At 45.1% G+C, this 141,421-nt stretch overlaps 7 protein-coding genes and 1 pseudogene across 21 annotated transcripts in view; 4 read left to right on the forward strand and 4 right to left on the reverse strand.

Moving 5' to 3' along the window:
- Positions 1-606: 606 nt before the first annotated feature.
- Positions 607-9,407, reverse strand: LOC138996358 (apolipoprotein R-like). The gene is made up of 5 exons (XM_070397511.1): positions 9,309-9,407; positions 8,170-8,384; positions 2,692-2,859; positions 1,526-1,701; positions 607-1,011 (listed from the first exon to the last, which is right to left on the reverse strand). The coding sequence occupies exons 2-5, from the start codon at positions 8,282-8,284 to the stop codon at positions 838-840; spliced, it is 633 nt and encodes a 210-aa protein (XP_070253612.1). The 5' UTR covers positions 8,285-8,384; positions 9,309-9,407; the 3' UTR covers positions 607-837.
- A 4,747-nt stretch (positions 9,408-14,154) lies between these two features.
- Positions 14,155-37,672, reverse strand: C4BPA (complement component 4 binding protein alpha). 3 transcript variants are annotated; one of them, XM_070397506.1, is made up of 12 exons: positions 37,485-37,672; positions 30,675-30,841; positions 29,531-29,713; positions 29,047-29,146; positions 25,649-25,734; positions 25,281-25,475; positions 23,057-23,239; positions 19,617-19,817; positions 18,605-18,799; positions 16,231-16,398; positions 15,061-15,236; positions 14,155-14,546 (listed from the first exon to the last, which is right to left on the reverse strand). In XM_070397506.1, exons 2-12 carry the CDS (start codon positions 30,835-30,837, stop codon positions 14,385-14,387), a joined length of 1,812 nt encoding a protein of 603 aa, XP_070253607.1. In that variant the 5' UTR covers positions 30,838-30,841; positions 37,485-37,672; the 3' UTR covers positions 14,155-14,384. The 3 variants fall into 3 exon arrangements, with proteins under 3 accessions (XP_070253607.1, XP_070253609.1, XP_070253608.1); XM_070397508.1 differs by having other exon boundaries at positions 30,675-30,844; XM_070397507.1 differs by lacking the exon at positions 37,485-37,672 and adding an exon at positions 34,561-34,636.
- Positions 37,673-43,462: 5,790 nt separating this feature from the next.
- Positions 43,463-50,273, reverse strand: C4BPB (complement component 4 binding protein beta). 4 transcript variants are annotated; one of them, XM_070396051.1, is made up of 7 exons: positions 50,010-50,273; positions 49,348-49,549; positions 48,632-48,802; positions 47,056-47,232; positions 45,920-46,013; positions 44,349-44,475; positions 43,463-43,673 (listed from the first exon to the last, which is right to left on the reverse strand). In XM_070396051.1, exons 2-7 carry the CDS (start codon positions 49,403-49,405, stop codon positions 43,530-43,532), a joined length of 771 nt encoding a protein of 256 aa, XP_070252152.1. In that variant the 5' UTR covers positions 49,406-49,549; positions 50,010-50,273; the 3' UTR covers positions 43,463-43,529. The 4 variants fall into 4 exon arrangements, with proteins under 4 accessions (XP_070252152.1, XP_070252149.1, XP_070252151.1 ...); XM_070396048.1 differs by having other exon boundaries at positions 48,632-48,805; XM_070396050.1 differs by lacking the exon at positions 50,010-50,273 and adding an exon at positions 49,734-49,750 and having other exon boundaries at positions 48,632-48,805.
- Positions 50,274-55,862: 5,589 nt separating this feature from the next.
- Positions 55,863-84,914, reverse strand: PFKFB2 (6-phosphofructo-2-kinase/fructose-2,6-biphosphatase 2). Of its 8 annotated transcripts, none has more exons than XM_070397403.1 (18): positions 84,677-84,914; positions 83,890-84,008; positions 83,090-83,183; positions 81,538-81,645; positions 75,081-75,206; positions 74,252-74,348; positions 73,754-73,820; positions 73,519-73,593; positions 73,098-73,154; positions 72,099-72,223; positions 69,739-69,946; positions 69,181-69,327; positions 68,073-68,177; positions 67,187-67,316; positions 65,997-66,059; positions 65,690-65,754; positions 64,887-65,066; positions 55,863-57,859 (listed from the first exon to the last, which is right to left on the reverse strand). In XM_070397403.1, the coding sequence occupies exons 4-18, from the start codon at positions 81,626-81,628 to the stop codon at positions 57,797-57,799; spliced, it is 1,599 nt and encodes a 532-aa protein (XP_070253504.1). In that variant the 5' UTR covers positions 81,629-81,645; positions 83,090-83,183; positions 83,890-84,008; positions 84,677-84,914; the 3' UTR covers positions 55,863-57,796. The 8 variants fall into 8 exon arrangements, with proteins under 8 accessions (XP_070253504.1, XP_070253501.1, XP_070253500.1 ...); XM_070397400.1 differs by having other exon boundaries at positions 83,890-84,003; positions 84,512-84,914; XM_070397399.1 differs by having other exon boundaries at positions 84,512-84,914.
- A 136-nt stretch (positions 84,915-85,050) lies between these two features.
- On the forward strand, positions 85,051-92,075 carry YOD1 (YOD1 deubiquitinase). The gene is made up of 2 exons (XM_070397378.1): positions 85,051-85,399; positions 86,396-92,075. The coding sequence occupies exons 1-2, from the start codon at positions 85,051-85,053 to the stop codon at positions 87,097-87,099; spliced, it is 1,053 nt and encodes a 350-aa protein (XP_070253479.1). The 3' UTR covers positions 87,100-92,075.
- A 5,316-nt stretch (positions 92,076-97,391) lies between these two features.
- Positions 97,392-109,352, forward strand: CUNH1orf116 (chromosome unknown C1orf116 homolog). Its single transcript, XM_070397377.1, has 4 exons — positions 97,392-97,520; positions 102,306-102,491; positions 104,977-105,151; positions 106,387-109,352. Exons 2-4 carry the CDS (start codon positions 102,387-102,389, stop codon positions 108,093-108,095), a joined length of 1,989 nt encoding a protein of 662 aa, XP_070253478.1. The 5' UTR covers positions 97,392-97,520; positions 102,306-102,386; the 3' UTR covers positions 108,096-109,352.
- Positions 109,353-130,768: 21,416 nt separating this feature from the next.
- Positions 130,769-132,494, forward strand: LOC138996176 (nucleolar protein 14 pseudogene; annotated as a pseudogene).
- Positions 132,495-137,828: 5,334 nt separating this feature from the next.
- The window catches only part of FCAMR (Fc alpha and mu receptor), a 9,317-nt gene continuing 5,724 nt past the window's right edge, over positions 137,829-141,421 (forward strand). For all 3 annotated transcript variants that reach the window (XM_070396229.1, XM_070396228.1, XM_070396230.1), the window contains exons 1-2: positions 137,829-137,950; positions 140,681-140,741. In XM_070396229.1, coding sequence (XP_070252330.1) covers positions 137,912-137,950; positions 140,681-140,741 — 100 coding nt within the window. In that variant the 5' untranslated portion in view covers positions 137,829-137,911. The remainder of the gene's footprint in view (positions 137,951-140,680; positions 140,742-141,421) is intronic.

Genomic DNA, 141,421 nt, shown 5'->3' on the forward strand with positions numbered 1-141,421 from the left:
TATATGGACCTCATTGCAGAGGATGCAAGGTTGGAGGAAGTGGTGAGTGGAAGTGAATAGAGCCTCCGAAATACCTCGAGATATAAAAGCGATTCGCATGGGGTGTCTCCTTGTGTGGGGGATAGTTGCTCAAGGTTTTTTATTTGTCTATTAAAGAAAATAAGCACTAGATCAGATGGAGGACTTGCGAATGCACAGGGGGCTGCCACGTGGGCTTCACATTCACCGAGCTTTCAGAGTTTGATCTCTGAGGATGAGATAAGTGGTTCAGACACATATAAATGCCCTTCATATAAGATGAAGTCAAGAGGCAGCCTTAGCAAGTCAGAGAGCAAGCACTTAGGGGTTTAGAAAGGGTGCAACTCTCTGCCAATAGGAGAGAATGGACAAGACTTTTGGGGCGTGTTGACTAATGTAAATACTGAGGACCTGGTGATTTGCACATGGGGAACATGCAGTAAGGTAATCCAGGGAAATATAACTGACGGGAACCCAAGTCCACAAGCAAGACCCATACAATACAATTAATGTAGTAACTTTATGAAAATACATTTTGGGGTCTGTATATGCACAGACCCCAAAGCTACAAAGACCACAAAGATAAAATTGTACTCTATAAGTAAATTTTTAATGGAAAAATGTGCAATTTGTGTCCAAAAAAAGCAAAAATGTGAGCCACAAGATTATCAACAGTTCTATAATCTCAGAGCACTAGCAAAAGAAAAAAAAAGCAAATTACCATTTTTAGGTATTCATTACAATGCAAAAGAATGGCAGAGTTACTAACTAAAGTGACCCATATTGAATGGAAGGCAGCAGGGCACCTTCTGGGGAAAATCAGAGTGGTGACTCCAGCATGGATTTCTTCGCCTTGTCCTTCTGCAGTTCCAGGAGTTCAATCTCCAAAGACAATTTATACAGCTCCAGGGCCATCTTCACATCCTCCACGCTAGGGAGACACTGCATGAGTTCTCTGCCTGCTATCACTTGCTCACAGCCTGCAGGGACCACCTAAAAGAGATACAGGTGGTGAGTGGTTGGGAGGCTTCTCTGAGATCCTGACAATGCAGCACAGAAGGTCAGGTCCAAGACCACCCCCAGGATTGATGGGAGAGCAGGACAACCAGGAGAGCCCGGGCCCCACTGTAGTCTTCCCAGAGGGATCTAGATCTTCCCGAGACAGCTTTCCACACGGCCTCTGTGGGGACAGAGGCTACTTCAGCTACTCATCCAGACATGGAACACAGTGTGTTATACAATCAGGAAAAGGAAATGTAGGAGTACTCCCAGGTCTCTGAGAACCTCCTCTCCTTAAGGGGCTTGGCGTTCCCCGTTCTCAAGTGAGAGTAGGAAAACCTGCCATCCTAATGTGTGCTCCCAGGGAAAACAAGAGAGTCCTTTTGAATGACTGAGAAATGAGTCCTGGCAAGTCAGATCTGGCCTTCGCTGGCTGCAACAGTGCTTTGGGGAGGCACCATTTTTAGGGATTGAAGGCACAGGGAGTTCCTTGAATTGTGCCACTTACCCACTCACACTTAGGCACCTCTGGGTACCAGGTCCTGTCCTCCAAGCAGGTGATGGTTTGGGAACCAACCATAGCATAGCCAGAGTCACACCGGATGGTGACATTTTCAGTTTCAACAAACTGATCCTTATCCACAAGCAGATTCCCATGTTCTATCTCTGGTGTCGGACATACAGCTACAAGGAAAGCACAGTTAAGCAATCTGTAAGACTAAGAAAAGAAGACGTGATCACAGGCTATGATTATCAAAATGAACTGCATGTAGGTGCTGCTCATTGTCTTATGTTTTTTTTCTTTTGAGAGCAATAATATTAGCTCCCATGTACATTGAGCATTGGCTCATATCATTCTTCAGGGCTCACCATTTGATGTGATTATCTCATTGAAGTCTCACTCCTCTCTATAAAGTGAGCACTGTTATTATTCCCATTTAAATAAGAAAAAATGAGATAGAGAGGTTAAGCAACTTGTTGAAGACATAGCATCTTTAAATTACATGACAGGGTATAAAAAAGGCACATAACCCCAGACTCAGCCATCAAAGCAACAGTCCCTCCCATTATGATCTCTACAAATCACTGGGATAGAATGTTCTCTTGCCCATTGTCCTCTTGTGAGCAAAAGAACCAATGGTGACAAATAATTCCTTGAGTTGTTGATGTCAAAGTGACACTAAACCTGTATGCAAGCAAACAGCAAACCTGATCTTGACTCCCTCCCACCCCCACAACAGTTTTCAAACTGGGAATCCCACACCACAGGCCTCCAGCATTGGCAGGTGGTGCCCTACACTGCCTGAGGCTCACTTCCTGGTGTTTGGAATCAGCCCCTGAGAGCCTACCTTCATGCCAGAGCAAGTTTCCATGAAAATTGTGCTCCAGGCCACAAGAAAATGTACCGCCTGTAGGCTAGTTCCAGAGATATACAAGAAAGTGGGAACAGAGGCTGCCTCAAGGAGGCTGAGTTTTGTAACTGGGAGAAAGAAATAGGGGAGACTAATGTTTCTATATACCCCTTGTACTTTTGTTTGCTTTGGGTGCCATTTGGATATAGTAATTATTTAAAATAAATAAATCATACATTTTTGTTCTGCCTCTAGCTGGAAAGAAACGTTATTCTCAATCCCTGCATGAGAGTTCTTCCCACTTATCCATGGGGTGGGTTACCTTTGCATTGAGGAGGCGGACCAGACCAGCGTGAATAACTGCAGGAGAGTATGGGATTTCCAACCAGAGTGTATCCTCTGTCACATTCATATTTAGCCTCATCAGGTGAGAATGTGTGTGTAGTTAGTTTATGACGTCCATGGTCAATGACAGGAGGATAAGAGCAACCTTGTTGGGAAGACATAAAGTGAGAGAGCTTGAGCTTAGAGGACATAAACAATAACACATCCCAGAATCTGTGTGGTTTCTGTAGGCTCTGTCCTGTCCTGCCATCTTCTCTGCCCAAGGGATCACTTAGCCAACCCCAAGTACCTGTGCTGCCCTCCCGTACCCTCAGGATGAAGAACCTTGATGGCACTCTAATAGATCACATGGTGGTCATTTCTATAGTCTTCAAAAGTATAATCTGAATAAACAAAATTGGTAGTTGATCCATTCTCCATATTGGCTCATTGACCTGTGTGGTAACAGCAATCACATGCAAAATGGCCAAGTAGAAACTATTGATCTGCCCCAGACTCCTCCCCCAAAAATTAGAATTCTGGACAATTACAGTAGACTGTTGAACACTCAACATTTTAGCCCAGTGATTCCCAAAGTGGGCGCTACCGCCCCCTGGTGGGCGCTGCAGCGATCCAGGGGGGGGCGGTGATGGCCACAGGTGCATTTGTTTTAACTTTTTTTTGTATTACCTTTTTATTCTGAGTTCAATAAATAGTTTCATAATTTCAAACTTCAATGTTTCTAATTTACACCTTTCTTTACTATATTTTACGAAAAAGGTAGAAACATTAATACATGTATCTTTCTGTTTAATTGCTATTAAAATTTTAAAAAAATTAATTTCCAGGGGGCGCTGAGTAATATTTTTTCTGGAAAGGGGGAGGTAGGCCAAATAAGTTTGGGAACCACTGTTTTAGCCCCTACTACAGACCCTGTACCAGATATGGTAACTTTGCTTTAATATGTCTTCAGGGAAGTGAGGCCAATGTTTTAGCAAAGGCCTTCTTTCCCACCCTATCAAAAAAGAAGATCAGAAACAATCTGCTCACACATGAAAGGCAATTTTACCCACGTCCTATGAAAACTCACCTGCCCCTCTCATAATAGTTTGAAGTTATTATGAGCATCTGAACATATAGAGAATATCACAGTAATCCAGTATATCAGTGGCATCATATTAATTCTATTGAATGAGCAAGTAGACGCTAGCATGATGTGAGATAATGTAAATATATATAAACCAATGTATATATATATATATATATATATATTGGTCTCAGCCCTCAGTTTCTAAGATAGAGATCCTGAAATCCTTGCAATTTCCTTTATGGTAAGAGCACTAAGAGCATCTTTTATTCTAATGAGGTGACTCTGGGTGAACTCTTGGGAGGCGCTAGTCACCAGGACCAAACCATGATTAGAAGTTTGGAATCTTCCCCTCTTCGGGAGAGAGCCTGGAAACCAAATTAATACTTGATGGTGCCTACATGAGGAAGCCTCCATAAAATTCCAAGAGTAGGGAGTTCAAAGAGCTTCCAGATGCGTGAACACATCCACCCACCGGGAGGGTGAAGAACCACAACTCCATGGGCACAGAAGCGCCATGTTTGGGACCCTCCCAGACTTTGCCCCATGTATTTCTTCATCTGGCTGTTCATTCATCTCCTTTGTCATATCTGTTAATAAACTGGTAAATGTAAGTATTTCCCTGAGTTCTGTGAGCCACTTTAACAAATTAATCAACCTCAAGAAGGGGATCCAAAGAACCTCTGATTTGTAGCCACGTTGGACAGAAGTTGGGGGTAATCTGGGGTCCTACTCCTTATGATGCCATTCAAAGTGGGGTGGTCCCTGACTTGTGGGAGTGAGCCCTTAATCTGTGGGATCTGACACTACCTCCAGGTAGTGTTATGAATGAATTAAATTGTAGGACACCCAGTTGGTGTCATGAGAATTGTGTGATATGGGAAAACCAGCCACAGAGGTGGTGACCAGAAGTGTTGTCAGTGTCCCATGTGAGTAGTAAAGAAGACATGGGAAAAACACAAGATGAGAAACACTGGTTTTTACAATTCATATAATGATCTTCCAGAGTATAGAAGGTAACAATTCAGGTATTTGCCACACCAGTAAATTGTTAGATGTCCAGGGTTCAGGGCATGCTAGGCTATCCCATCTAAACTCAAGTTGAATTATTGTAAATGGTACCATGTGCCACAAGGAAGGAATCACAATGCTTAGCATGACTTTCCAGATCCTAAAGGCAGCATATTCCATACTTGGGAATACTATTCCAACCCATATGGTAGTGACAGAAAAGACTGTCAGGTTTGAATAGGGCCCAAGTTAGGAGAGGGCTCTGTGGCAAGTCCAGTCAGCAGTGCAATCCTCTCTGTTGCTTGGCCCTAAGACCCTGCAGAGCCTAGTGTACTGAGGTGGTTACAGTAGAAAAAGATGCAAATGTCAATGGGACGATCACACTATAGGCCCTTGAAATACTGAAGCAGGGCCATGCACTGCAGCATAGAATTACGTATGTTTTGAAATACAATTCCTGGCATGTTATTTAGTCTTTTTTTAAAAATATATTTTATTGATTTTTTACAGAGAGGAAGGGAGAGAGATAGAGAGTTAGAAACATCGATGAGAGAGAAACATCGATCAGCTGCCTCCTGCACATCTCCTACTGGGAATGTGCCCGCAACCCAGGTACACGCCCTTGACCAGAATCGAACCTGGGACCCTTCAGTCCGCAGGCCGACGCTCTATCCACTGAGCCAACCGGTTTCAGCATGTTACTTAGTCTTGATCGTGACAGCTCTTGACCTTGGGTCATCATGTGACCATATAGCCCGAATCACTCATTATGAGCTCAGTCTGTCAGACCCATAAAGTTATAAAGTCAGGCAGGCAACTATCTGTTATAACATGAAAGTGGTGCATCTGGGATTCAGCATGAGCAAGACCAGATGGCACAAGCAAGTTGCACAAATAAGGAGCTCACATCTTGCTTATACCCATTCACTGTGGCACTAGTGCCTCTCTCTGAGCTCGCACTTACAGCTATATGGGGTATCCATTGCAAGCAAGCTTACCCAACAGAGGAAAGCTTGTCCCTGGCTCACAGAAGAATATTAGTAATATGTGTGTACAAGCTAAATTAGATGGAAGCTGCATAGAGCCCAATCAGGGTGGTCTCAAAGATTAGTAGTAAGGGGAAATATTTCTGACAGGCAGGGATTTAGGTGATATATCTGCTCATTCTATTTTTTAGAAAAAAGAAGTGGCCTAAGGTAGACTAAATTGGGGTTTGTGGCCTGGAATGAAGAATGGCTTGTCTGTCATAGCCCCTTAAGGACAAAGATTGGAAGATTGGCACAAGGATATCTGGGAGAGAAGCAAGTGACTGGACATATGGGAGTGGCCAGAAAGTGTCAAGTTTTTATTTTCTATGTTAACACCAGCCATGCACCCTCAATTTAACAGGCATGAAACAAATAAGTAAAAAATAATGCCTCAGCCAGTTGAAGTCAGCCATCCTCTGTCACAGGCCTCAGCAGAACTGTCACAAGAGGAAAAGGATAAAGTGGTCAAGGCGACATGGATGAAGGACAAGCATCAGCCCAACAGCATGGACTCCTACTTACCAAGGTTGACTAGCAATTGCAGTCACTGAATATCCAACCTGCCAGCAGCAATGCTAAGTCCCTGATATCATCCCTTGAGACATCCTAAAAGCCACTTGGTTGATGACTATGTTGGATTCCCCTTCCACTTGGAGGGACAGCTATGTATTCTGACAGAAATAGACAACTATTCCAGGTGTGAGTTTTCCTCTCCTGCCTACAGGATTTCAGTCAGCACTGTTATCTGAAGGATTACAGAGCGTTTAAACAATTGACAGAGGACTGCACTACATGCCACCTACAGCAAAAGAGGTATGATATTGGGATGCGACCCTGAAATGCACTCCTTATGTTACAAACGGTGTCGCCCGGAACCTGCAGACCTGTTAGGACATTGGGATGGCCTGATAAAGGCTTCGCTGAAGTGCCAGTTGAGATAATGGGAGTTTACAATAATGGGGCTTTACAATAGTACTTACAGTAACTTTAAGAACACAGTATTCACTTTAAATCAAAGATCGGCCTTTATATGGTACTGGGTTCCCAATTAAAAAAAATAGAGTCCATGAGCCTAGAAACCAAGAGGTGGAAGCAGGAGTGGCCCCATTTATATTCACTCTAAGTGAACTTTTGGGGAAAATGGGCTTCTCACCCCTGAATTCTGTGACCTGCAGATAGAAAATCGCTGGTAGGCAAAGTGGAAACACTTCAACTAAGGGAGACAAGATTCCCATTGATTTCTCCACTGTGACTGATACCTGGTCACTCTGAAGCTCGTTTGGGCTCCTTATTTCAGAAGGAAAGGCAAAGAATCACTGTTCAGGTGGCGGTGATTATTCCTGGTCATCAACAGATAGGGTTATGGGAACACAGCGGGAGACGGGAGGATTGTGTTTAGTGCTTAAGTGCTCTTGGTGAGGGAGAGGCAGGCATCTCACAGTGAGAGACAGGCTGAAGGAGGGCTTAGACTGCAGGGGTGGGCAAACTTTTTGACTCGAGGGCCACAATGGGTTCTTAAACTGGACCGGAGGGCCGGAACAAAAGCATGGATGGAGTGTTTGTGTGAACTAATATAAATTCAAAGTAAACATCATTACATAAAAGGGTACGGTCTTTTTTTTTTTTTTTAGTTTTATTCATTTCAAACGGGCCAGATCCGGCCCTCGGGCCTTAGTTTGCCCACGGCTGGCTTAGAGGCAGCAGAAGAAAGGAAGCAAGTTCAAATAGATTTGGAGTCTTGTTCTACAGGTTAAGGAATATGGACCAGAAACACTGAAAGAGAAGAGATCTTTTTTTTTTTTTTTTTAATATATTTTATTGAATTACAGAGAGGAAGGGAGAGGGATAGAGAGTTAGAAACACCAATGAGAAAGAAACATTGATCAGCTGCCTCCTGCACACCCCCTATTGGGGATATGCCCACAACCAAGGTACAGTGGGGCCTTGACTTACTAGTTTAATTCGTTCGGAGACCGGGCTCGTTAAGGAGCTCGTTAACTCAAATTACTGTGTCAACTCAAAGCAAAAAATCGGCGGAGAGACAGCTGGTATCTCAAAAACCTCGTTATTCGGACACTCGTAAGTCAAGGCCCTTCTGTACATGCCCTTGACCGGAATCGAACCTGGGACTCTTCAGTCCAAAGGCCAACCCTCTATCCACTGAGCCAAACCAGTTAGGGCAGGAGCTCTCATCTTTAAAGGTAGAGGATGTCAGGGGACCATTACCAACGCCCATACCCTACACCTTCCCGGGGCCCCAGACTTCGCGGTTGTCATGGAGACTGACCCAGCCCCTCCCACTCAGGCTAAGGGCTCACCCCGCTGGCCTGGGTCCGCGGCCCCCACTCACCCCGCGCCGCGTGTGGACACAACAGCAACAGCAGCAGCAGCAGCGGCAGCAACGACAGGGTCAGCCAGCCGGGGGGGCGCAGCACTGCGAGGGCGCCCCTCGGGGCGGGACTCATGGCGCGGCGACGGCGACCCAGCGCCCGCACTCGGCAGCCTCCACAAAGAGATCCAGCGGCTCCCGCGTCCAGCTGTCGGTAGCCGCCGAGCGCAGTTGTCCTGCAAATCAATTTAAATTAGCGCCCTGGGTGGCTCCAGGGCTCTGAATCACCAAAGGGTGGGGCAAAGAGCGGCTGGAGACGGGGCTTTGCCCGGGGCAGGTGCTGGGCGGAGCCAGGGCGGGGGCGCCAGCGTCACTGGCCCCTTGGGGACCCTTGACTGTGGACCAGGGGTCCTGGGCCAGGAGACCAGCTCCAAGCTATCGCAAATCCAACATTTTTTATGCCATGATATCCATTTTCAGGGAATATGCAGAGATAGCTTTATTACTAAAATGAATTTTCTCAAATCTAGCACAAGAAAAAAATATTTTGCTTAAAGGCCATTTCCAGTTAGATAATATAACAACAAATTAATTTCCATAACAACAGATCTTCAAAAGTTCTCTCAAACTCTTTTACTTCATCTGTAAAAAATTTCCTACATTTCAACAACAATGTCTTACAGTTATGTAATGGTTTATAATTCTTCAAGTGTCCTTTATTTTACTCTAGAAAAGTTACTATTAGTGATAATAGACAATATTTCTGCTTTGCTGATAAAATTCCCTGCCCCTACTCCAAGGAAACACTAAGATTGTAAATGGCATAATTAACTTCTTTAGAAAGTAAATGTATTTTAAACATTTTGGAGCATTGAAATGTAAGAAATTGATTTCAAAATTAAAGATTATTCCTTGCTAAAGCAGCTTCATGAGAATTTTTACATATCAACACAATTATTCTAGACATAATAACAGGCTATATCTAGAAGAATTTCTTTTATATTTTAAAATTCTTCATTTTATTAATAACGTAGTTCATCTTACTCTTTCAAAAAGATTATAAATTACCACCAATTGACTAAATTTGATGAACTGTGGTTTGGTATTTTTCTTTATATCTTAGAGAAATTACCTCCTTTCCCCATAACCACTGTACTCACCACACAGGCCTGAGTGGCACAGCAGTAGGGTCAAGACCCCCAGGAGGTAGAGGGCTGGGAGAATGCTCTGCAACGTGGGGGGCATGGTGCAGAGTCTCAGAGGTGCCACACTGGGCTCAGCACTCTTAGACACCTCGAATCAAAATGAAGAAATGTTCTGTAAGTAACAGTCAAAAAGGTGCCTAAACTAAGGAACTCGGCCTATGTCACCAAAAAGGGAGGGGCAGCGGGAGTGACTAGGAGACCAGGCGCTGAGCTCAGATCTGTCAGGGTGAGCTGATAAGTTTTGAGAAGAGTCTAGAGCTTGATGCAAGAGCCCTGTGGGCTTCTTTACATATTTACTATTGTAAGCCCAAGACTTCATTGCTATTCAGATGGTAACGATAATGAGTTTCATTCTGGACATATGATTCCTCTCTGAGTAAATGAAGGCCAAAGGTACCAGGATTGCAGGTCCTGATGCACAGAGTATGTGGTGGGCTCTCCAGGAATTACAAGGCGGAGTATAAAAGATAGGAAACTATCTGAGAAACAGTCCTTGTCCAGGAAAGTGGTTTCTTCAATTTGGAGTATGAATTGCTCATAGAATCAAGTTTTTTTTGTTTTTTGTTTTTAAATATATTTTATTGATTTTTTACAGAGAGGAAGGGAGAGGGACAGAGAGTCAGAAATATCTGATGAGAGAGAAACATCGAGCAGCCGCCTCCTGCACACCCCCCACTGGGGGTGTGCCCGCAACCAAGGTACATGCCCTTGACAGGAATCGAACCTGGGACCCTTCAGTCCGTAGGCCAATGCTCTATGCACTGAGCCAAACCGGTTATGGCAGAATCAAGTTTTTTAATGTAGAAATTTAAATTTCTTTCTAGGTAGCTTATGGATTACCAAGAACACACTAATATGAGTCTGTGAGGAAATACTCAAGAATCTAGTCCAAACAATAATTATTCTTTAATACTTCAATGGGAGCCTTTGTACTTCCTGGGTTTGCTGATATACATGAAACACCAAATGACTCACTCTATGCAACCGTTCTGGTGTCGGAATTATGCTAGTCTGTGTCTGCACCTGAGAAGCATGCACTGAAAGGTAAATGGCTGGAGATGATCAATTAAGGAGAAAGGAAGGTTCAGTGTGACTTTTCCACTGTCTGGATGATGCTGGATGCGGAGGAAGCCCAGCGCTTTGTCTCTGTGCAGTAAGAGACAAGTGAATGGAAGGCGCATTTGTTCTGCTTCGTGAATTGGTAACCCCAAGACTAAGTGTCTCCTAACCATCGAAGACTGCCTGACTGTTCATCCAGATTATTGCCTAAATTGTCTCCTTAAGTGGGACAGATGAGACTACCAACCTGGAGTCCATATCTTGCCCACCAGCTGTGGATATCTGTGCTTAGATTGTTGCCTCAAACAAATGAGTAAGCTCCAGAAATTGTCCTACTCAGCTGAACTGGAATGACTACCATTTGCTTATCTCTCCAAAATGCTTCTCTCTCAAAAATAAATGAGAAGAATTACCAAATATCACTGAGGGAAACTCTTTGGAATTCGGAGGAAAGCACAAATAAATGTCAACTTCCTAGAGACCAAGGAAAACAAAGCCACCAATGGCTACTTCCTTTAGAAAGAGGAATCACAATAAAGAGAAGTGATTTAAAGGATTAACCAGAAGCCTGCTTTTAATCTTTCAGCAGGTAGGGTACCAGAACTTTACATAAATTAGCATAATTAATCTTCAAAAAACCCTAGGGCATAGTTTTTACCTTCCTCATTGCATAAATGAGGAAACCAGTTTAGATAGAAAAAGTAACCTGCCCTCAAACCTCTTAGTTAGTAGCTACCAGGTAGGTCAAATTCTGAGCCCAAGACTGATTTGATAATACAGGCTTTTTCTTTATACCAAAATAATTTCCACTTTTTGGGCAATTTTGGCTTCCTATAAGGACAATGAATCAGCCATTTGGGAGTAAATCAACACTGTTGGGCCTTCCCCGATGGAATGTCCACCAACAGAAGCTATTGGTGGTGTAGTTAATGGCATAGATTTGTGACCTTCTCCCGAGAATGTGCTGAAATGGCAGGAGCCTCCTCATCCTAATACTTTGGAAGTTATACCCCAGCCCACAGGAGCAACCAATGCCCAACTAATATTGGGACACAAAAGCCCTGATTCCTTGCCTCAAGTCTTGATAATTCTGTGTTCTGAGCCAACATGGCCATGGGTGACCCTGAGAGGGGGCGGTGAAGGATAAAGAAAAGACAGAAAAGAGAAGAAAGCTGGGTCTGGGTGGGACGCTGCCCTCTCTGATGGAGAGAGAGCATCACAGCCTGCAAGCGAATATTTGATGGCCAGATTCCAGAAGGCAAAGTAAGGGCAGGGTTACAACAGTCTCCTGGGTTTCGAATCTACTCAATTACATGCACCTGATCAAGCTTTGTTTACTTACTGCACCTCCCACAGCCTATACACTTAGCCACGGGGGCCACAGGTTCGGACCACAAGGTCAAGCTTACAACTATAGCCTTTGGCTATAATTGTGCTGGTCCTTGCTCGTGGCTTTACCAGGAGAGGATCCTACCCTCTCATTAGTCCCAGGCTTGAACCTGTCCAAACTCTGTAGCCACTCGCCACCTTCTGTGAGGCCATTTATACGCTAGAGCTCTCCCCTACCATGCTACTTCATTGCCTTGCAGTTTTGGGGTGTGTGTGTGTGTGTATGTGTGTGTGTGTGTTTCCTGATGAGCACACTATCAAAAATTTAGATACATCTAAATCCATTCTGGAGAAACTGACTGAAGACAGTTTGTACCACAAGTGGATCTCAAAAGCAAACTCTAAGAATGGGATTCTAGACTTGGATCACCCACCAGCCAACTGGCAATCACTGGTCATGGGTGAATATTGATAGTCCTGCTTGCTGTAGCATTGCAGCTATGAACATGTTCACCTGGTAAGTGCCAGGGGATGTAGATGGAAGGAGGTGCATTGGCTTGTGCAATACCTCGGGCACCTGAGAGGGGCAGTGGGAATGGCAATAATGGTTGTGAAACTGGGTGACTGGGTACCATTAATACAGACTCAGTGCCCCTTAACTGAAATAATGAGAGATCAAAGCAATCAATCACAACTTAAATCAAAGTGTGAAAGCCAGAAGGCCTCTTTGTCAATATTTAAAGGAAGCTTGTCTCAGGTAGCTGTGAGGCTAAACTAAAGGCCATACTCAGGATATAATCTTAAAAGGCCAACAAATTATCCATCAAGTATTTGGATAAAAACACTTTCAAATATGCAGGAACTTAGTATTTTACTTTCTATGAGGAAATACATCAAGAAAGAGGAGAACATGAATTCAAAAACCAAAGGCAGACAGAACAGGAAAGCAAGTACAGACAGGAAAACCTCCACTGCATGTCCAAGTGTGTGGCAGACACTGTCAAACTCCTGTCAAGATCACTAGGGCCCTCTGACTTTGGCACACTCTGGAACACTCCCAACCCCAGTGTCTGCTTTCTCTGTCCATATCTCTACCCTGGAGGTTACTTCACACAGTCCCATAGGTGCCATTGGGCACCAGTGTCAGCGTGGTCAGGAGCATGCCTAGCTGGTCTGCAGTGTGGGTCAGATGTCCTGTGAGCAAGACCTATTGGCTAATTATACATTGTCTTCATTATCTTCATTCAGAGGACGAATCATACTTGGGTTCCACACACATTCACAGGGCACTCAGCATAACTGAGCTCCTGTCAGCAACAGCAATAATAATCCCCTCAGCAATGCTCCCTCTTTCAACTGGCCTTCCTTCTTCATCTTACTACCCACCCACTCTGCGTGCTTTCTGAGGCCACCTCTCAGGGAAAATACTGGTAAGTACCCACAAATCCTTGCCTCAAGGGAAACTCAAAATAAACATGAAGCAAAAGGAATTCCTCACAGCAGGAGCAGGTAATGGCATTCAACACCAAGGACAGATACCTCCCAGTAAGGGGGTTTCCCTAACAGCCCGATCCCCTCTGTGAGGTCTGTCATTTACTGAAAGCCTGCTCTACGCCATTGCCTCCTCAGAGTATGTTTGGGAAAATTAAACAAAAGAGGCCGATGTTAACCATTAGGTACTGTGTACGAGGGAAAGACAGGAGAGCCAGTGGAGCTGAGATATGAGTGAGAACCCAAGTCCACATGCAAGACCCATACAAAACAAGGAATGTAGTAACTTTATGTAAAAACATTCTTGGGTTTGTATATGGACCTCATTGCAGAGGATGCAAGGTTGGAGGAAGTGGTGAGTGGAAGTGAATAGAGCCTCCGAAATACCTCGAGATATAAAAGCGATTCGCATGGGGTGTCTCCTTGTGTGTGGGATAGTTGCTCAAGGCTTTTCATTTTTCTAGTAAAGAAAATGAGAACTAGATCAGATGGAGGACTTGCGGATGCACAGGGGGCTTCCTGGTGGGCTTCACATTCACTGAGCTTTCAGAGTTTGATCTCTGAGGATGAAATAAGTGGGTCAGACACAACACAAATGCTTTCGTATAAAACAAAAGTCAAGAGGCAGCCTTAGCAAGTCAGAGACGAAGCACTTGGGCGTTTAGAAAGGGCACAAATCTCTGCAAATAGGAGAGAGTGGACAAGACTTTTGGGGCTTGTTGACATTTAATCTAAATACTGAGGACCTGGTGATTTGCACATGGGGAACATGCAGTAAGGTAATCCAGGGAAATATAACTGATGGGAACCCAAGTCAGTTATACCTCTGACCCATACAATACAATTAATGTAAATTATGTAAATACATTTTGGGGTTTGTATATGGACCTCATTTCACAGTCTCAATGACCACAAAGACAAAAACTGTATAAGTAAATTTTTAATGGAAAAATGTGCACTTTGTGTCCAAAAAATGTGAGCCACAAGATTATCAACAATTCTATAATCTCAGAGCACTAGCAAAAATAAAAAAGCAAATTACCATTTTTAGGTATTCATTACAATGCAAAAGAATGGCAGAGTTGCTAACTAAAGTGACCCATATTGAATGGAAGGGAGCAGGGCACCTTCTGGGGAAAATCAGAGTGGTGACTACAGAATGGATTTCTTCGCCTTGTCCCTCTGCAGTTCCAGGAGTTCAATCTCCAAAGACAATTTATACAGCTCCAGGGCCATCTTCACATCCTCCACGCTAGGGAGACACTGCATGAGTTCTCTGCCTGCTATCACTTGCTCACAGCCTGCAGGGACCACCTAAAACAGATACAGGTGGTGAGTGCTTGGGAGGCTTCTCTGAGATCCTGACAACGCAGGACGGAGGGTCAGGTCCAAGACCACCCCCAGGATTGATGGGAGAGCAGGACAACCAGGAGAGCCCGGGCCCCACTGTAGTCTTCCCAGAGGGATCTAGATCTTCCCGAGACAGCTTTCCACACGGCCTCTGTGGGGACAGAGGCTACTTCAGCTACTCATCCAGACATGGAACACAGTGTGTTATACAATCAGGAAAAGGAAATGTAGAAGTACTCCCAGGTCTCTGAGAACCTCCTCTCCTTAAGGGGCTCGGTGTTCCCTGTTCTCAAGTGAGAGTAGGAAAATCTGCCATCCTAATGTGTGCTCCCAGGGAAAACAAGAGAGTCCTTTTGAATGACTGAGAAATGAGTCCTGGCAAGTCAGATCTGGCCTTCGCTGGCTGCGACAGTGCTTTGGGGAGGCACCATTTTTAGGGATTGAAGGCACAGGGAGTTCCTTGAATTGTGCCACTTACCCACTCACACTTGGGCACCTCTGGGTACCAGGTCCTGTCCTCCAAGCAGGTGATGTTTTGGGAACCGACGATAGCATAGCCAGAGTCACACTGGATGGTGACATTTTCATTTTCAACAAACTGATCCTTATCCACAAGCAGATTCCCATGTTCTATCTCTGGTGTCGGACATACAGCTACAAGGAAAGCACAGTTAAGCAATCTGTAAGACTAAGAAAAGAAGACGTGATCACAGGCTAGGATTATTCAAATGAACTGCATGTAGGTGCTGCTCATTGTCTTATGTTTTTTTTTTTCTTTTGAGAGCAATAATATTAGCTCCCATGTACATTGAGCATTGGCTCATATCATTCTTCAGGGCTCACCATTTGATGTAATTATCTCATTGAAGTCTCACTCCTCTCTATAAAGTGAGCACTGTTATTATTCCCATTTAAATGAGAAAAAATGAGAGAGAGAGAAGTTAAGAAACTGTTGAAGACATAGCATCTTTAAATTACATGACAGGGTATAAAAAAGGCACACGACCCCAGACTCAGCCATCAAAGCAACAATCCCTCCCATTGTGATCCCTACAAATCACTGGGATAGAATGTTCTCCTGCCCATTGTCCTCTTGTGAGCAAAAGAACCAATGGTGACAAATAATTCCTGGAGTTGTTGATGGGAAAGTGACACTAAACCTGTATGCAAGCAAACAGCAAACCTGACCTTGACGACTCCCACCCCCACATCAGTTTGCAAACTGGGAATCCCACACCACAGGCCTCCAGCATTGGCAGGTGGTGCCCTACTCTGCGTGAGGCTCACTTCCTGGTGTTTGGAATCAGCCCCTGAGAGCCTACCTTCATGCCAGAGCAAGTTTCCATGAAAATTTTGCTCCAGGCCACAAGAAAATGTACCGCCTGTGGACTATTTCCAGAGATATACAAGAAAGTGGGAACAGGGGCTGCCTCAAGGAGGCTGAGTTTTGTAACTGGGAGAAAGAAATAGGGGAGACTAATGTTTCTGTATACCCCTTGTACTTTTGTTTGCTTTGGGTACCACTTGGACATAGTAATTATTTAAAATAAATAAATCATACATTTTTGTTCCGCCTCTGGCTGGATAGAAAGGTTATTCTCAATCCCTGCATGAGAGTTCTTCCCACTTATCCATGGGCTGGAGTTACCTTTGCATTGAGGAGGCGGACCAGACCAGCGTGAAAAACTGCAGGAGAGTATGGGATTTCCAACCAGAGTGTATCCTCTGTCACATTCATATTTAGCCTCATTACGTGAGAATGTGTTTGTAGTTAGTTTATGACGTCCATGGTCAATGACAGGAGGATAAGAGCAACCTTGTTGGGAAGACATAAAGTGAGAGAGCTTGAGCTTAGAGGACATAAACAACAACACATCCCAGAATCTGTGTGGTTTCTGTAGGCACTGTCCTGTCCTGCCATCTTCTCTGCCCAAGGGATCACTTAGCCAACCCCAAGTACCTGTGCTGCCCTCCTGTACCCTCAGGATGAAGAACCTTGATGGCACCCTAGTTGGTCCATTCTCCATATTGGGTCATTGACCTGTAGGGGTAACAGCAATCACATGCAAGAAGGCCAAGTAGAAACTATTGATCTGCCTGAGACTCCTCCATCTTAAAGCAAGGAAAGTCAATTTAAAATATATATCATATTAACCATCACTCTATAAATTTACTTTAAAATAAAGTAAGGGAGAAATTAGTACCACTCTAAAGTTGCAGAAGTGGTCATTCTCATCATATCTCTATTTATTTCCCCAGTCTGTCTACTACAAAAATTAGAATTCTGGACAATTACAGTAGACTGTTCAACACTCAACATTTTAGCCTCTACTACAGACCCTGTACCAGATATGGTAACTTTGCTTTAATATGTCTTCAGGGAAATGAGGCCACTGGTTTAACAAAGGCCTTCTTTCCCACCCTATCAGAAAAGAAGATCAGAAACAATCTGCACACACATGAAAGGGTCAATATCATACATTTGCCATTTTACCCTTGTCCTGTGAAAACTCACCTGCCCCTCTCATAAGAGCCTGAAGTTACATGAGCACCTGAACATATAGAGAATATCACAGTAATCCAGTATATCAGTGGCATCATATTAATTCTTTTGAATGAGCAAGAAGATGCTAGCATGATGTGCGATAATAGGAATATATATATATATTAGTCCCTCAATTTCTGGGACTAAGATCCTGAAACCCTTGCAATTTCCTTTATGATAAGAGCACTAGGAGCATCTTTTATTCTAATGAGGTGACTCTGGGTGAATTCCTGGAAGGCGCTAGTCACCAGAAGGACCAAACCATGATTAGAAGTTTGGAATCTTCCCCTCTTTGGGAGAGAGCCTGGAAACCGAATTAATACTTGATGGTGCCTACATGAGGAAGCCTCCATAAAATTCCAAGAGTAGGGAGTTCAAAGAGCTTCCAGATGCGTGAACACATCCACCCACCGGGAGGGTGAAGAACCACAACTCCATGGGTACAGAAGCGCCATGTTTGGGACCCTCCCAGACTTTGCCCCATGTATTTGTTCATCTGGCTGTTCATTCGTCTCCTTTGTCATAGCTGTTAAAGGCTTAGTTGAAGTGCAGGTGAGAGACAGTACTTTACAATAATGGGGCTTTACAATATTACTTACAGTAACTAACTTTAAGAACACAGTATTCACTTTAAATCAAAGATCGGCCTTTATATGGTACTGGGTTCCCAATAAAAAAAAATAGAGTCCATGAGCCTACAAACCAAGAGATGGAAGCAGGAGTGGCCCCATTTATATTCACTCTAAGTGAACTTTTGGGGAAAATGTGCTTTTATTCCCTGAACTCTGTGACCTGCAGATAGAAAAGCGCTGGTAGGCAAAGTGGAAACACTTCAACTAAGGGAGACAAGATTCCCATTGATTTCTCAACTGTGACAGATACCTGGTCACTCTGAAGCTCGTTTGGGCTCCTTATTTCAGAGGGAAAGGCAAAGAATCACTGTTCAGGTGGCGGTGATTATTCCTGGTCATCAACAGATAGGGTTATGGGAACACAGCGGGAGACGGGAGGACTGTGTTTAGTACTTAAGTGCTCCTGGTGAGGGAGAGGCAGGCATCTCACAGTGAGAGACAGGCTGAAGGAGGGCTTAGAGGCAGCAGAGGAAAGGAAGCAAGTTCAAATAGATTTGGAGTCTTGTTCTGCAGGTTAAGGAATATGGACCAGAAACACTGAAAGAGAAGAGAATAAATACCAAGAAGCAGAACACAACAGTTCAGAAGTCTAGCTGATCTATTAGATGTGGCCTAATTTCACTGATTCAGGAAAGGAAACCAGGAAGGTCAAGAAAATAGGAGCAACCATTGGGGAGAAAAGAGAAATTTGGAATGCAGACAGTGCTATTAAACAAATGTATCCATTCTAAGAATCATGCAGAGCACAGAAATTCTTTTTACCTAATTTGAACCCTTCCCTTAATAAACGCCAATACTTTGATATGAAGAAACTTCTAAAATAACATAATTCCATAAGCTCTTACTCTCTCCACATGTTGGTGTGTCAGGACTCCAGGTGCCATCTCCTTGGCATGAAGCTTCAGCGTTACGTCTCCCAGGACATGAATATGAAATCGAGTCTCCATAGAAATATTCACACTTGTTGGCCAAATCTTTCCTCTGTTGTTTTCGAGGAATGATTTTGCCATTCTTCAGCTCTGGTACTGGACAGCAAATCTCTAAAAAATAAAAAGTGAGGCTAATAAAAAGTGAGGTTAGTAAAATCACCATGAGGAGGTTCCTGTGGCTAATAACCTCATTTCCACCTTTAGAAGAGTTCGCCTCAGAAGTGAGGTTGGGGAAACAGACAAGGGTCCCTGAGACACCTTGAGTCCTCACTCCCTGTCCCTGATTTGCTAAAGTAGTTCAATCCAGTCACTTCCTTCCAATTAAATAATTGCATGAGGGGCCTCCAGAATGAGACGTTGGATGAAACCTGGATGAAAATGTAAATTTTCAAAATTATTCAAGAGCAGTGACAAATAACATTTATCTCCTTAAGGCTTCACTAGGGTCACATCATTATTAAGCTTTCTAATAACTTATACTTCCCAAAATGCAGAAGGAAGAATGTTCTCAAAAGCTTATATTGGCTTTCAGTGAAGATGGTGGCATAAGTAAACATAGTACTTGCCTCCTCCCACAACTGCATCAAAATTGCAACTAAACAGAACAACCATCATTCAAAACAACCAAAATCTGGCTGAATGGAAGTTCTACAACTAGGGAATTAAAGAGGAAGCCACATCGATACTGGTAGGAAGGACAGAGATGTGAAATGGGCTGGTCCCACACCCACATGTGGCAAATAAAAATCGGGAGAGCCCTTCAAACTCCAAGCCCTTGATGGTCTCTTCTGGCAATAGCAGTCATCCTGTTGAATTAATATGATCATGAATTTAACTTGAGGAACACAATTATATTCATTGAAGGCAGAAAATCCTATAATATGCTGGACATTTAACATACTAAAGTATTTTAAAAATAGAAACTCACCCTCACATTCTTCATATGGGGTCCACTCCAAATTTCTCTGACAAGTCACAATCTTAGGGTTATTTCTGGCGGTTTTATAGCCAGGATGACAGCGGTACCTCAACACAGTCCCAACTTCATACAGTTCGTCTTTTGTTGGTAGGCGGTAGTTATATGGATCCCAGGAAGCGTGTGGGATATCTGATAAGTTAGTACAACTATCTGCTCATAAGAGAAGAATAATGGAAAAGGACACTGTTAGGAGGGATACAGCATGATCAATGAGCCTTTCCTATCAAAGGGTGCCATGTGTTCATTCAGCCCTTAACCAGCCTGCCATGGCTGGTGAATCAGCCACACCAACATACACACATAGACATGTGCCCCAATAGGCATGTGCACAACACCAGAGACGTTCTTTACTAAACATATTACCAAATGGTTCCTGTGTGTCCATGCCAACCACCCAAATGTCAATTCTCCTTCCTCCTCATTGTACTTCAGAAAGTTTAGTCTCTGAATTAAAGCACGAGGCTTGCTAGCTAGATGTGGCTGGAGAACTGTCCCAGATTAATCTAAGTTTCTTATCTCCTGACTTATTGGGAAAAAATAAACAATTCATTCCCCCTCATCCAGATGATGCCAGATACTGATTCATTAAAGGGCTGATCAAGAGCAAAAATACTCCAAGCATCTTTTGAGCCGGGACTTTGTCTTGTCCTCTTTGCTCTTTCCTGATTCTACTGGTTTATATCATACTAGAGGCCCGGTGCACAAAATTCGTGCGGGTGGGTGGGGGGGGGGGTTGGGGGTGTCTCTCAGCCCAGCCTGCAACCTCTCACAGTTGGGCATCTTTAGTGCTGCTGCGGAGGCTGGAGAGGCCCTTGCCACCACTGCTGTGTTTGCCAGTCGTGAGCCCGGTTTCTGTCTGAGCGGCGCTCCTCCTGTGGGAGTGCACTGACCACCAGGGGGCAGCTCCTTCATTGAGCATCTGCTCCCTGGTGGTCAGTGCATGTCATAGCAACTGGTTCTTCCATCATCAGGCCAAAACTGGCTCTCCGACATCCCCCGAGGGGTCCTAGATTGCAAGAGGGTGCAGGCCAGGCCAAGGAGCCCCACTGGTGCACAATCGGGGCCAGGGAGGGATGTGGGAGATTGGCCAGCCTGGGAGGGACCACAGGAGGGTTCCAGGGTGTGTCTGGCCCATCTTGCTCACTCCCAATCGGCTGGACCCCAGCAGCAAGCTAACCTACCGGTTGGAGCGTCTGCCCCCTGGTGGTCAGTGCACATTACAGCAAGCAGTTGAGTAGCCTTAGCATATCATTAGCATATTATGCTTTGATTGGTTGAATGGCCAATTGGATGACTGGACACTTAGTATATTGGGCTTTTATTATATAGGATGAAAATATAATACAAACATCTGCCAAGTTAGATATTTATTACATTTTATCTTCAGACATTTTAACTTATATGTAGGTTAAGGTTCTTTTCTAACATTTTTACTGAGATGTAAGTCATATGACATAAAATTCACCTATTTAAAATACACAATCCTGCCCTAGCTCAGTGGTCAGCAAACCACAGCTCGCAAGCCACATGCAGCTCTTTGGCCTCTTGAGTGTGGCTCTTCCACAAAATACCACGTGCGATTGAAACTTCGTGGCTCATGGGCAGAAGTCAGTTTTCAGCCTGAGCTAGTCTATTTTGAAGAAGTGGCATTAGAAGAAGTGGGGGTATTTTCGCTGAGGTCGACCCCTCAGATTGAGGACGTTTTTAGCAAAGGCCAGCTTAGGAGTACCCTAATTAAGTTAATAACAATGTACCTACCTATATAGTTTAAGTTTAAAAAATCTGGCTCTCAAAAGAAATTTCAATTGTTGTACTGTTGATATTTGGCTCTGTTGACTAATGAGTTTGCCTACCACTGCTCTAGCTGGTTTGGCTCAGTGGATAGAGCATTGGTCTGTGGACTGAAGGGTCTTGGGTTCGATTCCAGTCAAGGGCACATGCCTGGGTTGTGGGCTCAAACTCCAGTAGGGAGTGTGCAGGAGGCAGCCAATCAATGATTCTCTCTCATCACTGATGTTTCTATCTCTCTCTCCCTCTCATTTCCTCTCTAAAGTCAATAAAAATATATAAAAAATAAAATAAAACACACAATCCAATGATTTCAGTATATTCACAGAGCTGTGAATTCACTATCCAACTTTAGGATATTTTGATCATTCCCAAAAGGAACTCTCTACTCATTAATAGTCTCTCCCTATTCCCATCTCCCCCCCCAGGCTTTGGGAGTCACTAATATGCTTTATCCATAGATTTGCCTACTCTGGACTTTTCAAATAAATGGAATTATGTAATATGTGGGGGGTTTTGTAACTGGTTTCTTTCACTTAGCATAATGTTTTCACATTTCCTCTATGTTATGGCATATATCGGTACTTCATTTATTTCCATTGCCAAATGACATTCCACTGCATAAATATAGCCCTTTTTGTTTATCCCTTTTTCAGTAGTCAGGCATCGGGGTGCTTAGCAATGATGAACAATGTTGAAGTGAACATTAACATAAAATGTTTGTGTGTGGTCATCTGTTTCATTCCCCTTGGGTTAGATAAAAGGGCAATTGTTGGGTAACTGAAACTTTTGAGGAAACTGCCAAAACTCTGTTCCAGAACAATTTTATATGCCCACCAGCAGTGTATGAGGCTTCCAATGTTTTCACATCCTCACCAACATTTGTGACTGTTTATCTTTTTTATTATAGCCATACTGACAGGTGTAAAGTGGTATCTTACTTTTGCTAGATGACCACCTTACAAGACATAGTAAAGGAACTTCTTCAGGCTGAAAGCAAGCGACATCAGTTAGTAATCTGAGTTTTTGAACTCAGATTACTGAGTATTTATAATAACTGCTTTGAACTTCTTTTCTGCTAAGCCCAACATTTGGGCCCCCTCAAAGGCAATTTTCTTCATCATCTTTCCTATCTCTTTGCATTTCTGATAACTTTTGTTGAAAACGGAATCCTATGTAATAAAAGGCTAATATGCAAATAGACTGAACGGCGGAACGACCAGTTGCTATGATGTGCACTGACCACCAGGGGGGCAGACATTCAACACAAGAGCTGCCCCCGGTGGTCAGTGCACTCCCATAGGGGGAGCGCCATTCAGCCAGAAGCCTGATCCATAGCACAGTGTCTGCAGTGTCTCCTCTTAGGGAGTGTGCACCCTGCATAACTGCATGTGGCAGTTTTTTGTGATGCTAAGAGATCTTGCACAGTGTATTGTCATACATCTTTTTTCCCATGAGGAAAAAATAAAGAAAATTATTGATCTAAATTTTAAATTCTTACTGTGACTCAAGTGGGCTTGGGCATACGAATATGCCCTCACCAACATTTCTGGGTAACTTTAGATGCCAAACATTAAAGTTCTTTTGTGGTTCATACTCACAGATCTCACAGATGGGAAGAGGAGGACTCCAGTTGTTATCAGCTCCACAACGAACTACACTGTTGCCTTTGATGGTAAAACCTTTATTGCACTCAATAGTAATAGAGTCTTTGTAAGTATAGGAGTGTCTAAATCCTAAGACGATCCTTCCATGGTTAACATATGGCTGAGGACAGGTGATTTCTTTAAAAAAAAAAATGTAGCATAAGAAAAGGTAGTGGATTATAAAAGAGAAATGGCAATAAGAATATTACTGCTATTGCTAATCCAATTCCAAGTATTGGAAAAAGCCTGATACAGTGCATATCAAGCAGCTACAAGGAAAACATTTTTAAAAGCACATAAATGTATACCTTTTTTCAACTTTTAAAAATCTCAGGAAAATGAGGTTTCTGGATAACTTCACTTCCTCATTTATCTCAAGAAAAACTAGTCATATCTGACCCAGAGGAGCACATTCTCAAAGTCCCCAAATCTTCCCCTTATAATGACCTACCTTCCTGGATGATTTTGGGGGTGGGTCAGTGGCCAACGGTGATTATATGACGTGCACGATGATGAGGCAGCCAAGGAAGGTATCAGACATCTGCACCCTCACAAGCAAAGAACAAACCGCCCTCATCGGTCCCCCAAGTCCTGCCACCTTATTTCCTCTACAATCCCTTAACTTCTTTCCAGGCCCACTGCCATGGCTACAGTTGAAGCATTTTCACTTCTTGGCTGGATGGTGCCTATGGGTTAAATTGTGTCCTACTTCGAATTGTCGGCCATTCTATAGCCAGTTACCTTTCTGAAATGCAACACATTTCAACGTCTCTCCATCACCTTCGTCCTGAACTTCTGAGAGAACCACACGAGGCCCTTCATAACCTGGCCCTGCTAACTTTCCAGCCTCAGTATCTGTCAGTATCAGGGGTGATCATGATCACCCTGCAGTCTAGACCCCAGGCATGTTTGCAATATGGTGCCCTCACATACCCTGGTTTGATTGTGTCCTGTGGGGAGTCAGAATAGTAAATGATAGTGCAGTGATGGTGAACCTTTTGAGCTCGGCGTGTCAGCATTTTGAAAAACCCTAACTTAACTCTGGTGCCGTGTCACATATAGAAATTTTTTGATATTTGCAACCATAGTCAAACAAAGACTTCTATTTTTGATATTTACTTTATATATTTAAATGCCATTTAACAAAGAAAAATCAACCAAAAAAATGAGTTCGCGTGTCACCCCTGACACGCGTGTCATAGGTTCGCCATCACTGTGATAATGTGTGGGCCCTGAGTAGCTGAGGAAGATTAGCAGACGAGTCATACCACAATGTAGCTTTCAGCTCAATTACTGCTCACTTTGCCCTGCTGACCTGCTGGTGGTCGGTGGGTTTAGCTTGCCCTGTAGGCATATGTGGTTGACATTCCAAGCGCTAACCAAAATTTCCAGCTCGGATTCCTGAACAGATAAAAGATGACATTCTCAACTTCCCTTAGGTAGAGTCTACTACACAGTACTAGTTTTGGACTAAAGCAGTGGTTCTCAACCTGTGGGTCGAGACCCCTTTGGGGGTCGAACGACCCTTTCACAGGGGTCGCCTAAGACCATCGGAAAACACATATAGAATTACATATTGTTTCTGTGATTCATCACTATGCTTTAATTATGTTCAATTGGTAACAATGAGAATACATCCTGCATATCAGATATTTACATTACGATTCATAACAGTAGCAACATTACAGTTATGAAGTAACAACGAAAATAATTTTATGGTTGGGGGTCACCATAACATGAGGAACTGTATTAAAGGGTTGCAGCATTAGGAAGGTTGAGAACCACTGGACTGAAGGCTGCAATGTCAAGTGATATGTAGTTACTTCCAGGCCAAAGCTCATAAAAGCCAGATCACAATTTGCTTTTCTCTCTTCCTCTTCTGAAGACCCTGTGAAAGGGCCTGTAGATATCAAGGTGTCACCTGGAATGCAGAGCTGGCTGCTACATGCAGTAGACTCAGTGTGCGTGAGAAGCAACCTACTGTGCAAAGCCAAGGAGATGTTGGTGCTGTTTGTGACTAATGCCTCAGTATCGGTTGGCCAAATACATGGCTTTCATCATTGCAAGAAGTAGTTTGTCTTTCCATCCTTTCGTTTCCCCCAAAACATTCATCTTCCTTGCTCTTTGAAACAAAAGAGAAAAATTCAAAGGATAAGCCAGCAATTCAACCGCTACTTACTTTTACAAGTCGGAGGGCTGGGGCTCCAGACACCTTTTGTTTTATTCTCCACTGTGCAGGAAATGGAAGCTTCACCCACCAAGGAGAAGCTGGGGTTACAACTGTAGGTGACAGAGGAGCCGTATGGGTAGGACTCTTCACGCCAACCATTGTGCTTCCCGTGGCTGATGGCTGGAGGGGGCTCACATTTGGCAACTGGGATGAGTACGTGAAGAAGAAGAAAGAATTAGGGGAGATATCTTTCCACATCGCACATTCATGACGCAAATTCTCACGGGTGGTACAAAAAAGCAGCCAACGTGCACAGGAGTTCTATTACCGAACACAGTAGAAGTGTAGAGTCAAATGAGAAAAAAGTCTTTACTTACTCACACATTCTGGAAAACTATGACTCCAGCCAACTGTTCTATCTTGGATCTCACAATAACTAGTGGTTGGGCCTTTTAAGACATACCTGAATAAAATAGGATAAAAGATTTTAATGGAATTGTCCCTACCCCAAATTAAATGACATAAAAGCGTCCAAACGAATAGAATGGTTACTCCATATTAAAAAATGAAGAAACAAGGTTTTCTCAGAGAACCCTTCCCACTGAGCACTCCAGTCAGTAAAATTTCACCACTGCGGGGAGATGTGAGGTTTCTCTTATTCTGAAATGTATAATTGAACATCAACTAGATGTCAGTCACGGAGTTCACCCAGAGTTCAAGCACGACTATATCGGGCAAAAAAAAAAACTCATTTGAGTGTGTTATGCAGCTTGGATGAGAGTACCAGCTAGATTACTGGCTCCAAACTCTCCTGGTTTACAGTTTCCTCTTGTCTTCCAGAAGCTTGCCCTCTGCCAAGCACCAAAAACTCTACCAAAAGGCATGCATTCACAGAGAGAGAGAAGAGATACCCAAGGATAAGGGGAGAGGAATACACCCATTCACAGAATAATGCTCTTGATGATTTCTAAGCTTTCTGCCCTCTAGGCATTATAGCAACAGAAAAAACAAAGGATTGTTAGTATGATTTCAAATTGTACTATTATCAAGGAATAGCCTACAATATGATTGAACACTAGCATAAATGATACCTTCAACTCATTTAAGAGCCCTTAGAGTTTATTTAATAAGAACTTAAAAAAAATAAACAGTTCTTAAGAAAATGAATCTTTTAATACGATAAAATACAGTGAGAATTAAGGGTGTCTTTATTTTTAAGTTTCTTTCAAATGCAATGTTTCCAACCTGGTCAGGAACATAAGCGAAAAGTAGTGTTTCTGGTTATTTCAATAGGAACACATCAATGTTCCAACAGCACCATGGTGCTGAATTTTTCCTTTTCCTTTTAATCATATTTTTTTACTGATTTCAGAGAGGAAGGGAAAGGGAGAGAGAGATAGAAACATCAATGATGAGAGAGAATCATTAATCAGCTGCCTCCTGGGCACCCACTACTGGGGATCAAGCCTGCAACCTGGGGCTGTGCCCTACCAGGAATTGAACTGTGACCTCCTGGTTCATAGGTCGACGCTCAACCACTGAGCCACGCCAACTGGGCTCCCTTTCTTTCTTAGCAGCTTTTCATAAGGGAAATAGGATAAACATGAGAAAAATCTAACAAAATGAAACAATAATAACAAAAAAGTTTAGAGAAAAAAAATGTGAGATACAGATGACCAGCAAAGGAGAATCAACGTATACTTAATTGGAGAACCTGAAGAAGAAACAAAACAAAAACTCCCCACAAAATAACTACTTTAAATGTGTTTCGAGTAAACATTACAAAAGTAGAATAATACTTTAACCCACATTTTAAAATTGTATATCACATAGCAACAAAAAGTAAACACAATGGTTTGGATGAAAATAACTAAGAGTAGGATTATTAGATTTCAAAGATAAAAAGTAATATCTCTGAATGGCCAAAAAAAGACCAAGTTACATTTAAGAATAAGGAATCCAGATAGGGCCCTAGATTGTTTGGCTCAGTGGATAGAGTGTCTGCCTGCAGACTGAAGGGTCCTGGGTTCGATTCCGGTCAAAGGCACATGCTCAAGTTGCAGGCTCAGTCCCCAGTAGGGGGCGTGCAGGAGGCAGCCGATCACTGATTTTCTCTCATCATTGATATTTCTATCTCTCCTTCTCCCTTCCTCTCTGATATCAATAAAAACATATATATATATATATATATATATATATATATATATATATATGCAGCAGAGGTCTGTAAATCAATATCCACTAAAAAAAATGTGTGGCAATATCTATAGGATAGTCAAGAAAAGAAATTATCGGCCAAGGACTTTAAATTTTTTAAAAATATATTTTATTGATTTCAGAGGGGAAGTGAGAATCATTGATTGGCTGACTCCTGCACACCCCTACTGGGGATCTAGCTTGCAACCCAGACATGTGCCCTGGGAATCGAACCTTGATCTCCTGGATCATAGGTCAACATTCAATCACTGAGCCACACCAGTCAGTCTCAGCCAAGCACTTTATATCTGGCCATGTTCTCCTTTAAGTACCAAGGCCTCAGACAGTATTGAACCTACAGGAACTTAATAATTTTCACTTGGAGTTTTCTTTTAGGAAGTCACCAGAAGCCAAACTATAGCCAGCCACACTCTGACACAGGAAATTTCAGCCAAAGCAAAACCACAAAACAACTGGCGGTGAGCACTGCACTTGCAGATCTAGAACAAAAACAAAAGTGAGGTGACTGAATGAAACATAAATGTCATGTGCTCTGCCAGTGCCGAAATAATGTAACAAGTAACAGGAGATGGAAAACGAAGCCCATTTTCTTGTTTCATCATCTGCAGGAGTTGGGAGTGAAATCAAGTTACAGACATATATGAGTATTTAACAGTAATGTTAACTATACATGCTGAGGTCATACAAATGACATAAATCTACTGGCAGAAAAGACAGAATAGGGTGGGGCCAGGAGGAGAGAATACAGTGCCAAATAGTTTACAAGTAGCTACAAACATCTCTTAAACATATAAAAATGTGCTCAACCTCGCTCATAGTAAGAGACATATACGTTGACACTATTGTGAGATTTTATTTTTACCTCTTAAATTGGAAAAATTTCCAAAAATTGACAAGTTTTCAAAAGTTTGGCAACGCACTTAGTTGGCAAGTGTAGGGAGAGACGGACATGAGCATATTCTGTAAAACCATGTAACCCCAAGAGAGAACAACTTGTAATATCTTTCCAATTTTCAAATATAAGTATTCTTTGACCCAGAAATCCCACTCTGGAAAGTTACCCTGTAGATATGACTTCATATGTACAAAATGATATATGTACAAGGTAAATGTACCAGAGTACTGTTCAGAATGGCAAAGGATTAAAAAGACCCCGGGACTCATCAAAGGGAGTATTAATCCATCCTATATCCCACAATAAAATTTTATGTAGTTGTAAAACATTATTAACAAGGAACCTTTCTATGCACAAACATGGAAATGTCTCCTGTATGTATCGATAAAGAAAGATAAAGCCGGATTTGAAAATTACGTTCGTGATTGAAAAGGTACAAAATAAAAATATTAGCTTGTATTTGTAAAAGTAAACACTAGAAAGATGCATAGAAAACTCATCAAACTAGATGCCTGTTGAAGGACAGGAGGAATGGGTGGCTGGCGATAGAGTAAAAGCAAGAATTCTGTGTGTACTTTTTTACATCATTTTTACTTCTGAATCTATAAACACATCAGCTATTAATTGTTTTAAAGTGTTGTTTCTAGATGGCCTCACACTCACCCTTCTAAACAGTTGAATTCTATATGTGATCCAAAAGAGTAATCTGGCTTCATGATCACTTCCCCATTACGTAATTCTCCTGGGTTGCTGCATTTTTTCCCTGAGAGAAAAGTTAAAATGAGGATTAGGGATGTCAAGTTCTCACAGATATGACATTAGAAAATAAAGCCGATTGATTAGCTTTGAACTCTGTTTCCAGAAAGACCAGAGATTCAGATTCAAACTTATTTCAGATCCTGACTCACTGAATATTTACTTCTCAATGCAACTAGGTAGCTCCTAATTTTTCTGTTTCACGTATTTGTTTGTGGGCTTGCTATGTTTTTCACAAAGTGGCAATGTGTATATGGCAATCAGCCACTGACAAACAGGGTGGTTTCTCAATGACCAAGAGTTCTTATTTGCATTCAGAAAGCTTAGTTCCTGAGACAACTTTGCAAAAAAAGGAAAAAGCACAAATAAGAGAATAAATGTTCATACTTACTGATACAGAAGGTTTCGTGCTGCCAGCTGCCTCCTTTACAGGTAACATAACTAATTTTTGAACTGGTCCTAACGTAGCCAGGGCGGCAGGTGTATGCCAGACGGGTTCTCTCTTCGTAGCTTGTCTCATTCAGCTCTTCCGTTGGAAAAGCAAAGTGTAAGCTGGGTGGAGGACCACAATCGCCTGGACACCAAAATGACAAAGAGCACTGTAAGTTATAGCTCAGGACACAGCATCTTGGTGTTTTCAGTAATAGGATTTTTAGAGCAAGAGCCATTCTTTTCTCTTCTAATCAAGAAAAATAATAACTTATGTTATCTCTATTGCTCAATGAATCCAGTGACTGGTCAGTAATACATGTATGTTGATGAATAATAATGATAAAAGGCAGACATTTTTCATCCTTCCTCTATTGCATATAAGATCATTTATTTTTTAAAGATGGCAGATACGATTTCATCAGCCCATCAGATTTTTCATCTCTGCTGACTCAGCTGCATCTGTGCAAAGTCAAAAAGTCCCTGCAATGTTCCTCAACAGAAACACAGTATTTCGTTAAAAATAACTTTATATAACATTGGTTGCCTCAGGGAAGAGAAACTAGGTGACTGGGAGATGAATAAGAATAATATTTTTAATGTGTACTGTGTTTTGTACCTTTTGGACTTTGAATGATACGAAGGCAGAAACATGAAGCCCTTGAAATACAAAAATATCAATCTTGCTTTCCTCGCAAGAATCAAGTACAGAACTGATTTACTTATTAGGAGTCCTAGTGGCCCGCCTCTCCACTCTGGATAAACCCACTGGCAGTGAAAATTGTCCAGTCAAGCTGATACCTCAGACAGATTTGTCTCAAGTCATGGGTGGGAGACAGATTGGGAAATTCCTGAAGGAGAAATCTAGCCAGAAGTGTCTAGAAAAACTGCCTCTTTCATGGGTAAAGCAAATTCCCCTAAATTCCAAGTAATTCCAAATCCCCTTAAAATCCCAAATTTCAGATAAATCCAAAATCCTGGTCCAACAAACCCTTGGTTGCTGAGGATGGATTTCTGCTGAAGGCTTAGTCATCTCTTTGTTAGTCTTGTGAACAAGTGGATGATCTTGAATGTTTATGGCCAATCTAAACTCGTCCATGACTCACCAAGAACAGTAGCCAATAGAGCCGCCACCAAGGCCATTTGGAACAGAGTAGAATCAGAGACTCTCCACAGCCTAGAGAAGGGCCAGGCTGTCATTTTCCCCTTTCTATCCAGGGTCTCATTGGGAGCTCTTGGAGGGTACATGCTCTGAGGCGTCGCCACCATTTTTCTGCTGAAAGAACTCAGTTTAATAAACAGTCATTGAATGTTTACTTGTTATAAAGCACTAGGATAAAAGCTATGGGATCCATGTCCTCAAGAAAATTACAGCCGAGGCTAGAAGAGAAGACGTGCACAAATGTTACAACACAAGACAGTGAGCGTTAGCTTCTGGGGTGGGGAGTATTAAGAAGACAGATTAACCCCAAGGGGAGAGATAGGAGGTGGCTGTAGCTGAGTTAGGTATGCTTTAAAAATTACAGAATAGATGCAGGGCAAATTGGGGACCAGTGGATAGTAGCTCAATGTGGCTAGAAAGTAGTGTCTGAGATGGGGAGACAGTCGTTAAGGAAGGGGCAACTTAAAGGTGTGCCTGAAAGGGATATAAAGGCCAAGTTAGGAATTCATGGATGCTACTTTGAGGATTAATGAGCCTTTTAGTTTGTTGGTTGGTTTGGGGTTTGTTTGCTTTAAAGCTAAGGAGTGACATCATTGTGCCTTAAGAAGATCACTATGGCAGATGTGTACATAAGAGATTAAACAAAGAGAAGAAACAGGGAAGTTGATTGAGGGGGCAGCTGAGGTGAAAGAGAGTATATGGGGGATAAATGGTGATGGGAAAAATAATAAAATAAAATATAATATAATTTTAAAATGACATAAAAAAAGAAGGCTATTACAATTGACCAGGTGAGCCACAGAGATGATGTTACTGAAGAAATGGCAGAGGATTTAGAGAAAAGGGAACAAATATAAAACAAAATAAAAGGGCTGGAAAACGACGAGATAGAGAAAAGGAGTTGGATCACCATGTATAGTCTTGGGAATTCCTCATAACAACTGTAAACTGAAAAAATAAACCATCAGGCAACTTGCAGTTTTGAAAAAATTGCTCTATATCTAGATATATATATATATATATATATATATATATATATATATATATATATGGAGAGAGAGAGAGAGAGAGATCTATATATGTAGATATGTAAAGACATGTGCTTTCATTATTTATTTAAAGCAGAATCATGAAGGGTATTTTTGTCTTCACCACCATTTTCTTTCCCTTGGGAGGAAAAAAAACACAATATATCTTAAATTTGCATTAAAAATAGTCTTTGTCCTTAAAGGAATATACAAAGTTCACTCCTAATGAAATATTAAATTTTTTTGAATAGTCATTCTTTTTTTAAATTAAATTCATTGAGGTGGCCTTGGTTAAAAAGCTTATATAGGCTTCAAGTGTACATTTCTATGACATATGATCGGTACATTGCACTGTGTACCCCCCACCCAAAGTCAAATCACCTTCCGTCACCAGAAATGTTGAATTTTATCTTTAATTCTGACATTTCTGTTAGACCCAGACGAGTCTGCACTCCCATGTGTCCACAATTCATACTAAGCACATCTTCATTTCGATGAAGGGTATCAGCTCAGTTTTTCCCTTGAAGTTTCTGTCCCACACTATGGGGGGGGGGGGCAGTTTATAGTGGCCCTTCACACTTTGTGGAGGGGCCTAGCTTCATGAGTAATGACCCACAGAATCTTGTCTTTTCAAAATTCAATTCTGATGAAGCCATTCCTCCCCCAGTTGTCAGACGTGGGCAAATCCAGCCCATCTGTGCACATCCTATCCGATGAACTCTGTATATGGCTGGTAGGACAATTCTGCCCCCCCTAATAAATTCAACCTAATGAACAATTTAACAAATGATTTTCATACAAAAAGTGTGTTTACAGAATATGTATCGAATGAATTGAGGTTTTTTTTTAAAAGGTTGGGAGGAACCAGAACCCACATTTTGGGATTTCACACACCACCTTTCTATGTGTTTCCGCCCCCACCCACCCCCCACCCCCGACACACACACACTTGTCCTAGTGCATCCCTTCCCACCTCAAGTCTCTCCTCTTTCTGTCCTAGCAATCCAATGAGACTGAGGACAGTTGAGGTTCAGGCAAGTTCCACATAATAAAAACCAGTCCACTAAATTGTGAAATTTATAAAATATGGTAAATTTCTCCTGGGCAATAAAAAGTGTTATGAACTATAAAAAAATATAGCAATAAGCGTCTTTAATTTTTGATAAGGCAGTCTATTTGGCATGTCTATGGACATCTGTGAAATTGAAAAGATTTTAAAACATCTTTGCCAATATGTTGGCAAAATAGAATTCTACTATAAAAAATCAGCATAATAGAATAAAGTGAAAATTCCCCATATGAATTGTTGCAGTTGTCATCATTGTATAGTCACAAGAAAAATATATACATTGACTATATTCATAAAAGCACACTGTAAGACTAAAGACATACCTTCAGAAAATTGAACAAAATTATATTTAAAATGCTGCTACAAAGAACATATTCATTAAATATTCTTTAAAAGAATATATTAATAATTATTGAATATATCCAAAATGAATGCTTTTAAAGACAATGTTAAGTAAACAGATCATTTGCTAAGTTCAATATATTGACTTCACTGAACTGATCCTTCGGGAATTGCCATTCAGTTCATTGGCTTCTGGTGACTAACTCCTCTGTAGTTTGGTGGGAGCCCCATGTTACAACTGCCAGGGGCAACCTGGATCTAGCAGACAGCTGTGTCACCAGGGGACTCTAAGCCCCAGCACAGAGGAAAGCCTGCTGGACCGGGCCAGAAGCCCTTGGTTGGGTTTTCACTGAGACCCAGTGCCATTCTCAGAGCAGAGATCCTGGCCCTCACAGGGGCCTTCTCCCCTCACCCTTCACTGTTTTCCTGGGAGGGACTCATCTACTCCCACGACTTGAAGCATCATCCATGAATCACTCACGGTCCTCTGGGCCCAACTAGCTCCTGTAGGTACAAAACCTTACATGCACCATAAACTCAATGGTTAATAAACATTGTATTCTACCCTATTACTCCCATGGAAATGTTGAGCCTTTCAGTATTCTTGTTTCTAACTAGTGGAATGCCAGTGCTTAGCCTGAGAAAAGTAGTGAAAGAAATCTCAGCAAAAGGAGGAGGAAGTCTTTTCTCTTCCCTGCAGCTGCAGAAAAGCAGTTATCTGCATCATAAAACTGATCTGGCAAACAGGTTTTTTTTTCTAACAAAGGGGTTGTTACTGGACTTTAGAGATTGTAGCTTTGCCAATTGAACGTAACCCTTAACCCTGTAAAAGTCTATGATTCTGACTGGTTATCTCAGCAAATTGTTTTTGGGATACTACTTACATTAATACTTGGTTTTGAAAAGTGTAACGACTTGTCAGTTTTCTTTGCAAATCCAGAAATAAATTACGACACTTTCCTCTTCACTTGTAATTCTAAAGGCTAAAACTTTGGACTCTTGAATTTTTAAATTTCAGCTTGACTGAGGTGTAAGGGGCTCATTGTAAGTTCCTTAAAGTGTACCTCATGATGATTGACATACAGATGTACTGCCAAGGGATCGCCCCTACCCACTCTCTAGTTAATTAATACAGGCATCACCTCTCATACTTACCTTTTACTTTTTTGGCAAGAACATTTAAGTTCTACTCTCTTAGCAAATTTTAATTATACAGTACAATATTATCCACTGTAGTCACCATGTTTGACATTAGAACCTCAAACCATTTTCATTTTATGGCTGAAAGTTTATACCCTTTTACTAGCTTCTCCTTATTTCCCCCATTCCTATCCCACCCCCAGACCTAGCAACCATTTGTTAGATTTCATATTTAAGAAAAAAAAACAAACCTTTTAAAAATGTAAGTTCTAATTTCCAAGGTTCAGATCAGTATTTCCAACTGCTTCATTTCTTTCTCCCAGGTACCTTGAATCCAACAGATCCCAAACTAAATGTACTTTCTTCCTTTGAATACTGCTTGACCTCTGTGCTTTCTGTTTCGGCTAAAGTAATAAATAATCTCCTCCTAGCCGCCCCCACCAGAAACCTGAGTCATCCTAGCCTCCTCTCTCTTGGCCCCTTTTCATATTCAGAGTCACCCTCTTCTCCACCCCACTTCCATATTCCAGGGTGCGGTTCTCATAATTTCCTTCTCCCTACCCTTAGACCACTGCAAAAGCCTCCAAACATGTGTAAGCCAGCGTCCTCGTTGCTGTGGTTATAATCCTAAAAAGCAACTTACTTAAAAACTCACCAAAACCGGTTTGGCTCAGTGGATAGAGCGTCGGCCTGCGGATTGAAAGGTCCCGGGTTCGATTCCGGTCAAGGGCATGTAACTGGGTTTCGAGCACATCCCCAGTAGGAGATGTGCAGGAGGCAGCTGGTCGATGTTTCTCTCTCATCGATGTTTCTAACTCTCTATCTCTCTCCCTTCCTCTCTGTAAAAAATCAATAAAATATATTAAAAAAAAAAACTCTCATGGGTCCCAATTCCTTACGTTCCCCTTCCTCTGCTTCTGCTCACTTCGAACACCATGCTTCAACCTCATGAAAGTGTTTACCTCTCCCCAAGCACACCCTGGAATGATCTTCAATCATTTGTGTAGAATATCTCTTGTGCATGAATGCTCTTACCTCCAACCTTGAGATCATGTCACTTCCTTGATGAAGTGCCCAACACCACCAGGAACTATCAGTCTCTTTTATGCTCCTCTAGTACATTTCTGACACCTTAATTGCAACACCACATTGTATTGTATCTATTCACTTCTGCCTCCTGAAATAGACTGTAAGTCTCTTCAAGACAAAGAAGTTATTTATTCAACCTTTTTGTTGTTGTTAATCCTCACCCAAGGATATTTTTCCATTGGTTTTTAGAAAGAGTTGAAGGGCGGGGGAGAGATAAAGAGAGAGAAACATCAATGTGAGAGAGACACTTCTACTGGTTGCCTCCCACGTGAGCCCTAACGAGGGCCAGGGAATCGAACCTGCAACCGAGGCGCATGCCCTTGACCAGAATCGAACCTGGGACTCTTCAGTCCACATGACAACGCTCTAACCACTGAGCCAAACTGGCTAGGGCTTCAGGTGTCTTTGTAAGGAGCCTAACCTACTATTGTATGTGGCATATAATAGTGATCCAATAAATGGGAAATAAATAAAACTCAATTCAGTTTTATCTTCTTAAGAACGATTGACTGCCTTACTGAGGACCAAATGAAATAATGTGTGAGAAGAGCTTTGTATATTTTGAAGAGATGATACAGTGATCTGACTTCCCTTACTCGTTCTCAGGATGTGCAGGAGCTCAGTTGGCCAGGTGCAATATTTGTGGTTCACCATCCTATTCTTTGTGGTGCCTCAGCAGAACCTGCACAGAACTCAGCAGACCACAGAGTATGGAGGTAGAGGTTAGGGCTAAACTTGAGAACCAGCAGTACCATCATCTAACTTTGTGATCTTGTAGAAACTACAGCAGCTCCTTGAATCTGTTTCCCATTGCAAAAACAATGACATTAAACTTAAATCAGCTTTCTATTGTCTACAAAGTGCAGACTTTTGTAACTGCCCACTGAAAAGCTGACTTCCCTAGCATATTCCCTCAGATTTCAATGACATCATCGCCTTTTACATTCTTATGGAAATGAAACCAACTCAAGAGCCATAGTCAACATGGTGGGTCTCTTGCAAAAAGTACTGTCCAATACAGTACACTTTGAGGGGCACTGGGAAAATCCTCAGCCCCCAGATTTCTTCTTCCATAAAGATTACTTTCAAGTTAATGTATTCATTGTATTTAAACTCTTCCTTTTAAAATGCAGATACCTTTGTAAAGAATGATATTTTCTACAGTCTCAATTGTTGTGTCTCCTTGCTTATGCCTGCATTCTCAATCACATCACTTTGAGATTCCAGAGAGAACTTGTTTCACACTTTCCCTCATATCATAGAATTTCTTTATCTACCAGTTCCTTCCTTCTGTGTTCATATTATATTCAAATGTATGTCTACACTTAGTATAAACCTTCTTTGATGCTACTTTTTCTTCTGGATACTCTACTTTTTATTCTCCTCTTACTACTATAGAGAGACACAACGCAGGAGTTGACGAAAAGAAAAGTGGATGAAGAATTAAAATGAGGACCAGAATAGTCCTATGTCTTGCCCAAGCAGGAAGAGAATTTCAAGAAGAAATGATAATCAACATTGCAAGTGAGGGAGAGAAAGGAGGTGAGGATGACCACAGCTTCTAGCTTCAAAAACTAACTGGAAACTGACTAATATCCTTCTTGTTATCAGTTATAAAGGTCTTGACTGTCCATGGTGAAGGAGATATGGAGGGGCTAATAAAATCTCCAAAGGAAATTGCATTCATTTTCAGAATGCAGACTATGAAAACCAGATCTTCTCTGAACCCCACTGGGAAGTCTGGCTTACCTCCTGCTTCAACTCTCCTACATAGGTGGTTAAAAAAAAAAAAAGCAACAAACGAACACACTCAACTATTAGATACAATAACAAAGAGCAACATCTTACCTCTTCTCTACTTCAGTTTATTTTGAGTATGTATCTATTATTCCCCCATTTATAATTAAAAATTGAGGCTCAGAAGGGATTAAAAGTACTCTTCAAATCCTGTAACACCCTAATGCATTACTCCTGAAAAGATTTCTGCTGAAAAACACCCCAAGTGTTTATCTCTGTCTCATCCTTCTAATCTTGAACTCCTCGACCACCAGCCTTTCCCCCAAGATACCCAAAGTAATCCACTGACCTGCAAGTAGCTGAGGAAGCAGTAGAAGACTCTATTATGGTGCCTGGAGCAGTTTCTTAAGGAAGAAAACTGCCTTGATCTCTAATAGTCCTAGTTCATCCTCAGATAAGAGTTTACCAGAATTTCCTGAACCTGTCTAGTCATTAGTCCACCAAAAGTCCCGGAATTACAGCCATGTGGTTGACTGATTGGGGACGGCTGAATAGAAATAGATGACCAGACTCTTTATTGGCCCAGTGAATGATTAACAGCAAAAACACAGCACCAGTGTTTACCTAATCTCCTTCCTCTTTACTAGCCCTCATTCTTGATAACATGTCGCAATCATTTTTCTCCTTGCCAACCATTTCCCCTAAATGAAAATGTAATATGAATTTGATGCCAGAAGCCTTTTTCTCTATTCATAAACACATGAGGTTATGAAAGATTCAATTCTGCTAGCCTGGGATCCTTGGCTACAATAGGGTTCAGACTAAGTTCACAAACATGATCCACTTTCCATGATGCTACGTCCAGCAGGCTTTCCTGGGACACCATGACCTATAGATGACCTTGACCTGTGTTGGTCACCTCAAGAAAACAGAAAAAAGGTGGGGAGTTTCACACATTTATCGAGTTCCTGATTGGTGCCACGTTGCTTGCAACATTATTAGTACTCAGTAAATGTTAGCTACTACCAACCCCACTACTACTAAATGCTGGGCACTAAATGACCTCCAGAAGTTAGTCTGTCATTAGGTGCTGCTCAGAAGAATGCAATGAATGACCAGCCATGTTTATTATCACATGATCTAGGACGGATCCCAAACTCTAACATTATCCAATCAAGTTATTAATCCTCAAGATTAAAGTTTGTGTGCTCAGGAGATTGCTATTAAAAAGCAATTCTTCCTGACAACTTTGCTTTTTCTGTAATAAATACAAAAGTCTCTTAAATTTTTCAGAAAAGAAGGAATAGAATCACAGCAGACATTTTGACAGAAGATATGACATTTGGGCTGAGCTTTGAATGAAAAGTGGAAATTATTAGATTAAAATGAGGAAGGTATTAGAGGCAAAAAGCACATGGGTCAAGTGACAAGGTGAAAATGATCTGAAGATTTGACAAGAGTGAGCATAATGGAGGATCCCGCATTGTACAGTTTTGAGAGCTAAGTTAGAGGAAATATTACCTTAAAATTGGGTCTTGAAAATACCATTTTCCAATCTATTGGAGTTCTTTATTTTCCAGAGTTACTGTTTCACATTTTTCTCTCCAGATCACTAAATTGTCTTATTCTCAGCAGATGACCTTGTGTCCTACTTCACTAAAAAAGAAAATCATTCTACAGTAGTTTCTCCCCACCTCAAGTTCTCTCTCCTATTCACTCTTATTTCAGAAGATATTTGTTTATTCTTTTCCCTATTTTCTTTTATGTTTGTTTTTTAAATTTAAATTCTTTATTGTTTAAAGTACTACATAAGTCTCCTTTTCCCCCCATTGGCCTCTCCCCAGACACTCCCACCCCCCCAGCACATGTCCTCACCCCCATACTGTCTGTGTCCTTTGGTTATGCTTATATGCATGCATACAAGTCCTTGGGTTGATCTCTTAACCCCTCCCCCCCTTTTCCCTATTTTCTTGATTTAAGAGAGAAAGAGAGAGAGAGAGAGAGAGAGAGAGAGAGAGAGATCTATTTGTTGTTCTACTTATTAATACATTCATTGTTGATTTTTGTATGTGCCCTGATTGGGGATCAAACCCAAAACCTTGGCATATCAGGACAGCTGAGCTGCCAGCCAGGGCCTTCCTTATTCTCAGTGTGTCTTTCATCCTGAAATATTGCCTTAATCTTGCTGAAACCTTAGATTATACTCCATTGTGAGATGTTGAACTTCTCAAAAAAGGCTCCCACGTTTCCTCCCTACTCTTTCTCATAATCAGTCCGCAGCCCTCCTTTGTGGCCTTCTCATCTGGCTTCTTCCCACCATTTCTGAAAGACCTCTTTGAGACATGACCTTTTCTCCAAACCCAAAATTTATTGAATTTATCTTCTCTAATTTCTCAGTAGCCTGGAACACTGCTGATTATCTCCTTTCTGAAACTCTCTTCTCTCTGGGCTTCCATTCACCTAGACCAGTGATCGGCAAACTCATTAGTCAACAGAGCCAAATATCAACAGTACAACGATTGAAACTTCTTTTGAGAGCCAAATTTTTTAAACTTAAACTATATAGGTAGGTACATTGTTATTAACTTAATTAGGGTACTCCTAAGGCATAGGAAGAGCCACACTCAAGGGGTCAAAGAGCCACGTGTAGCTCTCGAGCCGCAGTTTGTTGACCACGGACCTAGGCTTTCCTGACGCTCCAATCTTACTAATTGTTCTTCCTTGATTATTGTTACCCCCACTTCCTCCTTCTCATCTCTAAATATAGATACATCCCAGGATCTTCTTTTAAATTTTTGTCTTTACATCTTTAATTATCTTACTTACTCTCATGGCTTTAACTATTCCCTATAAGAGAACTACTCTCTAACTACATCTTTATCTCTGATTACTCTTCTAAATGCAGACTCATGTTGCCTATTGGACATCTTACACGTACCTTATACTCAGCACATCCAAAGGGGAACTTCTCATTTCCTGCCCAGAAGCCTTACCTCTGACCCCAACATTAATCCAGGCTCCCAGGAATACTATTTCAGACTCGCCTTAAAACTCTTCTCTCCCTCATCCTCCAACGTTCAATCAGTTGACATATTACTTTTATTGGATTTTGCAATGTCTCTCTTATCTGCTATTTCTTTTCTATTTCTACTGCCATCAAACCAGTTCAGGTCATCATTGTCGCTCATGGGGACTATTGTGGTAGATTCTCTGTCTCAGTTCTTTTCCTACTTCCACCAAATAGTACCTATAATCTGTGTTCTGTCCTCATCACTTCCATGCTTGAAAGTCTTCTATTTGTACTCGCTGCCTACCAAATAATTTTAAAATCTCCAACACACCCTTTAAAGTCCTCTATAAACTCACCATAATGGATCTTCCCAGTTTTTTTCTCTCATCACTTCCCATGCTTTATCCGGGCCAGTTCAGACAATGTGCTAGTCTCCAAACAGGCCCCATCTTTCCTGCCTCTGCAGAGAACCTCTTAAAAAGTATTATTTAGCCCTGGCCAGTGTTTCTCAGTGGTTAGAGTGTCGCCCAGCACACCAGAGGGTCATGGGTTTGATTCCTGGTTAAGGCCACATACCTGGGATGTAGAATCAAACCCTGGGCCAGTCAGGTGCATTTGGGAAGGGAGACAACCAATCTCACATTGATGCTTCTCTCTCTCTCTTTCTCTTTCTCTCTCCCTCTCTCTCTCTTTTGTCCCCCCTCCCTCCCTTCCACTCTCTCTAAAAATCGATGGGAAAAAATTATTATTTTAAAAGTTAACCCCTGTAATTTCATCTTTTAAGACAACTGTTTTCATCTGTACCTATTATTGCCTGGTCCTTTTCTACAAGAACAAGGTTTTTAATAAATGCAATCATAACGACTTGTCTTTCTGTATTTTATTTCAAGATTATATTTTTAAGATTTTCTGTTCATAATCTACAGTAATAAAAGACAAACATGCAAATTGACCGTACCTTCACCATGCCTTAAGCCACGCCCACCAGCCAATCAGAGCGACTATATGCAAATCAACCCAACCAAGATGGCGGCCGGCAGCCACAGAGAAGAAGCGAGCAGGAGACTTGGTTGCCCCAGTGATGGAGGAAGCCAAGCTTCCCGCCTGCCGCAGCCAGCTCTGAGCTCCACTCAAGACTACAAAGTTTTAATTATAGAAGGTAAATAAATCCGAGAATGAAGAAAAAGAAAAAATGGAGAGGTTGAGAGCTTTCGTCGCCAGGGGGCTTGGCCAGCCTGAAAACGGCCCTCAGCCCCTCACCCAGACTGGCCAGGCACCCCAGTAGGACCCCCACCCTGATCTGGGACACCTTTTAGGACAAACCAGCCTGCCCCCACCTGTACACCAGGCCACTATCCTATATAATAAAAGGGTAATATGCAAATTGACCCTAACAGCAGAACGACTGGGAATGACTGGTCACTATGACACACACTGACCACCAGGGGGCAGATGCTCAATGCAGGAGCTGTCCCCTGGTGGTCAGTGCGCTCCCACAGGAGGAGCTCTGCTCAGCCACAAGCCAGGCTGATGGCTGCCAGCACAGCGGTGGTGGTGGGAGCCTCTCCCGCTTCCTCAGCAGCACTAAGGATGTCTGACTGCAGCTTAGGTCTGCTCCCTGCTGGTAAGTGGACATCCCCCGAGGGCTGCTGGGCTGCCAGAGGGATTTCTGACTGCCAGCTTGGGCCCGATCCCCCAGGGAGCAGGCCTAAGCCAGCAGGTGGACATCCTCCAAGGGGTCTCAGACTGCAAGAGGGCATAGGCAGGGCTGATGGACCCCCCCCCCCCCCCCCCCGCCCCGAGTGCACAAATTTTTGTGCACCGGGCCTCTAGTATATATATATATATGCCTAAGCGACAGTGACAACCAGTCAACCAGTCACTATGACACACATTGACCAACAGGGAGCAGACACTCAATGCAGGAGCTGCCCCCTGGTGGTCAGTGCGTTCCCACAGCCAACCTCCTGCAGCCAGCCAACCTCCCGTGGTTCCTCCTCCTGGCTGGCCCCAATCGGCCCCTATCAGAACTGGGCAAGCCAGCAGGTGGAGGGACCCCACCCATTCACGAACTCATGCACTGGGCCTCTAGTTGTCACTATAAAAGATTGCATTACATTTGATGTGCCCTAACTTATTTAACATTTCTCTAAGATTGGACATTTCAAATGCTCACAAGGTCTTACTAATGCAGACAATATAGGTAATAACATAACGAATAGCTTCAAATTAAAAATCATTTTGCTCAAGCTCGATTCATTCTACAAGTGGATGTACTTGGTTAAAAAAGCTCAGGCTCTCTTATTACATTTCTCAAATTATTTTTCCACTTGGAATATCTCCTCCCTAATCTTTGTCTCTAACTTTTACTCATTTTTAAAGGCTCAAATAACTATGACATCTTCCTTGACAATTTTCCTGCCTCTAACTCTTCCCAGATGGACATCCTGCTCCTCCCAGGTGAGCTCCCATAGCACACTGTTCTGTGAAAAGTGCCTATTTTATTCTAACCATCCTGAATTAAGACATGTACATCCATGTCTTGTGTCTATTCAGAGACTGTGGGCTACTCAAGAGTCTATCTCTTTTTCTTCTTAACTTTGCATAGAGATTTTCTATTATTTCAAGCTCTCTTGTGTATTTTGATTGTATTTTACTCAGATTTCCTATGTGTCTTAAACAGAGGGCAGAGTAGGAGATGAAAGAAGCTTGTGATATCAGCTCAGTAAAACATCTTGACAGGAAAACCTTGAGATTCTTGAGTCTTCTGCCCTCAAAAAATATAAGAATATATTCGCTTGTGTTGCACCATCTCAAATTTACCATGCAGGATGGGTTTCATCCGAAAGGCCGTGAGCAATCTTACTGCAGAAGACTTGGAAACCTGGTTTCATAAATAGGATATAGGAGCAAAACCCAGGAGAGAGTTTGGGTCTTAATTCTACTTTTTCCTCAATGGCTCATTTTAAGATATAATTGTTTTAAGCCTATTTTCCAAAATAAAAGGTTAATTTTTACCTCATAATTTTGGTTCACTTGAGGCTAATTTTGGCTGCATCATTCCTGTCTCATATTCATATGAGGCACACTCTTAACTATGATCTGAGCTTTTGATTTTCCTGGCATACAGGAAACCAAACCCTTTTCTCCCCATTAATGTGTTGCTAATTCTTGTCTTAAACAGACAACCATCACACTTGGCCTTTCCACATACAAACATACACACACACACACACACACACACGGTCCATCATACAACTGCAGTTGATTACTATGAAGTTGCTTTCCAGCCCAATGAGAGAAAAATCTGAAACCAATTTCAGAACCAAGAGGAAACTTTATTTATAGGTGTATTGACATTACCCAGTCAACTCAGCTACAATGTCAGGGTGATATTGTTGCCTCCAACTCAGCTTTCTTTGTTTCCAGAGAATGTTTTAGCTCCTCCATTGTTGTGCCATTTTCCTTTAACCTTTGCATAAAGTTCTCTACGGCTTTGCAAAGTTCTTCACTCTCTTGAAAGGCAAGCTGAAGAAAGAAACATTTTTGTAAATGATAACTTAAGAACGGAGAGCCAGCTTGATATTCTGAAGATAATGAGTAGTGCCATAGGTCCTTGAATGGGGGCTCAGAACCAGGCTAATTTACATAGGGATGTGGATCTTAAACATGATGCTCAAATACACTTACTATTACCCCAGTAGTAAATATAAACTAAAAGAGGAGTCTCAATGAAAATTGATTTGTCACCCTAGCCAGTTTAGCTCAGTGGATAGCGTGTTGGTCTGCGGACTGAAGGGTCCCGGGTTCGATTCCAGTTAAGGGCATATGCCTGAGTTTCAGGCTCAATCCCTAGTAAGGGGTGAGCAGGAGGCAGCCGATCAATCATTGATGTTTTTCTCTTTTTCCCCCTTCCTCTCTGAAATCAATAAAGATATTATAGACATGAGTTTATGTACCTTGCTCTATAAAGTACATGAGACAATGACTCCTACTAACAGCACCTCGTCAGGTGGCAAATGGGAACTACCATATATAAAAATGTGAGGTAATAGTTTATGTGCCCCATACTACAATCAGGTCAAGGCCAACCCATTCAAAAACATCCCAAATTGATCAGCTATTTACTAAGCATGTACTAGGAGCAATGCCAGGCCCTGAAGATCCAGCTGTGAACAAGACAAACAAGGGCCTACTACTCACCAGTGCCTTCTCATGTGCAATCTGTCGAGCTGATTTGGGAGCTTCTGGAATCAATTCACAGACCGGAGGTGCACCGTTCCATTCCCCATCAATGCACTGCTGCTCTTGTGTGCCCACCAAGCGGTATCTGCACAGAAATTAGAATGGCCACAACGCTTAGCCTTCCCACCTTCTGAACGGGACAACTAAGGCTGGTTTTGTGTTGCTATATTTCGGTATTTCTTACTGTGATAGAACCCACCTCTCGGCCCTGGATCCATAAGGCATGCTTAAGTTCTCTCAGTATTACAGGGTAGTACTAAAGTAAAACCGCTCCCTGGGGTGTGGAGAGCCCAACTGATGAGCCAACCCATAAAACATGGAGAAGTGAGAAATTCTGAATACGTGCGTTTATACATACAGTTTTTGGATGGGGAGGGTGAGGGAAGACCTTTAAATAAGCACCTGTCATCTAGGCTCTAAAAAGGAGTAGAAAGCTAGAGAGAGCCTTCAAATATATCTTAGTGAACTGGCTGAAAAGAAGCTGCAGCTTCTAATCAGAAAAAGACGTGAGAGTTGACTGCAGTCTGTTGGAGGTATATAATGAGATTGAAATGCTAGTGAGGGCACATAACCCTGAGTTAATAAGAATGAGGCAAGGGAAAGAAAAAGCTAGGCGATCTGTAAGGTGTGTGACCAGGCAGTCTAAATTAAGGCTAGACCTTAACTAGGGTATTTTAAGGATCTATATTCTAAATCTTTCTATTTCTGCAGTTCCATGTGCTCTGTGGTTCTTTGAGTTTTTTGTTCTGAGGGTCCTTAGGAAAAAGTATACATTTATAATACCTATTTTGTCTTACCTAACAGAAAAAAAGGTGATACTTTAATTAGGATAAATAGGAAGGTGAATCTGTCTTCTAGGGATTGGATGGAGCTGGAAGTTGACTAAGGCAGCTCTCAAAATTAGAATGAGCTCAGGATCCTGAGCAGTAGGAAATCAGGGGACTAGTTTGAGACAGACTGGGTGTGGAGAGCAGCTACAGCATTTGGACAGGTTCAAGCCTCGGACTAATGAGAGGGCACGATCCTCTCGTGGCAAAGCCACCTGCAAGTCCCAGCACAATTCTAGCCAAAGGCTATATGTAGTTATAAGCTTGACCTTATGGTACAAACCTGTAGCCCCACGTGGCTAAGTGCAGGTGCATGTAATTGAGTAGATTCGAAACCCATGAGAATGTTGTAACCACGCCCTTACTTTACCTCATGGAATCTGGCTATAAAATAAAGACTTGGCTTGAAGGCTGTGGCACTGTCGCTAGCTCTCCATCAGAGAGGACAGCGTCCCACCCACACCCAGCTTCCCTCTCTTGTCTGTCTTTTCTCAGTCCTTCACTGCCCCCTCTCAGGCTCACCAAACCTAGCTGTGCTGGTACAGCACATATGGCGCCCAACGTGGGGCAAATATGGGGAACAGGGGCCTGAGCTCAGGTTCACACATGGCCGTGCTGGCTTGGCACAACTGGGTCATTCCCAAAAAGAATGCTACTACTCAATGGGCAAGATTTTGTATTTGAAAGGCTGCATCCTCTTACCTGTCTTCACAGTGATAAGTAATGGTAGATCCTGAGTTGAAATTTTTTCCTTCATAATAGCCATGAGCTGGGTTCTCAGGAGGGCCACAGTCTCCTGAGGGACAGGAGCATAGGAGAGACAGTTTTGAAGTTCAGTTATGCTCAATTAAAAACACCCCCTACGTGTAATTGTCTATGCCAGCACCTACTATCTTCATAGCAGCACATGTGGCATCTAGGGACATGTATGTTCTCCAGTCATTTCCTTCTCCTCAAAATCATATGTGTCCATGGGAAAGACCCCCTCCCTGGGCTCATCCTGAGTCATTAGCAATTTGAGAGTACTTTTCTGATTGGCAGGAGCTCAAGGAAAGGAAGGTGAAGTGGTAGAGATGCTAATTGTCAATATACAAGAAAAGAAAATTTAGTTCACAAATAGAAGTCGAAGAAGTAACTCTCTGAAACAGGAAATCAATAGTGTGAGCTCAAATGGAGGCTGACATCCCCCAAGGGACAGAGTTATACAATGAGAGCTTCATAAAAAAAAAAAAGGAAAACAGAGCTTAGATCATTGAGGATGAGAATTGTGGAAGCAGAGCTGGAGGAGGTACTGGATGTTGTGAGTTTTAGTTCTGGCTCTTCCAGTAACCACATGGCACTAAAGAAGCCATTTCATCCCTCTTGGCTTTCTTCCTAACCTATACGATGAGCAGGTGAAGTGATATTATGCTTTCAGCTCTAAGATTAAGTCTAAAAATGTTGATCAAGATTGAAGGCTAAATCAAGAATAATTACATAGGTGTATATTTACTGAAACATCAAGTTCTTCAACACAAATAGCTGAGTAAAAACAGCAAGACATCGAAGAGTATGTATAATATAATATAATTTTTGTAAAACACCATCATATACAAACATATATGAACAACAATGAGAAAAGAAAAAAGCATTGTTCATTGAATTCTGCTCGTTTCACTGGAGTACACCACCGGAGCTGAGGCCCTGCTCGTGAGCTCCCCGTGTTTCTGGGCTGTCTGTTAGATCCAGTCCCTACCCAGATACACAAGAGAGGAAATCACCCAAGGGATGTGGCGAATGCTCGGCTGCCAGGGTTGATCAACATCTTTGGGATTTGCATCTGTTTCCACTGTACTCACTGCTTTTGCAGGTGGGTAAGGGAGGCACCCAGGTGTGGTCCTCGCGGCACTGGCTCCAGTTGCCACCTTTGAGGATGTAGTGCTCATTGCATGTAAACGTGATTGTGTCTCTCACTTTCACAGGCCACCGGAAACTGAACTTGCCATGCAGCAGCACAGGGTCGGGACAGTGGCCCACTGAAGAAGAAAACAGGCGGTGATCTGAAAGGGCCAGGATGAAACCCACCACAGCGAACACTAGACCTCCTGGCACTTCATTGAGAAAACAAGAAATTAGAGCTAAAACTGCACTTTCTTCATAGGGACCATGATACCAAGGGGTATCAATCAGAGTGAGAAAAGACTGGATCGGCCAGAGTGTCACTCTGGTCATTGTCACTCCTGTGCAGGACCAAGACTGAAAAGGTCTTCTTGGTCGTGCACAAGAATGACAATGGGCACTTGAACTTAGTAAAAATAGTTAAGCATCTAACTGGAAATTACCAATAGCAAGCTCATTATCCTGTTATGTAAAGCATTGCTCAAAATTCTTGAGCCTATGTTTGAGGCAAGTGTTTCCTTCTTGTTTATCCAGCCAAATATATATGTGTACTTATCATTTTTTACTTCATTTTGTTTTCTTAGGCATAAAAACAGGAGAGAGCCCTGGCTGGTTTGGCTCAGTGGATAGGGCATTGACCTGCAGACTGAAGGGTCCCGGGTTCAATTCTGGTCAAGGGCACATGCTCAGGTTGTGGGCTCAGTCCCCAGTGGGGGTTGTACAAGAGGCAGCCAATCAATGATTCTCTCTCATCATTGACATTTCTACCTCTCTCCTTCCCCCTTCCTCTCTGAAATCAATAAAAATATATTTAAACAGGAGAGAATGCAGAAATGTGAATTTAGTCATACGAATAAAAGGTAAACATGCTGGTGTTCTTTACTCTGGGAATAAAGGAGAGTCGATCCAACTATTCCTAAAGGTAGTAATAACAAAGAGAATACAGACTACTTCTCCATCTCTACAGACACCACAAATGAGTTTTGTGAACTTGAGCAAGTCACGTGGATCTCAGTTATCATGTTTATAAATTGACGACATACATCTTTCTCAGTTCAAAGTTATAGGATGAAGGACGTAAAATGATACGATAGATTTACCCCCAAGTAATAATAATGCAAAGCAGAATTGTAGGTGGAAAAAAGATCAGTCATGTGCTGATACTTGTTGAAGCTGGGTGATAAGTAACCACACCTTCATTTTACTCACCCGTCTTTTGTATACGTTTAAAATCTTCATGATATAAAAATTGCAAATCAGTATGATATCACAGTACCCCTCCCCCCCCCCCCCCCAAAAAAAAGTCATTTTACTATTTGGTGGAAATTCTTTCCTTCTTGGAGGGGTGGGTGAGTCTATTCAGAGCTGAATATGTACCGTCTAAAAGAAGTCCCGCCACTAGAGTGTTTTAAAAATGGACTCCTAGAAGTTGGGGTTTTTGCCTGACAGAGTTTTAACGTGAGCTCCTGGAGGTAGAATGTGAAAGAATACAGTGGGATGACAAGATGGACAAGGAAGCAGAAAGATGAGACTTACAGCGGCACCTGGGGGTACGGGCATTCCACTCCTTGGAGTCGTTGCAAAACAAGGTGCTCTCCCCTACCAGGTGGTAGCCCTGGATACAAACGTAGGTCCCCAGAACGTGTCCTTCCGCCTCCTTGGCAACAAATATGCTGTTGTCCACCGGGGGAAGTTCCGGACAGCTCTCTGCTGGAGGGAAAAGGAAACAGATCCACAGGTACCTCAGGGGTTGTGAGGAAGCCCTCGTTCGATCCCCCCATCTGACTCTCTTTTTGCTGGATTATTGATTTTCATTCCTTGTACTCATCCATGTTCGGGTACATCCACATCCCTCCCGACCCTGCGATTCCCAAAGTTTTGTTTTCGAAAGGGTAACCGGAATTTCACTCAAATTCAGCCATAAGTTATCCACTCCCAAAGGAGCAATTCCCTTCCCAACAGGCACTCCTGCAGTTTGTGTAAGACCAGTGACGATTTTGAAACGGATACTGCTTTTGCTCCTAGAAGGGGAAAGCAAACAGGTAGCCCCCCCACTTAGAGAGCAGACTTAGTAAATATGTACTAAGCCCCTATGGAGCACCGAGAACTCAGCCAAGTAACCTGAGATTTTTCAAGACGACAAATACATTCCATTGATTTCAATTTCATGAAAATCCTAGACAGAATGCCTCCCAACCCACAAACTGATCATCAAGTGCCTTGAAAACTGAGCGTAAGAAAAGCATACGTACCATCTGAGCCAGAAATCAGCCACACAACCACAAGATAGCACACAAACCGAAAAAACATCTTGTGATCAATTGCTTGACTCAGGCCGAAGTCAACTCAGCCTGGACATCTGGTTTGGATCAAAACAGGTCTTCTAACACCGCTAAAGGTCAGACCGTCCAACCACCTCCCTCCTAGAGAATGGGTTGTATTGATTCTCCTTCCCTGGAAAGAATGCAAAAAAAAAAAAGAAAGAAAGAAAGAAATTGTAACAGGAAATGAAGAACAGCTGTATGAAGTTGCTACAGAGAGAACTTTGCAAAAACATAACGGGGTGGGAAAAGAACTGCCAGTTTTAAAACTCAATTTCAGAAATTGCTTAGGTTCTGTTCATGCAAATCCAGCTGACCGGCCCCTTTGAAGTGCAGGCTTAGCCTTCCGTGACAGACGTGGGCGACAGGGTCTTGCCATGACCTTCACTTCTGTCAATATTTGCCATTGTTTAAAGTCCACCTTCTGCAACTCTCTCTAGCGTTGCTGGTGGAGAAAGGGGTGGCAATCTCTGATGCTTTTCCAGGTAAAACCCAACTCTGGGCACTACCTCATCCCCTTTCTCAAATACCAGCTCTCCCCAGGCTGTGAGCGCACTGAAGACTGAACGCCCAGGGAAGTCAGCTACCCTTACCTGCCTCTGATCTTCCCGATTTATGGCTTCCCAGCAAGGAGCTGGTCCTGGTGGATGCCAAACCTGAGAAGAACTCCAAAGTCCTGTATGTAAACTAGCTTTGGGGCTCTCATAGCTCCTTGTTCATGACTGTTACAGCAATTAGCTGGCTGTCCATGCTCCGTGGTAAAATTCCTACCCAATTTTAGGTTTAAAAAAATAGTACAAAAAATTGTAATAAATATAAAGTCTAAGGGACACGGTAAGCTCTCAAATTTGATTCTCTTCTCCACCAATGTGCATTAGTTTGAAATGACTTGTTCATATCTTCCTCCCACGTTCAGTGTTAACAACTCCAGATCTCCCATGTTAACGGTTAACAACTCCAGGACAGGGAGTGTGCCTCATTGGTCTGTTCCCTCCCTTCCTCTGCACTCCAGAATGCAAATCAGAATTGTCTGCCAAGTGAATGGAAAGCAATGCAGAATCGATGAGAAGAACAGCCATCCAGAAACTTGACCACAGCCTCTCAAATCCACCCTGATCATTTATCATTTATCACTTAATGTATACTGACTGCCTTTATAGGTTTTCCGTAGCTTATCTTTGGTCAACTGATACTTGAGTTGCTAGAGAGCAGACACCTTTTAAAGTTGTTTTCCATGGTTAATGACATTCATAATGCTTATTAGTAAATAAGCATTACAGGCTCTTCTAGATCTTTGAACATTAAGAACAATTTAATCTAATCTAGATTTTTTTCCTGGAGAACTAGGGCAATAGGTCAGGTGCAGAATTGTATTGAGACTGGCTTGATTGCTTTACAAAGAATGGGCAGGCAGTAATTAGTGGAAGAGATCAGGTGAATGGGGAAGGGTAGGAAAATAAAAGCCAGCCATGCCTAGGCTAGGGTTGTGGGGAGTTCAACAAGGGGCGTACACGCTCTGGTGTGTGTGTGTGTGTGTGTGTGTGTGTGTGTGTGTGTAAGATTTTGAGAGAATTGGGATATGGTTTTAAGAAGCTCTACACTATGTTATGAATGCATTCACTTTGGCCTTTGTCAAATCAATTCTCAAAATATTCAATTTGCTTCTCCAATTGGTTTTTGTATATTGACTTGGTATGTAAATATAAAATGAGTATGTGTCAGAGATTTTACGCAACTCAATGAATGAGGGACCATTAAGATGCTATACTTAGTTCAAAGAAGAATTTGAGGAACAGAGATTAATGTAGTCAGTCAGGCCAAGGCATTCTGAAATCACTTTTCCAGTAGATGCAAAACTGGTTAATATTAGACAGGGAACAAACTAATATTTGGAATCAGCTTTTCTAACTGATGAAAATAAATTTACTGGACAAAATTCGTTTGCTTTGCTGTGATCAGAATAATTTTTATTGTTCTCAGAAAAGAATCACTGCATTCTTATCTGTTTTTTACAAATTGACTTCTACTTTTTATAGTTAGTAGCAAATGAAACAGAATTACACACCGCTGTGCAATTTCTGGGGAAATGGTAATCCCCAGAGAGGGTCTGCTAGGCCGTACTTAGTAATCCACTGAAAACTTTCTCCAATGATCTCTTTTGCCTAGTTCCAAGTTCTGAGTAATTTTTCTTAACATACCACATGTTCAACTTCTTGAGGCACACATATTTCACAGTGCCTAATGTATATCGTGTTTGTACAACAAATAATTTTAAAAAGTGGAAGAAAATTTTGTCTATTCCCACATAAATATAGGCATAAAATAGAGCATTGGCACGGGAAATAATTGCAAATAATTTTCCATCTCAATGGTTTACTTCTGATTCAGAATTATTAGGACTTCAGAAAGGTCCTATATTGCTTATAATATTGTTTTACTAATATTTCTCCATGAAGTATAAAATTATTTCTACCAAGTGGGGCTATCGAGACTATAAATGCCCTCACAAAGTTAAGGTCAGGTTTTGCTTGACAAATAAACTAGAAGAAATCTTTCTTTCTAAAGCTATTTAGATTTTGCAATTACATATAAGGGGTTATAGAGTTATATGTTTTATTATGTGTCCAAGGTCAGGTAAATTAATAAATAAGCATTACAGGCTCTTCTAGACCTTTGAACATTAAGAGCAATTTAATCTAATCTAGATTGTTTCCTGGAGAACTAGGGCAATAGGTCAGGTGCAGAATTGTATTGAGACTGGTTTGATTGCTTTACAAAGAATGGGCAGGCAGTAATTAGTGGAAGAGGCCAGGTGAATGGGGAAGGGTAGGAAAACAAAAGCCAGCCATGCCTAGGCTAGGGGGAGGGTTGTGGGGAGTTCAACAATGGGTGTGCATGCTGTGGTGTGTGTGTGTGTGTGTGTGTGTGTGTAAGAGAGAGAGAGAGAGAGATTTTGAGAGAATTGGGAGATGGTTTTAAGAAGCTCTACACTATGTTATGAATGCATTCACTTTGGCCTTTGTCAAATCAATTCACAAAATATTCAAATTGCTTCTCCAATTAGTTTTTGTATATTGACTTGGTATTTCTTGAATGCCTCACCAAGAAAAACCTGGGCCAGAAAAGTAGCCTGTATGCAGATAATATGAGAATAAAACTAATATAAATTTTCAAAAGGTCTCATTGTTCACGAAATATTGTAGAGTTTGCTTTGGTTGTGAGTCAAGACTCACTATGCACTATGGCAAGATCAGACTTGATGAAGGAAAAGTACTCTCTCTTTAAGTGATGGCAGCATAACTGCAAAGACTACTACTCACCTGGTTATCTTTTCGGACTTGCTGCAAAGTCCCTACTACCAGATAACCAAACCTTACCAATATCCATTTCATCCTTCTTCTTTAGTAATTAAACCCATATTTATTGCTGGCACAAGACCACCTGAAATTTAAAAAAAAAAAAAAATCCCAGCCTGTCTTGCCTTGGACGAAGCTTTGGCCCAATGGGATGTGAGCATAAATGTTATATATAACACCTAGAAAATATCCTTAACAGAAGTTGATGTGCCCTTTTTGTTCCTTCCTGCTGACTGGAATATAGCATAGACCCAGATCCCATAGTTTGAGTAGCTATATTGTACAAGAGGTAGAATCTAACATGCTTTGAGGATGGTGAGTTAACATGTCAGAAGGACCTGGGTCCTTGATGGTTGAGGGAGCTCCAGTCTAGTCTCAGACTGCTAATCTCCAAAGTTCACTGTAGGTGACTGTAACCTTCTGTCACACAGAAGGTGCTAGTACTTTGGGTTTGCTGACACTTTCCACTGAAAACAACTTCCATCTGAAACATGGACGAATGCAGAAAGTAAGGGTCAAACCATGGATTAAAATGATGCAGAAATTTAAACATGGAAAAGAATGTTTAATAGGCCTTAATAAATCATGCCTAGGGAGCACTTCCCATCCCATCCATAAATTCTGAAAAGGCAATGGAATGGATGAGAGAGGAGAGATCTTAGGAAGCGAAAACTGAATGTAAACAATAATGTAAGCAGATCATTAATGAAGAAAACCCAAGTGGATCAACAAGGTGTTTCCTGAAAGTGGGCAGGGTGGTCAGTGAAGGGCGTTACACTGTTCGAGGCTAGGATTTGGAATGCTGCTTCCCAAGGGTCCCTCTGTTTGTGAAATTATTTCCCTAATTGCAAGGATAAATTTGCCTATCGAATCTGACCTGGTTTCACCATTAAGGTATTGCATACAACCAGAAAAGACATTTAAATGCCTTTGGGAATTCAGGAGGGAGTTCTGCCCATAATGATTAAAGTAATATAGCTGGAATAGGCTTTATGAGAATCAAAGAAGACAGTGCCTTGAAGTTTTTAAGAAAAAGAAAGCATTGCCCTAGCTGGATGGCTCCGTTGTCTGAAGGCTAACCTTACACCAAACAGCTGTGGGTTTAATTGCCGGTCAGGGCACATACCTAGGTTGCCGGTTCCATCCCCGTTGAGATATGGTCTGGAGGCAATCAATTGATGTTTCTCTTTGTCTCTCTCTTTATGTCTCTCTCCCTTTCTCTCTCTTTAAAAATCAATAAAAATATATCTTCGAGTGAGGATTTTTTAAAAAATTACTCTCCATGATTACAACCCACTCAAATTCTTAAATATTCCACAATGTCCAGTAAAAACAAAAAAGTAAGCATTTCCTAATTTCATATATTCTCCTCCTCTGCTTAAAAAAGTATCAAATGGATGTCTCGATTTTTTTTCATGTCAAAGAAAGGGAGATGCTGTGTGTGTGTGAGTGGTGTGTGTTATCTAGCTCCTGGTGTCCCACCCTGATGCCCAGGGATGCGTTTGAGGAGGTCCTGACCTCCATAAATGGAATGCAAAACTTACACGTGTCTACTTTTTTCTGAGGAGAGACCTTGGCTTTTGTCAAATTTTCAAGACAAAGAATGTAATAGGCGATAGCCCGACTGCCACAGGAAGTGCCAGTAAGGTTGTCACCAACCAGGACAAGCTAATGAGCCTGAAGGTTGATTCTTCTCACAATGAGCCCTCAGTGAAGACCCTGGAGAGCTTTATGACATGATGTAATAATTAAGGCTACAGAAATCAAGCAAATAATGACCATCACTGGGGTACTCACTTTATAGTCATTTTCTAATCCTGATATATTTGTTAAGTTTCCAGCTACATTTAAAAATAATTAGCATGTTGTGTTTGTTGAGTCTTCACTGTTATAAACCTTATGGTTTACCTTGTTCTGAGGTATGGGCTTTGACAAAAACTCAATCAGTGTGGAGGTGAGCCACGCAAAAAGGGTGTTCATTCACCTATTTGTAAAACAGGGTTAATGAAGCCAGACCCTCCCTGCCGTCTACAAAGGATGGATTGGTTGGTGAATAAGCAAACACCTGCAAAGGTGCTTAGAGATCTAAGGAAATTACACCCGTGACACCCTCATTATTGTTACTCCTCCAGATATATTGCTAAAGCTCAGTACATTTAGCAATACTTATAACCATTGTCTCTCAATTGCACTTGGAGAACTGATAAATCGTTCTTATCCTATCAGACGCCTTGGACTATAGAACTTGCAATTGTCCTAGTGTTATTATGAACATTCCACTTTATCTCTATTGCTACTGACGCTAATGAGAGTGTTCCAAGTCCCTTTATCATACACATTTACATAACTATTGCCTAATAATGGTTTTGGTCAAGGCCATTTATGAGGGAAGGCATCCCCAGTAGGGAGGGATGTTACAGAACTGCTGTTCACTTTTTCCTTTCCAATCATAAACTCTAGAACAGCGGTTCTCAACCTGTGGGTCGCGACCCCTTTGGGGGTCCAACGACCCTTTCACAGGGGTCGCCTAAGACCATTGGAAAACACATATATAATTACATATTGATTTTGTGATTAATCACTATGCTTTAATTATGTTCAATTTGTAACAATGAAATTGGGGGTCACCACAACATGAGGAACTGTATTAAAGGGTCGCGACATTAGGAAGGTTGAGAACCACTGCTCTAGAAAGAGGACAGAGACTTCTTGTTAGCCATGACATGGCAACCAATATTTGATCATTAAATATTTGTTAAATAAATGAATAAAGCTTTAGAATGCCGATAATGCATGACCGTAACGATCCCACTCCCACTGATATCATTTTGAAAAGCTAATGAACTTGATAAAGGCAGGAGTCACCAGTTAAAACCATCAGTTGGAAATATATACACAATTTAATAATGTAAGGATAATTTTCAAGAAGCTAGTTTCAAACACATTTTGCACCATGTTATTAATATTCTGTGTATGTGTAATGTATCCAATGTTATCTTCTTTTGTGTGCGATTTCAAAAATTGCACTTTTAGTTAAAAATAACTTTTATTGTATTTATTACAAAAGCAATACATATTACATATTTCAGCATGATTTTATTGATCGAGGAGATCAACTTTTGTCCAGAGAAATGCATCTCTTGATTTATAGATAAAAATTTATGAGCAAAACAGTATTCAAAGAAATCCGCTGGGCTTTAACATAGTTATTAGCTTTTTACAGAAGACAGATATCTATATTCTGGAAATTTAATTTAAGGTAATACTATGCACAATAGACTTGAATGCTCCAACGACCTCAATTTCTACCAAAAAAAAAAAAAATGACAACACAAATGACCGTACATTCTGATTAAATACATGCAAACACTACTATGGAGACTTGGAAAAATACCTTACATGGATGAATAAATAACTAAATAACAAATTATCTGATCATCAAAAGACAGTGTACATAGATGCAGAGAGACACCTGCATTCCAAGAACACAGCCAGGACAGTAGAGCATGCTCCCGGCAGTGAGGTGAAAATCACCTGCTACAGAGCAGAGTCAGGAGCCTCTCTGAAGGCAGCTTCGTGCATATAAAAGCAGCTCCCGGGTGCTGGATGCTGAACTGCCTGCAGCCCAGCTCATCACATCTTCGGGAACAGCCCCGTATCAACCACAGTATAAAAGAACCATTTGAAAAAAGCTACATTTCATTACTTTTCTGGCTACTCACCCTCTTGCCCAGCAAGTGGGCATCTGAGTGAAAAGGAATCAAAAATGTAAAAACTTAAAAACTTACCATTCTTGAAAGAAAAGGAAAAAAAGCAATGATTTTGAGTGTAAGATATAATAATATCCTTTGGAGCTATCATCCTCTTTCAGGGAGTGACATGAGTATCTACAGAGACATGTTTGCATATTTGATAATCACTGATCTAGGGGATAATTATCTGGCTTATCTTTAAGGGAAACCAGCTGACTAAGGGTTTGGTTCCCCTGCACCTCCAATGTTTTACATGAGACAGGTAGACCAAAACAAAGACAACTAGCTAAGAGGCAGGCGTCAGAACACCAGCTGCTCTTAAAGTCATGGCCACAGCTTTCTTCAGAGACCATGTCTTGGTGACAAACCCCAAAGAAGGGTACCTGTTTTGAAATCAAAAGAACTCCCCGGTAGAGTTGATTCCCAGGGAGTCTTCTTTATCTCTTCATGTGATGGAAAGGGCACCCTGCTTTTCTCTTCAGCCCTCATTCCCAATCACCACGGAGAACACTGGCCTCTTCAGCCCTGAGAGGCACGCAGCATCAGGTAGAAAACACAGCAGCTACAGAAGAGAGCCTAGAAGACAGGCACCTGTTTGGGGGAGTCTTGCAGTCAGATCCTGCCATCGAGGGGCCTGGAACCTGAAAAACTTCTCTAAAGGAAAAGGTTGCTGTGGACACCACTCTCCCATCACCACGGGAGAGACAGTTCAGGGACTGCATGACTCACATACCCTCCATTCACCTGGTGAATTTGTCTGTTTGCAATGTGAAATAAGTGACTGCTAACCTATGTAAATTGTACTCCAATCCTGCTCACCTGGAAAGGATGGGAGACCAGCTCATACAGCACAGAAAAGACTTACAGGGGTTCAGCCCTCTCACCTGGAAACAATTAAATCTGAGAGGCGTATTTGCACCTTAGACAAAAAATAGCCAGCTAGAGACAGTCACAGGTAGGGTGCTAGATACCGAAACAGAGCGAGATTGGCCAACTTGGGCCAAACATGGCAAAGAGATCATAAAATTAAAAAAATGAACCGGTTCCGGCTGTTAATATTTGGAGGCACAAAGAAAGTTAAGTTTTTCAGCGTAACTGATATTCCCATTAGGCATGAGGGGGAGAAATGTGGTGATGCTTTTCCAGGCCCCATTTTGGTGGTGCCAGGTGTCCAATCCCCACTTCACGTCTCGATCAAGCCCTGGTGGTGCTGACATCCAAGTTTTCCAGCAGATCCCAATCCCCCAAGGAGGTCTGGCCTCAGCTTCCGTATCAGGAGAGCGCCGGGAGGGAGGCCGGAGAGGAGCGTCTAGGCACCGCCAGCGAGGTCTTTGCCTAGGAGCCAGAGAGGAAGAGAAACAAAGCAATTACACCACCACCGAACTGGCAAGTCCAGGAAAGTAGAGCAGAATCCCTCCACTGCTTCCCCTCGCCCACACCCCCTCTGCACACAGACATGCGCAGACACTGGTGTGCTTGCACACACCCTTCTACTCCTGGGAGTCAGGCAGACCCCAGTGGCACAGTCATGGAAAACAGACTCTCCTTTGGACCATGTTGGACCAGGCAGTCCTTTGACACCTGGACCATAAGCTACATACCCAAGAAATGAGGCTGAAGCTGTAGGGAACCCTATGGTAAAAGGAGAATCTGTAGGCTCCACCAGCCAAAAGAGCATGCCAAGAGGGTGACATTGCAGTCGGGGGCTATTTGGCTTCTGAGGAGGGTCTCTACCATCGTAGTTATCCCAGCGCATTCTGAAATCAACTGATGACTTCAGAGCAGAAATCAACCTCTTCCCATAAACCGGGATTTAATGTTTTCACTTGGGATAAATTCTTCCCTTTAGAACAGTGTTTCTCAAATGTTAAGTGTGCATGTGAATCACTAGGTAATCCTGTTAAGACGAAGATTCTGATTCAGTAAACCTGGGATGGGGCCCGAGCGTCTGCAGGTCTAATGAGCTCCCAGTCTCTGTTAGAGTAACAGGAGTAAGGCAGTGGTTCTCAACCTTGGAAACAGAATTTCTGGAAGAAGAGGCCCAGATATCAGGATTTTAAAGATTCCCAGGTGATTCTAATGTGCAGCCAAGGTTGAGAACCACTGGAGTAAGGCATGGCAATGGCGATACAATTCACCTGTATTTTCCTGTCCCAGAAGCTAAACGCTGGTTTATCCCACTGGCTGTCACCTCTTTAGAAACAGGCAGGCAATATTTTAGAAGGAACGGCCCACTAAATTCTAAGAGATCTTTAAGGTTTTTCTTTACAATAAATAGTGAGTTATATGTTTGTTAATGGAAGTCAAAGGTAACAGGTAATTCTTGTAGAGGTCATTCTCAAAAAGTACACACAACTCCTGCAGAAGTTTACGTGCCTTTCATAATGTCCTTCCCATCTTCCCCAGAAGGTGGTGGAAGAGAGCCATGCCTACACCAAGGACTCCACTCACTGGGAACTGGCTTTGGCTGGTCTGGGGTTCAATCACTGGGCAGTGTGAGGCAAGGCTTGGGGTGGGGTGGTGGGGGAGAAGGGATGGCATGGGTAGAAAACACAACCCAAAATACAAAACAGAAAACCCAGGAGCCTTCTGATAGGTTCAAGTTACTCAACAATTTTATTTACCCATTCTGCACACACACACAAAACACATTTCAAATACAGTTATACACACCTTCTGTGGATCTGAGTGGCATATTTTGATATCAATGTCACCAGATTAAATCAGAATGCTGTAAGGATTTACATTCCTTCTTTCAACAGAGCTGTGCCTAGGAAATCAGCAGGATAATTCTATTGCTTGGGTTCCCAATTCAGTCCATTCCTATTCAACCCAGTAGTACTCAGCCCATTCCCAACCCGGGCACAGTTGGTGATCAGTCCTTTGCTTTTGCCATAGCAAAACCATTACCGTGTCAGAATGAGTTGATCTAGTTACTTCAACACAATAAAAAAAAATGTACAAAAGCAATTCAGACACAAAAACATTGAATAGTAAATATTGATCATAGATCCCCAATGAAAGGCTTACTAAAAAGAATACTTTGCCAGCTCTTAAAATCAATTTTGAATGCAAAATTACCTTTGCATCTTTATTTATTAGGTCATGAATAAGTGCCAAATGCATGGCAGACTAAAATCACCACATTATCCAATGGAGTGCTACATTCTATAACAGAGAAGCTGTGGACACAGGAGGTTCAGACACAGGTGGTAAAAGTGAAATCTGCCTAGACATTGGGGAATGAATGAAATGACTTCAAGTAGAATAACCATTTCGGGCTTTGAGCAGACACTTCCTTAGCTGAGTTTACAAAATGTCATACAAGTGATACACAACCTTCATCTCCTAAAAATGATGAAACTTTGGCTGCTACTCTAAAAGCAATGTCTATTAAAAATCATAATTTACAGAACTTCCCCCTAAAGAACACATGTGGAGTGTTTACTTCCTTTCTTTGTAGGACACATGCAATAGACAGAGAACTACAATAATATACGACCAACTGGTACAGTAACAAAACAGTCAGACTGTCAGCTTACATGTCCTAGTACAGTCAGTCAGCACATAGACCAGTGATGGCGAACCTTTTGAGCTCGGCATGTCAGCATTTTGAAAAACCCTAACTTAACTCTGGTGCTGTGTCACATATAGAAATTTTTTGATATTTGCAACCATAGTAAAACAAAGACTTATATTTTTAATATTTATTTTAAATGCCATTTAACAAAGAAAAATCAACCAAAAAAATGAGTTCGCGTGTCACCTCTGACACACGTGTCATAGGTTCGCCATCACTGACATAGACCCTACTAGAGTCTGTCAGTCAGCATACAGACCCTAATAATGTCTGTCAGTCAGTCAGCATACAAATCCTAATAGAGTGTCAGTCAACATACAGACCCTACCAGAGTCAGTCAGTCAGCATACGGACCCTACTAATGTCTGTCAGTCAGTCAGCATACGGACCCCGCTAGAGTCTGTCAGTCAGCATACAGACCCTACTAGAGTCTGTCAGTCAGCATACAAATCCTTTCAGAGTCTGTCAGTGAGTCAGGACATAGCTACTGCTACATACAGTCTTCTGGACACTATGAATCTCAATTAAATTCCTGGACATACTTCTGGTGTCTATGTCACCTCTATAGGAAGTAAGAGATCAATCCTGCTAAACCTGACTCAATTGTTATGTAACTTTTTAAATTAAAATATTTTAAAACACAAACATGTCAAAATGCACACTGGAACACCTGGGTAAATTTATCAGATTTCTTGAAAACAAACACAACCTGGCTTCTGAGCTTAGCAAAAGACAATGAACTGTGCGTAAGATATAGTTCTCTCAATTTTTAGACCCCCCTGCCCCCCGCCCTTGTCCTTTCACTACCCCAAGCACCCATAGTTTCTCTGGAACTCAGAACTCCTGCTCACAGAAATACCGTTTAAGATGGATTTATTCCAAACAGCTATTTCATGTTTCTTCAAAACGCCAGTACCTCTGAAGACCAAGTAGGTTCCAAAGAGGAACAGCAAGAGTCTCATAGGAAACACTCAACTGTTCAGCCTAGGAAAACAAGCATCGTATCCCTAACTCTTAACTTCTTGGGGGAAAAGAAAACAAAGTAAAAACAAAAACTAGAGATAATGATAAGACCACCTAGCACAACATTTTAAGAGTTTTAAAATATTTTCCTATTCTGCTTTCCAATTAATGTAAAACAATCCCCTTACCAAAACAAAATCAAGACAATACAGATAAGTAACAGCTAAATTCAAATCTGAGGATTAAAGTCTGTCACAGAATTCCTCCTTCAGCTTTAAAGCAATAATAAATAATTAAAAAAAAAGAACTCAATGGCAACTGCAACCGAAAAATGGGGGGGGGCGGGGGGTTTAGAAAAATTGAATATAGTGCTTTCCCAATTTTCTACCAATAGATGCTAAATCCTTCACCTATAACAAAACTGAAAGGCTCAGCAAAAAATGCTCGAGTCTGCCCTTTCTTCATAGAATTTGTAATACAGACATAATCATAGTAATGTGGATATACTACCAATACACAATCAAGTAACGAGAGGAGGACAAGAAAAAAAAAAGATAGGAAGTAGGACTTCTCTGAAATTTGTAGCTCACCCCGCTGGCAAGGCTCAGTGGTTAAGTGTCAACCTATGAACCAGGAGATCATGGTTGATTCCTGGTCAAGGCACATGCCTGGACTGTGGGCTTGATCCCCAGTGGGGGGCGTGCAGGAAGCAGCCAATCAATGATTCTCATTATTGATGTTTCTCTTTCTCTTCCTCTCCTTTCTTCTCTGAAATAAATAAAAATATATATTTTTTTAAAAAATGAAATAAATAAAATAAAATTTGTAGCTCTAGTTCATCCTATGTTCTCCTGGCTTCTTCCTGCTGAACCTTCTCTGGAGAAATCTTGCTCTAAAAACAGAAGAATGCTGAAGCCCTTGCTGTGGTCAAGTTCTAATTTCTTGGGTCCTATCTGAGAAGACTAAGACCACATCAGCATCCTCTTCTGGGGGAAGCAAACTAGCACAGGGGGTAGTGCAGGGAAGTCATGCCCATGAACATCTCCGTGACCTGTGGCTAATGCTGCGGCTCCGAACAAGGTAACATAACACTAGTTGTTAGACACTTCTCACTAGGAGTATGTACAGCCCAAATCCCAAGTCTTTGGAGCAAAATGCTCCTTCGCACTCATTAACTCTGAATTACTCTCACAGCACAGCGGGAGAAAAGGTGGAGTGAATGTTCATTTGGGCTAAAGATACCACCAGTCAAGCAAAGTAGAGGAGACAACCTCCTAAAAGTGCCACACATACCGCATAGACCACACCTCATTCTCCCAATGGGGCAGGGAGGTGGGGAAGGGGCATTCTCACCTCCCACCTTGGTCAGTCCCATGGTCAAGGACAAGAGAAAGGTCAGAAGTAATCTGCACTCCACTTTAGTGTCCACATCTACAGACTCAGGGTTGCTGTTTCACAAATGCTCATTTATTATAAATTATATGCCCTGTCTCTAATATAACCTTCTTCAAGGCAAGCACCTTTTCTTCTACTTCTATGTATTCCTCCACCCCCCATTCCACCCAGCCCAAAGCCCCACAAATTGAGAACTAAGTACACATTATGCAAATGGCTGAGCAGGAAGAACAGGTAATTCCAAGCAGAATCTAGGCAAGCAGCCTGTGATGTCCTATTCAAGATAGAAGAATAAAGGACTCTGATGATAATCTTTCTCAACCTACAGGTTTTATCTCAGTGCCTATCTCCAGGTGCTTAAAATTCCTAGCTAATAGCCAAGGACGCTTATTTACATAGTGATTTGTTCCTGCAGTGTAAGTGGTTAGAGGTGGGAGTAGGACCTAGATCCTAGAATAACTCTAAAACACAGCAGCCTGCTTTTGGGGGCATCACTTCACTTAGTACTGTGGCCTGCTCAACATCTCGCTCCATGAGAGATGCAGAATCCCTAGGTTGCTGCGTTGTCTAAGGAACTCTGTCCCAGTATTCCTTTACCCAACTTCACAGAACAGAGCTCCAACCTGGAGGATGCACCAGAACCCACAGGCACGTCCAAGACCCCAACCCTAGAGACTCTGAGTGAACACTGAGCCTAAAGCAGACCCGGGCATGTGTACATTTCCAAAGTGCTAACGGGGGTTCTCATGACGATTCCTGGATAAGAGCTTTGACGAAAGGCCTTCGGTTACCCAAATCCCCGTGGCCAACAGCTACTACGTTCTCGCCGGTTACTTCCAAAGGACAAACTGATAACTTTAAGATGGGGAGTCGTCTCTCTCTTTTAAAAATCTCTTGAGAACTCTAGACTTGCTTCTTGGAAAAAATGCCCATGTATTCATGTTTTACATACAAATTCGGGGGGAGAAGCATGCCATCATTCACCAAGGGGCTAAGAATCCCTGCTGTAAACCTTTTCTGTGTAACCCTACAGAAAAAATAAAGTGACAGAATGGAATAGGGAAATAAATATAAGCAGCCAAGAGCTAGACCCCGCAAGGTCCCGAAGCCCACTAGAGATGTTTCAACTTAAAAGGGAGTGCTTCGAAAATAATAAGCAGCTGGATGAGCTCTTGTCTTTTGACTTGAGCAATTCAAATATCAGTGGTGACCCCTGAGTCAGTGGTTACTGTCCTTCTAAACAGCCCCAGAGGTCACTGGCTGGCAGTGGCTGGCAAAGAGGCTGGGAGCCACTGGAGAACACAGATGACCGGGCCTGCGACAGCCCTGCAGCAGCAGGGGACCGCCCTCCTCTCCTAAACCTCACCCCACAGCTGCCACAAGACCTGTGCCTGGCTCCTGAAAAATGCAAACCAAGCTACTTCCCCCTTTCTCAGAGGCAGCTCTCTCCAGGGCAGCAAAGCCCTGGGACTATTTCTCATGAAAGGAGGATAGAACTCTCCCTCTTCATCCACTTACTGGCTCCAGAGCATCTGCGGATGTTCTAGAGCCTAGGCCAGTGGTTCTCAACCTTCCTAATGCCGTGACCCTTTCATACAGCTCCTCATGTTGTGGTGACCCCCAATTTCATTGTTACAAATTGAACATAATGAAAGCGTAGTGATTAATCACAAAAACAATATGTAATTATATATGTGTTTTCCGATGGTCTTAGGCGACCCCTGTGAAAGGGTCGTTCGACCCCCAAAGGGGTCGCGACCCACAGGTTGTGAACCGCTGGCCTAGGCGGACCCTTGCAAGACCTGGCTTGAGAGAAAGGGAGCAGGAGAAAGAAAGGCTCCCCAGGTCCACGTCCATCTGGGCCCCCTGCAGAGAGAATTTCTCTTGCTGACCTTCCCGTCCCCCCCAGGTCAGACACTACAGTGACAGTGACATGCATCACACTAGACAATCCAATGGGGAGATGAGGGAGGGGGAGAAAGCAGGCAGGTAAGCACAGTGAGTAAAGCACACTTTGAAAAGACAAAGGCAAAGGGGAAAGTGGGCTTCTGTGTCCCCCTCCACCCTACCCCCAACTTACTAACATCAGTCACTTTAGACACCAGAGACTGACAAGAACCAATGTACTGGCCCTGCTTAGCCTCAGTCCCAGGTAAGCTTATCAGCCCAGGGGCGAGCACCCCTTTTCCTCCTCCTCCAGACCACCCAGTGAGGACGTGTTCTGAAGCACCCAACTCGGCAACTTGCCCCTGGATGGGGAGAGGGTTCACACTGCAGGGCAGCTAAGGTTGGTCTGCGACACACGGCCTCACGTTCATGGTCGGGGGTGGGGCTTGGAAGTTAAATGACTCCTTGGTGATTAGTGGCAAGGGCAGGAGGCCAGGACTGGAGGGAAACACACAGTTACACCACCGGAATGCTGACTTGGGTCTTCGGCTGGTCGGCCCCTTCTTGCATGTCCAGGGCACGGAGAGGGCTGAGGGGCTTGAGGGGCCGGCTCCCAACACTGTAATTTCTCGGACGCCTGATTGTATTCGAACTGGACAGAGGTGTAAAGCTGTTCCTTCTCATCCTTACAGGGGTTTGGCTCTTGGGAAAGTTGTTCTGATTAGAAACGGAGGGACACCACACAAATGAAAGCCAAGACAAAAGCTCACCCGTGAAGGTTACATAATGCTCATAACCACAACACTCATCCTGCTCCTGAGGCAGCCTCCTGAGCCCTGGCTGTGGCCTGGTCCCCTAGCCCCAGGGAGATAAAGGGTTGTGGAGGGAGACGCTCCTTGAGCATCGAACTCCAAAGCAGGAAAGAGGGACCCAGAAAGGAAGGGGCTCACTTAAGAGCAAACGGACTACCAGGACAGACCTAGGAACAACACTGCACCTCTTCACCCCACCTTACAGGTGAGGGTCTGCTGGATCCTGCTTCCTAAAGGCGGGGGATGGGGGAGGGAGGAGGGCATTGAACTTCACTTCAGCCAAACGCTTTGCATTTTTAACTGGATTTCCAGGAGGTCCCAAGGTCAAGACTCACGAAAGAGGTACTAATCTCTAAAAATAGTTAATTCCAACATCTCTGCCTCTTGGAAGTGAGCAGACTACCTAGGCCGCGAGTCCTGGATCTGTTTTCCTTTTGTACATAAAAGCAACCCCAGTGTCGTGATGCCAAAGGTTCCAGTTCTCAAGGTGGCAGGGAACGTGCACGCTCATCTGGGGGAAATACTTACCGCTGGCTTGTCTCGGTGAGTGTTCACAGCCTCCACGTTGACCTTGATCGTTTCCACTTTGCACCCTGGGAGCACAGAGGAGAGAAAAGAGGCCTTTGGGGGGCAAAACTCCGAGAAAGATCCCTCTGTTTCAGTACGGGAAAGCACACCAGAAAAGAATGCCTATGTCCCCCATACATACACACATTTAACAACAGGGCTTTCCTGGTATACAGGGGCAATGAAGTTGAACTTCTACACAAACTTCAGAGAAATCCTGACCTTCCTCAATCCCCACCTTCTGCCCAGCTCCTAAATGCATATTTACCGTAGGCCACAGGAGTGAGTTTGAAGATGGTATGGAGCGGGCACCTCAAGTACGGTAGCTCATCTGAAAGCAGAAAGACCCGGTGAGGAAGACTCTTCGTATGGAGTGGGGTCAAGCTAGTGGCAGAAAGAGACTAAGGAGCTCATGAGTTTTCTTCACCTTGACCTGGAGTGATACAGCTCCTCCCTTAACCTTGACCTGGAGTGATACAGCTCCTCCCTTAACCTTGACCTAGAGTGATACAGCTCCTCCCTTAACCTTGACCTGGAGTGATACAGCTCCTCCCTTAACCTTGACCTAGAGTGATACAGCTCCTCCCTTAACCTTGACCTGGAGTGATACAGCTCCTCCCTTAACCTTGACCTGGAGTGATACAGCTCCTCCCTTAACCTTGACCTAGAGTGATACAGCTCCTCCCTTAACCTTGACCTGGAGTGATACAGCTCCTCCCTTAACCTTGACCTAGAGTGATACAGCTCCTCCCTTAACCTTGACCTGGAGTGATACAGCTCCTCCCTTAACCTTGACCTAGAGTGATACAGCTCCTCCCTTAACCTTGACCTGGAGTGATACAGCTCCTCCCTTAACCTTGACCTGGAGTGATACAGCTCCTCCCCCGAACCCCAGACAGTTATCGAGACAGCCACCCAAGAAGCCACCCAAGCGACTGTGTGGCTAAGGAAGGATGTAAGCCCATTTTCGAGCCCTCCATGCAGACAAAACAGGAGTAAGTGCTGCAGCCAGGACCCCATGGAAGGAGAGAGCGTGGCCCACCTGCAGGCTTCCCAGCCGGTCAGGTAGGTCGGGAAGGGAAGCGCCAGCACTTCCTTCCAGCTCCACCCAGAAACTGTCCTAAATCTGAGGATGAAGATGCCTCTAAGGTACCACCCTCCTTATAGCCAAAGTAACAAGCTGGCAGTGTGCAACCGCTTTTCTGAGGCTGCCAGAGGGTTAGCTCCAGGCTGCCCTCTAGCCATGCAGGACTGAGCAGCCCAGCAGCAGCCCCTCCACTGGGGGCTTTTGGACCAGCAATCAATTCAGCCAGTAGCTGGCTCGGTGGCTGCTGGGCGCCCCACACTGGTGCCTGAAGAATGCACTCCCATTTGAGTGAGAGAGGGGGAGGCCCAGTTGCCAGGGATCCTGGTGCCACCCCGAGCCCAGTCCCCTCCCAGCCCTTCCCTCAATGGCACCTGCGCCCTTATCCAAGAAGTAGGCCAGGAGGCAGCGCATGACAGCCTGGTGGGAGATGACGAGGACGTTGCCCTGGCGCTCCAGTTCCATGATGACAGGCTCCAGCCGCTGCACCAGGTCCTGGTACGACTGTGGGGGGGAAGTGGGCAGGCTGCTAGGAGGCCGGGCGCAAGCTGGCAGCCGAGGCAGAGGCTGCGTCCAGAGTAAAGAGGCCACTGCTCCTTCCTCCCCAGCTGGCTTCCCTCCTAGAGCTTCAGCGAATGCATGTCACCTGCTAACTCCCCAGCTTTGGAAGCTCCTAAGAATATTGAGACCTTTCAAGGGCAACATTCAGACTGAGGAAACTCCAGGTCAAGAAGAGAAAATCTGCATTCAGCACATGGGTTTTTTCTTCCCCAGATTAACGGGCAGAGCATAAGGCAACAAGGGGCTCCTGGAGGCCCCCTGGACCTCGGTCATACTGTTGACTTCCTTCATCTCACACATCCCTAGACTGTGAAGCCACTTAGACCAGGAAACAGCCCAAACTCTGAAGCTGATAGGGATTTCATTCACAGCCCATATATCTCCTTGGTGCCCATATGTGGGCGTGGGATGTAGTGAGTGGAATGAAAACAATAAAGTGAAAAAGATGGTGTTGATTCTACAACATACTCAACACACTTTGTCTTGCCACTCTTTCCCCTAGAGATCTTAACAAATGAATGAGGCATCTGACTGCCTAAGCTGAATTAAAGACAGTAGGACCCAAATTTAGGAGGATAAACTAAGTTCTGCCTCAAGTACCCTTTCTAGATCCCCCCAAATCCATTCAATCCTTTCCCCAAATTAACACTAAACTCCCAGCACAGGGTGGGGCAGTGGCGCCACATGAGGGAATCTCACCTCCCCGCTAGGATAGCGATACAGATATTTCTCTTGATCCCGAAGTGCGAACTCCTCTGGGTACTGCTTCTCAATCTCTGCGTAGGTCATCTCCTCGCACACGCCCTGCAAGGAGCCACACTGGCTTGCGGAGGTAGACCGGCCTACACAGCCCCACCCAACGAAGGCAGACGACACTGAGGAACACTAGTTTCTTACTACGTGCCAGGCACTGTGCCGGGTCCTTGCACGTCCTGCAACTGCCTGGCCAGGGTGTCTGGGACGGGCGGGGTGAGGGCCACTGCGGAGAGGAGGCGGCTTCTCTAGCGTAAGCTGCCACTTTCTCCTACTACTGTGGGGAATTTAAAGGTCAAGAAGAGTCAGCGGGATAAAAGGAACAGGAAGCAGGGAAGGAGAGGCAGCGGAAGGGACTGCAGAATTCGTGCAGAAGGCATAAAAGGGTGCAGAGGAAGCAAAGAAAAAGGAATGCCTACTTTTGTGCTCAAGGACAGAGAAAGCCAAGGAAACAAATGGAAAGGACTTTTTTTTAGAATAGCTGGCCAAATGATCTAAGCGGAAATTAAAGAAAAGAGCTGTTAGCTATTTCTTTTTCCCAGGAAGAAAATACACCGAGGTACCAAATGGAACTCCCAGGTGCCCCCAAATTGGTTGGAGTGCCATTCCTGGCACAGGTGTTCAAGCAGGCAGGAAGCCCTAATTAGGGGTAGAACTGTTCCTACTTCCTCCCCACACCAGCCACAGTGTTAGCTTCTGCAATGTCTCTACTTGGTGGTTCTAGATCAGTGATGGCGAACCTATGACACGCGTGTCAGAGGTGACACGCGAACTCATTTTTTTGGTTGATTTTTCTTTGTTAAATGGCATTTAAATATATAAAATAAATATCAAAAATATAAATCTTTGTTTTACTATGGTTGTAAATATCAAAAAATTTCTATATGTGACACGGCACCAGAGTTAAGTTAGGGTTTTTCAAAATGCTGACACGCTGAGCTCAAAAGGTTTGCCATCACTGTTCTAGATGTCAGGTAAAACTGCCCAGATGGTGGCTTCTGAGAGCTCCTGCCTGAATAAGAGGCTATCCAGGCCATCAGCGCTTCCCACTCACAGCGTCAATCTCATTCAGAATCTTCCACTGCTCATAGGTCACCCCCAGCGACTCCGCAGTCTGGATAGTCCTCTTCAACTGGCTCGTCCACACCTTGAGATCTGCTATCTCCTGTTCCTCCAGAAACTTCTTGAGAGCTTGGGCAAACTGGGGTTTGAAATAAAAGATTAAAGAGAGGAAACACGGACACACACATACACCTGCTGACTCGGCCGAGGAGGGCACCGTGCGTGACCGTAGTCAAAATCGGAAAGGTGCTCCATGCGATAAACCCAAGAGGAAAAGAGCTTCCGCTGAGGTGCCCTGTTCTCTGCTAAGCACACAGGTTGTGCCCGATAACCGATGGCTGAACGACCACAGCAGGAATGGTTCCAAGCTATCCACCCTTCAATACGGAGCTAGAATCAGTGAACAAGGAAAACCTTTAGCCCTTGCTTGACTGTCTGAAACCTAAGCCTCAATGGGGTTTAGGAAGAAGTAAGGGCATAACAGAGGTGACCTCCACTATGCCCTCTAATTCTAAGCCTGGGAAACCCAGCCTGCGGGCGAACGGCTCACCTGTTTGCCCCGCACCGAGAGGCCAGAGTCGCCCCCAATCTTCCCCAGGAGGTTGAACTCGCTCTCCCCGTGCCGGCAAAGGTAAATGGTGCGGGGATAGACGTGGATATTCATGAGGTAGTAGACTATCTTGCTCTGGATGTAGTCTTGGACTCTGTTCACTAGAAACCGCTGGCCCACGTTGATCACCTTGATGAAAGAAAGATCCCTGGGACAGAAGGGGAAAAACATCCCCTGAGTATAAAAATCTGAGGATAATGGTAGCAGGGGAAAGGATGTCAGAGTTACTCACAGACTCACAGCAGCTCTCCTCCTCCCCTGTCAGAACCCCGCCCGGCTGAATGGTAAGAGCTGGATTACTCCCCAGAGCCGAGACAAAGTACAAATCTCCCCAACTCCTGGTCAGTCCCTCAGTGCCTACCCTATGCCATGAAATAAGTGTGATCGACAGAACTCAGGCTCCCGTGAGGGGCTACACTAGATGACCTGAAGGTCTTGCTAACCTTGAATTTGGGTGAGAAGCACAGCCCCCCATCTGAGGGGTCGAGACCTGGCCAGAGTACAGCATCACCAGCGGTGAGGGGGAAGGCAGGAGAAGCAGAACCAGAGAAACCTCTGTGCATTCCTGGCATCTGCCTACATCAATCCTCTCTCAAAGGCACTTCCGTGGACAGTCGCTTTGTGGCCATCATGGAATTACCTCATTATAAAAATAATGCTTATTCCAAAAAAATTTTTTAAAGGTACATTGATGCAAATAAAAATCAATGTACCATAAGCCTACCACCAGAGATGACATCTATAAACACACACACACACACACACACACACACACACTTCCAGAATGTTGTTCTATGTAGGACTTTGGGGGTAACTAAAGAATATACTATTAAGCCATATCGAAGGCGGTAGTTTGCAACCTCTTATAAAGAACACCTGCAAATACTAACATTCTGGGCAACCCCTTGAGGAACTGAAAGACTCCAAAGCAGACCAGTGAAGTGATTCAACGGTGGTTATGCACACTTGTCTCATTTGCTTGGCTGCAGGGCTGTATTCTTATTGAGTTAGAACTGGAAACTGCTGACTGCGTGCCTTTTCAAAGGCCACATTCTCACAGGCTTCCTTCTTTTTTTTTTTTTAAATTTACTGGGGTGACACTGGTTAATAAAATGATATAGGTTTCAGGTTTACAATTCTACAATACATCATCTGTATATTCTATTGTATTTAGCACTCCAAGTCCTCACGAGTTTCCATGTGCACACATCTTTCTTCAACATGAACTTGACCTTTTGCTATGGCTCCTATACCTCACACACATCAAGTTAACGTGTATTGTACACCACTTTGCTGATAGATGCTGCCATAGTAACGACAGCTAGCCATAATCAGACATTTCACTAAGCCAGGCATGTTCCTGAGAACTTCATGTTTAATTTATATACCTAAATGTTATCTGTTATATATAACAAGATACATATTACATATACATTACATGCATATACGCATGCATATAACATACATGTTGTTTTATATTGTATATGTGTTGTTATATATGTAATATATGTATGTATATGTATTAATATATATTATTTAACATATATATATATATACACACACACACATACACTATACACTTTTAAAATTGATCAAAAGCTGATGACACATCTCTAAGGGGTACCCTACATTACCCTCGTTCAAAACTACTGATCTAGAGCAGTGCTTCTCAACCAAGGGTGATTTTAACCCCAGGCAATGTCAGGAAACATTTTAGCTTGTCACAGGTTGGAAGTTATTACTGGTATTTAGTGAACAGAGGGCAGGGATGCTGCTATATATCCTACAATGCACAAGACAACTACACAGAATTATCTAGTTCAAAATGTCAACAATGTGGAAGCTGAGAAATCTTGCTCTAGAGCAGGGGTGGGGAACGTCTGGCCCGCAGGCTGTACAAGGCCCACAAAATCATTTGGTCTGGCCCTGCCAAAGCATTAGAGGTGAGTTAATTCAATGTTTGACCAAATATAGCAGACTAATTTTTACATTGATAATTTTGTATGGCCCGAGAATTATGTCATAAATACCCAAATGGCCCTTGGCAGGAAAAAGGTTCCCCACCCCTGCTCTAGAGGAGAGAAAGGAAGAATTGATGATTGTAAAAACAAAACAAAACACTTCAGTGTACAAGGGTAAGATGCAGCCCACATAGAAGCCACAAATCCATTCCTTGTTTCTCTGAAGAGATACAAGGGTCTGGAATGGCAGAAGGAAGTTTGGGAACAGAGAGAGAGAAAGGCTCTGTTCTCAAATGAGATCCGTATTCATGCTCTTTAAACCGTGGCCTCAAACCTTACTTGTCATAGTTGTCTGGGTCAAGGGGCTGATAGGTGACTTTGTAGCACTCAATTCTCTTTAGGAAGTCCTCCATCACATTCTCCCTGTTCCTTTCAGGGTAATCAGGGCTGGACACCTTTACTTCCTGGAATCACAGAAGAGCAGGACCTGGTCAGAGGTCTGCCCTCACTGGCCCTGCTGCGAACAGCCACTGCTAAATAAAGAAAAGGAAGCCCACAGCAGCGGCCTTTCACTGCGGCGCTGGCAATCCCCACTCACTGAGCACCACCCCCACTCTGTCCTATGATCCTGGCAACCCAGAAGGGCAAGACAACTGGGGAGTCATGTGCTTGCCCTTGGCTGAAGGACAGCCGGCAGTCGTGCAGCGGAAGCTGCTCCTGAGCCCCGATCCCTTCATGGACCTCCTTGGGAAGGCAGAATGTGCTTCCACTTCTCCCTACGACCATTTAGAATAAGATGCGTGATTGGACGCACGCCTGACTTGGACCAGACGCCTCTTCTTAGATGATCCCAAGTGCCCACGTTGCTGGGAGAGCCCCATCTTGATACCATGCGTGGATGTCTACTTGGCACAGCACAACCCATCAAATGGGCACTGGTTTATACTCTGACCATTAGACAAGTGCTGGGCGGATGACCTTCCTAGAAAGTGGCCCTGACAGACCCTGAGAGTTTGGTCTATTCTAAGAAGACATCTAGGCCTTTGCATCCAGCTAACACCCAGAACACGGGGCCAGGAATCCTCCAGTCTAAGTCTTGGTCTCCATTCAACAGCTAACTCTTATTTTCTTCCTCAAAGCCTGTTTTCTCTCCCAAGAGTGTGGAAGTACAAAACGGTGCTCTGGCAGATCAAACAGATCCGTCAGTGATGTTAAATAGGTCTATTTCTTTCTTTCATTACCCAGTAGACTCTCCCCTCCTACCGCCCCCCGCCCCCCTCCACATACACACCAGGCACAAAGGAAAAAGAGGTGGTGGTATACAGGGGTGTCACCCACCAGGATGTTGGCAGCGATGACATCAGGATCATCACACACAGATTCCACAAAGAACACCTGGCCAGAAAGAGAGGGCAGTGATGAATGAGTCAAAATTGGCCAGGCTGTTCATTAAGAGCACATGCTCATACCTACCTCGCCCAGCCACCACATCCCCCAGGATTTTCTTTCATGACAGTGCCTTCAAGGCCTGTTCATTTAAAAATAACTCTTACCACATCCCCAGGGCCTCAGACATATAGGCTAAGGGGCTGAGAAAGTACCTGCAAGAAAATACTCAAGGATTGTGGGCCTGCCCCAAGACAATAAAATCATACACCCAGTCTTTGCCTCACTCACCAGAGCCAAACAGATCTGCATGTTCCTTCCAACTGCCCACTTCCACTCATCCCCTTTCCTCCGACGTGGAGTCAGATCCTACCTTGAAGGAGTTCTCCTCGGCAAAGTTCAAAATCATGTCCCTCCTCTCCCTAGTTGTATTGGTGGCATCAAATACCTGGGAAGAGCGCCCACAAGGTCAATGAGTGGGGAGCGAAAAATGGAATCCCTCCAAGGTGGACCCAAGGGGGCGGGGGGGGGGGGGGGCGGGGGGTGGGGGAGTTACACAGCTTTGAAAGGGCAGAGACCACGGTGGGGAAGAGGTAGGCAAGGCTTACCGCAATCTGCCCGCTCTCCTCGGTGAGATACGCCTTAACGTCTTCTAGTGCCACCACAGCACACTGTCTGCCGTGAGAGCAGAGGAGGTCAGCAGGGGGAGTGCAGCGAGACCAGGCTCAGGCATAGCCAGAGACCGGAGCAGCTGGGTTGCTATCGGAGTCACGTCCCTTCCTGCTTAAGTTTTCTCACTGGTCAAACACTTCCCTAACTAGACCTTCCAACTCCCCACTGAGATGTTTGTATCAGCCTACATCTGTCCCTTTCCCCCAGCCCATGCATATATCTTATCCCTCTGTAGGCTTAATCTGCAAGCATACATACATCTCCCTAAACCCCGTTCTTCTACCCATACAAGCCCAAAGTGACCTGTCCAGAAGATACCTTCCACTTCAAATCCCCATAAAATATTTACTGAAAAGGAAACGAAGCCCCATTACATCCACTCTTAGGATGGCCGAGAAAGAGCTGGCCCAGAGGTCAGGCGTCAGAAGACTCACTTGCGAATCTTCATGGCCTCCTCGTTGTCATGCCGGAAGAAGTCATAGGACTTATAGGACTTGACTGCTTCACGCCGATATACCCCAAGATTAAACACTGCAGAAGACACCAACACCCTTAAGCACTGAGACAATACAGTGGCCCCACCAAAGGGGACATCCTGGTCTAATGTCAGAGTGGCCAAAGGGGATAAAAATAAATAAAATAAAATAAAAAAGCACCAAGGCATGTAGGGAACAATACCAGGTTAAGAATCAAATTATGCTGGAGTTCAGACTTATTAGACCTTGGGCAAGTCTTAAGTTTCAATTTCCTCAACAGCTTCTGCTATGTCACTGGGGTACTGCTAGGATTAAACAAGATGATATATAGGTAAGGGCTTTAAAAATGTAAAGTGTAGCCCTAACCAGTTTGGCTCGGTGGATGGAGCATCTGCCTGTGGACTGAAGGATCCCAGGTTCGAATATGGTCAAGGGCACATGCCCAGGTTGCAGGCTTGATGCCCAGTGTGGGGCATGCAGGAGGCAGCTGATCAATGATTCTCTATCATCACTATGTTTCTATCTCTCCCTTCCTCTCTGAAATCAATAAAAATCTATTTTTAAAAAATGTAAAGTGTATACGGTCAAAGGCATTGAGGATAGAATCATATATTCTGGAGGAAGTAAGTCTGTGAGCAAGAATAAATTCAGCAAATCCAGAAGCAACAACTACTTCTGCCAGAAGCACACTGTAACCTTGATGCCGGGAAGAATGAATCCCGCAGAGGCCTGTGAGATGGAGGAACGGATCGTTTCCCTTCCCAAAGAATGAACGACCCGCACCTACCTTTGGTGGGCACGCCAATCCAGTTGAGGTAACGTGTGAGTTTCTTGGACACATAGGTCTTGCCCCGGGCTGGCAAGCCAATCATAACAATGAGCGTCGGGGAGTTGGTCATGTAGGATGCCCACGCTAGAGAGAAAGGAGACAGACCAGAGCTAAATGACTAGGGCCCAAGTCAGGTGCGTGCACAGGGCTAGCGACTTCATAGCTAGAGTCTTGTTTAATCCTCAAACACCTCAGTGAGACAAGGGTCCAGGAAGACTGGGAAGGCAAACTGAAGACTTATCAAGGCAAACCCTCCTGAAAGAGTAGAAGAGTCATGTAGGTTTTCAGAAAGACCCCAAAACATGAAGACATGTTTTCCCCACATGCCCAAGGTCTCAGAGGTACCCGAGGTGGAAAGAGATAGAAAGACAGTAAGGTGGCACCCTGCTCAACGCAAGGATGATATAGCTTCGAAGGACGGTCTTATGTCTAGAGATCCTGTTTAGAACTGAGCAGCCGCCTAGAATAGGTCCAACAGAGTGTCTAGGCTGATATCTCATCTATCCCTTCAGAGCCATGGGCAAGAATTAGCTTGCCCACCACAAAAAGAGCCGGGCTTCAAGTTGTTTTGGCCTTGCACTCGGGACATGAGCTTAAGCCAGAATGTCTAAACCACCAGTGAGATTAGACTGCGGAAAAGCCTACTTGACCAGGTTCCGACTAGACCTCAGGAAACTTCAATAAAGCTTAGCCCACAAGGGCATCACAGCCAGCCTGCCTCAATGGCCCACAAGAAAGCAAGACAATTTAGAAGCAGGAACAGTCATTGGTTCGGGCTTCCTCAGGAAACTTATTTCAGGAATACTCATTTACATACTCACTGGACAGGTGAGGCAAACTAGATATTCAGAGTCAGCCAGGTGACTTGCCTATGGACACACACTAAGACAGGGAAGAGCTGGTACTAGAGTCCGGATTTCGTGCTTCCTCGGTGGCTTTTCTCCTTAAAAAGGGCCTGTGATTTCTCATCAGCTTGCCCATAGGATCTGGCTCCTCTCTGCCCATCCTGCTGGTAGAGGAGTGGTGGGTGAGGGCCCCGTACTGCTGCCAACCACTTCCCGAGGGCCAAGACCCGAAGGAGGTCATCTGGGAGGCTCGGGCTCTGTGGGCTCCTCTAAGGGCACAGGGACGGGAGAGGGAAAGAACCAACTGCCTTCACTTCCCAGCACTGCTTTCCAGAGGGTGCCCTGCAAGTCGTTGCCGCTGCTCTACCCTGGGACAAGGGGACCCCATAAGGCTAAGAAACCATTCTGTAAAATCAGGGTACTTGGCTGGAAAAGTCATCATTTTTCTTCGGGGAAAGGAATGTCAAAAGAGCTCAATGGAGAAGTGGGCAGAAGGGCCCGGGTAGAGAACAGACCTCGGAAGGAAGAGAGTTTCCTAGGGGTGTTTGGCAAGAAGTACATGGAAGCCAAGGAGTGGCCCAAGTGGTGAGGGAGGGGTAGGCTCAGGGTCAGAGGGCTTGGCACATAGCCAATTCCTGGCCCTGGGCACCGGAAGTGATTTTCATCTCTCATCAAATCTGCAGCACGAAAGCAAGAGAACTCAACCCAGCATCCTCAGCTGATGTTCATCCCTGACCCCTGACCCCTGACAGGCAGATCTATCTCCCTGGGATCAGCTGCCCCGGGGATTTCAGTATTTAAATCCTCCTGAGTCTTCACTTTCTCCAGCTCAGCGCCTCGCTCTTCTCCATCCCCCGTGATCTGGCTCATTACCTGCACTTCCAGGCCTGCTTTGTCCACACCTTCCAGCCCATTAGGCACTTCCCCAAAGGCCCTGTTACCTCCCTAATGCTGAAAATAAACTGATGCTTGGGAGCTGCTCTGAAGCCAAGGAAGGAACCAGCTGCTCTATGTAAACCAAACTGGACGGAGGGCTCGGAACAAAAGAAAACAAGGGTCACTAATGTCTCCCCACAGTGGCCCCCAGTACCACACCACCTGCCTCTGCCCACAACCCACCCACACACATCTGCCGCAACCAGGGCTTCTCATTTTCCACACTTCCTGTCTCAAACTGCCACATTAGCAGAACCAGGAACAGACTGTCCTGCCTGTTAAAAAACACCCCACCTTAATTTTCAGTAGTAGACACTTCATGCTGATTAATTTCAGAGACAATGTAACACACCCATGGGCATATCATGGAAAGCTGTTTCAATCTTGAAAGCCTTTTCTATCATCTTTACATGAGGTTTAACTCACTTTCTCAATCTTTCACTTATTTTCCTTTCATGAACACACTCATGGAAATGAGGAAATGGGGGCTTGGTGACTTCCCTCCTATAGACAGAAAAACTCAAGCTCAGAGAAAAACAGCATGGCCCACAGTAGAGAGTCAATCAAGATCAGGGCTCTGACCAGACTCCTGGTTTCATGGCCACCCATTCAGTCCCAGCCTCCACTCCTGTCAGCACCTGAGCAAGGAGTCATGTGGTAAACACAACTAAGCTTTCTAATCCGATCCTGAAGGGTGGTCCGGAAGGCCACTGGTTCCCAGCCTTTTCATGATCAAGGTCTTCTTCACTACTTGTCCTAAGTAGAGCCAACATTTTTGAAATATGCTGCCCATTAAAGTGTGCTTCATTAGTAATATCTTCTTTTTACTCATCAGAAGTCATAAAACTGACAATTATCGCCTTCTATTTGACTGATAGGCATGAAATACCCAAACTGCTAAGAAAGTTGTTTTGCTAATCAGTGCAGCTATCCTATATAATCCTATATAATAAAAGGCTAATATGCAAATGGACTGAACGGCAGAAAGACTGGTTGCTATGACACGCACTGACCACCAGGGGCAGACGCTCAATGCAGGAGCTCATGGCTGGAGAGCGCAGCCACAGTGGCGGGAGCCTCTCCCACCTCCGTGGCAGCACTAAGGATCTCTGACTGCTCGCTTAGGCCCGCTCCTTGTGGGGAGCTAGCTTAGGCCTGCGAAGCCATCAGTCGGACATCCCCCGAGGGCTCCCGGACTGCAAAAGGGCGCAGGCCGGGCTGAGGGACCTCCCCTCCAAGTGCATGGATTTCGTGCACCAGGCCTCTAGTAGGTAATAATGCCCAAGTACCATCAATTACTTTGAAATATTAAAACAGTTTACAATACAGAACTTTGTAGGACAGTCATGCTGATCAACATTTTAAATGTATCTATCTTTTCTTCTATTATTTCTATAGAAAAGTTGCTAGCACAAACATGCAAAGGTGTGTGTGTGTGTGTGTGCAAGGATGCTCACTGCAGTCTTGTTTGTGATAGTGGAAAACTGGAAACAGAAATGTCCATCAGGGGGAGGACTGACATATCCATACAATGCAATACTGTGCAGAATGAGGTAAATCTGGATTTACTGACATGGAAGAAAATGTCCAAAATATAGCAAGCTTAAAAGGTGCGGGGGAGGTAGATAATGGCAGCAGAACCAAACGTGTACAGCGTGAACCTTTTTTTCTTTAATAGGACACACCAGAATGAGTTGTTAGAAAGAAGCAAACTTAACAGGGACAGGAGAAACTGTGGGAGATTTTTTACTTTTCACTTTCTTTCTGTACTGTTTGAATATTTCATGAACATGTGCTGCTTTTGTCATTAGGGAAAAGTATACATGGGAATTTGTCTGTTCCCGACCTGCTCAAAATAGTAAAGAATAGATGAAACGAAGAAAGAAAAGCATGTAGACCTCCCCCCACACACTACTGCTTTCACAGAGCCCTGACAGCAGTCCTCCGAGCACCCTAAAGGCACCTCAGCCATCACCCCACCCCTGGAGCAGCTGACGTCCCAGGAAGGTTCCTTTGGAGGCTTTGGTTCCCTAAAGTAATCCTCCAATCCTCAGCTCAGTCACTTCATAGAGTCCAAGTCAGCCAGCACAGGTGTAATTAGCACCGAGGGGATAATGGCTGAGCTATTAATAAAGGAACTGCTGGGTATGAACACTGAGCAGCCAGGGGAGCCCGTTACAAGATGCAGACAAATAACAGAGAAAAAGGAAATGAATTAACACATATTCTCATGACTGTATTTCTCCTTTGACCGTAAGGGTTTCATAGTCCAACCGGAAGGGAGAAGAGATGAGGCAAATGAAGGACAGGGGCTTTAGGACAACCCAAATGCTTCCAGTGGGGCAGAGGGTAGAGCTTCGAGAGGAGGATCAGAGCCCAAACCAGGAATGAAGAGCCCAGAGGGCTAGAAACCTGAGATTACTGTTTCTTGGCTAATCAGAAGCCTTCAGGGCAGAAAATTTGCCAAGAGTCAGGAAGGCAGATAGGAGATTCCTTTGGAGAATAAAGCAGAGCCAGGACTGACACTGGGCATTCACTGTGCAGGGTCAGAGGCTCCCACAGGTATCAGCTCCTCCCCACACATGTACCAGCTCTCTGTGCCCTGGTGAATCAAGTGCACCTCTCTTTAGAATGTGCATCCACACCCCAAAACCTGGGTTACAATACTGTCAAATAAGAGGAGAAAATATTCTTGACTGAAAATATAATTCTTCACGGGGTTCTTTTAAACAGAGAGCTCCCATCAGAGCATTTAGACCACAATTCAATTTAGATGTTTCAAGAATAAACACAACATGCAAATAGAACTGCCAGTAAAAATAATACACCTAGCTACGTGCCCAACACTCTTCTAAGTGCTTTCCTATATTTACTCATTTAATTCTCGCAACACTGGGGGGGCGGAGGGGAGACATGCTATTAGTATCCTAATTTTACAAAGGGGGTAAGCAACTTGTTCAAGAGCACACAAGTATTAAATCCCAGATTCAAACACAGAGGTTCTTACTCTAGAGCAGCGGTTCTCAACCTGTGGGTCACGACCCCTTTGGGGGTCGAATGACCCTTTCACAGGGGTCGCCTAAGACCAACAGAAAACACATATAATTACATATTGTTTTTGTGATTAATCACTGTGCTTTAATTATGTTCAATTTGTAACAATGAAAATACATCCTGCATATCAGATATTTACATGACGATTCATAACAGTAGCAAAATTACAGTTAAGAAGTAGCAACGAAAAAATAATTTTATGGCTGGGGGTCACCACAACATGAGGAACTGTATTAAAGGGTCGCAGCATTAGGAAGGTTGAGAACCACTGCTCTAGAGGCTGCCCTAAAAACAGCCCGCAGTACCTAGGTTTCTGCCCTGGCAGAGAAAGGAGACCCTAACCAGCGAAGTATGCCAACACCAGTATCACATCCAAACCACCTGCCCCTGCTACAACCCAAAACCCAGCAAGCCTCATGGGCGCCGGGTGAAGAGATTATCATCATTAATCCTGAGACTGAAAAGGGTATGACATCAAGGTCGAGACTCTGGGGAAAGCTTTGAACATGAGATGATTCCAGGTCTCATGCTGCCTGGCTGTTTCCACCTGCCAATATATATATAACCACTGAAGCGAGAAGACTGACTGCGGGCAAGATGCAATCTGGATGCTGGGGGAAGGACTGGCATTCCTTAGGTTCCCAAGACATCTGGGGCCCAAGACTTCTGGACCTACTGACCCTCTGCACTGTTGAGGTCTATAATGATGCTTAGGACCGCAATTGCTTCATCGCTCTGCAATCCCACCTGCCATCTCTGTCTAAATAACTAGCATTAAAAAACTCTGGTGGCCAAAACCGGTTTGGCTCAATGGATAGAGCGTCGGCCTGCGGACTGAAGGGTCCCAGGTTCGATTCCGGTCAAGGGCATGTACCTGGGTTGCAGGCACCTCCCCAGTGGGAGGTGTGCAGGAGGCAGCTGATCGATGTTTCTCACTCATCGATGTTTCTAACTCTCTATCTCTCTCCCTTCCTCTCTGTAAAATAATCAATAAAATATATTTTAAAAAAAACAAAAAAAAAACTCCGGTGAAACCTCGTCCCCAAAGGAATGAATCTGTAGGGAACATAATTTGCAAAGTTCAAAGGCTAAACCTGTGAGAAAGTAAGGTGCCCAAGACACAGAGAAAAGTCTAATGTCAGGGCTGGTTCCAGGGAGGGCTGTAGCAATGGGTTCCTACTTGCAATTTCTCCAATGAGCAGCACCCTCCCAAAAGGTAGCCCAAGAAAAGCAAGGGAAACTGTTCACAATGTCAGCCCCAGGTAATTCCTGCACATAGTCCCTCCCAGTGTGTACTACTAATGCTTGCCCTAGCTTTTAGCCTGCAGCGTGCAGATACTCCCAGGAGACAGACTCAGGTGAAGAGAGCAGTAAGAAAATGCTGGGCTCCACCCGCAGGCTAGCCCCAAGGACAGACACTTCACCGAGTCTAGTTTTTCTTCCCTTGGTAGACTTTGTTTTCAATTCCCATGTCAAAGAATTACTTCTCACTCCCACCAAGCAGCAAAGTCTCGGATGACAACTGTATTCCCAAGATAAAATTCTGGGAGAGTGCAACCCTCTTTTTTGCCAGAACTTACAACATATCTTCTTGGACAGTCGAAGATTGGAGGCTGTGGTTTGATTGCTGCTATTGTTCTGTTCTGAGGAAGATGCAGTATCCTCAGACATGGCGGCACTTCAGAGGTCTGGGAGGGACAAAAGGAATGTAAGGGAGGGAAGGAAGAAGACGTCCTTCAAAACACTCAGTGAAGAATGGATCCCTGAGGTATCAGTGAAAGAGTCCAGCCCTCCTTCTCCCAGTTAATAGCTACATGCCCTAGGACAGCGGTTCTCAACCTGTGGGTCGAGACCCCTTTGACGGTCAAACAACCCTTTCAACAGGGGTCGCCTAAGACCATCCTGCATATCAAATATTTACATTACGATTCATAACAGTAGACATATTACAGTTATGAAGTAGCAACGAAAATAATTTTATGGTTGGGTCACAACATGAGGATCTGTACTTAAAGGGCCAGAAGGTTGAGAACCACTGCCCTAGGGATAAGGCGTGAACCCAGAGCCCTCAGAGTTTCCTTGTCTACATACAAATAGAGCACTAGAATCTTGCGTTTATAATACTGATTTAGGAGTAACATTCACATAAATTATCGCCTTCACTCTTTCCAATATTCCTGTAATAAGGCAGATTTTACTACCATTTATTACTCCTTCCCATTTTACAGATTGAAAAACTGAGGTCAATCAAATTTTGTGGCTCATTCAAGTCCTTGCTGACCTCAAATTCCAGTTTAAGAATCTGGGGAGAGTAGTGGCAGCAGGTGGGGGGTGGGGTGGTTGTGAACAGATAAAGTTCACTATCACAAACAAATGGCAGTCCAATGGTAGGACTCCGTCCTGGAAAAAAAAAATGAGAAAGTGGGAAAATATCAAATGTGTTCCCTTAAGGCAAAACTGTAACTGGACAGACACCCCATTTCCAGCACGTCACCATTTCTCCTCTGGCGCTCTTATTCTCCAGCCCTTGCTCTGCACCGTCTCCCCATCTGACCCCGGGACAAGGTCTATAGAAGGAACACGGGGGCACAAAAGAGGCGGTAAATGACTTCCTCAAGGTCATCTACAGAATAAGGGTATGCAAACACCTAAGGTGTAATCAGATCAGTTCAAACTGGGGTGGGAGAGCCCCCGTGCTCACTCCCCAAACCCAGACAAGCAATTCGTGAGGAAGGACGGTCCTATGGCTTTAAGGACCTGGCACTGGCTGTGCTCCCACTGACCACGCAAATCCTCCAACCCAGACACCTGCTGCGATCCAAGTCCCTGAAGGTCCGCACTCCGGGCTGCGTCTCGGGGCCGGCACTTCCCCGAAACAGCAGGGCACCTTCGTCTCGCACCTCATCCGGGTGTACGCAGTCCCCCTCCTCCCGCCCTCCCAGCCTCTTGCAGGCGCAGTGCAGCTGTCGCTCACCCGGTGATCCCCAAGATCCCTCCCGGCAGCGACCCCGGCAGCTCCCCGGTAACGAAGCAGACACCAGCCCACACCCGGCGGCCTGGGGCCCGGCACACCAGTCATTCGCAATTCAAGTGCCCCCGCCTGGCTCCACCCACCCCCACGTTGGTCCTCACCTGGAGAGAATCTTCGACCAATCGGCGCCCGCAGACTCCAGGGGGCGGGGCTCCAGGAGGACTCGCTGACGCAGGCTCCCCGGGGAGGACGGCGCTGTGAAGGGGAAAGAGAGCACGTTCCCAAGTTTCCCCGCACCGTGGAGGTTGGTTGCATCGTTGCTCGGCAACTAAGAAGGCTGGGGGCGGGGTTTGTGGAAAGCTGCGTCTTTTTTGCATACTCTCGCGAGAGTGGACGGAGCCGTCTGGAGAGGGTGTGACTTTGAAGACACAACTTTGGGGAGGTTAACCCTTTCCGCCTTGAGTCTCCGTGCTTGAGCTGGTTACCTAAGGCTTGCAGCGGTTCTCAACCTGTGGGTCGCGACCCCTCTGGCTGTCCAACGACCCTTTCACAGGGGTCGCCTAAGACCATCCTGCATCTCAGATATTTACATTACGATTCATAACAGTAGCAACATTACAGTTAGGAAGTAGCCACGAAAATAATTTTATGGTTGGGTCACAACATGAGGAACTGTATTTAAAGGGCCAGAAGGTTGAGAACCACTGGCTTAGGGTGTTTGCATATCTTTCTCATAGGCCAGACTTTCTAAATTAAGAAAACCAACTCATTGCTGTGCCCTGAGCTTCTCTGGGCCCATCCGCATATGCCAGTGGACGTCTACCACCTGCATCACCCCCTCCGACCGCCCACACTATGCCTTCTGCTCGGGTCATCTTAAAGAACCAAAGAGGAAAACGGCTCCAGCAGGAAAACGGGTCCTGAACGGCGTGAAAAGACTCAAAGGTTACACGTAACTTACGCAGAGGTGGAGGTGTTTGCAGGGGAGGTGAGTTTGCACATCTCAAGGACACTTTCCACGTGCGCTTGACGCTCGATTCTGTTGATAAACTTCCTCCTCGCAGGTCTGGGCTTACTGCTCTAAGGGGATGGAAAACGAACAATGAGTGTGGATTTCTTGCAAGAGAGGTAAACTCAGAGATGTCTTATTTCCCCTTCGGCTGGGGGTTGAAGTCTTCCTTCAAACATCTCATAGTGAAGCCCTATTACAACGCTCAGTCTATGATAGTTGCCCTCTGTAACTTTATCCATTCGGCAGGCATTGACTGAGCATTTATTTGCTGGACACAGCCGTCGGTTCTAGGGATGCAGGGTTGAAAGGGGTCACATAACCTCGCATTATCACGTTGCTGTGAAGTTCAGGGGTTATGGGTCCTTGACACCCCACCCTCTCTTCCGATCACAGTGCTTGTCACACGGAAGGCAGGAAGGGAACCAGCTTCCTGTTTGTATACTCGGGGCCTGAGCTGGAATGTGGGTGACACACACAAGTCCTCCTCGTGCCTTCTCCGCATGCTGCCACCCCCTCCCTGCAGGTGGCAATTGCCCTGGGGCCGAGGGCAGTGGCACAGCCTGAGTCTGACCTCATACTGAGCTTTCTGATGTGGCCAATGGACGTTTGCAGGTGACAGTCTCCTGCAGGTGGAGAGGCCAGTCACCCCTCAACTTCAGTGAGTCAATGTTTGCCGCCGCCATGAGTCTATTCCTGCGCCCCTGGTTATTTTCGGCCGGTCCCTTGACTCACTGACCATGCTTGGCATTCATTCGCGTGCTGAACCATGATTCTCTTTCTCCCGGTGTAGTTCGCAAGCCCCAATTTAATAATTCCCGACCTCAAGTAAGTGCAAGACGACATTCCAATGTACTGGATTCAGGAACTCCTTCCCCGCCCTCTCGCCTTGAGCATATATGCGGCCGATTTCGAGGGCACCTCACTCGACCTACAGGTAGCAAGACCTTTTGTTCTTTAGAAATACTGATACATCTTCACCCTTCGGCTCCCGAAGAGGCGGGAGGAGTGGGAAGTTAGCTGTCCCTTTAAGAGAACTCGCTCTGCTTCAAGGGCTGAAACGAAGCTGCGCCCAAGTATCGCGAAAACGGTGGCCTCCCGCGAGTTCTCGCGATGTTTGGCCCGGCGAAGGGTAACCATTTTGGAGTCCGCACGGGGGCTGAGTGCCCCGGCGGCGGCGGCGTCTGCCATCCTGCGTCCGGGACCAAGGCCGGCCACGGGGCTGTCAGGCCCATGGGTGGCCGGACCGACACGATGTGGCGGTTCCGCTGCAAAGCCAAGGACGGCACCTATGTTTTGCAGGAGTTGTCCAGCCGGACGCGGGTGCGGGAGCTCCAGGGCCAAATTGCTGCCATCACGGGGATCGCCCCGGACTGTCAGCGAATCCTCGTGGGATACCCACCCGAGTGCCTGGACCTCAGCAATGGGGACGCCATGCTGGGGGACCTGCCCATCCAGTCAGGTAAGGGCGTCGGGGCTGGGGCCCGGGGAAGCCCTGGGAGGATGGCCAGGGCCGTGCGGGAGAGCACACAGCAGAGGCGCGGCGGCTGCGGGCCGGCCCGGGGCTTTGAGGACCCTGCTGCGAGCAGGTGGAAGCTGGAGAACTCGGGCGGAGGCCGGGACGCGCTGAAAGAGGGAGGTCAAAGCTTTTGAGTGCCCCCCTCCTCCATCTGCTTTCTAGCCTGTCTGCGAAACGTCCCATTCATTTTGTTTTCCCTCGGCATCCACAAAGGCACGCATTCAGTAGGATCTATTTTCTCCGTCCTGATGGTCCTTGCCCCCTGTACTGAACGAAGATGGCAGGTCTGAAGGATGCGGGATGCTTGTCTTGCTTGCTTCCCTGGTTTGTTTTTGCGGTCACCTTCCTGTGTATATACTGCCTTGGGCGGGTGTCCTCGCTGTAGCGCTTGCCTGTGCACAGCCACTGAAGGGCCCATCAAGTTTTGAGCAGCAGCAGCAATTTCCGTCCAGCATGGAACCTGGAATAGCAGCCTTGATCCTGAAAGGCTTCCCGCGGTTGTATCTGGGATCCTGTAAACAGCAAACCGGCTGGGTAACTTTCAGGGGGAGGGGAGCCCCCTAGTGGTCCAGGCGATGATGACCAGCTGGTGGAAGAAGAGCGCTTTTTAAAAACAGAGAGCAAACAAGCAGAAGGACATTTTGTTCTTGAGATGTCTCTTTTCGGGAAACTATGAAGGTGCTTAGCACCGGGCCCCTTCTCAGAGTTGGGGTGCAACCTAAGATGTCCTGGTCGTTGTTTGTCTTGAACTTGATGACGATTCAGTTGAACAAGCAGTATTATTGGCAGGTGGTCACTGGTTTGCAAAGCTGGGTTCTCCCTGGTGACCCCAGCTTATACTTTAACTCCTTCTGTTTGTGATTAACAGACTTGGCTAGTGAACTCCCCGTTTTGTCTCCGCAGTTCTGGATTTGTGTTCTTTTTTTTTTTTTTTAACAGGCGACATGCTGATTGTTGAAGAAGACCAAGCCAGGCCCCACGCCTCACCTGCGTTTACCAGACATGGTGCTCCTTGTTATGTCAGGGACACGGTGCCCGTGCTTACCAGGACCGTGGTCCCAGCAGACAACTCTTGCCTCTTCACCAGTGTGTACTATGTTGTTGAAGGAGGGGTCCTGAACCCAGCTTGTGCCCCTGAGATGAGACGCCTCATAGCACGAATTGTAGCAAGCGACCCGGATTTCTATAGCGAAGCGATCCTGGGGAAAACAAATCAAGAGTACTGTGAATGGATCAAAAGGGATGACACGTGGGGAGGAGCTATTGAAATATCGATTTTGTCTAAATTTTATCAGTGCGAAATTTGTGTGGTGGATACACAGACAGTCAGAATTGACCGTTTTGGGGAGGACGCAGGCTATTCCAAAAGGGTCCTGCTGATATACGATGGCGTCCACTACGATCCGCTTCAGCGTAACTTTCCTGACCCAGACACCCCTCCTCTAACCATTTTCTCCTCTAATGATGATATCGTTCTGGTACAAGCACTGGAATTAGCAGATGAAGCTAAAAGGAAGAGACAGTTTACGGATGTCAACCGCTTCACCCTGAGATGCATGATATGTCAAAAGGGGTTAACTGGACAGGCAGAAGCAAGGGAACATGCCAAAGAGACGGGCCACACCAACTTCGGAGAAGTGTGATCTCTGCGTGATGAGGATTGACCCCTACTACCTCACAGATCCAGAAGGTTCTGGGTTTTCCAATAAGCTATTCGTAACCTTAAAGACACCATGCTTGAATCATCCTTTTAACTGAAAACCACGAAGGCACTGAAATTCCTTGTTAAGATTAAAATTAGTGTGCACGTTTACAGATGTGTCTGCAGCGGTGATACATGCCCTCTTCCTGCTGGGGTGACAGGACAGGTGGTCCTTTCTACCTGCCGGCACTAACCTGAAGATTGAGTTTCCGTGTTAGAAGTTAGCACCCAGCAGCACTAACGTGTAGAAGAAAACAGCTGCCTGTTTGGGGTAAAGCGGAAGGCTTCCTGTGAGGCCACCGGACGTAAACCACGGTGTCTCCAGTAATTGCGTCCTTTTAAAAACCCTTGTGTTAATAGTGTCCAAATTATGAATTGATGCCTCAAAAGAAGATACACCGACTTGTCAAAACTGGTTTTATATTGCAATTTGGTAGACTTTATAAATGTGTACTTAACCAGTCACAAGTACGTTACAAGCAATTTTTACAGGGTTGAGCCTTTCCCTGAGAATGTTACCTAAAAACAGAAACTGCTGGTGCCCACTTTAGGCTTGTTAGGGTAGAGAAGTAGAATGTATGAGGGAAAAGGTGCCTGAGCAGCTTGCTGAAGCTTTAAAAGACCATTGGCCTCGTGTTTTAATGCAACTCATTTATTAATCTTGGTCACATTGGATAAATTTTAGTTAAGCAGGGTATTTTTTTAACTGAAGTACCATGAAATTTGAATGCTTGAATTTTGCCTTTTTACATAAAGATTTGAAGGGATTAAATTTCCTCAGCTTTTTGTTAAGAGCACTTCCTCCAACTCCTAAAAAAAAAATCTTTATCTAAAGTGCTAATGATTATGCTTTGGTTTGGATTTTGTGAGATCTTTTGCTTATCTAAACATTATGTTTTTATATCTTAGCCTTATCCTGCCACTAATGCTCTTGTAATAATTTCACCTTTCTGCAAATTATAACTTTGCTTATCCATGATCTTGATCTTGGACTTTTGAAGAGTTTTAAAGTAATTGGGATAATAATGTTGAATGAGTTAGTTTCACTTCCAAAATATGGCAGTTTGAAAACTGTTGCCTTACCTGAATAAGCTTCTTCCTAATATTAGATGTATAGCCATTTGCTTGGTGGGCTAATCCTTAAAGCAAACCCTCTAAAACTTAGCTTCACTATGAGATCTTCCAGATAAAAATTTTCTACCTCTTTTCGTGAATCTTCTGACGATCAGGGATGCTAAATTTTAATTTGTTGTGTATTAGCTCACATAATGTGAAGAGGCTTAATGTTGTGAAGTTTTCTTACATTGGTCTCATTTTTATTAAGTATCTCCCTTAGAAAATTAATGGTATACTTTAAAGCACTAAGTTCTTTTTCACCATATCTTGTTGACAAATGTTACACAATTGAGATCTACTTTTAGCACTTTCACTTGGTGGAGGTAGCCATATTAAACTAGGGAACACATAAGCAAAGCAATGTAGGGGAAAAGTACCTTTAAGGAACAAGTCACAAAATATACAGGAAATCATTAGATGACATTTTTTTTAGTACTTTTTATGTGAATAGCCTCTTTAGGCAAAAGTTGCTATGGTCAGTATAACTTAAAGTGTTTAATTTTCTATTTTACTGAGCCTTAAAAATAGCACTTGTAAGTTTGTGATAATTAATGTTTGGCAATCATAATGTGTACAGATGAATATGATTGAAAATCTCTTGGTACCTGTCTGTCCTCCAGTCTAAAAAGTTTTGTATCTCTTATTTTTCCCAGAAAATACTAAATTTAAAATTCTAAGTGAAGAGTATACTACTGGGTAACATCTATCAAATTGTTTCCTTTCCTTTCTTAGGTACTTCAGGAGCCAAACTTGACATTTACTAACTGGAATTTTAGAGAAGTATATTCATGCAACAAATATTTATTGAGTAACTTATAATGTACCAGGCATCTATTAATGTGTTTCCCAACATAAATTTCTGTCACTTTAAAATTGAGTATACTCTACCTACATTGGGTTACGTTAACAAATAGAAAAAGAACCTCATAACTTATAAAATTAAATCCCTCCATTTAAAATATTGTTGGTATATTTAAGCTTATAGCAATTGTCAAGTGTTTGTTCAGGGGACCTTATTTATTCTAGTTTACTGTTGTCTAAGTTGTCCGTTCACCAGTTAGAGACTGACATTGCTCTCAGTAATGGCTTTTTAAAATTGATCAGCTGCTGAAATTCAGCACTAGGACTTTAATGTTCTGATCATGGAAAATTCAAGATGGCAGATCATTTGACTTAATTGTTGAGGATTAAAAACCTAAGCTTGTACTCATTCTAAACTCAAGTTTATGAGCCTCACAGAATTTATAGTTTGTTACTGCACTTACTAAACTCTTGAAATTACTTCACTAATGTGTAAATTCTAATCTTGAGACTTTGAAAACCTATGGATTTAGTACTTGCAGTGGGATTAAAAGAAACTTTGTCTTAAACTTGTGCTTGAGCAGAATGAAACCATTCTTCCTAGTCATTGTTTTTGACTGCCATACAAGAATATTTTTTTAATTAAAATGAAAATAGTTTACATTAGTGGCTGAGTGAAGATTGTGCTTTCCCATCCCCTCACTCCTTTCCGTTATTCTTCTTTCCTTTACTCTTTGGATTTAAAAATTAGGTATAGGGCTATAAAGATGCACTTCTAGAGAGAGTGATTTCCGAAGTTAAAATTTTATCCTTGGTAATTTTTTGATGTGATAGCCACATTAAGACACCATCTTCTGTTAATGTCTGTGGTTGATTTTTTAAATCCCATGCATGAAAAATGGGTACAGTCGAGTGGTACCCTTGAAAGTGTGGCTGCTGGTCAGCTTGACCCTATAGGAAAAAACTAATATAGTCATGCCACTTGATTATTACTTGAAGTTCACGTGCCCACAGAATCATAATCAGGAATGAGTTATCTATCTATACATGCCCCTAAGTGCCCGTGCCTAATCTGCTTATCAAGCCTATTCTTTTTATCCTATGTAGGCTTTAAAACATAGATGTTGCAGGCTACCCTAGCTAAACATCGTTTTCTCTGTCTTTTGAAAAAAATTAGAATGAGTATGCAAGGTTAGCGGCAGAGTGATTTTTTTTCTTTCCGAATTAGATGGCCTTCCTAAACTTCCATGTATTAAGATTTATGTTCTGTCATGTGTTGAAATAGGCATTTGTTATTATTTGCAGCACTTTAAAAAATACGAAATAAAAGTTTACATGTTAACCCTCTCCAGGGATCTTAAAGACATAATTCTTGAGCTGCTTACAATCAGCTATTCACAATTAACAATTACCGTCAGTGTATAGTGTTTCCAGTGGTACAACATTCTGGTGTTTTGATAACAGTAGCACACAATTTCAGTAACTATTGGGGGCATGCTCTGTGCCCTAGCATTCAAAATGCTAACTCTCTAATGTGATTGTTCTTTATCATTCATTGTATAGTGCAGTATTCAGATTGGTTCTTATAGCACAAAGATGACTAACAACTTTGAAAAGATTAGATTCTTAAAACTCATCTTTTGTTTCTAGGCAAACTTACTTTAAGGGAGCTGATTTTTGAGTCAGAGACCTTAAAAGTATCAGAGGTAATAAGCAACATTTTAAGACTACAGTGAAACACTTGATTTGAATAAGCTAGTTTACTAACTAAAGATGTTTTCTTAACTAAAAGTTATAATATTTCAGCACATTTCACCCAATTTAGAATGTAAAACTTCCCTGATTGTAGGAAAGGGTTTTATTTTTTTTTCTTCTGCAAAAATTGGCTGGATTTGTGTTTATAGTGCTTAGCATATTTGACTTTGAAGAAATGACTACATTGATAATTGAATTGTGGGTGCTGATTTCCGTCTTGGTTCATGTGACTCTAAAAGAGATTGATAGCCCTCCCGTGCTGTTTTAGAGTGAAGGGAGAAAGGGGTGGGAGGATAAAGTACCACTTAAACGGAAGAGATCCTCAAATGGCTGCTTTCCTAGTCATGAATTATGCTTTTTGGAAAAATTTTCAAGCAATGCCTTTGTGTGACCTTAAGCCTTCTCCCCTGGCATAGAATGTAGCAGGGTTACAACTGAAAAGCTAGTCATTAAAGTATAAAACCATGAATATAAGCATTTTGGTATGATGCCTTTTTAATACTTGTTTTTAAAAATACAACCCTACAACTAGAGTTTAGGGATGATTTGGTTAAGTTGTAGGTAAAAAAAAAAAAAAAAAAAAATTAACCTAAGAAAGCTTTAGAATGTCTACTAAGATAACATAAGCCTGACTTTATAACTGATATAGGACATGTAGTTGTTTGTAGCCCATAAGTTACTTAAAAGGACCAGGGCACCCAGTTCCCGTCAGTGTTCCAGTTCACCTTGGTGCCATTCAGGACTCAAGTTGTTTACAGGAAATACAATTTCCTTAGCAAAATAATTCTTCCTTTTAAAAAGTATTGAATTCAGCTTAAGATACAAAATATGTATAGCTTGTCGAGCAGGATATATTTTCTGTGTTAATGCAGTAGAAGAGGAATACCTGAGGCAAGAAGAAAACCACAACACTGTCAGACCAAGCGCTTTAGACCGTGGCTTGAAAAAGTAATAGGGAAGAGCAAACCAGAACAAAGTTCTGTTTTTCTTGTTAAAAATATTTTTCTTAATGAAAATGGACAGTGCTTTGTGGTTTTAAAAATGTTCTTTGGTCTGTTTGTCAGTATTATTTTTTTCAGTGAGTGCACTGCTGCTACCTGGGAGATGTCCAATTTTATTTTGTACAACTCTTACGTGATATTGCCATTGTCATTAAGATGCATTGATTTTATTTATGAAGTGTATGATTTAAATTTCCAAATGCTGTATGAAATGACTTGTTTAAAGGAATAAATGAAGTGAAAATATTGTTGTCTGAGCTTATTTTGGGGTGAGGTAAGAGGGCCAGTGAATAGCTGCTGCTATACTCAAGTTGCTTAGTATTCATCATTAAAAGTTTAATAGACCACTGCTTTGTCTTGTGTACCTGGATCTGCCAAATCTCACTCTGTAGGTGGAGTCTTAATGACTTCAGCAGGAGGAACTACTTTTCTCCTTTGTAACACCAGAGGGCTTTTGAAATTTCCCTTCCTAACTCCCCATTTCCAGCTCCTGAGAGTTGGAATTCAACATCTGTTGCTGACAAATTGTCAAATTGTGAAGGCCGAATATTCCCTTAGTTTATAAAGGAGAGCTGTGTGAACTTGGATCAATTTGGAACCTGCAACATCTTTCCTGGAAAATTGACTTAATCTTTGACAATATTGACACTTAAACATTTATTTGAAACAGCACAAGTTACTAGGCTTGGCCAGTTTAGGCTCTAAATTGAACTAACCTCATTGAAAACTTTAAAATTATGGAAGTGGAACCATAATGTAATTAATTTGCACACCAGGACGAAATAGATCTTTGGAGTCAGCATAACTCCAGCTTAAGAATAAATTAGGCCAAACCTCATATTAAAAGGTCTGTAAGAAATCTCATGGTGTGTGCAGTGGTAGCTGGTTGAACAGTAACGGTACCCAAAATGTATTCATTACATTACCCGGGAACTTGTTAGAAATTCAAATTCTCCGAAAGAAATGAGGTCAGCAACCTGTTTTAACAAGCCCTCCGGGTCATTAGTGCATGATACAGTTGGAGAACCACCGGCGTAACCATGGTTGTTTAAATCAGCTTGGAGAGAACGCTGATGGCTTACATCAGTCCTATGTTCTTGGCCTCATGCAATTTACTTTCATGCACTAGTTAAATACAGTTACAACATTTACAAAGAATATAAACCCACAGAAGACAGATAGTCAATGAATGACAATTCAAAAATCACAGGAGGCTGAAAGCCCTAAGATTGCAGTTTCAGAAAAATGAATATGACTATAGTAAAGGATATGGATGAATATGTGATAGGAGATGCCAGCTCATGAAGGTCTTTTTATGTCATATGGGGACTTAGAATTTCCTCGTGAATGCTATGAAAATACATCAAAACATTTTGAGAGGAATGAAACTCAGATGTGCCTCTATAACATAAAAGATATAAAACAAGGAATTCCTTGATATTTCATAACCTATGATTCTACATGTAGTAAAATCCTGAGTCAGAGTAGGGAGGATGAGGAGCTAAAAAGAGATATGAGCGCAATCTCATGGGAACATGGGAGGATTGCTGGGAGGTGTTGAGTCTGGGTGAGATTAGGTATGGTGATGCTGTTAGCTGGCATGCAGATAGAGGCGGGAGGGCAAGTTGGAGGGGCAGGGGTCAGATGAGTTCAATTTTGAACACATTAAAATTTGATGTTTCTTACAAAACTCTCTGATGCTAATAGATGACCTCAGCCCTCAAACTTTCATTAGCACTTGGAGGAAAGAACCACTGAATCCTCTAAATGTCCATGACAGGTGGGCCAAAGTAACTCTGCTCTCAAAAAAGAAAAAAGGAAAAAAGCTGCTCCCGGGAACTATTAAATGGTTAAGCAATGTCAGAACTCCTTCAGCCAAATCCAGTTAATAATACCCTTCAATTTCTATCTAATTATATTAGGATTAACACTGATATCACTTTGGTGAGAATTTAGTGATCTAATTCATCTTAATCTGGCCTATCAATTCCAAATTCTGATCACCTTTATCCAAATCCTTCCCTAGCTGTTTTCTCTTTAAAGAAAGCCCTTTTTAATACCTTTATTGATTTCAGAGAGGAAGGGAGAAGGAGAGAGAGGTAGAAACATCAATGATGAGAGAGAATCATTGATCAGCTGCCTCCTGCACACCCGCTACTGGGAATCCAGCCCACAACCTGGGTATGTGCCCTGACCAGGACTCGAGCCGTGACCTCCTGGTTTATAGGTTGATGCTCAACCACTGAGCCACGCTGGCTGGGCTAAAGCAAGCTCTTGCTATAAGGAATAAAACCTTTCCTCCCCTCAATATGTTAGAAATATGCTCAGAAATATACTCAGCACATTGTAGCCTGCCCAATACCATGAACATTGTGGGCACCCATTGTTTCTTAGGGATGATGATATACATGTTCAAAGTAACTTCCTTTTTTCTTTAGAGAGGAAAAGGAGAAGAAAGACACTGATAGAATCTACACTAATAAAAGAGAAAGATGCAAATTGGCCATACCTTTGCAACACCCACCAGCCAATCAGGAGTGAGTATGCAAATTAACCCAACAAAGATGGCAGGTTAATTTGCATATGCAGGCACCAAGCAGCCGGGGGTGGGACCATGGCGACAACCCAGGCGTTCTGCAACGCCCCAGCTGCTCCGGGCCTCTGGGCAGTGTGGGAAGGTGGAAAGGCAGTTCTGGGCCTGAGCAAAGGCAGTGCCAGCAGCCAGGGGAAGGAAGGCCCATTCTTGAGTGAATCTTTGTACATTGGGCCTCTAATGTGACTATAATGTGAGTGAACAAGTATCATGAATGGTTAGAATGGAGGCCCACGACTATTTTGCAGAGAGTTTGCCAATATAAGTTGTCCAAAGAGGAAAGATTACCCAATGACTCTCTGTGGTATATTTAAGTTTTGAAGGTGTGTGTGTGTGTGTATAAGTGTACTTGAGTGAGGAAGTGAGATGCCTCGCTGGGAGGCTGTACTGAGAAGGAAATAGTAAGCTAGTCTCCGACAGTCAAGGAGATGACTGCCCCACAACAGCATGCCAGGATGGAGGAGTGAGGACACAGGTGAGTCAGGTGAGCTGGACTGTAATTAGATTGCATGGAGTCAAGTCATCAAACAGGAATTCATACACAAAGAGCAATGACACACACGCCACACTCCTCCTCCAAAGATGACCTGCATCAATCAGGGAGCCTTAGTCTCTCAGATACTAGAATGTCTGGGTTTTGAAGTCCTCTCTTTCCCCTAGTCCTAGGCCTCCTTCCCAATTCTCTTGGAACCTTAGAGACTTGGTATTTTTCCAAGAGAGCAGAGAAAAAACAAGAAAGATTCCAGGGTAAAACATTTAAAGACATAGAGAATAAAAAACATGACATGCATGACAGTGATTTATTTCAGCCTGGGTGTATGTGTGTGTTGAGGAGGCAGGAGAGGAGGGAGGGGTGATGCTTGTAAGTAACTTCAACTGTAAAGTTCCTGTTCCAGTTCTTGAACTGGGCCTTAGGTACATTTCAATGAGCTGGAATATTTCATACTTTTCAAAAAGATGTCTAAAAGGAAAGAGGAACCGAAAGATCATGTTGTCTATGTCCCTGCATCTACCTGGTAAAAGACAGGTGCTCTTCTTAACTATTTCGACTTTATTATAAACTGAAAAACTGTCAATTCACAAACAAGACTGTGCCTGCTATCACTGTGAGGTTAATGCTCACAAGTCAATTCATTTTTTTATTTTTACTTTTTAGCAGATGTTCGAATTACACACCTATAAAGCTGGATCAACTGCAGTGACTTCACCCATGGGTGTAACTCTAGTTACATTGAACTCCTCAGTAGGAGGTGCCCTTCCTCTTTCGTTAGTATTGTGACATCATACATGTTTGAATGACACATCATGAAGAGAGGTCATTGCCCTTAAATGCTCAATCAGCTCAGCCATCCATATCCTGCTGACAGGGTACTGGTTTTCTCCGGGGTTCCTCAACCTCCTTCCTCCTCAGTAGTCCTGCCCCACCTCGTCTCTACCTTGGCTCCAGGATCACTGCGCTTCTCATTTCCTACACAATTATGATCATAGAAAGAGAAAAGATGAAAGCCATGTGTCATCATGTGATGAAAGATATGAATAGTGACAAGACAGAAATGAGATGGGAAAGGATGAACTTAATGGCTAGAATTAGACCTGCAAATTATCCGAGTATTTCATGCTTCCTACTTAGGATTTTCTCCTAAGTCGAGGCTGACTGGCATCATACTGGTACCGTGGCAAGTTTGCCGTCATGGCGCCTAAATTGAAATCTCTGCTCTGCCACCTTCTAGCTACATGAACTTGGACAAGTTATTTAACCTCCCTGTAAGGTTTGGATATTAACAGCATCTACCTTTTGAAGTTGAAATGAAGATGAGATGAAATGATGGATGAAAATGCTTAGCACAGCACAATACCTAATGCCCAGCAACAGCTTAATAAATGTTGGCAATTATTATGGGCATTGATTTTAATTTTCCTTCCTGCCTTTTTGACACCGAGGAAAACCTATGTCCAGGAAAGATCAACCTCCAGGCAAAAATCACAAGTGGTAAAAGTAGCCTCCATACTTGGAGGGAGATTTCTTCCTGAAAGCACCAGATTCTTCCACCTACTCTCTTCTCCCTGCTTCTTCTGGTTACCTACAGGTGCCAAAAATCCGCCGTGGGAGGATTCAGGAGTTGCTAACCTGGTGGGTAACTTATTTTGTTTTTACTTATTAATGGTTATTGCTACCTTCCATGAACAGCCAAGAGACCAGAGACCCAACGACAACAAGCATGTTCTCTCCATTGAGGCTGTCCAGGCACTTTTGTAGCAGGGAATTCTCCGGAGAGAAAATTGTTTCGTTTCCGCAGAAAGAATGAGGCCAAGAAGGCCCTTGGCAATCTGGGGGGCGGGGGGGGGGGGGGGGGGGCGAGGGGGGGAGGGTGTGTCATCCCTAGTCTTAGGCACCCCTAGTCTTAAGCATCTCCCTCACGGTCAGGAGTGGACTTTGAAACACTATGAGCTGCTAGGCAAAGGCTTGAGGATGAAAGTGATTCTGAAAGATTGGAAAAGTCATGAACGAAATTGGCCACGGAGGATTTTAATTTGGAGAATTCTGGGGAAAACTTCGTTCCAAGTGGAAGAAGGCAGCTCTAGATAGAAAACCAAGTTTCAGACAGATGCATAAAAGAGCAGACTGCCCAGTGGACTGTTTCTTTATATGAAGATGTAATTTTAAAAACATTTTTTTTTTTTTTGCCTACTCCCTCACTGCCAACTCTCCTTTTCCAGTCTCAGCCCAAACAAGTCCCTCTTCCTTCCAGCCCTCCGTTTTTTTTTTAAAGGGCTCTTTATTGGCTCTTAATAGGGGAAGGAACGGCAAGAGACGATTGGCTAAGTGAGAGCAGCACAGCCCTGCCCATTCCCCTCCCACGCCTTCCCTGGAGAAACAGCTGGAATGAGAAGGAGGGAGAGAATGCTGGGATTGGCTGAGAGTCAGGCAGGGTGGGGCGAACCAGCACAGATGAAGCATTTACCTGTCCAGGTAAGTCAGGAAGAGGTCAAAAGAAGAAAACAGCGGGAGGCAGGGGAAGCAGGCTCTGTCCGCGTCTCCGCCCTTTGAAATATAAGGGTATTTCTTTCCTCTCTTCAGCCCGCCACCCAGTAAAGGTGAGCTCATCGCTAACCAACTATTGCTTATACTGTAGCAAGGTGTGTGTGTGTGAGGGGGCAGGGGGCTGTGTGGGAAATCAGAGCTAGAGGTTTGTGGGGAGCCCTATACACCCCAGCTAGCGGGCTTTCCTCTCTGTTCCTCAACTCCCAGAGGCCAGTCGGGGATGCAAGAAGGTTGGATTGAAGTGCTTTTGTGGAGACCAGGGCTGGAATGTTTTTTTTTTCTTTCCACCTGCTTATTTAGGTTGGATAAGCGTGCAAGGGGGACAAATAGGTTTGTTTTGGAAATTTCCATCTCTGAGCAATTCCAATTGACTTGTGACTTTGGACAAGAGTCGTTGGAGTAGAGAAGTCAAAATGCAGGAAGGCCCAGGGAATGGGAGTAGTTTTTTCCATTGCATTTCTACTGGAAACTCTCCCATAGCTTTATCAACTCATCCACTATCTTTATTTAAGTAAAGGGTGCAGTGTGTGTGTGTGTGTGTGTGTGTGTGTGTGTGTGTGTAATAGGGCAATGTGATAATGGAGCTTTCTGTGGACAGGTGTGGAAGGCATGAGCTCCGCTGGGTTGTTTGTGAGGGGAGGCGAGGTTTGGTTACATTGGAAAAACTCCAGCTCAGGCTACCAGCTCATCTCTGGAAACCTCATGGACAAGCCAGTCCCAGAGTCCCCTTTGTTTGGTTTCAACTCAATTAATTTTCTGACTTTACCTGTGAATAGACATGGAGACTGGCAAACCGAAAGCTACTTGGCTGTGCTGGGGCCTCGCCCACATTTTTATGACTCTCTTGCGGTAGCATGCTGACTCTGTTAGCAGTCCCGAGTGGGGCTCAGGTCACAGGAGTGTGATCGGGTCCACAGAGGGAACCAGGCCCGGGTGTTCTTTCCTTCAGGGTTCCCAGTTAGCAGCTTGTTTGACAGGTTTACTTGCACAAGGAAGTTGGATGCAGAAGTCAAGTCAGAATAGTAAGTCAGCTCTCCATTATCCACCTCTGAGGGGGGCGTACACTCTGGCCTGTAACTTTGCCCTATGCCTCCTTTCTCCTGCAGGAAAGAGGGAAGCAGGAAGACCTGGGGTCTGAGACACAAGCTGAGTGAATGTACAGATATACAGGGGTGGGCAAGAGTAGGTGAACAGTTGTGACTACGGGAAACAGAGTTTATTCTTGTTTTTGCCAATGAACAACTGTAAACCTACTTTTGCCAACCCTTGTATTGGATTTCCAACAAAGCTCTTTTGTGCAGAGAATACGTATACCAACCCCTTCCCTCAGACCCAGGGGTGGAAAGGGGGATTAGAGCGTTGCCGTGACGCACGCAGAAACTTGCCCGCGTGTTCGGAGAGGATGCAGACACAGTGCAGTGGAAGTCGTCCTGGTGGTTTCCTTGGGATCTTCTCCAACCTGGGGTGCATTTCTGGGTAGAAAAGCAGAGACACCTGGTCTAAAGGAAGTAGGCGACCTTCTTGACTACTGGGGAGGGAGACCGAGCCCTGGGAGGATGTGGGGGTGGCTCATGGGAGGAGTCTATAGAAGGTACAGAGAAAACTGAAATGGGGCTGAAGCCTTCTGCCCACCCCACCCTCTGCAGATGCCAGAATTCCACACACTATTTATTTACTCTCCTCCAAGGCTTGGCTGGCTTTAGTGGAGTGGTTAATATTTAATGTGCCTGTGCATGGCCAGCCCTAACTATACACATTTCTTAACCCATTCCCTCCTCCCCTCAAGTCCTCCAGAGGTCAAGGGTTAAAAGATACCAAACTCTCACTGGAGTGCTTGTACTGGGGCTTTTTATCAGGTTGAAATATCTCAGGTTTCAATGATTGCCCTGAAATAGCTCCCAAGTTTCAAGGTTGTAAAGTTGGTGGAAGGAAATGCAGCAGCATCCAGATCAGGCCAAACTGGTGAGGGAGGGTGGGAGGGGAAGTGGGAGTGGGGAGAGAAGACCTTTTCACGGGTCAGACGTTGCGTCAGAAAGCAAGGTGTGGAGACGAGGTTGGAGCACTTCAGGATTCATTGAACTTTGGTTTCAGGTTGGGATTTGTCTCTGCAGTGGTTATGTAGCGTCTGATGATACGATCTTCAGTGGCACTTGGTGTAATGTCTTTAGTATGGAGATAGCTGTTGTTGGGGCCAAACCTGGCCTTGGAGCATGAAGCTGATGTACAGGGTTCAAGGTGTGAGTTAGAAGAAGGGTGACTGTAGGGCTTCTGTGCTCAGTCAGGAGTGGCCAATGACCTTCTTTAGGTACATGGCCCTCTTGCATCTGGACAGTCTGAGATGCCCTCTGAAAGGGCAGGGGCCACCAGCTGTCCTGGATGTACAGTTAGAGTCATTCCTTGCTTCCCTTAGGGAGGGGAAGTGGGCCACATCCTGCCTAAGTTATCAGGCTATTTTGAATATCTCATTAGCATATTTAAAGTGCTTTGTAAGCTATTTTTTTTTTTGAAGTAGTGCTATTCAAATTGTTTCCATCTCTTCCAGCAGCTTCAGGCCACCCTGGTTCTGAAGTGAGAGTGTGACAGGCACCTAGGAGGAAGGACAGGCTAGGAAACCACTATAAACACTGAAGGGTGCTTGGAAAAACCCGGGTAGTCATTTTCTCTGAAAGGAAGAGGGAGCACCCTCTCACCCATTCATGGAGAATATTATATTCATCACAGTGAGCCACTTTGACTATTTACTGCCCCGATTTTTCAGAGAAGAGAAATGAAGGCAAAAACTAGACCCATGGTTCTCCACTCACTTCTCAGAAACAGCGCATGCTCCATGCCTGTTAGTTTAACTGAAAGCATTGACCAGATTCCATTGCGCTTATAGTAATAGGGTAGAAGCCAGAACAAGAGGTCTTCCCATAGTTCAACTCAACAGACACTAAATGGATGTCAAATTCATTCATCTAGCATTCCTTGAGCACCTTCTGTGTGCCTCATCTTATGACAGATGGTTCCCCTTTTCTGTAATGGCATCAATCTCATAGAATGTCAAGAATGAGTTAGTACTTTCTGAATCTAGACAGTCATCAATGGAGTAGATGTAAGAGGTGACTGGACTTCATTCACATGACTTCTCATGTTTCTGTGTCTTTGGGGTTCTGGATATTGGGCAACTAACCTCATGAAGGAACTCCAAGAACTGCCTTACCCAATGATGACTTATCATTGTGTATCTTTGGCATTTCTGTTCCTCCTTGTTCCCGCTCTAACTCCTGAGAGGCGCTGCGCCACCATAAACTACCTGTGTCATTAGGGATCTTCCCTCTTCATTCCCCATTGTCCTGCTCCTCCCTCCCTGCTCCACTTGAGGGCTTTCTCCCAAGCAGGAGGGGAGCTCTCTGAGGCCTTGAGCTTGTCAGCGCTATGGAGCTGGCAGGCTGACACACCCAGCACAGCCCAAACCTGACTTAGGCATTGGGAGCAGTTATTGGTGAAGGAACAACAAGCCCTGAAATCCAAACCCCAAGTCCCGAGATCTCAAATAGAACACATTTTTTTCTAGCACATTTTACCTAGTATTGGAAGGGTAGGAAAGATGGTAGAAGACAAAGTATGGTGTCATGGGGGAAATATGGATTCAGAATCAGACTCTATTCTATATTTTGTATTCTACCTCGCCCTCAACTTTCTGTTTAGTCTGTCTTTTAATCTTCATATATTTTTTTAGAATTTCATTTTCACAAAGGAGAGTCACCCTGCCCCTCCCAATTCTGCTGGAGTGTTTCCCACACACAGGCATGTGAAAATCCTTGTGGTTTTCAGAAGGTGGATGGCCTTCTTTTGCTATTACTATTGGCACAATGAACTTTAAACGTTTTTCCCTAGGAGTTGGAGTTGGGAGGACGCTATCTGGGACATTTTTCTTGTTTATTTGACACGGGTTAGGAAACCTCCTTGGAATCAGGTCAACAATAGAGGGGGTGATGCACACGAGGAAAATTGGGTTTGTGCCAACCACTGGAGGTGCTATGATGTGTGTCCAAGGCTAGGGAGACAGTGGTGGCTTGCTAGTGGCTGCTGTGATGATGGTGCTGTTGACTATAATAGCAGCTAACAGTCGGGCCGTGCACTGTGCAAGTGTTTTACATGGACTATTTTGTTGTATCTTTAAGACAACCCTATGACGTAGGTACTATTAAGGCCCTGTTCCTTCTTTCAAGCCTATAGTCTCCCATTTAAACCGGAACCCGTCTTTTCTAAACTCTTGTTTCCCTTCCTTCAATTTACTTTGATCCCAAGTGGATTTTGTCTTTTTCTTATTATAAGAACAGTAGTAGTTAGTTATTCATTGCTTACTATTGACTACCAGCTAAATGATGCTAACTGTTCTCATTTAGTCCTTACATTAACCCTGTTCAATGAGGAAAAAAAAAAACTGAGTCATTTGCTTCAAGTCACATAACTGTAAATGGCTAACCTGTGATTTAAACCCAGATCCAACGACCTCCAGAATCCAAGCTTTTAACCCCTGTAATATTTACTGTTTATAGTAATGAGGGTGGAGGGTAAGTTCAGAGAGAAAGGTGACTAAAGGAGATGATGGAATTTCCTTTCTGACTAAATGCTCCTCCACCACCTAAGTCCGTCCTTCTGCATGTATGTGAGCCAGCTTGTGTGTCCTTCCCTGCAGGCTGGGGGGGTTGGGTTTGGGTAATGGCTGTCCAGGCCCCTTCCAACACTTTGCTTGCTTGATGTCCCTGCTGCCATGCTGCTCCAGGGCCTGGGCAGAGCCTTGCCCGAGCCCAGGCTTGGCTCACACATGGCTTTGATTCTTTTCTTTTCAGGCCCAGCTTGGGACATCCTTCGCTTCTCTCCGCTTCCCCTCTGGGAGCCCCTTTCGCCGTCCCTGCACCTTGCTTCTGGCAATGCCCGAGAGGGAGCTGTGGCCAGAGGGGCCTGGCTCGGAACCCGTGACCCGCATCGGCAGCTGGGACAGCATGACGAGCACCGCCTCCACCCGCTCCGGATCTGTACGTACTCTCTGTCCTGCAACCTGGCCCGCTCTCTGCACACCTGCCCTGCCCCGCCCCGCCCTGCCCACCACCGACCTGGCTGGCTCACTGCTCCTTCTCTTTCATCTTCCTTGTCAGGGACTGAATCATCCGAGTTGATGCTTTCTGCCTCTGAGTCACCCATGGTTCTATAGGGTGGGACAACCCGAGAGCGCAGGTGGACAAGTGAGACTTTTTCTAGTTTTCATTAGGTTGGGGGACTGAGTGGAGATGAGGGAGCAGGCCGGTGATCTGAGATCGTGGTGGAAACTAGGATACAGACGCTTGTAGCACATGGGTTCCTCAGGTTGGTTCTCTGCAATTAGCAGCTTTATTTCAGACTTTAAAAAGATCAAAGAGACCAGAGTAATTAAGTGCCTGGGTTCTGGAGCCGAACAGATCTGGGTTCCTTAGTATGAGCTGTATGACCTTGGGCAAATGACTTCATTTCTCTAAGCTTCAGTCTCCTTAGTTTTACAATGGGGATAATATTAAAACTGAATTCATAGCATTCTTGCAGGAAGGTGAATGAAATGTATATATAGCACTTAGCACATTTCTCTATGTAGAAAAGAATTAATCTATGTATGAGCAGAGATTGAGACTCTTCTGAAGTCACTATGTTTAATGATTTGTGAATGTCACATAATAAATTGTAATTTTTCTGGGCATGAATTTAAATCTTAATTGTTGTATGGCTCGTGTGAAAGAGTAAACCTGCCCTATGTCAAATGTAAGCTTGCCTTTCCTGTGGAAATTCATCACATACATAATAACACCTGAGAATTTATAGTTTATGGCTTTAGAGGTATTTTAAAATGTAAGGATTATAAGAGTGTCGACTGTACATCAAGGATGTTTAATATAGTCAGTGAGCCCTGGTCGGTGTGGCTAAGTTGGTTGGAGCTTCATCCTGTACAACAAAAGGTGGCAGGTTCTATTCCTGGTCAGGGCACATACCTAGGTTGTGGTTCGATCCCTGGTCGGGGCACATATGGAAGGCAATCTGGCGATATTTCTCTCTCTCTTTCCCTCTCTTTCTCTCTCTCTCTTAAACTGGTGAAAACATATCCTCAGGTGAGGATATATAGCCAATGAGTTTTGATATGTAAAAATGGAGCATAGTTACATACCACTGGACACAGAGTATGACTGGGATGTAAGGTTTTCAAAAAGAAACATCCACAAAGGGTAAACCCAGAGCTGGCTTATCTTTGTCTGGAGTTGGCTTCAGGTCTTCCAAGGGCTATGTTTAGGGCTCCCCTTGAAATGTAAGTGCCATCTGTCAGTTGTCACTCAGTCAGCTGACAGATGGCACTTTAAGGAGTCTGGGACTGGAAGGGTTATTCCAACAGCTCTCTTCCCTCCTCCTGGGATGTTTTTAGGGCTATCCCAAAATCTTTCCTGGCCCTCTGAGTGGGTCTAGAGAATATATAACTCTAAAGCATCTCAAATATTAGGAAGAGGGACAAAGATACCAGGAACAGACTTGGGCCAAATTTCATATATTCCTATTTGCCCTTTTAGTTTTCCCTTCAACCTCTTGTTTGGAGAGTGACTGTTCCATGGGTCTTCATGGCCTGTAGAACATTGGTCAGTAACCATCGGAAATGACCATAGCATTTTTTCCTAGATATTCCTATGGGATTTCTTCTAATTCAAATCAGTTACTTAATATCTACCTAATATTTAATACCAAATAGCTTTCTTTCCCCTCCCCCTGTACTCATCCAATTTCTTCACCCTCCCCCCTTAAGTTACTATTTGCGTAAGAAATGCACACTCATTTGAATGTTAGCAGAGCCAAATACTATCAAGAAGGTAAATACACATGGGAAAAAAATCCTGTAAGGAATGCATTTCAGAGTCAAGTATAAATTATTTAGTAGATGTATCTGTGGCTAGTCATACCACTGTTCCCATTGGCCAGCAGTTGGCCAAGTTTCCTGTTTGTCCTCATGCTGTCCTTGACATGCCAGGTCAAGTATGCAGAAGTACTTAGAAAAGTTGAAAGCAATACCTTTCAAGCTGAAGGTCAAATCTTTATGTTGCTCGCATAACTTAGAGCTAAATCGGAGACACACAAAGTGAAATATTGGACATATTTGAGCAAAGAAACAACAAATAATTGCAGAGAAATCGGAATGAGAACCTGGGACTGCTTCTGATCTGTGCTCCCAAGCATGTCACCCAGGACTGAGCAAAAGAAAGGCCTCTTGCCATTTGCCTGCCCAGCCCCCTGACCCGGGTGCTGGTGGGACAGCAGCCCGCCAGTCTCTGCCCTCCCTGGTGCCTACAGTTTCAGGAAGCAACTCCAGCAGGTTTGCAGAGTAGCACCGTGGAAAGGTTTCCAGCTCTTCAGCATTCCTTCCTCAACGCAGGGTGGTTCTCAGGCCCCGCCAGTTTCTGCCGAGCTTTCTCTCATAGCTGCCTTCTCCTCTCCTTCCTCCTGTCCTCACTCCAGACTGACAGCTACGACTTCCTGTCCGCTGAAGAGAAGGAGTGTTTGCTCTTCCTGGAGGAGACCATTGGCTCATTGGACACCGAGGCTGACAGCGGACTGTCCACTGAGGAGTCTGAGCAAGACACAACTCCCCAAAGTCCCCGAGCACTGCCTCTACTCCAGCCTGCTCCCCAGGGTAAGAGAGACTGTCTGGGCACCTTTGGCGAAACGCAGGAAATCTGAATGTCCTTCTACTTTGATGGCTCTTGGCTCTAAGGGTCACAGGCAGCAGAAGGAGTGACCACACTCCCCTCCACTCTCCTGGCCAGAATAAAGCTTTGACCCTGGAGGGAAGGAGGGTGTGCTGACCAGCCAGCTTCCTATGCTTTTCTACATGTGTCAGAGGCCTGGGAGGAAGAGGGTTTGACCGGCTGCCACCCACTCATGGAGGAATTCTAAACAGATAGAACCACAGAGGTGAGGGAGGGATGGGTGGTTGGCTCTGTAGAGTCTGAGTCAGTGTGGGGAGCTAATCTGAATGACCCAGAGGCTGAGGCTGCAGGAGATAAGAAGAGGGAGGGACCCCCTTAGCCTGAGTGGGTGGCACCTTAAGGCCCTGGGGAGAGTGTGTGCAGACCCAGTGGTGCTGAGGCTCAGTAGAAGGGGGACAGGATGGCATGTGAGTGTGGCCGTGAGTGTGGGGCCATATGTCCCAGGGTAGGTGGGCACTTTCCTCCTGAGGAGAGTCCCGCTGGAATCAAGACTGCAATCATTCATTCATTGATTTAGCAACTATTTATTGATAATGTGTTAGAATGTCCCTGAAGCTCGAGCAGTACATGGGAACACGGGGCTTCACTGCCACCTCAGACTCACTCCCTGGCCCAGTGGGCCCGGTGCACCTGACTAGCTCACTGGAAGGAAAGAGCCCAGATTGCTCTCTGGTGTGGGGACAGCTTTGGCCATTACCCAGAATCATCCGGGTACTTACCAGTATGGGAAGTGAAGGAAGAAGGTGGACCTCAACAAGGGCAAATCACCTGTTCATGCTGCTCGAGTTCAATGTTTCCATTGGATCACTTACCGGGGAGCCCCAAGATACCTAGGGGACAGTCCTGGGTCTCTCCCACCCCTGGTGCTTCTGTAGACGGTTAGAAAGAGCCTGCGTTCAGGACAGGGAGCCATCGGGGGCTGCCCTTTCCCCGGTTGTTGTGAAAAATTAATCCCTGATGGAAGGGAATCTGCTAGTATCGATCTGCTCATCTAAATGATATCCAGGCAAGAGTGCTGCCCCTTTAAGAGCAAAGAACCAATAAAAACAAAACCCATCCATGCAAATTAGAGACCAGAGTTCAGGGAATATTTGCTTTTCCCTTGGCAGCAGGGATCTCACCTCTGTCCTCTCTTTCCCTGTTCTCCCGGCCCCTCCAGGACATCCAGAGGAGACGGTTGCTCAGCAAAGACCAGAGCCAAGGAGAGCAACCCAGTCCAGCTTCCCCCCTCTGCCTGAACCCCAAGGCCTGGGCTTCAGATCCGGCTCCTACAGCCTCCCCCGCAATATCCACATCAGTAGGAACCAGAACCTCAGGAAAAGCACCCCCCAGACGAACAGCCACCTGCCAGGGGAACCCAACAGGGTCATCCCAGACCCCAAGGAAGAGCAGCTCAGCCAGAGCAGGGAGCCTGGCCAGGCTCCAGTCCAGAGGGTCATCCCGGACCCCAAGGAAGAGCAGAGCAGGGAGCCCAGCCAGGCTCCAGTCCAGAGGGTCATCCCGGACCCCAAGGAAGAGCAGAGCAGGGAGCCCAGCCAGGCTCCAGTCCAGAGGGTCATCCCAGACCCCAAGGAAGAGCAGCTCAGCCAGAGCAGGGAGCCCAGCCAGGCTCCGGCCGGGCTCCAGGAGGCCGCCCTTGATTTGGACATAGCGCTCATCCCCCCACCAGAGGCTTTCCGGGACGCCCAGCCCGAGCAGCGTGGGGAAGACAGCCTGCCCACAGGGCCAGGGGAGAAGACTCCCGCATCCCAGTTCCTCACGTCACTCAGCCCCCAGAAGAGAAAGGAGACTTCTTCAGAGGCCATGTCCCAAAAAGCCAATGAGAAAGGCTCGATGGGGGCACCAGGACAGCCTCGGCCTCTTCCTGCCATGTCATCTCAGAACGCCAGAGCTGCAGATGCTTCCGATCCACCAGGGCGGGATCCAAATGCCCATGTGGCTCCCCTCACAGGGCCTAAGCCCCGGAAGCTGCCCCCTAATATTGTTCTCAAGAGCAGCCGAAGCAGTTTCCACAGCGACCCCCAGCCCTGGCTGTCCCGCCACCCCGAGGCTGCCCCCGGCGATTCCGGCCTGGTCTCCTCTTCACTGCAGGAGCAGAGGAAAGCACGCAAGGAGGCTCTGGAGAAGCTGGGGCTGCCCCTGGACCAAGAGAAGCCCAGCCCCCACTTAACTAAGCCCCCCAGCTCCATCAGACTCAAGGGGACTGGCGCTCAGGCCCCTGCCCCAGCCCCAGCTCCTGCCCTGGCTCAGCCTGCACCTCAGATCTCAGCAGGGAAGGCATTGGCTCCTGCTCCAACCCGGGGACCTTCTCCAATGAAAGCCCTGGCTCCAGCTCTAGCTCAGGGGTCTACTCCAGGCAAGGTTTTCATTCCTGCCCAGGGACCCACTCCAGGGAAGGTTCCAGCTGCCAAGTCTATGCCAATCCCCATCCCTAGGGCCCCAGGGGTAAGTAATCCCCTGACGCTGCAAGAGAGCAGCATCCCTGGGCTGAGGCAGATGAACTTCAAGTCCAACACTCTGGAGCGGTCAGGGGTGGGGCTGGGCAGCTACCTCTCAGCTGAGAAAGACCCCAGCTCCAAGGCCAGCACCTCTCTGGGAAAAGACTCCTTCTTGAACAAACTCTCACCCAATGTCTTGCGTAATTCCCGGCCCCGCCCCGCCTCCTTGGGCACTGGGAAGGACTTTGCAGGGATTCAGGTGAGCATGCTGGCTGACCACGAGCAGAGCTCCAAGCGCCTGTCTTACCAAGGACAGAGCCGAGACAAGCTGCCTCGACCCACTTGTGTCAGTGTCAAGATTTCCCCCAAAGGCATCCCTGATGAGCACAGAAGGGAGGCTCTGAAGAAGCTGGGACTGTGGAAGGAGTAAAGTAGGCCCCGGCCACCAGCACTGCCCGCACAACCTCGTCCCTGCCTCCTGTCATACAAGACAACACTCAGGGCTCCACCTAGGAGCCTTGTCCACCTCACTGCTCAGGGGCTGGGCAGGGTTAGGCTTCTTTCCAATGCTCTGCTCTCCGAAGTGAAGAGGAGGGAGAGATTGGAGTCCAAGCCTACGCTCAGATTCAGGGTGGTTGTGCCAATGAGTACCTGATGATCATCCTGAATATGATTTCCACAGAGAGTGTGTGTGTGTGTGTGTGTGTGTGTCTGTGTGTGTGTTAGGCTGTACATATCACTGAAACTATTTATAAGACACAAGGAGTCATTGAGAATTCTGCTCATGTTGGAGATTTTTGTACATTGGGTAGAGTTCGGCCCAACCAGAACTGAGTGGAGAGGGGTGGCCAAGCCTGATTAAAAAAAAAGTCAAAGGAGACCATGGATGTGCCAGTGCCACACATGCAGCGTCACCTGAAATGCGGGTCTTCCAGAATTCCTGCGATAGATGGAGACGGGCTCATACTTCGCTCGATCCCTCTCTCGGTTCCGGCCTGCTGGACAGGAGCCAAGAGGAGTTGGCCTGTCATCTCTTCACCTGCTACCTTCTCACCGTCCCCCGTCCCAAGGATAGGACACGTTCCTGCAACTAAAATCTCTTGCTTGATTGAGAGCAGCAGAGCTCTTGTTGGTCTGAGAAGGCAGGTTAAGTGGCCAAAGCGCACACCTCCGCTGGGGAGGGTCCTTGGCTGTGGACTCGATAAATTCACTAGAAAATTGTGCGGTGGTCCCTGATTCTGTGATTTCTGCTCCTATCTCAGTCTGCTCATGACTGACCCCAGGCTGGGCCAACACTGAGATGGGAACCCGAGACCAGAGGCTTCGGTACTTACAGTAGAACTGTCTCAGGCCTTGCCCACGCCATTGCAAGTAGCTTTTACCTTCCTCAGTACCTACGGAAAATCAACACAACACATTCTCTGCCAGTTATGCATAGACTATCAGAGCTGGGAGGGGCCTTAGAGATGCTCAAACCCAACCCTGTTGGAGAAGGGAAGTGACCCATCCACAGTCAATGCCACTTAATAGCCGAGCCGGGGCCAGAGCTGGGCTCCTGCTCCCAGTCCAGGCTGCATGCTGCCTCCCCTCACGCAGTACTTGTATGCGTCCACACAGCACCCCACGGGACCTTCACATCCTAAAGTGTCTTCTGAAATAACAGAGATTAAATGCTGTTCGTGTCATATTTAGTGTTGTGGCTTTTTATTTCATCTTTGGGAAGCAACCGTAGAGTAAGTCATGATTAACCCCAAATTTCCTGACCAAGTTATGCAATTTGAGAAAATGCCAAAAGAAGGTAATCTGAGTGGGTGGTGTGAGCTTGTGAATACAGGCTTAGGGATCAGACGTGGCGAGACATGACTCCTACTTCCCCTTAGGAAATAAATGGGACCCGTGGCTGTGACCTGGTTGTTGTCCAGGATCCCCAGATGTGAGGGGCAGATCCAGGAAGGAAGCTCTTATTGGGAAGGTGCCCTTTAGGTTGGCCGAGCATTTTGGGGGCTGCATCCTTAGGGTCCCAGCACTGTCAAAGCTCAGCATTTCTGAACATGATGAGAAGGTTAAGGTAAGGACAAGTGGCCCGCTCCACCCTGTTGTGGTATGTGGGGTGTGGGTGTGATGGTTTCTGTGTACTCTCTCACACACACACCCAAACGCCTGGTGCCTTACTCCTGGCCCTGGCTGAGGACTTGGTCTGTCACAGCCCACAGGAACTCCCTCAGTTGGCCAAGCCAAGTCTTATTACAGACTCCCCGAAAGAGAGAAGGCCCCCTCCCGGAGGACTGAGTGGACATGATGTATTTGGTTGATCTGCTTCATGTGTATATTTCAAGACACAACCTGAGGAACGATCACTTTGTTTTTTGTTAATTGCCCTAATAAATAGGGAAACTTAGGGTTCACTGTAAAGTAAGCCTTGGTAAGAATCTGGGGCCCTGACCTCAACTCAAGGCTGACCGACACAGGTTGGTCAGGAGTATTTCCTACGAAATCCCCACTCCCCGATAGAGGTCATTTCTCTCCAGACCAGAGTTACGTACATCCTGCCTTCCAGCCCTGCAGCCTCACCCTAGTGGCATGCCCACTTCCCCAATTCTCTTCATGTGAGAGCCTTCCTTCCCTTGTTATTGAAAGATGCCATGTGTCCCATGTCCTCATCCTTCAAAGAGCATGTTTCTCTCTATAGATGGTCTTTGGGATTCAAAAATAGACTAGTTGTCCTCACTTTGAAGATGAGCAGTGGGATCCCAATGAGGACATTTGCCATTCCTGAAGGTGATGTTAGAGCCACCTGTGGAATGTCTCTTCCTCTTATATCCATATAGGATTGCTCTTCATTCAACTTGAGCTGATTGGGTGGCAGGTGAGTGTCTTTAGGGTTGTTGTTATTTCTTTTTGAAGGATTTTGGATGAAAATGTATAAAAGTCAGTCACTTCATTTAAAAAACCAAAGTGACAACTCTACTTCCACTTGAACTTGCATCTCTGTTATACCCTGTTGCAGTCGTGCTACTGCTGGGAACAAACCACCTGCCAAATACAGGCCTCTCAGCCTGACACGTGGGGTCTGTGCCCTCAGATATACTGGCAGCTGCTCCTCTGAATCACTACGGAGGTGCTACTCTGGGAGTTCTGCCCTGTGACTCGGTGGGGCAGGCCTACGTGCAGTCCTGCACAGAGGTCAGGGGATGGGCCCAGTCATGTCTTAGATGCCTTTCTTCACAGTGTGAAGTATGGTCTGGTGGAGGCCTCCCTGTAACCCCGGGGTAGGCAGGTATGCAAAACTTGGTGTTTATTCCATGGAAGGAAGGGCAGATGGGAGATTGGAGAACAGGCGCTGTTTGATATGAGTTAGAGCTGGAGGTGAAGATTTCAGGGTCTACAATATGTGTATGTGAGATGAGCCACTCCATCCTTTGATCCATGCTCATACATGTAGGAAGGAAAGGATCATACTATCATAATATGAAGCTGTAGGCTCATAGACGAGAGGAGGTAGAGACCTGGGGCATGGACAAGAGAATTCATGTTCATCTCAGTCAGAATCCAAGAAGGAATTCAGGTAAAATGCTCCCGTGCCCTTTTCCTCATGTGAGTGACTATGGAGCATATAGAACTGGGCTCAGTTCAAGCTCCATCCCTTACCAATCAGGGAACCCTGGGACTTCCTGGAACTTCAAGTTCTCAGTCTGTAACACGGGGATAATGCCATCCTTTTGAAAATTGTGGGGATGAGCAAGTGCTATAAACTGTGTAAAGGTCAGTGCTTGACACAGTGTAGAAACTCCATAAGTGATAGTATTGTCTTCTGGATCTTATTCCTTCCTCTTCACAGGGAGCAAATGTAGAAAGGGTAGGAAGCCAAGAGCACACTCGATGCAGCGCTGAGGAATCGGGAGATCTTTCTGCAAATGGAAGTCCAAAGTAATAACCAGGCTTTGGCACACCTTCCAGGTGACTCAGCTTCCGCCACACCATGATGCCTGGAATTTGAAGAGATCAGCATCAATATGGTGTTTGTGTTTCCATGAAGGCTGAACCGTTTATTTCCAGCTTCTCTATCCTCAAACTCGGCTTCCCCTTTTTCATCAATCTCTTGAGGTCCAAGACCATATAGTTTGATTCTTTTGGCTTCCTTTAATTTTTCTTTCACTGTGTAGTTCAAAGAACTATAGGCTATCCAATAATTATGTTTTATTATTTATTTATCATTTACTTATTGTTTCAATCGTTTTTTAAATGAAGGGGAAGAATACTGGTAAACATATAGCAGGAGGGAACTCTGGCTAAAGTCAGGAAGAGGTGGGGCTAGAAAAGGTTTCAAGATTCTTGGGGCCATTTTTAAAAATGGGGTTAGGCATATTTCAGGAATGAATGAGGCATTAGTTAACAGGAGGCAAGAGGGTACCGTGGATGGCCTCTCTAAATCCCTTCTGCTATAAGGGCCACATGATTTACTGAATTCATCATCATCATTGCCATCACCACCATCACTTCCATCATCACCATCACCACCATCATTGTCATCATTGTCATCATTGACAGAGCATACAAGTGAGATAAAACCAGGTGATGCTCTAATCCCAGGCCGTCCTTCCCTCTTGCTCATTGCCTGTCTGAATGGTTGTTCTTATTCACCACGTGCCATGTATTTCGAGTTCAAAATAATCTGGGTCAAAATGATATCCTGACAAAGCTCAGGACGAGGTGAGCTTCACTAAAAAATGTATGTTTCAATGAAACCAAACAACTTAATTGGAAAGACCAACACCCTGTCAAAAAGAATCACAATATAACCTAACGTGAAAGATACCTCATATGACTAAGGGCTGGAAGGAAATGTTTAGATTATCTAATGCAACCTCCTACCTCAAGAGGAATTATACCTATAAGTGGATATAAATATAGTCAGAAAAACGAATGGATAAATGGGTGGGTGAGTGGATGGATGGGTGGATGGATAGATGGGTGGATGGGTGAATGGATGGGAGAGAGGAGGGGAGAGGAAAAACTGAAAAATACAGTGGCCGAGGGTTAGGTCAAATATGGCATCATTATCATTTTGAAATCTGGTACAATTCTAGCTTTAATCTTCGGCCACCCTGCTTCCACTTGGAGAGGCAGGACTACCCCTTGCCTCTAACTTCACCCACCCCTGGAGAAGTGCGTCCTCTGGTGGTTGCCCTGCCCTGAGGCCAGCCCCCTGCAAGAAGAGGTTGGGTGATGACCAAGTTTTTTGTCTGTGGTTTTTCTTCTGCATGAGACTGAAATCGTGATTTCAGTTTAATATGAAATATATATTTGGTCTTCATCTCCATTTCTGGCTCAGAGGTCCTAAAACCTTTGGAATTTCCTGTGAGGAGACGGATAAAGGTGTGTTTTGTTATGTCAAGGAGTGACTTTTGAAAAACCCCAAGGTCGCGTGAGGACGGATGCTGACCACCTGGGAACTTTTAGTCCCACCTTCCCACCCACCCCACTTCTGGGCAAAGCAGAGGGGCTGAAGATTGAGTTTCATTGCCAATGGCCAGGGATTGAATCAATCACGTCGATGTAATGAAGCCTCCCTAAAAACCCCAGAGTTCGGGGAGCTTCCAGGTCGGTGAACCAGAACAGTTCCCACCCCGAGCTCCCAGGAACAGAGCTCCTTTGTTCCAGACCTCGCTCTGTGTATCTCTTCATCTGGCTGTTCATTAGTTTCCTTTAATATATTTTGTAATAAACCAGTAATCCAGTGAGTAAACCGGTTTCCTGAATTCTTTGGGTTGTTCTTGCAAATCAATCAAACCCAATGAGGGGATCCTGAGAACCTCCGATTTAGTCTGTTGGCCAGAAGCACAGGTAACAATCCTGACTTGCAATTGGCATCTGAAGGGAGAGGGAGGCCGCTTTGTGGGACTGAGGCCTCAACTTGTGGGATCTGACGCTACCTCCAGGCAGACAGTGTCAGAACGGAGTCGAATTGTAAGACAGCCAGCTGGTGCTGAGACCTGCTTGGTGGTGTGGGGAGCTCCATGCTCATTGGAACTGAGCGGAGGATCCTACTCGCTGTGCTGCTGCTCTCCCATGTCCTGACCTGTGTGTGCGGAAGACCAGGCCAGAATTCACAGCTTTAGAAATTTCTATTGAGACCTCCCCTCAGTGCTGAATGCCTCAGCGGCCTACATCATTTGCACTTCAAGCTCAATATGTCCAAACACAGAACCACGTGGGGCCCCTCCATTATCTGACCCTTTTACCGAGTTCTGTATCTCAGCTGAGCAAGACTAGCACTCACCCAATGAGTAAAGCCAGAAATCAAAATACCATCCATGACACTGTCCTCTACAAACAATTATAAATCATGGCACTATCACCTCCAAACATCACTCAAAACAGTTTCTTCTTCTTTTCTGGTCCCACCACAGCCACACTTGGGGTCCCACCATCTCTCCTGGACCAGAGCAGCAGCTAAGTATTCTCTTTACATCCACTCTAGCCCCTTCCACCCAGCAACCAGAATTACCTTTGCATCTGTGATACACTACCTCTCATGGAAGAGTGAAAGGACCTAAGAAAATACTTATGTATTAGTGCATCTGTGCAAAAAATATATAGGCAGGGTCAACCAAAAACTAATGTGATTGATTACCTACAGAGGGTGGGCAGAGAAACTGGAAGGAAAAGGGGAATGGAAACAGGGTGGAAGGGAGGGGGAGGATGGCCTGTCTCTGAACATATCTTTTTGTAGCGTTCAGATTTTAGAGCCATGGCAATGTGTTGCATAGCCACAGAATTAATATATAAATAATAAAGAAATAACAGCCAGAATGTGCATGTATGTGTGTAAAGGGTGTGTGTGAGTTTAGAGGAGGAGGGTGGAAAGATCCAAAAATGGAATATCAAAGAGTAAAAAAAACACAAACCCACTGTATTAAAAAGTAAATAAAAGAATGACATAACTACACTGAGGGGAGTGGGGAAGAAAAGACCTAAACTAAGTAAGTTTGAAAAAAATGTATTTTTGCTTTATGCTGTCAAAGGCTAAAAACAGATTCTAGATGTTGAATGTGTTGTTCATACTTATAGGTTAGCATTCTTACTTTACTATATGTGTGTTACTAGATTAAACAAATAAGTAACTATCTCTGGATAAAAGAACTGGATTTCTCACTGTTAGAGAAGGGAAATGAAATAAATACTTTAAGGCTACACAAATATCCTATTTATTCTCATCCTTTCTTCCACTAATTTTAGTATCCATTAGTGATTCTGGGCTGAAACAATTATCCCTACAGTGTTTGCCAAATTGTGATTTTTCTACTTTCATCATTTCTTCTACATTTATTGTTTGGAATTCTACTGTAATGAAGAATTGTTTCTTAACCCCCATTTAAAAAAATTATTATTATTATTTTAAATCCTCACCCGAAGATATACTTAGAGAGAGGGAGGAAGAGAGAGAGAGAGAGAGAGAGAGAGAGAGAGAGAGATTGATGTGAGAGAGAAACATCTATCGGTTGCCTCTTGCATGTGCCCTGATCAGGGATCACACCTGCAACCCAGGTATGTGCCCTGACCAGGAATCAAAGCCACAGCCTTTCTGGTGCATGGGATGATGCTCCAACCAACTGAGCCACCCAACGAGGGCCTTAATACCCATTCAATTATATATATATTCAAATAGTTATTGATATCCATATGGAAGAATGTATATTTATGGCTTAATGTCCATGACTATCATTTATCTTGTTGCTCAGCTTATTCCCTATTTGGCTCTTGAGGGACCCTTTCCATTGGCCCTTTTTTCCTTTTGTTATGTCCCCACCATTTTTTGAGTACTGTCTTCATTTTTGCCACGAAAATATTTTTTGGCCCATTTGTTCTTTCTCTGTCCTCACCCCTGCAATTATCCAAGGACCTCTGGATTCTCTTTTTGTAAAATGATACTTAGAAATCAAGATCTGGCTGCTAGATGTGCTCATTGAGACTGGGGTGCTATTCCTCCTAGGCCCTCTCAGCGAACAGAGCTAGAAAATAGATGTCTATTCACATGTACACACATCTATATCATTGTCTATGTTCATCTATGTCCCCCACAAAATCTACACACCCTCTGAATGATTATAAAGCCAGTGTTTATTAACATACAGTTCATTTTCAAAATTTAAAAGAATCTACAGAAATGAATATATTTTTTCATCAATCTGTTTACAAACTGATGGTTGTTCTGGTCCAGGCACTGCTGATAACGCAAAGCAATGGAATCACAAACATCAAGAATCATGTCAGCACAATTTGTCAACTGTTGCCACTTTTGTACCATAAACTTTATCTTTTATGTATCCCCCCAAAAAAAGTCTAGTGGATAAATTTTCTTTGTTCAAAGCTTAGTCTGGCTTTATCCATTATTTCAAATCAGTTAAACCTGAAAAGAAGTGAAAATTAAGTGAGTTACCAGCTTTAAATTGTGTCCCCGCCCCCCGCCCCCAAATGTAGACACACTGTGAATAATTATAAAGGAAGTGTTTGTACTTCCAACTGCATTTTCAAACTTCCAATAGCATTTTAAGATGAATTTCCTTTGTTCAAAACTTACTCCGGTTGAAAAGGAAGAAACATCAATTGAGCTATCAGCTGTGAAAGTGTGCATACATGTTTTTGGGACACCCTGCATATTGAAAATCATTAATAATGTACCTCCAATTCCAATCCAATAACACAGGGTTTCTTCTAGCCTTTCTCATTTTCTTATTTATTCTTAATAAATGTCAAAAGGACAGAAGAGTCAAAGTAAAGAGTCTCTTAAGAGCCAAATAGGGAATAAACTGAGTAACAAAATCAATGATAGTCATGGACAATGACCCATAGAATAAATATACATGATTCCATATTGATATAAATAACTGGCTGAATAAATAATGAAATGGAGGAACAGTCCTTCATTACAGTAGAATTCTAAACAATAAATGTAGAAGGAGTTATGGAAGCAGATAATCACAATTTGGCAAATTAGTAATAATTGTGTCAGGCAAGAGTCATTAATAGACGCAAAAATTAGTGCATCTATTAATTAATTCGTTTGATGAGAAATAAGATATTTTCATAGTCTTGAAGTATCTTCCTGAAAATACTTACTCATTGAAAAGGAAAAAAGATAGTATCTTAGCAATGAAAAGAATTGACAGGCACAAGTTGAACAAGTGGTCAATCATTAACATCACCAATTATGACACATGTTGACACCACGTACCTCCTGTCACACTACACGGATGCAACATCGCAGAAATGCACAACCTGAACTTAAAAAGAGGAAACGTCAGACAAACACACACTGAGAGACATTGTACAAAACAACTGGCCCATACTTTTCAAAAGCCCTATGGTCTTGAAAGATAAAGACTGAAGACGCATAAATGCAACGTGGGATCCCAGGTTGGCTTTTGCTCCAGAAAAGGACATCCGCATGTGGTTTTAATAAGTGTGCTATGTAACATGCTAACATTTGGGGGACACGAGTGAAGAGTATGTGGGAACACTTTGTACTATTTTAGAAACTTTTTAAACTCAAAAATTATTTTAAAATAAAGAGTTTTAATAAAGATATATTTTTTCAAAATAGAAAGCTGAAGTAGTCATGACCTGGCTGGTTTCCCCACTGCTCTTAGGATACAGACCAAAACCTTAAATGTGGACTCCAAGCTCTTCAAGTCCCATCACAAACAACCCCAGTCCATCCCTCCAGCCTCCCCTGCACCGTCTCTGAGCTTGTCACCCCATCAGTTAATGGAATTTGTCACCCTCTTCCCCTAAGAGCACTTGCTCGTACCTATTACATTAATGTCTGCTCCTCCATTAGACTAAGTTCCACGAGATCAGAGACCACACATCCTTGTGCTCATCTTGTATGCCCTGCACATTGCACAGTTCCCAGCAAGCAGCGAGCACTCAATGAATATTTGTTAATTAAAGGAAGGAAAAAATGGTGAAATTGAGTGCAGGATGCCACAAGGGCTCATCTTTCCTACAGCTCAAACAAAAAGTGAGACAAGTCTGACCCACCAAGTCTCAGCTGCCTCTTTTTAATTTTTCCAAATATGATCCATTCATATTGGGACCCGGTGTTAGATAACCAGGTGTCCCTTGTAGTTCTCTTAGTAGTCAGGCTTGACAAGCAAGTGTGTGTGGACATGGTCTCTACCCACGGCCTTGAATTATACTGGGGAGCCTTCTAAACAGAGAGAAAGAACCTCACCCCAAGACCATGCTGATGTGCCTTGAGGGGCAGCAGAGAACAGATTGGGCGGACTCTGGGGTCAGGTGCTGAGGCCCATCCTGAGAATAATAGTTCTAGGTCACATGACTGCAATTAATATATACAAGACCCAGAGTTCGGCACGTTGCCCACGTTATCCTGTTTAGTCCTCACACAACTCCAGTATCATGCCATTTGGTAGGAGAGGAAACAGAGGCATAAAGAGGATAAAAGACTTGTCCTAAGTTCCACAGCTAACAAGTGGTGTCAGGACTTTAACTCTGTCTGTCCTACAAACTCTCTAAAATTGTTCTGTCTCAATCATTCTCTCAAAGAGGTGAAAACTGTCCTACTTGGTTGATGTTCCAGGGGTCAGAGACCACCCTGTGCTCTCCCGGAAAGTGTGAATGTGCAGAGAAAGGAAGGTGGTGTGGGCCACTTCCACTTTGAGAGACTGCAGGGTCACCTCCATCCCCTAAGAAGCAAGAGGAAAAGAATCCTATAAACAGGCTTGAGTTTATAAGGGAGGGAGGCAAAGCTGTAAGAATCCTTTGTCCTGGAGGAAGGTAAGTGTGTTGACGTGCCCCGCTGGACCCGTCATTGCTGGACAGGAGGCCCTGAGCAGGGGCATCCCATCGGCCTGTCCCAGGGTCCCTCTCCAGGCCGGCCTCCTCCTCCTGCACCGTTGCATTCAGAGCCACACACCGAAACTGGAGGCTCTGAGTGGCCTCTCACCTCTGCAGGGTCCAGGCAGGAAAGCAACAATGAGCCAATGTTTAGCTCAGGCGACAAAAGGCCCTTTGATAGGACCCTGGCCTTAGTGACCTCATCCCTCTGCAAACAAGCTGGGATTCCATTCAGGGAAGGCAGGAGCAGGAAGTGCATTCGTGAGGAAGCCCTTGTCCTCCAGACGCGTGTGGCTGCACCGAGCGTGGGGCTGACTTTGGACCCTGGCCTATTTATCAAGCTTCCGCTGCTCCCCTCTGATAAGGCCCTCCTCACACCCAGGAATGTTGCACCTGCCCCGAAAGAGATAGGATCGGGGCCAGGTAACCATGTGGAGAGAGAGCAAGGGCTTGTATCCACACTCCTCTGGGACTGAGACCTGTCCTCTCCGGCATTTCTAGAGGCCTGGCTTCCTCTGTGCAGTGCCCGTTTCTCACTTCATCTCAATTATTTCAGCTGATGGCCTTTCCAAGGCAAAATCTAAACGGGAAAATTCAGCAGGTGCTTGCGGCTCCTCAGGGAAGCAGAGGTGCTGAGCAGGCGGGCACAGTGAGCTTCGAGGAAGTGAGGGGCCATCCACCGGGGACAGGTCCGGGAGGGTCCTGGGCCAGCTCGGGTACAGGGTAGGCCCACCTTCACTCTTCTAGAATCGTCCTCCCTGGCACACTCTTTCAAGTCCCTCCACAAACTGCAGAATGATCTTTCTTTCCTCTCTTCCCTCAGGAGATGTTTCTTGGGATAAACAGAAGACCCTCTCCCAGACGGGACCATTTTATCACCAGGAGTCCATTTTATCAGCCAGAGGGTCCCCCACCCCCATGAGCACAGCCTCGATTCCCTCCTAACTTGGGGAAGGAGAGAGGAATGTTTTAAGGGCTTTGGAGGAAGGGGCAGGTGAAGTTCAGCCAGTTTCAGGACTAGTTGATCAAGAATGACTCTTGGAAGGAGGGCCTGTGCTCACAGATTAGAGCCATTGTTTGGACCGTTTGGAGATAGATATAGTTACTATTTATTTTATGCTGAATTTACTCCCGGGCCATGTATTTTTGTTTCTTCAGTTTCTTCTGGGGTATCTTTTTCTTCTGTGCAACCTCCTCTTCTGTTTGGGAACAATCTGCTCTTTTTCAGTGGGATCCTCTCGGCGTGGCAGGGAGAGCTCACGTGTGAGTTAATCTGCCAACGAGCTCTGTCAGTTCCACACTGCATCTTGGGAGCTTTGCTCACCTGGATGTGCTCAGTGACCAGAGAATCTACGTCTAAACCCTTAAGGTCAGCATTACGTTCTGCATTTTTGAGCACGTGCAGCAGAAATTCAACACTCTTTCTGGGCCACCGATCTTGTGTCCAGCCCCACTGTTTGGCCTGGGCACACCTACCAACTCCATTATTGTAACGGCGAAATGGCACATTGCTTCTATAAAGGGACATCCTTCAGATACTCGGTGGCTTTGCAAGTATGCATACCCGTGATGGCCTGGGCAGTTTCATGAGTGTTGTGAAAGTGAACACACGGCTTTGAACCTTCTGATTTGCATGATTTTGTGGGGTTTTCTGGGCCAAGTGGGTAGCGAACCATTTTCAGAGGTCACCTCTGGCCACTTTGGGGAAGCGAAAAACCATTTGGATTTTATCAGGAAGGGTGGGAGAAACGGCTAGGGTCTTGTGATATTGTAATTTATAATAAGATATATATTTGGTCTTCCACCTACTCCTGGCACAGAGCTCCTAAAACCCTTGGAATTTCCTAAGTGATAGAGGTGATAAAGGTGTCCTTGTTATGTTAATGTGGTGACTTCTAGAATGCCCTTAAATCACCTGGGGGGCAGGGGTGGGGGGGGGGAGGGAGGGGGGGGACTAGTTGCCAGGTGACTCTACCAAGTGATCAGAGGGTTGGAGCTTCAGTGCACCGAGCTAGCTTCCACGGAGAGGAGAAGGGATGGAGGTTGAATCAATCACCAATGGCCAATGAATTATTAATCAACCACGTCTGTGTAATAAAGCTATCATTTACAACAACATAAGAATGGGATTTTGAGAGTTTCCCAGTTGGTGAACACATGGAGGTACAGGGAGAGTGGTGAACCTGGTGGAAAGGCATGGAAGCTCTACACTCTTCCCACAGACCATGCCCAGTACATCACCTCCATCTGGCTGTTCCTGAGTTATACCCTTTTATAATAAACCTGCGTCCTGTGAGCTGCTCCAGAAAGTGAATCAAACCGATGCAGGGGGTGGGAGGAACCTGCAGTCTCTAGCTGGTTGCTCAGAGCACAGGTAACAACCTGAGCTTGTGACTGGTATCTGAAGGCAGCAGGGGTGTGACAGACTTGTAGAACTGAGCCCTTAACCTGTGGAATCTGACGCTATCTCCAGGTAGAATTGAGTTAAATTTTGGAACACCCAGCTGGTGTCTGAGAATTACTTGCTGGTGTGGGTACCCCACCCCTCCCCAACACACATACCCTGCACACACACACACACACACACCCTGCACACAAATTGGAACTAAGTGCAAAAAAACAGAGCTAAAGTCATGTGCGTGAAAGACACACACACACACACACACACACACACACACACCCTGCACACAAATACACAAATTGGAACTAAGTGCAAAAAAACAGGGCTAAAGTCATGTGCATGAAAGACACACACACACACACACACACACACACACACAACCTGCACACAAATTGGAACTAAGTGCAGAAAAACAGGGCTAAAGTCATGTGCGTGAAAGAGAGGCTGGAAAGGAATAGCTACTGGGAACAAAGACATGAGAGGGCCCACTGTAGGAAACTCTCAGTCCACCAAAAGAGAAGTAGTATATCAACAAATCAGTGTGCCCCCCTCTCTGCCCCTTTAGCATCATTTCCCGTCCCTTTCCTTTGCTCCAGCCCTGCCCTGTGCCCACCTCCTTGGATACAGAGGAACCAGGACTCAACCAGACTTGATACTTCAATCTGGACAATGAAAGTGGGGCCATGGGACCTGGGCTCTGGGGAGGGGAGAAGAAAGTAGAAGAATCAGCTGAACTAGAAGGAAGGATTCTTGTCATTCTCTCCAAGGCTGAGGAGGGAAGGGAATGGGAGCGCATGTGAGGTGAACTGTGGTGGGATAAGAAGGGATGGCTCGCTCCCTCATCAAGAGCCACAGTGAGTGCCACTTTGCTTTCTCTCTGCATCCAGCAGGATTTGAAGAAGGCAGGTTGCTGACTGGACCCATCTTGTAGGGCTGTGCATGAGAAGGGGGCACGTAACCTATTCAAGGTTTGTGTGCCCTACATTTCAAAATGCCAAAATCTAAAACATCAGAGTTTGGAGTAAGGAAAGGTTTATTGATCTAGAAGGCACCAGCTCAAGAAGACAGAGGGACTTAAAGCTTCTACTAATCCATCTTAAGACAGTCTAGAATTCAGACTTCTTTTATGTCAAGAAAAGGGAGACTGGCAGGGCAAGAGGTGTATGACATCTGGGCACCAACAGAAATCCAAGGAAGAGTTTGAAATCTCTGAATTGTTTTGTTCCCATTTACCCTTGCTGATCCTAGTCTGTCTTGAGGCTCCTGCAAAGCTTTACCAAAAGCTCAAGCCTCCAGTAGAATTCTTCTAATAATTATCAAATCTATAGCAGGAAGCTATTTGCCTGAAGCCCATGGAAGAAATGCAGGCTGGAATTAAGATAGAGTTAGAGAGTGAGCATTTCATTCTGTTACAGGCCTGGTAAGCAGCCCAAAGGAGAATGTAATCTGATGGGGAGAAGAGAAGCAGGGCAGTAGACAGATTGAGCTGGGTTCTATGCATAGCCTTGAAGATCTTAGATGCAAGATGGAGACCTTGAGGCTGGTGTTGCCTCCTGGTAGAATGGCCTCACTGAAGGCTAAGAGGGCCTGAGGGTCCTTTATGGCATTCTCTTGTTCCAGTTCCAACTCTCTGGGCTGCTGTCAGCCATTGGTCAAAGCATCCTCCAGACACTTGTGCATACAAAACCCAGGAGGTGAGGAGAAAGGCAGACCCCACCAGAGTCAGCGGTCCCAGCTCCTCACGTGACTCTGTACTGGTCTGATGAAGTGGCCACCACACCCCCAGGCCTGGCCTTTGTCTTCCTGTCCGCCAGGGGCCCTTGGCCAGGTGTAGGCTATCTTCATTTTCTCCTTGGTTTAGCTGAGTTAAAGCTGGAATTATTTTCAAAGGATTTCACAGAAAGTATAAAAAAAGACAAAAATCCCTAAATAAGGAAGTATAAGAACCATGAAATACAAGAGTCTGTGGAGTTCAGATTCCTTATTCAAGTTCAGCCACAGACTAATGAGGCCGGCAAGAGTGTTAGTTCTGTGGCTTCATCAAAGAAAAAATAGTAATTAAAAAGAATAAAGTGGTAATAAATGCATACCCATCAATAATCACTTTAAATGTAAATGGATTAAATGCACCAATCAAAAGACATAGGATTGCTGAATGAATAAGAAAATAAGACCCATATATATGTTGTCTGCAAGAGACCCACCTCAAAATGACAGACACACAGAGGCTAAAAATAAAGAGATGGGAAAAGATATTTTATATAAATGGGAACACACAAAAAATGCTGGGGGTAGCAATACTCATATCAGACAAAATAGACGTTAAAACAAAGGCTATAAGAGACAAAGAAGGATATTACATAATGGTAAAGAAATCAACCCTACAAGAAGATATAACCCTTGTAAAAACCCAACATAGGAACACTTAAATATATAAAGCAAATATTGATAGACATGAAGGGAGACATCAATAGTAATACAGTCATAGTAAGGGACTGTAACACCCCATTGATATCAATGGATAAATTTTCTAGATAGAAAATCAACCAGAAAATAGCAGCCTTAAATAACACACTATCCAAATGGATTTAATTGATATTTTCAGAGCATTTCAGCCCAAAGCAGCAGAATATACTAGTACATTCTTTTCAAGTGCACATGAAACATTTTCCAGGATAAATTATATGTTAAAACACAAAACAAGTCTCAATAAATTTAAGAAGATTGAAATCATATCAAGAATTTTCTCTAACTGCAATGGTACAAAGCTAGAAATCAATTACAAGAAAAAACTAAAAAGCACACGAACACATCGAGGCTAAATAGCATGTTACTAAACAACTAATGGGTTAACAATGACCACCTTCTTACACCATATACAAGAATAAACCCCTACTGGATTAAAGATCTAAGTGTAAGACTCAAAACCATAAAACTCCTAGAAGAAAACATAGGCAGTAACTCTCTGACATTTACCTTAGCAAATGTTTTTTTTCTGATGTATCTTCTAATGTTGGGGTAGACTTTTCCGAAGCAAATACTGAGCTCACATATGAAGGATCTAAAGACAGTGGGCATTCCAGGCAGTGAAAATAGCAGGTGCAAAGGTCCTGAGGCAGGAAAGGACAGAACCCTTTCCACGGAATGTGAGCTTAGCTTGGGGAGCAGCGAGGACAGTGGGGCAAGGCGAGGCTGCTGTGGGCTGCTGTAGCACACGCAGAGCCTGTCCGGCCATGCTGAGGGCCTGGACTTGATGCCTAGCAGGGGACCGTTGGGAGTCTTAGGCCAGGGGAATGACATGATCAGGGCTGTGTTTTTGAAAGCTCACTCTGATTGCTATGTGAGGAATGGATGAAAGGGAGAAAGAGGGGATTAGGAGAGGGAAACTGAGTTTAAAAAGCACTGATGCCTTGAACACTCAGGATAAAGACCCAAGGTGCCTGGGCCTGAGAGCTGACTTCAGGAGGTGCTCGGAGAGCAGACGCAGCCTCCAGTCCTGAGCGCCCTCTCCTTCCTAAAGCACATTTGTCTGACCTACCGCCTCCTGTGTCGGCCACGCTTCCTTCTCAATGGACAGCCTGGGTTAGGGCACAGATGGGGAAAAAATGCAGCCACCACCCCATTCTGAAGTGCAGGCTAAGCCACAAACTGGTTTGAGCCCGTCGGTTCAGAGCTGGCTGCAAGGCAAGACCCACCTGGCCTGGCTCAGAGTGGCCTCTCTGCATTCCTGTGCCCACACTCCCCCCCCCCCCCCCCCCCCCCCCCCCCGGGGAGGCCAGGGCAGAGGCTGGGCCCTCCTCCACCCCTTCCTACCCAGACAGGTGGCAGCGGCCCAGCCTCCACTTACATAACCTGAGCCCAGGGCATTGCTCCAGTCTCTTGTTTGGGGCTGGGTGGCTTCTGGAGGCGGGATTAGTAGGAAGGTTCTGGATCGGAGATGGAAATAAGAACCAGTTTCTAGTCCCGGTAGCCCACTAAGCCCCCGTGGTCTACACTTTGGGCATATCCACAACCCAACACGACAGGCTCAGGTGGATCCCTCAACACTCACTGTTCAATAGTCTTTTCTCCTGTTGTGAGAAACGGGAGTGGCCATTGCCTGGGGCCAAGGGATGTTGATTTTAGACCTCTGCTCTGTCACCAACATAGGCAAATAAGACAACTTCTCTGGGCTTCGTTTTCTTCGCCTAGAAAATAAGAGAATGATCACTTGTGTTGAGAACACCTCACCGGGGAGAAAGATCAGAGGGGCGGTACTTAGAGAAGTTGGATCACAATACCATGTAGAAGTGTTAATAACAATATGAATGACAACAACAAGAATAGTAATAGTAACTTAGTCTGTCCTCATCTTTAGCTGCCAACGCACTGAGAATCCTTTAATAAAACTCCAACCAAAGGCTGAGGCTGCCCTCCTGGCCCCATGCACCACCCTCAAGGCTAGGACAGCCCCTCTCAGCCCCGCTAGGTTAGGGCAGCTTCCACATGGCACTGAGCATGCGGGCTAGACCACCTCTCTCTTAGCTGGGACACAGTTGTCCTGAAGTCCCATCTGGCTAAAGGAAGTGACAAAAGGTGGCAGGTTCAATCTTGGTCGGGGCACATACCCAGGTTGCAGGTTTGTTCACCTGCCAGGGGCTGTGAGAGGCAACCAATTGATGTTTCTCTCTCTCTCTCTCTAAAAAAAATTAAAAATAATATAAAAAGTAAGTACAAAGGTAGGGAGGGCAAGGCGCTGGAGGTCATTATCAGTTCAGAAATGGTAGTTGCAACTGCCCCAGGCAGGCAGGATTGAAACTGCCTCCTAAAATTGAGACGATTTGGTGCCCAGAGACCAGGTTAAAAGGAGAGAACTAAGGCCAACCAGAGCACAAAATACAAAGCAGCTACACGTGCCTTCCAAGTCCTGACCTCCCACTTCCCCACAAGGAGGCCCCTCTCTCCTAAGGTTTTTCATGGGTTTTCCATGCCTGACCTCCCTCCACCACTGCCCTTCCCGCCTTGGCACTGCAGGAACGCTCATGAAGTTAAGCCAAAGGAACGAAACTCTAAGAACGCACATATCTACGTCCAAGCCGAAGCAGCCAAGGCCACCAGGCACAAACCTGTCGTCTGACAAAATCACATTGATAGGCTCAGTGCACGGCGGGAGGGCGGGCGGGCATTCCAAAGGAACTTCAGAAGGAGGCTCAACAAGAGGGAAGAGCCTGAGGTGTAAGTTCCTACTGCACTTTTTTGAGGAAAGTCTCAGGGAATTGGGGTTCAGTTCTGAGTTCATTGCTGTTTCCAATGCAGGATGAAGACACAGGGATCCAATGAGGGATTGGATGCTGTCATGAGTAGACAGCCATTAGCAGGTGGGTCTCCCCAGCAATAGATGGGTAGAGCAGAGCAGCCTGGGAGTATCCCTGGTGAGAAAGCTGTGCTCACTCAGAGGGAGGCTCTTTCTTCTTGGTGACACTTCACATCTGCACCATGCCTATGAGAGAAGCAACGTTTCTGTTAATTTTGCAGCTGGTTTTGTCTGTGTCTGTCCTCCCAACCCGATTAAGGGCGGGGCTGCTTCTTTATTTCTCATTCTGAGCTGATTGTCAGTCTTTCACTTTGGGACAGAGCTGTGAGTCTTCCACCTGCCGCGTTGATTATAGGACCTCGGGTGGTATGTCTTTCTACCTGTCACCTATCTATCTGTGTCACATGATGATTAGGGACATGGCTCCTGCACTGGGGCTGCCTGGTTCCACCACTTGCTTATCTCTTCCATCTTTGGCAAGATGTGTATCATCTCGTCTCCCAGTTTCCTCATCTGTAAAGTAGGGAAAAGAAATAAGAGCACTTGCCTCACAGGATCGTTGTGGAGATTAATTAAAGAATGCAGGCGACGCTCTCAGACCAGTGCCTGGCCCTTAGTTATGTTCAATAAACATGGGTTCTTTTTCTTCTTATTTTTTTAATTTTAAAGGTAACCTAACTTCTGATTAAAGATGATGGATTTACTATACACATTTTCTTCTCTCCCTTCAAGTAATAATAGACTCCTCTAAGTAACAATAAAGAGTGAAACTGCGTGAACTCTGAGCAGTGAAGAGACCAGTAGAGAGATTTTCAGCAGATGAGAGAAGTTAATAAATATGTGGGGGAGGAGGTAAGTGAGACCAATGGAGGAGTGACAAATGGTGAAGCTGCGAGCAGAACCCAGGGCCTGGAGGAGAGAGTGACTAGGGAGACAGGCCAGAGCAGGGGCCGCCATGCCCTGCAGAGCCCAGGGGACTTGGGTCTGGGAAATGCCCCTTGGAGTGAAGCCAAGAGTGAGACATGGGCTTGAAAGAAGGGATTTGCTGAAACCCTGCTGCCCAAAGCTCGATACATGCAGGAGCCAAGCACCAACCTCCCAGGACAATGAAACAGCAACCCCAACCCCCAACAAACAAGACTCCCAGACAAAAACAATGAAGGGCCTTTTCCCTTGACAAATGGAATCGTCCCAGAGAAAATATACCTTCGAAGTGGCACTTAGACATCCCCCGTGTAACCACTCGCTCCCCAGCTCCCCAGGCTGAAGCAAGGTGAGTACAAGTTCACAGAACTCCCAGCCTCAGGCTTTAAAAAGTGAAGAGACAGCCAAGGACAACCAGATATCTTAGAGGAGCCTTTACCATGAGGGGTGAGGGGGGAGGGCAGGGGGCGGGAGGATTGTAAACAAACGGATAATTTAGACAGGAAGGAAAAATTTAAAATATTTAAATGAATGAATACCCTCAGCGATATTTATTAGAGCCATTAAAAAAGGCCACAAACTACTATTAAACGCTAAGTGTAAGGATAGGAAAAAGGGATTTAATTTTCAGAAATTAGGAAACATGCACATAGATGAGTATGTATATCTACATAGATCGATGACATATAGATAGACTGGAGATAGATGGAGAGAGCGTTGACACTCATTTTAAAGGATAATGTGTTCTGTTAAAGTAATACCACAGGCACCCGCTCACCTGCCCCCGCGCGAGCGTTAGCGGCTCCTCCGACATCTCTGGGGCCTTCCCTGACCCTCTCTCCCCCTCCCCCTCCCCCGAAGGTGACCCCAGCCCACATTCTGATCATGCCCTGGCTTTTCTTTGTGTTATCCACATATGCATCTGTCCCTAAGGCTTAAGCGATGCATTGTTTCGTTTTCTTTTTCTTTTTTAAAGATATTTTTATTGATTTCAGAGAGGAAGGGAGAGGGAGAGAGAGATAGAAACATCAATGATGAGAGAGAATCATTGATCGGCTGCCTCCTGCAAGCCTCCCACTGGAGATCGAGACTGCAACATCTCCTGGGAACTTGTTAGAAATGCAGATTCCCAGGCCCCGCCCCTGACCTTGGGAATCAGAAACTCTGGAGGTGGGGCCCAGGCCTCCCGGTGATCCTGATGCAGCGAAAGTTTGAGAACCACTGGGCTCAGCGAAGGCACAGAGAAGGCAGAGGCCGGCCTGCGTGGGTTGTGAGGGCACAGGCTCCCCTGGAGGGAAGAAGCCAGGTGGAGACTGATGGGAGCCCAGGTGGGAAGCACAGGAACCAGGGAGAATCTGTCTTATTAGAGGTAAAATAATCTAATGGTTTTCTCAAACAGCATGGCTGCTATTTACATATAGCAAACATAAAGGAAATGTGTGTGTTTTTCCCCAAGTCACCCATATTCTCCCCTCACCAGCACATCATCTAGCTTAATGTCGCCTTACGGTTCTGGACGAATGCACAGATAATGTGGACACGGTTATAATGACGTCGCGTGTGCCGTTCTGGGGTTGTTTGCTTCTCTTAGCGTTTGGTGGTGGGCCTTGGGGTACATTCACCAATGAGTTTGCATGCTTGCTGTGGTTTGTGCTGTTATCGTTTATAGCTGAGGCTGTGGTGCAGCAGAACCAAATAATAAAATCATCAAATAATGGGCTTTCCATTTCAAAAGCTGAGGCGCAGGCCAAAGACAAACACATTGAAGGTAAATAAACAGCCAGAACCAGTTTTCCTGACCTCAGAAATGTGATCGAGTGCGCTGAGCTGGGCAGGGCTGCGGAGGCAGAAGGAGGGTGCCTGTGAGCCCCCCCCTCCCCCCCCCCCCCGCCCCCACACAGGGCCTCCTGGGCAAGGCTGGGCCATCTTCCTGAGAAGAGCCTGCAGGAGTGACGGGTGTGGCTGAGGCCCCCACATGGAGCAGCAGTGGCTCTAGGTCCAGCTGAGACCTGAGGACCCAACCAACCTCTCACGGGCCCGGAGGCATTTGCTGATGAGTTGACCCTTGAACAACGCAGGGGTTTGGAGGGCAGACCCCGCAGTCAAAAATCTGCGTACACCTTTCGACTTCCCCCAGATCTTCAGTGGGCGCTCAGTGTCTGTGTGGGATTGGTTCCGGGACCCTGAAGGATACCCAAATCCACAAGTGCTTGTTGAGTCCCTCCTATAAAATGTGTAGCCCAGTGCCGTCGGCCGTATGCTGAAGTATCCATCTTATATAAAAACTGCTGTTTGAAATTCTAACCCTGATAGTATGGCTGCTGTCTTAAATAATAAGGAAAATAGACTACGCCCATTCCAGAGAGGCCATAAACTGTGCCCCAGACAGAGTTGTCAGTGCTGACACCCAGACACCAGGCCAGGCCTTGAGATATGGTCTCATGGCCCCTTCCCAGCACACAGGTCTTCTAAAACATTAAAACGGGCTGGGCTGCATATCTGGCGCTTTGGCCAGGCGGGTCATGCTGTGCTCTCTGTTCCTAGAACACATAGATAGGAAGGTAGTCACTATACTGGTACTGTACTGTGTAGGGAACAAATTGTGTAAACAAGGCTTTGTAACTAACTTCGTGGTTTTTGCAAATAAAAACGCTGTAACTCCTGTAGTTGGCACTGAAGTTCAGCCTCTGCTTCGGCAGGGTGCTGTAACTGTAGTCTCTGGCCAGCTTAATAAAGGCTCCTAAATTTTGATCTGAGTCCCTGGTGATTGTCTCCACAGGTCACCTCATTCCACTGCATCTGTGGATTCCCAACTGCAGATCAAAAATACCAGATTCACAAAGCCCATAGATGCGGAGGACGAATTATATACTTACTGAAACTTGGAAGGACCTGGAAAATGCTAAGTGAAATAAGCCAAATGGAGAAAGACAAATATCACATGATCTCACTTATTTGTGGAATTTAATGAACAAAATGAATTGACCAAAAAAATAAGATCCGAAGCAGGGAGGCATGGGACAGACGGACATGTCTCGTTGTGGGGTTGGGGGAACAAGAAGCGATAAACCAAATAACTTACCTACTTATATGCATAGCCATGGACACGGGCAATAGGGTAGTGAAGACCTGGGGGGGTGTGAGAGGTAGGGGCTGGGAGGAGGGGAGAATGAGGGAGAGATGAGAGTTATCTGTAACACTATCAACAATAAAAATACATTTAAAAATGAAAAGAAAGAAAAAAATCCATGGATAATTGGACCCTCGCCCTTCAAGCTTGTGTTGTTTAAGGGCCAACTGTATAAACTAGACGCACAGACTAGAAACTTCTGCATTAAGGGCCGGAGGACACACAGGTTCTGCAGGGACCAAGGACCAAAGAGGGGAGGAGTCAGCAGGCATCCCGGCGGGTGCCGGCGAGAGCAGGTAATGGCAAACTACCAGGCACAGGGCTTGGGAAAGCAAGTGCTGGCAGGAGGGCGTGACAAGACTGAATTGCCTGAGACTGCCAGGATCAGCCCCCGGAGCACACCGGGGGCAGGACACACAGGGTCCTGGGGCTTGAGAAAGAAAGTACATCTCGCTATAGAAAATCTAAGTTGCTATTTTGGCACAATTGGGTATGCAGGTAAGATTCATACACGCTACAACGGCACAAGGTTTCTTCATGTCTCGCAACAACCGTTATTATTGTAATTGACTGTATCCCCCTCAAGTGACTGTCCTGTGTTTTATGTAATCATTCTCCTACTGAGTCAAGCTGACGGCGGCCCGTTTTGGAGGCGGCGAGCTCCTTAGAAGACCTTGATAAAGGAGGTGGGGGAGAAACCAAAAGCACACAAGGAACTGATTGAAGAGCTCACTGTGAAGCCAAAGCAAGAGAAGAGGGAGAGACGAGTTTAAGGAGCAGATGCTCGGGGGAAGCTGGACCAAGACCAGAAAGAAGCCCGTTTCTCCTGGCCCCAGAGCACCTGAGTCAGAGATAAAAGGAGAAAACCCCAGGCCTGGTGCATATGACATGACAGGTCAGGAGCTTGGCTCTGAGATGAAGGCACGGCCCTGGAACGGTGGAAGCGGAAAAGGATGGGCAGGACCAGAGGCAGCTCAAGAGCCTGGAGGCTGAAGGACTCCGAAAAATTCTTGGAAAGGATGAGGATGAAAATATCAAGAAACCAAAACATATGTCAGCGGATGACTTAAGCGGTGGCTTCGGATTGGACAGGGATGGCAGGTGTTTGCTTTCTTACTGAGACGGGAAGGTGAACGTCAAGGAAGAGCAAAGCCGGGAAGACAGTGATGGGCAGGACGAGGAGGAAGGGGTGGGCGAGGGCGTCGCAGGGGACAGTGGCGGCTCAGAGAGCCCCTGGGACCTGGAATCTAAGGAAGGCGGTGAGGAGGAGAGTCAGAGGCCTAGGAGAGCAGCGGCAGACTCCTGGAAAAGGCCAACAGTGAGGGTGAGGAAGCTCGAGGAGCCGCCAGAACCGAGCTGCCCTATTCGTTGGCAGCTCCTGAGTCCCATAGGGAACTGAAATCTTTATCATCAGGAAAACCAGTGGCAGAGCAGCTTTCGGTGGTGGAGCAAATTCAGAAATACAACCACCCAAATCTCGCAGCCGGATACAAAACAACGATAGAACACTGGCCGGCTTCCTTTTGGAATATGTTGGAGATTTGGCTACAGATGACCCCCCAGGCCTCAGGGTAATGGGTAAATTGGTTGTGCAGTTCTATGCTTGTTGCCAGATGTTTCCTACAGTTCGTCCTCCGAGATGCCTCGCAGGAGATGGAAGGGGTGACTGAGGAGAAAGCCCAGAAACATTTCAGGGTTGGACGTGCTCATTTATTTGAATGTTGGGGGGATGCTGTCTTCAGCCTTGACTTCTGGCTCCCCATTGTGGCTCCTGCTCTGGTGTGTATGGCCAGAGGCTCCTGTGTCTCCAAGAGGCCATGAGGGATCTCTTGGTGTGCTGTGTGCTCCTGGACCACGTGTCTCTGTCTCAGAGGTTCGACCCTAGCTGACTAATTTTCTTCTTGAGGTTCTTTACATAGCGGCTCCAACCAAGCCAAGCCAAGCTCACGCTGTGATGCACCCTTTCAGAGCACGTGGGAAGAGCTGGGAGTTGCTCCTGGTGTGTGAGGAGGAGGCCATGGCATCATGGCTAAGGAGAAACCTCTCCCTGCACCGGCCAGGGGACTGGAGGCCCGGCCAGGGCTGTCTGGCTCAGGTAAAAAGCCGCGTGCTCATGTATGGCCCGTGGCCATTTTTCCATGGCGTGGTGAGGCCCCTGGAAATCCTCCTGACACCTGGCCCACTGCAGCTCGGGCTCCAGCAGCTGTCTGTAAGCTGAGGAACAGAAAAGGAAAACCCAGGGAAGTGCCGGCAGCCAGGGATCTGTGAGCAGAGCCAGCCGGTGCCACTGGTACTCGGCACCCCCTGCTGGTCAAGTCCTCAAGTTTGGAACAAAATAGGGAAGCAGGAAGGAGGAGCAAGAAAGGAAAAGGCTGACCCACAAACATAACTGTGAATTTAAAGGAGCCGTCCCGGAAACATTCCGCAAAACAACCAGCTCCCGGCTGGGATGCAGCTCTCCGAAGTCATGGAACGGATGCGGATGCGGAAAGAAAGGAACCGTGAAGCAGTCTGGCTTCACAGGAAGGTGAATGGCCGGCTCTGCAGAAGGAAAAGTTCAAAAAATAAATAGTTTTATAAATTTAAAAAGTAATCATTCCCCTAATGTGAACAATTAAGATCGTGTCTATTTACACCTGCTGTCCCACCACAATGATTAAAAGTGCCCCCTTTCACTTTAAAAAGTGTCCTAGTCTGAGTGATGGTACAGGGTCACTGGAGCCATGGCATCTTTCTGCCACAAGGTGGCAGCATCTTCTCACAGTTGAAAAAGTACCGCAGCTTGTGGGCGGTTCCAGTGTCTGTGGCAGAGAAAGGGGCCCCTGGGGTAACCCAGCACAGCTCTGCAAATAAAGCTAACACCGCGAGGGTGCCTTAAAATGCAAGGATTTGGGGGGGAGGGGGATCACCTGGTCCGTCCCCTGCTGTGGGACAGATGGCACGGCCGTACCGGCAGCTGTGAGAAGCTGGCCTCTCTCAGCTCGTAAAATCAGACTTGTTTCCAGCATTTTCGGGGACACCCTGGGAAGGACCCTGCTCCCAGCAGCTTCTGAGGTCAGGAGGTACAGACTGCTCAGGTGTGTCCAACAACTGTTTTCCAGGTGATACTTTGTCAGCTCTTTTCTTTTCTCTTTTGTCCCTGTTATTGGGTTGAATTTTGCCCCCAAAACATGCGGAGATGAGTGTGAGCTGAGGTCTTGGACAACATGCCCCTATGTTCTAGGAAATGAGCTAGGGTTCTGTACCCTGTGCTTTAACCAGCCGTGTGTGTGGACATAAACTACAGCGCTCTCCTGCCGCCTCCGAATGCCTGTTGTGTCTGGAGGGGTGTTAATGATGCTGGATTGCAGTCTTTACTATCGGCCACATGATGGCGGAGGTTGTCAAGCCTGCTAAGTGCCATTGGACAGCAGTCTTCTGTTATCCACAGGGGAATATGTTCCAAGACACCCCGTGGATGCCAGGAACCACAGAGAGTATCAAACTCTCTGTATATAATGTATTTTGCTACCCACACATACTTATGATAAAGCTTAATTTATAAAGTAGGCACGGTAAGAGATTAACAATAATAACTAATGATAGAAGAGAACATTTATAACAATATACTAGAATAAGAGTTATGTGAATGGGGCCTCTCTCTTGTCTCTCTCTCAAAATCTCTTATTGTACTGTACTCGCCCTTCCTCATCTATAATAATAAAAGGGTAATATGATAATTAGACCAGAAGTCCTTCCGGATGAAGCCGCGGCTGCAAGGGAAGCCCGGGTCCCAGGTGCCAGAGGGAAGCCGGTGCCAGCAGCCAGGGGAATGAAGACCTACTCTTGCACGAATTTCATGCATCGGGCCTCTAGTTTTGTCATAATGTGAGATGACACAATACCTAGGTGATGAGATAAAGTGAGGTGAGTGGCGTAGGCAAGGGACTTCGCGTTAGACTATTATGAGGGTTACTTGAACACAAGCACTTTGATACCTCGACAGTCCATGTAGTAACCAAGATGGCAGATACTAGGTGACTATTGGGAGAGAGTGTCTGTGGCGTGGAGACACTGGACACGGGGAGGATTCACGTCCCACCTACGATAGAGCAGGACAGTGCAAGATTTCATCACACTCCTCGGAATGGTGCGCAATTTAAAACGTATGAATTGACCCAGCTGGTGTGGCTCAGTGGTTAAGCATCGATTCATGAATCAGGGCACATGCCCAGGTTGTGGGCTGGATCCCCAGTAGGGGGCGTGCAGGAGGCAGCCGATTAATGATTCTCTCTCATCATTGATGTTTCTGTCTCTCTCTCCCTCTCCCTTCCTCTCTGAGATATATATATATAAAAGTATGAATTGTTTATTTCTGGAATTTTCCACTTAATCTTTTTAGACCACAATTGATTGCAGGTAACTGAACCTCGAAAAGTGAAATCATAGGTAATGGGGGCGGGAACGACTCTGAGTGATTATTTGTGCTGTACAAATACTTCCTTCTGATATCGTTTGGAGGAGTGACAAGTGTCGTAGTTACATTCTTCTAGGAGTTTCTAAATAAATGATCAAGACTTGTAGGACTTGTAGTAACCCAAGTGTCTTTAAACGGTGTTTTCTTCTGCATTTGGTATTCTGACCAGAGCTTTGGTCAGAGAATTGGGATGGGGGAGGGGGGTGCGTCTCTCCCGATAGAAAAAAGCTCAAATATGTGGGCAGAGTAAGCAGGAAACGTTGCAATGATGTATAAGGAGAATGTAAGCCTTGAGTGCCAGCCACATTGATGCATAATACGTCTCTGCACATTGCTCTTAATTTATTCACCAGGAAACATTTTGGAAAGAGAAGGGATCAATATGGATCGTTTTATACCACAAAGGGCTTTTCCTGCATTGGTTAGTTTTCCGCTTGCTGATTTTCACCCTTGTGTGTCCATTTAGCAGGTAAAATCCTTTGCTAAAACTGGGATGGGGAGTGGATAAAGCTTTTCCCAAGTCTGGCATTTGGTCAAAGTATTACTTAGCCGTTTCCTGGAGTCTGGAACCTGAAATCAGAAGATCACAGTGTCATGAGCCTTTGTAAAGAGGCCACCTGGCCCTGGCTGGCTTAACTCAGTGGACAGAGTGTCGGCCCTGGGACTGAAGGGTCCCCGGTTCGATTCCAGTCAAGAGCATGTACCTTGATTGCAGGCTTGAGCCCCAGGCCATGTGTGGGAGACAACCAATCGATGTGTCTTTCTCACATTGATGTTTCTCTCTGTGTCTCTCCCCATTCCTTCCACTCTTTCTAAAAATCAATGAAAAAATATCCTTGGGTGAGGATTAACAATAAAATAAAATAACATAAAATAAAATAGAGGCCACCTGAGGCTTTGTGTTGGGCAAAATGTGCCTCCAGGAGAAGAAGCCAGTGCAGTGTTATCGCCCTTAAAGCTCCAGGCTCAGCCGTCCAGGCTCGGGGACAAGGCCCTGGAAACTGGCCCAGTGCTCCACAACTACCTGGTGTTTTTTAGTAACTAAATAGTCTTCAAAGCGTCCAAAAGTAAGCAAAATAGAAAAGACAGCCTCAAGGGTGTAAAATGACTGCACTGTTTATAGGATATTACACATTTGATAGATACTTATTTTAATATACAAAATCAATTCAGACATGTCCCCAACAATTGATTTCTTTTTAATCTTTCAAATGCCAAAATAAGGAAATGGCAAAAGAACAAAGAAATGTAAGAAAGTGGCAGACTTCTGAACAGATGAAAGCCTTCAAAAGGACTTTTAAAAATATATATTTTTTTTATTGGTTTCAGAGAGGAAGGGAGAGGGAGAGAGAGAAACATCAACAATGAGAGAGAATCATTGATGGGCTGCCTTCTGCACGCCCCTCACTGGGGATCGAGCCCGCCACCACCTGGGCATGTGCCCTGACCAGGAATCGAACCGTTACTTCTTGGTTCATAGGTCGACGCTCACACCACCAAACCACGCCGGCAGGGCAAAAAGGACTTTTTTTTTTAAAGGTTTGATCATTACCAGACAGACACCAGCTTCCTGCTGCTGCAAGCTGAACTGTTACATTTTATCAGCTAATGTTTTCTGACTATCACACTTCTTCCCCATAATAACTTTATGAGGTAGGTGCTATCGCCTCTTGTTTTACAGATTAGGAAAACAAGGCTCAAGGAGGGTAAACAATCTGACTGTAATCACTTTCTCAGTAAAAAGGGAGGGTCGCTGCGATATTAACTTGGAGGGAGTCTGATTCCAAAGTCTAGTGATCAACCCATGGATCGATCAACCGAAACGCCAGGCGGCTCCCCGAGGAGCTGGGAGGGGGGCACCTCGCCAGGCGTTAAGCCTTCCTCCCCCTGCACAGGGTCATTCCGTCCTAGGACAGCCTCTGACGGGCCCTGCGCACTGCGCAAGCGCGCCTCGCTCAGGGGTTGCCGCTCATGGCGTAGCTGGGGCCTACTGTCCACGGGAGGCCGAGTGTTGGTGAAGATGCTGAGCTCCAGCCTGGGGCGCCCAGCCGAGCCCTGGGACAGTAGCACAGGCACCTGTGCGTGCTCCCGGGCACACACATGCATGAGACCACCTCGTCCCAGCCCAGGCGTCCTGGGCAATTGCTCCTTTACTTGCTTTCAGGAACCCCCACCCCCCACCCCAACCTGTCTTCCTACCTGGGTGGGGAAATGCATAGAGAGTACACGCCGTCACTGTGTTTATTCAAATTGTTCAGCAATGTACCCGCTCAAGTTCTTTTTCTTAAGGAAGAAGGGTCCTTCCTCGTTGGCCCAAGGGCGCCACATTGTCGGCGAGGTCCTGGTGAGAGCCCTTAACTCCAGTCTGCAGCACCTCCATCCCAGGAGCCCTTTGGCTGCTGAGGGCTTGGGCTGTGCCCGCCACTGAGAGGTCAGCTTAAAACCAGCAGAGCAGGCAGGTCACATCTTGTAGGAGACAAAACCCACCCATGACATCGTTCCAAGGGGAACTATTGGGGGATTTTTCAAGCGTGTCATCCAGCCAGACAAGCTACACTGAGTGTCCTCTTTCCACGAGGTCATCTCCCTGTGTGGGGCTTTGTCCAGGGCATGACTTAGTCACTGTCAGCGGGCAGCTGGACTGCAGTCAGTGACCCAAACGGCCTCTGCAGGGGAGTCCAAGGGGCCAGGTCAGCGCGAAGGCACCAGCTGCCCCCAGTCAGCCGGGGAATTCCTCTCCTGAATTTTCTCTCCTGCCCGGGGGTTGCATCACTTGCATGGGCTGGCTCAGCTGGGGCATCCTGACAGGTCTGGGACCCGGGACTGGAGGGGTGACAAGTGGTGGATGGCTATAACCAGTGTGTTTTCTTTGGAACGACTGTCACTGCTCCAGGAGAAGTTCTACAGAAATCAGGGACAGCGAGACCAAGGGCCTGGGACTGGCTCCCTCGTCATGGGATAAAACCCGAGGCCCAGGGCGAAGGGACTTGAGGGGAGGGTGGGGGTGAGGGCAGAGCTGCGCTTGCACCTCCATCCTTAGGGCTGCATCCGGCCACTTCCCAGCCCGTGCTGCCTCCTCGGTCTGCAGGTCTCAAGAGAAGCAGCTAGAAGAGGTCCAACCACCGGCATCTCAAAGAGAGAAAGAGGAAAGTGCAAGTGGACTTTATTTCTAGACCGAGATGGATGGAGAGGCCCCCGCCACTCCTGGAGGACAAAAGGTGAGATGAGGCTTTCTCCCCAGAGCTCGGGGTCTGGTCTCTGAGTGTGGAATGTGGGTGCCGAGCTGCAGTGGGTGGCTGTCAAGTGCTTTTCCCAGAGCAGCTGGGTCCCCCCGCCCCCCACACTCCCCCAAGAAGGCCAGGGAAGACTCTGGAGTTCAGGGCTCAGCCTCTCCTCCTCCCCCCTCCTCTTCTGCTCATTCCCACTCTCCCTCCCACCAGACCATGATTCCCTGGAGACCCCTTGCATCATGTAGAACCAACAAATGCTAGAAAGCCAAGGAAACTTGGAGATCCTGCAATCAGTGCTCTTCCTGTAGCAGCGGAGATGGAAGGCGCATTGCTCGAGGCCATTCCGTCAGCCACGGGCAAGGCGGACCCTCCTTAATCCTGGTTCTGTTCTGTTCGCTTCCATCTACACCGCACTGGCTCCCTCCTCCCTTGTGTTCTGTCCCCAGGACTGGGAGGATAGGAGAGAAGTGGCTCTCAGGAGGGCAGGATGGTGTGGGGGCCATACGCCAGCCTGTGCTGGAGGTGAGCTAGCTGCTCTTCCCGGCAGGACCGAGGGACAAGAGGGGCCCTGAGCATCCCTCGTCGCCTGAGAAGCCGTGCGCTGTCACAGGCCCGCGGCCCGCTGCTGAGCTGGGGCTCCCTGCCCAGGAGGAAGGTTGTTTGGAGGTCATTGGCAGGGTCCAAGACATGGTGCTGCGTTATCCTGCAGCCTCCAATCAAGGCTGATAACTGCCCAGGGACATTTAATCTCTACGCTGTGCTTCCTCATTGCCCCTCTGAGGCAGAGACGCGGCCCCACTGTGCCCCCGAAGAAATTGGCCCCAATGCGTGCAGCGTCAGCACTTAGCTCTTTAGGGAAACTGGGGGCCTGGTGCCAGCCTCGGAATGAGCCTGAGCTCGGAGAACATTAATCAAACAATGGACTAGGTGCGGGCACACCTGGGGGAGCCTCCAGGCCAGGGCAGGAAGCCGGAGCTCTGGGAGGCAGGGGAGGCCCAAGGCTGTGCCCAAGACAGGGGGGCTGCTGCGGGGAGGGCGCAGAGGGGACACAAGGAGCCCCTGGACTTCTCCAAATCTGACCACGCTCGGGGCTCTACCTGGATAGGCCGGCAGAGCCAAGCTGCCGTGACCATGTGCAGCTATAGGGCAAACCTAGGTTCTACTTTTCTCGTGTTCCCTCCTCTCTTTTTTCTTTCAACTCCCACCCTTCCTTTCCTCTCCCCCTGCTCTTATTTTCTCTGATTTACTTCCTGTCTCCTCTCCTCCATCCCCTTTTCTCCTCCTATAGCCTGTGTCCTGGACTGGCCAGTGACCTTGTGTAGCTCAGAGGTTCAGTTGGGGGAGGGAGGCAGGGGACTCCTGCCCATGGGCCAGACCGCTGGCTTGCAGAGCCTGTTCTTAGCATTGGTGTGGGATATGAGAGCAGGAAGGAGAAAACAATGGCTCTTTAGTTTGCCTTTTAAAAAAATCCTTACCCAAGGATATGCTCATTGATTCCAGAGAAAGGGAGAGGGGAGAGAGAGAGAGAGAGAGAGAGAGAGAGAGAGAGAATCATCAATCTGAGAGAGCACATCTATTGGCTGCTTTCCATATGTGCTCCACCCGCGGACTGAACCTGAAACCTATGGGTATGTGGGATGATGCTCTAACAACTGAGCCACACCAGCCAGGGCAGTTTGCCTTATTTGTTATCGGTAGGTCCCCGGAACTGCAGGCAGTAGATAGATTCAAAGACCAGATTTTTCATCAAAAAGCATCCATGAAAACCATGGAGGGTACAAAAGAAGTACCATGTGCACTGTCTTCTGAATGGGCAGGCACTAAGAGACCATTGCCATGCTCAGTATGGGGTCTATCAAGAGTGGTCAGGTCTTGTTCACAGCAGCTGCCCACACTGAGCTGGATCCCGCTTCAGAGCCTGGAGGTGGACAGACGAGGCCCAGCCCTGTCTGCAGGGAGCTCCCCAGGCCAGTGAGAGACACCACAGGGAAGATGGGTGCAAATGGGGGGACAGGGAGAGCTTTCTAGAAGCTGTGGAGAAGACACAGAATAAGACCCTCATGCAGACAATCCTGGGGCTGAGAGTTCATTTTTAATTCCTTGTTTCTGACCAGAGGCACACGATCAGCGGAGCAGAAAGTTTCCCATGAGGAATCTGTTCTACAAAAGAGAAGGGGACGGGAGAGGGGGGAGGTCGCTGCTCTGTACCAGGCACACTGTTGGCACTTCCAACGCAATCTCATTGGTGTCGTGTAACAACCCCAAGTGCACGCTCTCTTTCCCTTGTCCAGTTCCCACAGGGCCACTAAGGGTTAAACCTCCAGCATATAGTCTTTCCCCCTGAGCCATGCTCCCCGAACTCAGAGCTCCCCACACCCAGAGCTCCCCAAACCCAGAGCTCCCACTGCCAAGTGGGTGCAGAGGGTGGAATGCCACAGAAGGCCTTCCGCCTCTTCTGAACACAGAAACGGCCGAGCGGGGAAGTGGTAGCCTTGGTGGCAGTGGCCCAGGACAAGCATGCGTGCTTGGGCGTGTGAAGACGGAGTCCAGCTTTGCTCAGAGAGGGCGGCCCCTGTCCTGCTCTTAGAGATGTCCATCCGGCCCACACTGAGCAGATCGAGCCCCCAAAGCGAGAAGGTGCTGAACTCAGGTCCACTGCTGCTCACTCCAGTTCTTCGCTGCCTCCTCAGGCCTCTCCATTTACAGTGTTTTTTGCAGGTCGCTAACCAGAGGGCAGGATGGAAAATGCAGGTGGCCCTCATACTGTGCCTGCTGCAAGGTGAGTCCCAAACAGCCCAGAGGCAGAGCTTGCAAAGCCAGATCCGAGCCTTCCAGGCTGCGGAGACTCCTGTCGGGCACCTCGGTGGCAGGCAGTGCTCCCTCGGTAGTTAGGGCACCGCTGTGGCTTTCTCTCCTGGCATCCAAGCCCATGCAGCGGGCCCAGGGGGTGGTCAGATCTGGGCCCCGGGGGAGCGAGGAAGAAGGCACATGCCTGACTTAATAGCTTCCAGAATATTCGCTGTTCTGATGTTCCCTAATCTCTGCTCTCTTCCATTCAACGTAACGCCTGGAAGTCGGCTGCATTTGTAAGGTCAAGGTTCTAGGATGTGCAAAAAAAACTAGCACGGCTCTGTGACCACTTACTCTACAATAAGGCCCAGTACAAGAGAGTTAGAGTCTAATAAAAAAAAAAAACACCTAGGTAGATAAATAAAAATCGTGTCTATGCAAATACTTACTTAGTCGACATATATTTATGGAGAGCCTGCCATGTGCCAGGCACTAGGGACAAATGGATAAAAGGCAGAATCCCTTCCCTAAAGGCGCTGGCAGCGGGTGAGGTGAGGCTGGCCAGCTACATATCAGGCTCAGATGATGAATGGTGGTGGTGGGGTCCCAGGAGGCCAGCAGGAGAGGCAGTTCTCACAAGGAAGGGACTGCAGCCAGAGGCCTGGACAG

Source organism: Myotis yumanensis, unplaced genomic scaffold, assembly GCF_028538775.1.
Source record: "Myotis yumanensis isolate MYYU_CA2020_CCGP unplaced genomic scaffold, mMyoYum1.0.hap1 SCAF_17, whole genome shotgun sequence".
Lineage (NCBI taxonomy): Eukaryota > Metazoa > Chordata > Mammalia > Chiroptera > Vespertilionidae > Myotis > Myotis yumanensis.

Excerpts from the sequence above, each read along its gene's own strand:
- LOC138996358 (XM_070397511.1), bottom strand. The coding sequence starts at position 8,284 with ATGAGTCCCGCCCCGAGGGGCGCCCTCGCAGTGCTGCGCCCCCCCGGC. Across the intron at positions 2,860-8,169 it reads GTGTCCACACGCGGCGCGGG|GTTGCTCTTATCCTCCTGTC; the intron begins GTGAGTGGGGGC and ends CTTCCCAACAAG. Across the intron at positions 1,012-1,525 it reads AGGTGCCTAAGTGTGAGTGG|GTGGTCCCTGCAGGCTGTGA; the intron begins GTAAGTGGCACA and ends TATCTCTTTTAG.
- C4BPA (XM_070397506.1), bottom strand. The coding sequence starts at position 30,837 with ATGGTGGCGACGCCTCAGAGCATGTACCCTCCAAGAGCTCCCAATGAG. Across the intron at positions 29,714-30,674 it reads TCTATTGGCTACTGTTCTTG|GCGATTGTGGTCCTCCACCC; the intron begins GTGAGTCATGGA and ends TTTGGTGTCCAG. Across the intron at positions 18,800-19,616 it reads CCCATATGAAGAATGTGAGG|AGATTTGCTGTCCAGTACCA; the intron begins GTGAGTTTCTAT and ends TTTATTTTTTAG.
- C4BPB (XM_070396048.1), bottom strand. The coding sequence starts at position 49,405 with ATGTTTTTTCGGTTTGTGTGCTATCTTGTGGTTGTGTGGCTGATTTCT. Across the intron at positions 46,014-47,055 it reads CTTACCCACCTGCAAAAGCA|GAGACTGTGGCCCTCCTGAG; the intron begins GTGAGTACAGTG and ends CCTGTCCCTCAG. Across the intron at positions 43,674-44,348 it reads TTGCACATGAGAAGGCACTG|CTTGCCTTTCAAGAGAGTGA; the intron begins GTGAGTAGTAGG and ends TTCTTTCTTCAG.
- PFKFB2 (XM_070397403.1), bottom strand. The coding sequence starts at position 81,628 with ATGTCTGAGGATACTGCATCTTCCTCAGAACAGAACAATAGCAGCAAT. Across the intron at positions 73,155-73,518 it reads CCGAGGAGAACTCCTTCAAG|GTGTTCTTTGTGGAATCTGT; the intron begins GTAGGATCTGAC and ends CTTTCTGGCCAG. Across the intron at positions 57,860-64,886 it reads CCGACCAGCCGAAGACCCAA|GCAAAGACCTCGCTGGCGGT; the intron begins GTCAGCATTCCG and ends TCTGGCTCCTAG.
- YOD1 (XM_070397378.1), top strand. The coding sequence starts at position 85,051 with ATGTTTGGCCCGGCGAAGGGTAACCATTTTGGAGTCCGCACGGGGGCT. Across the intron at positions 85,400-86,395 it reads GGACCTGCCCATCCAGTCAG|GCGACATGCTGATTGTTGAA; the intron begins GTAAGGGCGTCG and ends TTTTTTTAACAG.
- CUNH1orf116 (XM_070397377.1), top strand. The coding sequence starts at position 102,387 with ATGCCCGAGAGGGAGCTGTGGCCAGAGGGGCCTGGCTCGGAACCCGTG. Across the intron at positions 102,492-104,976 it reads CCTCCACCCGCTCCGGATCT|ACTGACAGCTACGACTTCCT; the intron begins GTACGTACTCTC and ends TCCTCACTCCAG. Across the intron at positions 105,152-106,386 it reads ACTCCAGCCTGCTCCCCAGG|GACATCCAGAGGAGACGGTT; the intron begins GTAAGAGAGACT and ends CGGCCCCTCCAG.